The sequence below is a fragment of the Saimiri boliviensis genome, chromosome 9 (assembly GCF_048565385.1).
Source record: "Saimiri boliviensis isolate mSaiBol1 chromosome 9, mSaiBol1.pri, whole genome shotgun sequence".
NCBI lineage: Eukaryota > Metazoa > Chordata > Mammalia > Primates > Cebidae > Saimiri > Saimiri boliviensis.
The window spans coordinates 50,552,084-50,696,262 of NC_133457.1; the positions used below are offsets into that span (position 1 = coordinate 50,552,084).

Consider the following 144,179-nt stretch of genomic DNA (forward strand, 5'->3'; position numbering starts at 1 on the left):
AGGATTATAGCTGTGGCCAAATATAAGTGAGTGTTTCATATGCTATATATATTACCATACATAGAGTTATGACTGTAACCATACTGATATATAATACAGCAGTTATTACTATATTACAACTATAGTAATATACAGATAGCTATATACACATATAAATGTATATATATAATCCCACGTAATCCTCTTGTCAATTCTGTGTGAGATTAGTGTCATTAATCCACATTGCTAATGAGAAAACTGAGGCTCAGAACTTAGGCAACTTTTCCAAAGTCACACAACTTGTCAAAACCAGGCCTGCTGATTCCTGAGTCCACGTTATTCACCTTATACTGCCTTTGCACCACATTTTGCACAGCATTGAGCTTGTGCTCGCAGTATCAAATCAACTAATATTGATTAGTTACCTACTAGAGGCAACCTGCTAGTACAAGACACTAGGTACTGTTGAGGGAACACACACACACACACGCACACACACAAATTTTGATGCCTATCCTTAAAAATTTAATAGTTTTATTGGATAGGACAATAAAGTTAAGTCTTTTTAAAAAAAAAAAAAAGACTTAAAGCAAAAAAATTATTTAAGGTGACAGAATAACCTTAGAAGATAGGACAGTAGACAGTACTTATTTAATTGCCAAATAGATAAGAATTACCATGGGGAAGGTCAATTCGGGGATATTTGAGTTGGGTTTTGAAAGTTGTGTGAGCTGAAGAGGCAGGTAGTGCTTTCTTGAAAGGAGCTACTCCAGAGAGCCATGAAACGTGGTAAAGTAGCCAAGAAAACACTGGGCTGGGGGCCTGGAGTCCCAGAGACTCAGTCACAGGCCTGGTAAGGACACTTAGGCAAGGCATCCTTGCCTCTTTGCACCTCAATCTCACCATCTGTACATTTAGGCAATGGGCCCCACTCAGATCCTCTTTGACCTAAAATTCTATATTCTGTAAGTCTAGAAATTTGAACTGAGTCATAGTTCATGTGTCAGGAAGTTTTATTGGTGGTGAAGTAACTGAGCTGTCATTTCGACCTGCTCACTATCTGGAGGAAGAAGGGCAATACCTCCCATCCACACTCAGACACTTGCTGAAGGGTTCCCTTCATGGCTAATGGCAGCACAGCCTCTGGTAGGTACTGAAGGACCAAAGACATGCAGAACCATTACCTCAATGGTAGGCATGGCAATACATAGAAAGATGTTTTTTCTAGCCTCATGATTTGGTGCCTTACACACATGTCACTGTGTAATAGAAAAAGCACAGTATGAGTGGGAACCTGACCTGACAAAACAGCCCAGTGGTGTACTTTCCCATGAATGGTTTGTAGTTCTCCACATGCACATTCTCAGTTTATCTCCAGACCCTGGAAAATGCTGCCATCTCTGCTTGGAACATACATACACACTCATATTCATGCACACACTCCTGTGCACATATAACTTTATTCGTAATATTCACGGTCATTTGTTAGGGGTACGAATCTCCTGACTGGCATTTATTAGGGGATATGAATCCCAGACCATAGCTCAAGAGCACAAGAAACATACTTTATTTATAGGTTAATATAGAGCAGAGCCCCTATTCTGGTAAGTAGGAAGCCAATTTGGAGCATCTCTCTGACTCTTGATTATATCTAGATTCTGGGGCAGAATGAGGGAGAGCTTATGTAATGTCCTTGATGCTTCCTGTCTACACGGGCTGAGAAGTCCCCTGATCTGTCTGTCAGGGAGCTCACTGTGGAGATGGTCCTTGTTCCCAACCCACAAGCTTTCTTAGTGGCTTCTGTGCCCAGTCTCTAGCACACAAAAAATTACTCTGCCATGCCCTGCCATGCCACATATGATGCCTTCTCTACTCCCTCAAACACCCCTCACAGCCACCCTCATCCCTCTCTGGGTAATTCCAGCCCTCCTGGGCCTTTATGTAGAAAAGGGGCACATGTCTCTTCAGCTCTTGAGCTCCACAAATCTATTTGGGACTTCTGTGGTCTTTTCCCCAGGGATACATCTAAAAACTCAAAGGGAGAAGACTCCTCTGCAGGACCAGCAGTAGCTTGACTTTCCTTCCCCTCTCTTCCTTTCCCTCAGAATTCTTTCTGAATTTCAGAAGTTGGAAGCTTTCAGATGGCTTCTTCGTGCAAGAGTTTAATCCAATCAGGAGAATGCCCTAGGCAGGTGTTTAATAGGGAACATAAAATAACTGATCTTTGGAGGTGTCAAGATCACACAAAAGACAAAGAGAAACCGAGGAACAATTGGAGACTGTCAGAGAACAGGGAGAAATGACAATCAAATACAGTGTGGTACGTTGAATGAGATCCTGGAACAACAGCAACAATACAGTAGTGGAGGCCAGGCATAGTGGCTCATGCCTGTAATCCCAACATTTTGGGAGGCCGAAGTGGGGCGGATCACCTGAGGTCAGGAGTTTGGGAACAGCCTGGCCAACATAGCAAAACCCCATCTCTACTAAATACACAAAAATTAGTTGGGTATGATGGCACACACATGTAGCCCCAGCTACTCAGTAAGCTGAGACAGGAGAATTGCTTGAACCTGGAGGTGGAGGTTGCAGTTAACTGAGATTGCACAACAGCTCTCCAGCCTGGGTAACAGAGTGAGACTCCACCTCAAAAAAAATAAAAAATAAAAAATAAAAATAAAAATAAAAGAATACACTAGTGGCAAAACTGGTGACGTTTGAAGGAAGTCTTGAACTTGGTCAATGGATTTCCCAGTTCTGATTGTTTTTCTATGTTTACATAAGATGTTAATTAGGATTGTATAGGTAAGGAATATATAAAAACTACAATTTTGCTATTTTTCAATGGCCACAGGTTTATTGCTAGTACATAGCAATAAATTGATTTTCATATGTTCATCTTGTATACTACAAGTTTGCTAAACTCATTTATTATGGCTTCTATGTAGATTACTTGGGATTTACTATATAGACTACCATGTCATTTACAAATAGGGTCAGGTTTATTTCTCCTCTCTAATATATGTGCTTTCTATTTCCTTTTCTTGCCTTTTTGCTTGGGTTAAAACGCCTATCACCGTGTTGAATAAGAGTGATGAGAGTGGAGATCTTTGCCTCATTCCTGATGATAGCGGGAAAGCACTCATTGTGTCATTATTGTATTTTTCAGTTCTAAAATTTCCATTTTTTTTTTTTTTTTTTTTTTTTTTGAGACGGAGTTTTGCTCTTGTTACCCAGGCTGGAGTGCAATGGCGCAATCTCGGCTCACCGCAACCTCCGCCTCCTGGGTTCAGGCAATTCTCCTGCCTCAGCCTCCTGAGTAGCTGGGATTACAGGCTTGAGCCACCGCGCCCGGCCATTTGGTCCTTTTTTATATCTTTTATTTCTTTGCTGATACTTTCTTTTTACTTTTCTAAGACTTTTAACTTTTGTTTCAAGTATGTTCATTAATGCACTTTTATGATGGCAGATATAAAATCTTCATCATATAATTCTAAAATTTCTGGCATTATGGTATTGACATCTAGTGACTATCTTTTTCATTCACTTCAAAATCTTCCTGGTTCTTGATGTGACAAGAGATTTTCAATAGAAACCTGATCGTTTCTGTTGAAATGATCTTTATTTTATCGGAACCTTCTGTTTTAGCTGACTTCTGACACAGGAAGCTGGTGAGGGGTAGAAGGGCATCTCATTATTGCCAGGAGCAGGTTCCCCACGCCTCCTGTGTGGACACTTGAGGACAGGATAGGGATTCTTTGCTACAGCTAGGTGGGATTAGAAGTTCCAGCTTCCCACGAGGCCTCTACTAAGACTTCCCTTGCTGGGAGGAGTCGGAGTACGTCATCGCTACCTCCCACATGGCCTCTGCTGATGCTATGGGGGTGGTGGGGAGGACGGCTTTCATACTGCTAGGCCTTCTCTAATACTACCCCACTGGGACGATGGAGGAGCAGCTCCTTACTGACAGTTAAGGGAAGAAGTCAAGGCTTCCCTCAGGGTCCCCACTGACACTATAGAGGGATGGGTCTCCTTATCAACCAGTGAGGATTAAGATCCCAACTCCCTACTTGGCCTGCTCTGGCACCACCCCAGTAGAAGGGTTGGGACACTTTGTCACAGCTGGGTGAGGGTGGACACTGAAGCTCATGACTGGCTCTTTGTTGGTGTAAGTGGGGTGGAGCAGCATTTTTTGCCTGTGGTCCTTAGCTGGAGTACAGAAGCTATTACAGTTATCAACGAAAAGTTTTCTGCCTTGCTGAGCTGCCTTTTCCTGGTCCACTGGTTAAAGAGAACAGGCTTTTATTTGGGCTACTGTTGTTTGTGCTCTTTGGTGTTTCTATGTTGCTGACTTCTTCAGCTCCAAGTCTGGGAAATACCATACAAAAAAGAACACCCAGAGAACTCACCATTGTGTCATTATTTGAGTTCTGAAGTCCCTAGATGGTCTTTTATACTTAGGGAGAGAAAGAGGGGGAAATATGTCTACTCCATGTTCCTGGAAGTGAAAGTAGAGAACTGATTTTACAAATTTAAAAACAATCTCCAATCATTAGAGTTTCCTAGTGTATGTCCTGAGTCCTTTCTTTCCCTACCCCCACCATACTAGAAGGGACACCTTGTGCATCTGTTTTCACCAGTACATCTTGTCCCTGGAGTAATAATTATAGAATAGCACCATACATAAAAGGAGAGGGGAAGGAGAGTGAGAGCACAAAGGGTAAACAGAAATACCAGGTGCCAAAAAAATTAGGTTAATATTATTAAAAGATACCCTCATCTAAAAATATAGTATCATTATATCCTTTGCAGCAATATATGAGTTAGTTGTTATTATCATTTTACACTGAAAGACTGAGGTTGCTGAAGGGGTCAAACTTCTGTAAACTAAGAAGGCATGAAGAGATGAAACCAGTTAATTGTATCCTTTTTATTATGTAAGCAAAGGTTTTCCCAGAACCCCCCACCAGCAGACTTCTACTTGCCTTTCACTATGACAACGATGGGCACATGGCCAGCCCTCACTGGGAGCAAACATGGAAGAGCTAGTGAATGTTTCAAGTGGACGGCAACGAGAAGAAGGTGGTTGAGAACGGCTGTCAGATCCACCCATCTGCAGATTTGCCATCATCTGTGACTATTAATAAGGAGCCTCCTTCCTAGTCAGGTTGACACAAATCTCCGGGGAGCCTGCTGCATTTTTAAAGGCATAGTCAATATGCTTCCATATTTGAAAACTTTAAAAACAAATAATATGTATAAAGAAAATTAAAGTTAATATCTACTTGATGTCTGGAAATCTGAGAAAGATATAGTGTTTAATATATGGGACAGAATTTTTACATGTAACCACATGGGGCAAGAATTTAAACAGGTTAAAAAGCATTGTATTAAGAAGTGAGCACTGGCCAGGCGCGGTGGCTCACACCTGTAACCCTAGCACTGTGAGAGGCTGAGATGAGTGGATCACCTGAGGTCAAGAATTCGAGACCAACCTGGCCAACGTGGTGAAACCAGGTTTCTACTAAAAATGGAAAAATTAGCTGGGCGAGGTGGCAGGCACCTGTAATCCCAGCTACTTGGGAGGCTGAAGTGAGAGAATCACTTGAACCCAGGAGGTGGAGGTTGCAGTGAGCCAAGATCGCACCGTTGCACTCCAGCCTGGGCAAGAACGAGGAAACTCCATCTCAAAAGAAAAAAAAAAAGTGAGCACCATGAAGAGGCACTACCCAATATCCTAAGATTCCTGGAACTCCATTGGCCACATGCAAAGATGAGCTGACCACACTCTTTGTCAGCTGCAACTTATCTATTGAAGAAGGCCATGTTCTCTGGACCTGTCGAGTGCTAAGCTGCAAGGTGTCTCAAATAGTTCGGTAGGCCTGTTCGTGTTAGCTGTTCTTAAAGTGCCAAGGAGATCCACAGGGGTGGGGAGAGAGGAAGACACATGCCGTCAGCCACAGCCAGGGCTAAATGCCTTGTTTGGCAACTTTTTCCTTCAGGTTTACCCAGCACACAGAGTAGTCAAGCTCAGGTAATTTTAGGAAAAGATCTTCCACTCCACATGATTGCTAAATGCCTACCAAGCAAAGTATATTAGAAATAGCAGGCAGATATGAAACTCCAAATGTTGGTGATAACTGTGTTTAACCTCTCCTAAAGGAACACTAAAGAGACTTTAATACTTTTGTGGGGGGAACCCCAATGTGTGAAAAGAGAAACAGCAATTGCTGACAGAGTCACTTTCCACCTAAAGGAACTGTGCCAAAATCAATTTCTAATAGGAGGGAAGGGTAATAAGAGTGCATTGAGGATTACAGTCACATTCTACATCTCTAAAAGCTTCTCTGGACAGACTGTAAATTACATTGACCTTAAAGAAAATGTTCACACTAAGGCTTTGGTTTTTATGAACATTCCTCCTGGATAGTGTGATCTGGCTTTAGATAAAATAAGAAATAAGCCAAGAAACCAACTGAGCCATACAGAGCCAGCAGTCAGGACTGGTTTGATGATTGCCTCTGACTGTTTACTTCCTGCCCATATATCTAGAGAGCAAAGAGTATTATTTCCATAAATGATATCCAAATCCACATCCAATTTAAAATGATTATTTGAAATCCCAACCTTGCTTTGACAACTGCTAAAATCAATGTGATATTTGGGGCATTAAAAACAGCAGACACCGACTCCGGGAAACTTAAGCCTAAAAGGTATGTATCAAAAGTATATTAGCTGGGGAACAAGGCAGAGCCATGATCCTACCACAGGATCTGTTTGCTAAGCACAGCATCATGGGTGTTACAAGCACTTTAGGTTTCACTGCCTCTAAATCTTCTCCACTGGTGCTGTTGCATTTTGGTGCCCTGGATGTGCTCTCCATGCTATGAGTCCGCCACAAATTATTACCAGCCAACCAGCCTCTTAAGATTCAGTTCTGGCAGGAACACCTGTAAGATGCTGCTACAACAACCTATAAGGCTGTACTGAGACCACATGACCACATGTAAGCACAAGATGCCAGGGAATGGGGAATTCTCCATACAGAAAGGATACACTGGGCAGCCAGAACAACAAATCCACTGTAGATGAGTTTAAAAAAAAAAAAAGAGCTACTCCTATATGATATCCAAATTTCTAAATATATGACACTATATATAACAGTATTATATTCTGTATACATATATATACACATATACATACATACATTCTCAGAAAAATAAGTGTTTCTGGAAATTGATCAATATTTATAGTCAGGGTTACCGTAAGTAGGTTTGGGCCCTGTGAAGACCGTATTTTCAAGTCTCAAGTCTTCAGCAGTAGAAGACAAGCTAAAAATCTTTTTTTTTTTTTTTTTTTGAATCTTGCTCTGTCACCCAGGCTGTAGTGCAATAGCACAATCTCAGCTCACTGCAACCTCCGCCTCCCAGTTTAAGCAATTCTATCCTTCAGCCTCCCAAGTAGCTGGGATTACAGGCACCCATCACCATGCCAGGCTAATTTTTTTTTTTTTTTGGTATTTTTAGTAGAGACAGCATTTCACCATCTTGGCTAGGCTGGTCTTGAACTTCTGACCTAGTGATCCACCCACCTCAGCCTCCCAAAGTGCTGGGATTACAAGCATGAGGCTAAAAATCTTTACATAGGAATTGCACTGGGTCCCTTTTCAGACTTCCAGGCTCCAGTGATTTGTACCAGTTCCCTGCTCTCTACACTGCCACCCCATCTTCTACCCCACCTTTTTTTGACCCTTCTTTTTAGACATGTACTTCTGACCAAGATGTTATAGGAGACATGATACAGTAAGAAGGGAAGAGAAGTAACAGTAAGAAGGGAAGAGAAAACCAACACACTCAACATATCTACAACCACGGAGTCGACTTCAGTTTTCTGCTACTTCTACCAGAGCAGGTACTTGTATCCATAGCTAGGAGACCTGAAGACAGATCAATCACAACACGAGACTCTTTGCAGACATCTTCCAGCAGCCCAGAGCCTGGTAACCCTACTGGGTGACTAGACCCAGAAGAGCAATAAAAATCACTGCAGTCCAGCTCTCAGGAAGGGCCATCCCTAGGAGAAGGGGAAAAGCACTACATCAAGGGATCACTCTGTGAAACAAGAGAATCTGAACAGCAGGCCTTGCATTTCAGACCTCTCTACTGAAATAGTCTACCCACATGAGAAGGAACCAGAAAAGTCATTCTGGTAATATGACAAAATGTTACAGAACCCTTTTATAGGATTCAAACCAACAAGAAACTTCTGAATTGTCAGATAAAGAATTCAGAAGGTTGATTATTAAACTACTCAAGGAGATGGTAGAGAAAAGTGAAAACTAACTTAAAGAGATTTTTAACAAATACAGGATATGGATGAAAACTTCTCCAGATAAATAGATATTATAAGGAGAAAGCATTCACAACTTCTGGAAATGAAAGACACACTTGGAGAAATACAAAATGCACTGGAAAGTGTTAACAGTAGACTAGAACAAGTAGAAGAAAAATCTTCAAAGCTCAAAGACCAGGCTTTTGAACTAACCCAATCAAAGACTCGACTTTTTTTTTAAATGAACAAAGTTTCCAAGAAATTTGAAATTATGTTAAATGGCCAAACCTAAGAATGATCAGTGTTCCTGAAGAAAAAGAGAAACCTATAAGTTTGGAAAACTTACTAGAGGGAATAATTGAGGAAAAATTCCCTGGCCTTGCTAGAGATATAGAAATCCAAATATGAGAAACTGAAAGAACATCTGGGAAAATCATTATTAAAAAGAAAAAATAATAAAATGGGGATACTTTCAGGGTTGCTAAAGGAAAAGCACCAAACTCTGTGAAATATGGCCAACTGCTATTATGATCTCTGCCTTCTGAAATCTGGCCCATTTTTAAACTTTTATTATTTTTAATTAACATTTAATAAGTGTACATATTTATGAGGTACAATGTGATATTTCAATACATGTATACAATATGTAATTATCAAATCACAGTAATTAACATATCCAGCACCTCAAACGTTTATCATTTCTCTGCATTGGGAGCATTCAAAATCTGCTCTTCTCACTATTTGAAAATATACAATGAATATTTTTAATTACGACTACCTTACAGTGCTATAGAACACTATAATTTATTTCTCCTATCTAGCTGTAATTTTGTGTCCATTAACCAATCTCTGGCTATCTCCCGCTACTTCATCTTTCCTAGTCTCTAGTAACCACCATTCTCCTCTCTACATTTTTTAGATAAACATTTTTTAGCTTCTACATGAGTGAGAACATTTAGTATCTGTCTTTCTGTGACTGGCTTATTTCACTTTACATAATGTCCTCCAAATTCAGCCATGTTGCCATGAATGATAGAATTTTGTTCTTTTTTTGGATGATTACTATTTCATTGTGTGTATATATACCACATTTTCTTTATCTGTTCATCTGTTGATGGACAGTTAGGTTGATTCCACATCCTGGCCATTATAAATAATGCTGTAATAAACTTGGAATGCAGATGTCTTCTTAACATACTGATCTATTTTCCTTTGAATAGCTGTATATACCCAGTAGTGGGATTGCTGGATCATGTGGTAGCTCTATTTTTAGTTTTTTTGAACAACTTCCATACTATTTTTCACAATGTACATTTCCACCAACAACATATAAGAGTTTCCCTTTCTCTGTGTTTTTATTTTTTACGTTTTCAAAGATTTTCTGTCTTTGCATTTTTTCATACACCTGTTGGTCATGTGTATGTCTTCTATTGAGAGATATCTATTCATCTCATTTGAATCTGCTCTATTCTTAAGTGTCTCCTTCTCCATGAAATTTTCCGTAATCTCCTAGGGCAGCAAGTATCCCCAGAAATTGTATGGAGAAAAATGTGCCTATGTACATTTCTCCCCTTGGGAAAAGATTCTGCTCTAACCAGGGAATACCAGTGATTGCTATGAACCATTCACACATATTCTTATCCAGGTGAGAGAGGGAGCAGCGACAGAGAGAATGGAGGCAGAACTTGAGGCAGGTGATTGAACAGAAGCTGTTAGAGAGCCAAGACAATGAGATTCTGGGAGAAAATCAGAATATGAAGAAATATAGGAAAAGTTCTTGCCAAATATGTCAAAATTTTATACAGCCACATCACCCAAAGATAAGTGCCATTTTCAGGGGCACTGGGAAGGCCTCCGTCTCACTTCCTTTTAAAACGTAGGTACTATTCCACTATGTGGCTCCTTACCAATTAAGCTTTGACCTCTTTCATCTACTGTAAATCAGAATAACTTATCACTATTATTGCCTTTCATCTTTAAAATGCTTTTATCAAGACTCAATTATAAACTCCCTCAGAGGCTTCTGGTTTCTGGTAATAGCAGGCTAGGTTATTCAGATCAACATTCTTGCTGAAAACAGCAACAAAAAACACTGATAACATATATTTAAACAAACCCCACCACCTTAAAATAATCAAATAGTTGAAAACACAATTAAAAACTTCCAGGTCAACATTTGGATAAAAGCCTGCTACCAAAATAGTAAGAAGACTATTGAATGATCAAAACCCTTAGAAGCGTCTGTCAATACTGCTGTAGTCACTAGGGGCCAGGTGGATACTAGTCAAGACTTAGGGCCCACAGAAACTGGAGAGTGTTATTGGGTACTCTTCCCAAATTAATACAGATGCAAATTAAGGATAAGCCAGACCTAAATTTGCCTCTCTTACCCCTCAACCTGAGAGGACTGCGGGAAAACCTGCCTTGGTACTAAGCAAAAAAAGGAACAAAATGCCCTTGAGAAGCTGTGGCCATAGACCAAATTCTTATGGCTTTGTACCATGGGTACACTTAGCCTGGGTGAGCCAGAGACTTTAAGCCATGCATGTGCTGTGAGAAGATCTCAACTGTTCTCCCCACATGCCTGGTAAAAACAAAATAAAGCCTCTCTAGAGGAGGACACACCCAAACTAGGTTTCAGAGTATCCCTCCAAATAATTTGAGGACAATTACCAGTTATCTAGTCAGAGATAACCAATAACTAAGGGAACAAGAACCAGCAAAATAACAGAAAGAAGGAATAGAACCACAAAGCCTTCGGCTATTAGACCCAGGTTAAAAAACAACTATGCCTACCATGTTTATAGAAATAAATGGCAACCTTGCAATTAACTATAGGTGACTATAAAAAGTCACATATCATGTCTGAAAAGAAACCAAACTAAAAACAAAAACCAAACTTAAAAAAAAACATAGTAACTGAAATAAAAACTCAACAATTAGATTTGCAACATATTGCCAATACCCATATAAGGAGAAATCATGAACTGGAGGGCCGGTTGTGAGGCGGTGGGGTGTGTGGTGAGATCATATATACAATGCAGTACTAAGAGGAAAGAAAAACATCACGTGTAGATGTGGAGAATATAGGAGGATATAGTACAAAGTTCCAACACTGGCATGCCAGGAAGCAGTGGATAAGAGAATAGGGCAGACCTTGAGAATTTTTCATAACTGCTAAGACACCAATTCACAGATTTAAGACTCAGTCAATTCCATGCAGAAAAGAATGAAATGCATGCTCAGATAACTGGTTATGAAAGTGTAGCAACCTAAGACAAAGAGAAAATCTTAAAACAGTCAAAGAGAAAATTCCCTTCAAAGGAGCAACTGACAGTAGATTGCTTAACAGCAAGTTGAAAAGGGTAGACTGATACAGGTTTAACATGGTCAAAGAAAATTGACGCTAACCTAGGATTCACCACAACAACAAAGAGTGCCACTCAAGAATGCATTTTGTCCCTGTTCTTAGTCTGTGATCCCCTATAAAGTTCTAGACACTCTGGAGAGGCTTGAAAAATCCACATTGATTGTGTTTTAAGAGTAATGGTTAAGGTCATAAGCCAATCAGATCCATGTTTGAGGAAGTTGTAGAATAAGGCCCTGCCACGGCACATAAAGTTGGTGAAAAGGGGTGAGAGAGTAACTGACAGGTGGGAGGTGGCTGACACAGACCACCCAGGCCTACCTTAAAATTTTCCCTGCTGTGAACATAGCTTATTGGTGGAAAATACCTGCTTTCTCCTTTCCTTGACTGCTCATCATTTGGTCCATCAAAGACCAATTCCTTATCCCTTACCAGCAGGGTTGACATTCAAAATATTTAATAATGGTAAGTACCAGCACACATCAATCAGAAAAGACACCTAATGTAAGTCCAGATGCTGGCTGCTGCATAGGATCAGAATCCTGGGGCCCCCCTGTGGTATAAATTATTAATCACTTTAGTGGCTGGATTGTGGAGAAGCCCCAGGGAGGAACCTGATCCGCTAGGATAATGCAGATATTCAAGGCAGAGACTATTTAGCAAAAAGTATTTTCATATTTTAATACATATATTGGCAATGCTAGTACATTCAACTGAATATGAGCCCTGCTTATAGCCCTTCTTCCACCAGGATCCTTAACAGCCCTCATTCTTCTGCTCCCAGATCATCTGCCTTACGATTCCCCTTTCAACTTTAAACCTTCCAATAATGTTGCTTTCTTATCTGGTTCTACCAGGAACACCCCTTACCATAAAATCCATTTTTTTTTTCTCAGAACCTAGTTCTGAGTTCCCTTGAAATACTGAGACAGAAATTGCGTATTCTTTTTTGGTGGACTGTTTTTTCCTGAATATGACTGCATCATTTTGTTGCACCCTAGGGGACTTTATAAAATGAGAATCTAGATTTACACAGAAAATAAGAGGTATTTCTTTGCTATAGTCAGATTTAAAATAAGCTTTCTTCAAAATGGCAAGCTCCTTTGGTACACTTTATGTTTGCTTAAAATAACTTCATTTATTACATGGTATGTATTTATAATAGAAAAATACAAAATACAAATAAAATCACTTGTAATCTACCTTTTTCACATATCGACTTTGTGTCTGTTCATCTATCAATATGTATGTATATAAAGTGAATCTTACACTTCATAAAAAAAACCCTTTTAGGATAAAGTTGTGTCTATATTCATTGTCAGTGTTAGATGCACCAAAGAATGGCTATATTTAGCTACAGGAACAATTTCTTCTTCCTAGAGACAATAGCTCTATTTGGATTTTAGTGAATATATAAAACACTATCAATGTGAAGTTGCTTTGAAATCAAATAAAAAGTCCTGTCATAGTGCCACTCAGTATGTTTCGGATTATCATCTTCAGATACAAAAGCATATCATGAGTTCAGAGCCCAGCGACTTCATTTTCAAACCTTGGGACTTGAACTCCATTTGAATTCAAATTCAGTAATGCCCTTAGATCAACTTAAACTGACAAATTCTGTAGAAGAAAGAGGAATAAAGCGATTTGATGAAAATTGCCCTAGGCAGTGCCTTGTCAATTAATTTAAAGGTAACTGCTATATGCCAGACAGTCAAGCTATTCATCATTATTATTCATTTATTTATATTCAGCACTGTCACTTGCAGGGATATAATTCTTAAGGAAACATAATTACTCTAAACCTATCAACTTGCTTATATAAAACTTTGGGAAATCTTTTTTTCTAGAAAAAAGGCTAAACACTAGTTGAGAAAATGTTCACCAGGAACTTCTACATACCAGGCACACTTGGGCCTCGATTTCTTGACCCCTCAGGCATACCAGGCTCCTTGTCCTGAGCCTCAGGAGCCCCAGGTTTATAGGGCATTGTTCTAAGCATAATGAAATCTCAACAAAAGTTTGCCGATGGAAGGTGGCTTCCAGAGAAAAAAGAACAATGCATGTTATGAAATAAGTAGGAAAAGCTACTACACTGGCACATCAATTAAGTAAAGACAAATGTCCATTAAAACATCCTGGCCGGGCGCGGCGGCTCACGCCTGTGATCTCAGCACTTTGGGAGGCGGAGGCGGAGGCGGAGGTGGGCGGATCACGAGGTCAAGAGATCGAGGCCATCCTGGCCAACATGGTGAAACCCCATGTCTACTAAAAATACAAAAAAATTAGCCAGGCGTGGTGGCACGTGCCTGTGGTCCTACTCAGGAGGCTGAGGTGGAAGAATCGCTTCAACCCAGGAGGCAGAGGTTGCAGTGAGCCGAGATTGCGCCACTGCACTCCAGCCTGGTGACAGAGCAAGACTCCATCTTAAAAAAAAAAAAAAAAATCCTGCAGCCACTCCTCTCATCCACTTCATTTGACAAGAACACAGAATCACAGACTCAAAAGTATAAAAAGGCTTAGAACAGGAAGAGACTTTGGAGCTAATGCTGTCCATTATTTTGTAGGTAATGAAACTAAGACCCAGAGATTCACTTCACCTGAGAACCCTGGTGCAGAGAAGTACCCAGAGCCCTCTGGTCATGACTTATCAGGGGGTCTATACCCTATGAGTGAAGAGTTGGGTACAGAATGAATCCTCAGGTGGAGCACTGTGGAGATCACTAACAAACTCCTCAAACTCTACGTCCATATTTAAAAGGTCTAGCAATTCCCATCTATGAAATCACCTTCTTTGTTTCATTCAAAGCTCACTTTAAACTCTGACTCCTCTAAAAATGTTCATTAGAGAAACATAAGGTTAATGTAATTTTTAAGGTAAAATTACACAAAGTCAAACACATTACAAATAATCTGGATTTTTACACTTTTAGGTAAACAAAAGTGAACATCTTCGGCATCTAGAATCCTACATCAAACTCCCATGGAGTAAATTTAACAAATTTTAAATGTTTAGAAGGTAGTCATAGGAAGTTTACAGAACATTGTGGTTGGTCAATGCTATTGTAATCAGTCCAACATAAGCCTTTAAGTGTTAGGCAACCACAAACTTCATTTTTCTTGAAAGACAGTTCAGTGATTCTCCAACTCAATTTAGTCTGCTCATGGCTGCTATTTGACCAAGTGACCAAAACTTTCTCTTTCATTCACTTCATACAAAAATTCAGCTGATAATCTTAACATTTCCTCTAATAGGAAAAGTAACTGGCATGCGATGATGAATCAGTAATGGAGCATGAAGATTACCCTACTTAACATTCTACAATAGTTCCCAAGAGCCTGCAGTTTAAAGTCCAGACTCCTTTAACTGGCTGTCATAGACCTTCAGAATCTGAACCTCATTTATCTTTTTATACCATTTCTCAATCCTCCCGCTTCTTACTCTCTGGCCCAGGCATGCTAAACTATTCTTAGCTCTCTGGAAAAGTCAAATGCTCTAGATATACTCTCTTGACATTTACCTGGTTAATTCCTACTCATGCTGTAAAAGTCCATTTGGTGGCCTGCATCCATTTGGAGCACTATCATAATTAAATCAAGCTTCCCTAAATGCAGGAACAGTCAACCCACTTACAGTGAGACATGTCTCACATCAACATTGGCCTTTCTTCAATAATCTCTTGATAAAATAGTTTATACTGATGACCTCCACTTTTTTTTTTCCATCCAGTTATTTCTAAGCCCTTTGTAAACTTGCTTCCCCTAGAATTACTCGACTTTTTTGAAAGCTACTAGTGTCCTCATAATCATTTAATTCATTGGCAATAGTTTTTGCAACTACTAAGCCTCCTTAAATTCTCTAAAGCTATCAAGATGCTAGTCACCCGGTTACATTTTCCCTTTCTTTTCCTTCTGTGACAGTTATTCTGGGTCTCTTATTCTGATTGTTCTTTCACTGACTCCACTTTTTCTTTCACTGTTTCTTCTTTCTTGATCTCTTTCTCTGATTGTTCCTTCATTGGCTTCACTGTTATTCACTGGCTCCACATCTTCCTCTGATTAAAGATATTCCTCTGGGTTCATTAGATCAAAAACATCAGCAACAGGATGTCTCCTACTCATTCAATTCAGCAAACTCATTTTTGTATCCAGTTGATTCTAGCTTCTCAGGGAAAAAAGGAGAAATTACCATCCAGTAAAATGGGTGTTAATATCATTAAATATGACTTAGGTTCACATCTCAGGTCTGTCATTCATGAGCAATGTGGCATGAGGTATACTACTTAATCAACTTAGGCCTCAGCTTTTCATCTATAAATTGAAGAAAATAATCCCTATCTTTTAGAATTACTTTATGAAATGCAAAGTAAGGATTCCAATGGCAGGTATGTACATAGTGGGCATTTAATAAACGTTTTTCATTATTGCTGTTATTTCCATAGTCACTTCCACCAAACTTGTATAGTTCCGCTGTTTCAACTTCTTTCATTGTGTCGTACACATCAACAAAAGATACGTCTTCTGGAGTACAGATATAAACAGATTTCTTTTCTGGCCCAATGAGTTCCAACTGCTTGAACCAAAGCCCAATTCCTCCCGATTTAAAAATCTTCAGGTTCTAGCCCAAATCTTCCTCTTCAACCTTCTCCCTCATTGTTCTTCTGAATGAATACCATTATCCAACCAAATTGGAACTTTTTTGGTTCTCAAACATACCACATACTCTACACCTCTAAGTCCACCTCAGATTTTACATCCTTCAAGTAACTTATCTCCCCAGCTGCATATTTTATCTTCAGAGTATTTTATTGGTACTTCTCTCATTAGGGAACTCATATTCTGCCTGATATTCAATTATTTGTGCATAAATAACCTTTCCTGCTTATAGACTGTAATCCCCTTGAAGGGAGAAACTAGGTTCTTATTCATGCTAATACTTACCACTTAGCTAAGTGATGACACGTGTATATTTTAAAATAATAAACAAGGCTGGGTGCAGTGGCTCATGCCTGTAATCCCAGCACTTTGGGAGGTCAAGGCAGGCAGATCACCTGAGGTCAGAAGTTAGAGACCAGCCTGGCCAACATGGCTAACCCCCATCTCTACTAAAAATACAAAAATCAGCTGGGCGTGGTGGTGCGGACCTGTAGTGCCAGCTACTGGGGAGGCTGAGGCAGGAGAATGGCTTGAACCCAGGAGGTTGAGGTTGCAGTGAGCCAAGATGGCACCACTGCACTTCAGCCTGGGTGACAGTGTGAGATTCTATCTCAAAATAAATAAATAATTACGAAGAAAATGATAAAAACCCTGACTCTTTCTCAAGCAATTATTTTCATTTCCTCAACTTCTTATGAAGATGTAGAAGTAGGGTGGGGAGGGAAAGGTGTATATAGGATACTTACAGAGGCACTGCAGTTTGAATTCCCACTTGGAATTCTACCAGCACCTGCAAAAAGGCAGGGCTGAAACAGCTATCCTAGAAATTGACCAGGTAAGACTTTCAGATGTTAGTCAATTGCAGCCAACCTCTCGGGAAACTCTTTACCAATTTGCCAGCTTGTCTATATTTCTTTTCTTCTCAAGGGCTATTTTGCCTAACCCTCCAGTCTCCTCTAAACCAATAAGTAAACAAAAGATTTTATTTTAAACCCACAGTTGAAGGCGTAGTGAAATACACACGTATATATAATGTTTATGTATTAGTTCCTATTTGAGAATTTTCTTTAAAATTTATTTCGACCAAAATCTAATACCAAATTTTATGAGTAATATCATAAGGCAGCACCTAGTATCATGCTTTGTATATAGATTCAGTATATAATGGTTAAAAGAGTGGATTTACAGTCTACAATTTCAGGACATAATTTTGGCTAATTGCAGTGGAAAAAATGGAAAAAACAGTCCAAGTAAGCATGACACTTGGGGGTTCAGGCCCACAACACCAGCTAGGTAGATCCTTAGGTACCCAGTCGTGTACAAAGATTTAAGTATTCCCAGCTGAGCCCCTTAACAATAGAGACACATAATTTTATTTTGTATTACTTAGTACTGTGCCGTATCCAAAAATACTCTTTTGAGTGCAAAAGTATTCAGGAATTAGAAATATTGAAAGTTCCATTATTCAAGCAAATTAGGTATAGTTCATATAATTTTTTTCAACTCAGGATCCTCGGTCACTCCAGAGTAAGCAAAGTATGCAATTATCAGAATTATTAGTCTCAATTTACATGAGAACACACCGCTGCCACTAAAAGTTAGTTCAAGACTCTTCTTTCCACTATTGAATGCCAAAGAAACACACACACAAAAAACGGAAGGATCTTTAGAAAACATGCAGCTCGATTTTTTTTTTTTTTAAGATGACAACTGAGGCCCACGAGGACAGTCACATTGGCTCAGGGCTTCTACTAAAGCCAAATAATTTCATGCAAAATCATCTCCCTCTGATTAGCATTACCTACACACACACACACACACACACACACACATATAATTTTTCTTTTTGCTTTTCTGAAAATCTGGAGGTCTAAAAAGACTTCAAGTTTTCTCCAAGTTAAAGATACACGTTTGTACGTGTAACCAGAGGACAAGTTTTATTTGGTCCACGTGTTTTCTTTAAAAAAAAAAAAAAAAAAAAAAAAGGAACGAGAGGGGATGTGAAGTGCAGTAGGCAAATGTTCTCAAACTATTGTTCAAAGCCTACAGCACAGGCTCTTACTGTAGAGTTCAGCCACATTAATGAAAAGACATTTTCATGTAGTAAAAGGAGCACAAACGTTGAGGTTTTTTGTTGAGACAAGAGTCTTGCTCTGTTGCCCTGGCTGGTGTGCAGTGGCACGATCCTGGCTCACTGCAGCCTCCGCCTCTTAGGTTCTAAGCCATTCTCCTGCCTCAGCCTCCGGAGCAGCTGGGATTACAGGCGCCCGCCACCAGGCCCAGCTCATCTTGTATTTTTAGTAGAGACAGGGGTTTCATCATGCTGGCCAGGCTGGTCTCAAACTCCTGACTTCAGGCGATCCATCTGCCTCGGCCTCCCCACGTGCTGGGATTACAGGCGTGAACCACCGCACGCGACCCAACTTGAGGTTTTATCTACCACTTACTATGCAGTCTTGGCTAGGACACATTTCTTTGAGCCCTCGTTTCCTCATCATTAAATGGAGATAATTCAGGTTTGATGTGAACATTTGAGAGGAAAGTATGTCTAGCACACTGCTTAAGATTGCTAAATATTTATTGAATGAATAACAAAGCCGATGCTCAACAAAAGACACACACACACACATACACACACACACACACACACAGAGTTGGGTAGTTGTAGTCTCCCGAGGACAACTTGAAGTTCCCGGCGCGCCTCCTCTCAGCCTTAATCAGTGCCCTTAATTCCCTTAATCAGAACTCCCTGGGCCTCGCACCGGTCTCCAGAACACACTGGAGTGTCGTTTTCGCCGTTCCTCGTCCTCAGGGCCAGAGTTCGAGGAAGCCCTATAGCGCTTCTCGGCCTGCGAGACAACCCCAGCACTGGGGAGCCTGCCCCGTAGTCAGCGTCCAGTGGCGATTAGGCATTTCGTTTTCCTCATTGTTTCAATCTCTATCTTCTGGTCGGAGTCCAAGTTCAGCAGCCCCAGGGCCCTTCCAACAGTAGTCTAGGCCACACCTCGCCTTCCCGGCGGTGCCAGGTCCACTCCCCGCGGCCTGCGTGGCCACGTTGCCTAGGAAACTGGGGCGGGGCTTTGGAAACGAGGGTCCTGCGCGCCATTTGCGCAGGCGCTCCGGCCCTGGCCTCTGACTCTCGCGAGAAGCGGCTCCCGGAAGTTCCACGTCAGTCAGCCTGACGGTCAGCGGGCCGGTGGGTTTCTCTCAGGTTTGCGTAGCCGGTAACAAACGAGGGTGCCCAGGCTCGGACCAACACAGCCATGGTAGGTCCATTCCCCGCAGAAGGGAACGGGGTAGGCTGCGGCCGATTCCTGGGGCTTCTGGACTGAGGGCCGCGGTAAGCAGTGGTCTGGGCTCCCGCTGCGGTCGCCGCCTCCGGCCTTGCAGGGTCTTAGGCCGGTTTGATTCCAGGAAGGGAGAAGGCGGTGGGGCCCAGGGAGCCGCAATGATTTGGGAGGCAGTGCCTGCTAGTGAGGGGTTGTCTCCCCAGCGCTTGTGGCGCTTGCCGGAGCTCCTGCACTCTGCAGCGGGGTCGGTGGTGTAGGGAAATACGGAGGCCGAAAATGTTGAACTCGGTAGGAAGCTTTGGTAAAACTCCTTAAATTTGCCTTTAAAACGGTGGCAGTTAATCTCCAGTCCTGTTGGCCTTATTCCGGGAATGGTGTGTGCTGACTACAAACTATAAACTTAAGTAGAGAAGCCCAAAAAAAAGTATATGGGTTCAAAAATGGAATTTCGAATACTTTGGTTTCTCAGCTCTTAGGTTTCGAGGGGGAGAAGCAGCGTTGGGAGGAAGTGGGTGCTGTTTCTAACACTGGCTGGCATGCTTTTATGCATTTGCAGATACAGTGGCTGGTCAGAATAGCAATTGTTGGAGCACTTTGTTATTATCACCATAACCCTGAAAAACGCCCTAGAATAGTTTGCACAAGAGTGTTATAATAATAAGGAAAGAAAACAATAGTGTAAGAATATCTTGCGTCTCTGTTAAAAATACCAAAAAAAATTAGCCGGGCGTGGTGGCACGCACCTGGAATCCCAGCCGTTCTCAGGCGGCTAACAAGGCAGGAGAATCGCTTGAACCTGGGAGGCCGAGGTTGCAGTGAGGCGAGATAGCGCCACTGCCCTCCAGCCTGGGCAACAGGGCGAGACTCCATCTCAAAAAGAAAGAATTTTACATTTAAACATTTTTCTGCCTTTAAGAAAAACTTGTCTATGAAGCACAGAATCGAACATTTTGCAGCTTGAAGACGCTAAGGATTAAGTCCCTCCTCTTCAGTTAAAAAATATTTTTAAGTTTCTGTAAGGCTAGCTGTGGCAAAATTGGAACTGGAAACAGTAAAAAGTTATGAATAATCCCATAAAAAATGCACAGTGAAACAAACATTTTTGCATTCTTCACCACCACCACCCCCCACACCCCTCCATGGACTTTCTTTTTTTTTTTTAATTTGTTTTATAAAAGGTATGGAACGCTTCAGGGATTTGTGCGTCGTCCTTGCCCAGGGGCCACACTAATTTCTGTATCCTTCCAATTTTAATATATGTGCTGCTGAAGCTAGCACCATCCATGAACTTTCTTGGACACCTAGGTTACAGTCCCTGAACAAGTCCTCAAGCCTCTTAATTAGAGCACTTCTTATTACTAACCACCTGCTCTAGTTTGGGTCTGCTTTGGTTGCGGTAATGGACGTTTTGGAAAAGGCACGTAGATCTACCTAATTTCATTTTCTTTTGCTGCCTTTACATTTACCAATGTATTTATGTAAGGAAATACTGCCTTCATTTTTTAATGTATTTTAAATCCTTTGTGGAAAATAAAAAACGTGAATTTACTCATTTGCACATTTACCATAGAATATTTACTCTGCCATGCACTTTGCTAAACATCGCTGCCTAATTCTCACAGCATCTGTGGAGAGTTTTACGTTTATGAGGTGGTTACTGTAGGTCAGGCACTGCTGTAACTGGTTAACTCTTAATTTCTTATAGCATTGAGAGGTAGATAATATCCCTGTTTTATATCAGTTAAACTTCAGAGGTTAAGTAAATTTACCCAATATTGTGCATCTGAAATGAGTAATGGAACTGAAATTTAAATCCATCATGACTTAAACCCCCATACTCAAATATATAAGGTGATCTGGAGATAAAGATATGTACAAGAAATGACCCTGCCTTTAAGGAACATCTACTCTAGAAAGCAAGGAAATATGTGTACACAAGTGTACCATGGACAATTAAAATGAAATCCTATAGGATTCCCTAGGAAAGAATGCTTCAGATTGGGGTAACTAGAAAGGTCTTACTGGTGACAGTGGCATTTAAGCTGGCTCCTAAATGCATCCAGCTTTTGGAAGATGGAGGGAGACATTTAGAGTTGAGTTTACAGTGTGAGCATCCTAGTCATCTTTGTCCCAAAGTATCTAGTACATTTTCTTATTCAAAATAATTACTTAACTGTTAAGTAGTGGCACCATCTCAGCTCACTGCAACCCCTGCCTCCCAGGTTCAAGCGATTCTGCAGCCTCAGCTTCCCGAGTAGCTGGGACTACAGGCATGTGCTACGGCATCCAGCTAAGCTTTTTTTTTTTTTTTTTTTTTTTTTCCCCCATTTACAGTAAAGACGGGGTTTCACCATGTTGACCAGGCTGGTCTTGAACTCCTGACCTCAGGTGATCTGCCTGCCTCAGCCTCCCAATGTGCTGGAATTACAGGTGTGAGCCACCACACCCAGCTGCCTGTTGTGTTTTAAACTGAGATTTGTGCTTTGGGAGTATTAGAGGTTTACTGGGGTTGCTCAGAGTTCTCTGGCTCAACTTATGTAGCATCACTTTTACTCAATAATCAATAATTTAAAATGTTTTAAAGTAAAATGTTCACAATTTATAAGTGTCCAGTTTCCTCTTTACTGGAGGAAAATTGTGAGATATGCTGGCTTGTATGTAAACCCTCACCATGGTTCCTGTCTGGTACATAATAGATGCTTCATACCTATTCACTCTGAAGAGATTTAATAAGAAGTTAAAATTTGTGATAGTAATTTATGGGACAGAATTCAGAAATGGATAAAGTAGAAAGCCTTTGTTTTTCTGAACTAGCAAGGAATGTGAAGATGATTTGAAAGTAGAAAACTAAGGTCAGGAGTTTGAGACCAGCCTACCCAATATGGTGAAATCCTGTCTCTACTAAAAATATGAAAACAAGCCAGGCGTGGTGGCAGGTGTCTGTAGTACCCAGCTACTCGGGAGGCTGAGGTAGGAGAATTGCTTAAACCTGGGAGGCAGAGGTTGCATTAAGTCGAGATCGCGCCACTGCACTCCAGCCTGGGCGACAGAGTAAAGACGCTGTCTCAAAAAAAAAAAAAAAAAAAGAAAGAAAGAAAGAAAAGAAAATTGGAGATAGAGAGGAAGGGATTGATGACAGTGAAAACATTTTTGAAGAAATCGAAGAGAAGAGCCAGAGAACTCTGATCTTTTAAAGTAAGAGGTAAAGGTTGTTGCTGAAAGTGAAGGAGGTGTGGATAGAACAAGACTTGAAGTAGTCAGTGACCCAAATTTGATAGCGTTCCCCCAAAAAGATGCGTAAAAGCATTGAGGTGTTTTGTCTTAGGAAATTTTCTCTGCTAGATCTTTTTATATTCAAAAGTAACCTTAAATTTCTGTCCTACTTATGATCATCATAGAATATCATAGCAATAAAGATTTGACAGTAATTCAACTTGCCAAATGAGCTTTTAAGTTGTGTTTAAGACCTGTTGAAGGGGAAGTGTATTTTAAATCAGTCTTTTCACAGCATGCCTCCTAGAGAGAATTAAGCCCATTGCTCTAAGATATCATTGTGTATTATGAATTAACTTTTCTCCTACAATGGCATTTTATTTTCAGAATGGAAAAAATAGTTATTCAAATCATTGTCTTTTCTGTAGTTCAAAGGAATAATTTGGCTGGAAAAAGGCTATTATAAACTATTAGTATTTTCTGACTTGAGTGAACGTTTTTGTTTTAGATTGTTCCAGTTTTCATTAAGTTTCTGTAATTTACATCCATTAAAATATTTCCAACATTCCCATTTGACATCAGAGGCTGTCATGCACAGGGATATAACCTTCTTTGATCATATATTACATTACCTAGTACTTAATAATGTTTTCCCAAGATAAATCTACCACTTTTCTCCAAAGAACTTAATTTAATATTATGCTTTTGGGTTACTAAGACTTCATGAATAACACTTCTTCAGAATATCTGATATGACACTATTGACCCGGGCACAAAATTGTGATTTGTGAATATTTAAAATTTATTTCCTAGTTAATTCTATGAACCAGAGCTTCTCGAAATGTGGTCTAGGATTTCTTAAGAGTCCCTAATACTCTTTTAGGAGGTCCACAGTTTTAAAACTATTTTCTTAACAATGAGACTCTATTGACAGCTTTCAAAATGTTCATATTTGCACTGATGGTGTAAAAGTAATGGAAGGTAAAACTGCTAGTGAAGTGACACCAAATTGTACTGACAGTATATTCTTCATTGTTACACAATTTTTTTAAAAAGCCAGTTTCACTTAAGAATGTCATTGATGAAACAGTAAAAATTTTTTTACCCCTTCACACTTCAGTATGCATCTTTTAAATTCTGTTTGGTGAAATGGAGAGTGTGCATAAATCAGTTCTACTGCATAATGAAGTATGGTGGTTGTCTCAGAGAAAAGCACTTGTGCTGTTTTAAGTCGTAAGCTTTACTTGAAACTGTGACTGAGAAACTCTGCTTATTCAGACTTGAATATTTGGTAGACATTTTTTAAAAACCTGAAAGAGGTTGGCTTGTCTCTGTATTGTTGCCAATGATAAAATTAGAGCTTTCAAGTGAAAATTAGAACTTTGAAAAACTCTGAACTTGATGAATTTCCAGGGGTTAAAGGCTTATGCTTATCAGTTGAAGTACGTGGTGAAATTAGTGAATGTAATTTTTTTATAAAGTATAATGATGTTGTCAGCATCTAGAAGATGTGCATAATTCAGTGAACTGGCATTTTCCAAATGACCAATGCTTAATGTTACAAAAACATGCATGAGAGAAAGATCCATTCAAAGTGTGGACTAAACCAATGGATTTTAATGTAACAAAGTATAAACAGCTTATTGATATGGTTTCAGATTTTACCTTGCAAGTAACCTTTAAGAAACTACTACTTGAATTTTGAAGAGTAACATCTTATTACTTGAAAACCCTATTAAGATATTCCTCACTTTCCAACTAGGTATCTGTGAGACTAGGCATTATTTTGTATACATTAACCAAAACAACATCTCACAACATATTGAAGGCAGAAGCAGACATGAGAAACTCTCTTCTGTTAAGTCAGATTGTAAAGAGTTTCGCAAAAATGTAAAATACAGCCACTTTTCTTAATGTTTTTTGGAAACAGTTATTTTTCATTAAAACGTTATTTTAGTTAACATTTACTAGATCTATTTTTGTTAATTGAAAATGAATTATACATAAAGTTGTCTCAGGTTTAATTTTTAACATGGTAACATATCAACAGATAAAACTCACATGAACAAAAGCTCTTTGGGGTCCTCGAAGTTTTCAGAGACTGAAGGAACCCTTAGAGCAAAAAGTTTGAAGACTGCTGCTATAAATCTTAAAATGTTAAATATTCTGTTTTTTGTATGTGTGAGTGAAGAAATAGGTGCTTAGACTTGAAACTGTGTCAACAACTTAGCAAAGTAGTAACTGATTGTTTTATAGGCCTGTTAATGCACTGTTTTAAATGTTTCTTTTTAGCCTCTGCGACTTGATATCAAAAGAAAGCTAACTGCTAGATCTGATCGAGTTAAGAGTGTGGATTTGCATCCTACAGAGCCATGGATGTTGGCAAGTCTTTACAATGGCAGTGTGTGTGTTTGGAATCATGAAACACAGGTAGGAATTTTTCAAGACTTTATTAGAAATAAAATACTATGTTAGACTGTTTTTATAATGAAAGAGAAGAAGTAACAGAATCCGGAAGCTATATACAAACTGCTTTCTCAAATTGGTACACAGTATTTTAAATATGAAGGAACTAACATGTATGAAGGGATAGTTTATAGGAGAAACTGTCCTGAGTATGTTATATACAATATTTAAATATAACAACTCTGACTTAGGTAGTATTAGCTCTTTTTCGAAATTGAGAAAACTGATGCTATTATAGGATCACTTGTTAAAGTATTTGTTAATTTTCCATTCAGTGAATATTGTGTCTTAAGAATGATGTTTTGAAATTTATTTTTTCCCTTAAATGTTCAGTGTAATGATATGCAGATACTTCTTTCAGCATTGTAGATTATATCAGGGAAATATTTATAGTCAGCTTTTGATTGTACACACATCTTACAGATTGTCTGCCTAGATGCTTGACTCATTCTCTTTCACCTGTGTAAATAACATATCATTCAAATTAGTTTGTCTCATATTTTCCAGTCTTCCTAGACTATATTTAAGAGTACAAAGCATATAGTTAGCATTATACCATACATTTGTGTCTAAAGTTAAGTTCTTGAAATCCAGGTAAAATTGGCATTTGAGGAATTTAAAATGGCAAAATAGGATCAAGGAACCAAAGCCAGAAGTAAACCTAAAAACACCTTTACACTTTTATACTCACTGTAATAAAACAAAAATGTCTGTATACTAAACTCATACCTTGTATGAGACCTGATGGTTTATAAAACCGTTCTCACACTGCTACAAAGAACTACCTAAGACTGGGTAATTTATGAAGGAAAGAGTTTAATTGACTCAGTTCCACAAGCTTAACAGGAAGCACGACTGAGAAGCCTTAGGAAACTTACAATCTTGGCAGCAGGCGAAGGGGAAGCAAGCACCTTCTTCAGATGGCGGCAGGAGAGAGCGGGCGAAGTGGGAAGTGCCACACACTTTTAAACCATCAGGTCTCGTTAGAAGTCACTATCACGAAAACAGCAAGGGGGAAATCCACCCCCATGATCGAATCAGCTCCCACGAGGGCCTTCCTCTAGGTCGATATGAGATTCGGGTAGGGAATAGCAAATCCAAACCATATCATAGTCCATCAGTGACATTTTATACAAATTAACATTTTGTTTTCTGCTGTATCCCAGAGCCTATAACATTACCTGGTACGTAGTAAGTGTTCAATAATTTATTTGTTCTATGAATGAATAATACGCATTTCACTTATCACTAGTTCAGAATTTCTGTTCTTGGCAATTTCAGATCTTGTGAATTCTTTTTGCTTTGATGCAAATAACCATTTTTCCCCCCGTTTGGTTTAGTTCTTTAGATGTTTAAAATATTTCTGATTTTATGTTTAACAGATACGTTGGTGTCCTCGCTCCTTGATTATTCTTAGGGATTCTCTCTTATCAGCTACGTTTACCTGTCTCTCAGCTCTATCACTTGACTGTCCTATGTTCTAAAACTCAGGCATACTTTTCTAATCTTTCTCTAGGCTTTATTGTAATATATCTCTGCTTTATCTGCATTTCCACTTTGCCTCCTTTTTCTCTTCTATCTATACCTTTTTGTGCCATGTAACAGGACCATCTGCTATACCCTTTCATTCATCTAATTGGTAATTTCACGTTTAATTTCATTCTTTTCTCCAAGAATGGAGGTTCTGTGAGGACAAGGATTATTCTCATCTTGTTTCCCACTGTTGGTCCAGTGCATGGGGCACTACCTGACACCCTGTCAGGCTCATAGTAGATACTCAATAAGTCTTTGTTCAATGATTGATCTGTCTTTGGTTCTCCCGGTTTTTTCCCCTGTGTTTATAGCACCAACAGGAGTTATTTACCACTTCTGTATTGAGAGCAAATTCTTGAGAGAGCCAAAAACGTTTTTGGAAGTAAATTCAGATGTATTTGAATTTCAAATATGGAGATATTATATACTCTCTGAGTTGGTACATGCAGTGGTTGAAAAAACAGTATTTTAGGATTTGAAGCCACCTTGCTGATTAAATTGCTGATTAAATTATATAGGCGAGCCTTTTAACCATGCTGAGCCTCTGTTTATTAATCTAAAGTGAGGATGAAATTATTGCCTTCCCTACATCACAGGATTGTCAAAAAGATCAAATAAAATTAGATAAAATTGTGAATGAAACCTATAAAGTACCATGTAAGTATTAGTCATTAGACATACTTTCCTAATCGACACTGAGCGTTTGTCCATATTGCATATGTAGCCTTTCTTACTCTTCATTTGCATCAGTCATATCCCCTAACATGGTCTTGAACCTTGGCTGTTTGTTCTGCATCTACCTTATTTTTACTGCTCAGCAGATCCCTGGGTTTGTTGTCTCCTCATGAGCTTTTGTGGATTTTTCTGCTGTGTTATAGATTACATGTTCTGTCTACTCAGTGTCTGTATCATAGTCAGCTGGTAGTAATTCTACAGGTTGGAGCTGAAGTCCCTCTTCATTCAGCCTGTGTCTAAAGAATCGTTGAACTCTGTCTTGAAAAGCCATAGTAGGCTCAACAGTTCTTATGAACCAGTCCCTATTACTTTTTTAGCGCACATGGTTAATAAGTCAGTAAGATTATATTATGTTTCTTAGTTTTTCATTTTTGCCCTCTGATACAAAAAAGGACTGGAAAATAATAGTTTGACTTTCAGAATTTTAAGAACAGGTATCAAAGAAGGAGGATAAAAAAGGTACCATTATCTCTCCTTTTTTTAGGAGGGTCTACTTGTTTTCTACCTTTATGCTATATAATTCCATTCTCAGCAGCTCGGAGGAACAAGTAAATCACTGTGTTTTCACGTTTTACTAAAAAGAAATAACATTTATATGGAATCATATTGCTAAAGCATGCAAAAGAATTATACCTTGTTCATCAGTCACTTTTATGGGTTTCAATTTCAAAAAGACTGACCGGGTGCAGTGGCTCATGCCTGTAATCCCAGCACTTGGGAGGCTGAGGCAGGTGAATCACTTGAGGCCAGGAGTTTGAGACTACCCTCGCCAACATGGTGAAACCCCATCTGTACTAAAAATACACAAATTTGCTGGGCATGGTGGTGCACATCTGTAATCCAGCTGCTTGGGTGACTGAAACATGACAATCACTTGAACCCAAGGGGCAGAGTTTGCAGTGAGCTGAGATGATGGCACTGTACTGCACTTTAGCCTGGGTGACAGAGTGAGACTGTCTCAAAAAAAAAAAAAAAAGAAAGAAAAGAAAAACTAAGAGCTAATTCATTCAACAAATACTTATTAAATACTAATTGTGTGCCAGCCACTGTCCTAGCTTTGCATATACAGTGTGAAAAATATTACTGCCTTCGGAGAGCTTAGCAGGAAAGATTGGCACTAAACATAATTATGAGGTGCTACATTCTGAAAGGGAAGTACCAGTTTCCATGGGTGGGTTTTCAAGGCAGAGGGAACAGCAGGAGCGATGAGGCTGGGAGTAGCCAAAAGTGAGGCTGGAAAAGGGAGGGAAGGGCTGGATCACAGAGGATCTGGAATATCATCTTGTGGACATTTGCTTTCTCTTGTTTTTAAAAAGTGTTTTAAATTTGAATCTACTAAAAGACAATTGGTCTTGTTAAAACATTTAAATGTTAAGCTTTCATATTTTAAGCTTGAGAGTATATTAAAATGAGAAGTCATTTAAAAAATTCGATGTTTGAAATATCGCAGAGTAGATTTTGTGGTTATTTTCGTATAGCTCAGTTTGTGTATTCTTATTACATTTTAGACACTGGTGAAGACATTTGAAGTATGTGATCTTCCTGTTCGAGCTGCAAAGTTTGTTGCAAGGAAGAATTGGGTTGTGACAGGAGCAGTAAGTAATTAATGTGAATCTCTATTCCCATTTTCTGAGTTGGTCAATGATTATGTAAGTTAGTTGCAGGATTTTGAGTCCCAGTTTCTTTTGTTAATTACAGCAATGTTTTGCAGCATAGACTTCATTTCTTGAGTCTGTAATAGTTTTTTGTATAATTGATAATAGAGTTGATGGTTTTAAAATTTCCGTTTCTAGGATGACATGCAGATTAGAGTGTTCAATTACAATACTCTGGAGAGAGTTCATATGTTTGAAGCACACTCAGACTACATTCGCTGTATTGCTGTTCATCCAACCCAGCCTTTCATTCTAACTAGCAGTGGTAAGAGATGACCTCTTTTGGTCATGTGCATCTCTTTGGGTAATTCATTTTCATTCACTGACACATGCTATTCTTTAACCGCTGTTACAAATAGAATTCTGATTCCAAGCAGCCTTTAAACTGTTTAGATCCATTACTGTGCTGTCAATGCTCCTTGTGTTTGTACTTCAATGAAATATCTACTGTACTTAGGATTTGTATAATGATTGCTCCAATTCCTGTCAGAGAAGACCTGCAAGTTGAGATGTTTAAACATCTGAACAGAAAGGTCATTTACATATTGATGATTGAGTTTTTGGCAGATTACCATAGACCCAAGTCAGTTGAATATTTGTATTTAAACTAGTTCGGTCCTTGATATTATGTATAAACAGTAGACCTCTTGGAGGACTGGTAAAAGAAGTAGCACTGAATTGGTAATAGCGCTTTGAAATGTTTCTAAACTAAAAATTGAGAACTAATTAAAAACTTTTTAAAAACCAGCCTTGTCAGGGCAAATGCTTGTTCTCTACATAGTCACTGCTATCACTATTCAGTCATGCTTAGATTCTAATCAAATTTTTATTACTCTTTTGTCCTTCTTTAATGCCCACTGAATTTTTAAGTTTTTGCACAAAATTTTCATATTTGCTATTTTTCATCTATTTATCTCCACTTTTCTATGGAGAGTTAAAAGTATTTTTAAGATAAGTAAGCATTTTGAAAACTCTGTTCGGTTTTGATTCTGTTTCTGTAAGTAATGGATTATGTGATTTGTGTTAGGTTTGCTTCCCTTGAAGACTGTGTCTTAGTTCTGAAGTAAAAAAATATAGAAATTAACACTAACCTGAGACTTTCTTTTGGCCTAGATGACATGCTTATTAAGCTCTGGGACTGGGATAAAAAATGGTCTTGCTCGCAAGTGTTTGAAGGACACACCCATTATGTTATGCAGATTGTGATCAACCCCAAAGATAATAACCAGTTTGCCAGTGCCTCTTTGGACAGGACTATCAAGGTAGGGTGTTCACATTGTGTGTCACTTATCATTATTAGTGAACTATACTTGCCTTAAGTGTTTTACTGTTGACCGGCCAGAAATTTACCCATCTTAAAAGTTTTTCTCAAAAGCCTATTTTGAAGTCAAAATAGGACTTCTCATTTTAATCTAAAAGACCTGTTCTGTTTAGAAAAATACTGTGGCAACTCAGTGCTCTTAATGAAGGAGCATTTTTCTTTGTGGAAGCAGCATGTTATAAAAATTGTTTAGCCTTTGGAAACCCAGAGTAAGAAAATGCCAGTATCTTTTCTAGGTTACTACTTTCTTCTCCTTTTAGTGTATTCGTTATTGACTTCTGCTCATTGTTCATCTATTTTACGTTTAAATTCCATATGCCTCTATTCTCTCCTTCTTACTCCATTTCACCACACTGCTGTCTGTTATCTTTCTAAAACACAGATTTCATCTTGTCAGTTCCTGATCTAAGGATAAAGTCCAAATGCCTTAGTGTGGAATACAAGGATTTCCAAGACTAGCCTGGGCTATTACTATGCGACAACTCCTACTGTCTACTCACCATCCTCTAGAGAGGCCATGAATGTTCACAAAACCTTACTTTATTGAACTGTTCCCTGTGCCTGCAGTTCTCTTTGTTTTCCTGTTTTGATATATTTTCCTCCAGAGAACTACTCAGCTTTTAAGGCTTTGCACAAATATTTACTCTTGAGGAGCTCTTGTCAGACATCTACTTCACCTCTAGACAAAGCAAGTTATGCTTATCCCATTTTTTCCACTGCTTTTTGCCTGTTTCAGCCTTTCTCCAATTGAATTATAATTACATCTTTTTGGAAATCTTTCTCCCCTGAAACTGTGTGTCACTTGCTTCCCCCATACATTCAGTAGCAAACAGCAAAGCGCCTTACCTGTCCTAGATGCTTAATACATGTTGCAGTGAGTGCAATCTTGCTCCTTCTTTTAATCATAATGTTTGAAATAGTTCCCTATGCATAGACTTAAATTAATTTTGTTAATTACACATTTTGCTTTTACCTATGTAGCACTGTTACTAGTTTTCCTTTATGTAAAATGTTATATGTCCGAATATCTTAGGGTTTTGACCTTAGTTATTTTGCCTTTCATTGGATTATCCTTGCTTTTTTTTTCCTTATTTTCTTTTTCTTTTTTTTTTCTACCATTCAATCAGCATTATATCCTTGTTTTTGAGATAGATTAAGTTTGAAATTAGTTTTAAGCTTTTTTACTAAATTAGGTTTATCTTGAGAACAAGAATTGTCTTCAGTTCCACTAAAGTTTATTTTATACAGTAATTGATAAACATTTGTTACACATCTTTATACTCCTCACAGGGCCCCCCATATGGTAGGCACTCAGTAAATATTTGTAAAGATAAAGCTTAATCCTGTGCTGTGGTAATTTTTAACCATTTTCTACACTTTAAATTTTTAATTAAGCAGTAATTATCTCCTTTTAATATATCTTTATTTTAATGTATTATATATTTTTGAGTTACGGTCTCTGTTGCCTAGGCTGGAGTGCAGTGGCATGATCACAGTTCATTGCAACCTCAAATTTCTGGGCTGAACCGATCCTCCTGGCTCAGCCTCCCAAGTTGTTAGGATGACCTGCATGTACCATCATGGCCAGCTAATTTTTTACTTTTTTGTAGAGACGAGGTCTTGCTGTGTTGCCCAGGTTGGTCTTGAGCTCTTGTGCTCAAGTGATCCTTCCATCTGGGCCTCCTAAAGTACTGGGATTACAGGTGTGAGCCACCATGCCCAACCACTTTTAATATGTCTTTCTAAATCTGTTTTCATGAGCTGTATATTAAATCTCTAATAAAATAATTTCATACCCTTCAAGTAGTGTTTCTCAAAGTCTTAACCACTTAGATTCCTGGACTTCACTGTGAATTGACTGAGTTGTAATCTCTAGAGATAAAGCCTGGAAATTGTGCTTCTTTTAGAGAACACCATAGTGATTTCACCCCCTGAAAATTCAAGTAAAATGAGAAAGAACAAAAACCAAACAGGTTTAAAAATAAAATTTCATAGCTGTTCTCTCCTGGGCTTTGGCAGTTTACATAATATGTTAGAAATGTGGTGGATTTGCCTTTTGAGAAGCAAGGCACCATATTGACTGGCAGATGCTGTTGCTCTCTGAAGGTGTGGCAGTTGGGCTCTTCGTCACCAAACTTCACTCTGGAAGGACATGAGAAAGGCGTGAATTGCATTGATTACTACAGTGGTGGGGACAAACCATACCTCATTTCAGGTGCAGATGACCGTCTTGTTAAAATATGGGATTATCAGGTACAATTTTTCATAACCTTCTATATGTTAGATATGTCTCTTACTACTTCTTATAGAACAGTTAAGACTTGAGTTGTTGAAATCTGTTCACAGCATAATAACTTAAGGTATCAGTATTTGCACCTAAACTGCATTCCCAGAATTCTCCATAAAAATGAAAACAATGCATATCAAGATTTTAAAAATAAAGTATCAGCATGTTCATATTTCATTTCATAACAGCATTTAGAAATTTTAACATTTTAATGTTGAATTTTTCTCCATAATCTTCATTCTTATTTGTGAACCAGCAGATCAACAAATACCAATCATTTTGCCACACAGAACTCTTGTAAACCTAGTTATGAACTCTTGTTAACATGCTTCCTATCTCTAAGATTTTCTTATATTTTGATTTTTTTTTCACAACAAAAGTTCTCGTAAGCAATTAATAAAATGAGGCCTAGAAAGTCAGTTTTACCTTGAAACATTTTCAAATTTGTACTTACCCAGAATAAAAATATTAAATGCTAAAGCAGTACTGTCTACTTAGCCAGTGATAGTTGGTGTGAGTTTTAAGGGGAAAATCCATTATCCTGAGAATTTGAGGGAATAATATTCAGATGAAAGCCTGCTTGGTTTTTTTCCCCCTCTTTAAATATGATAGTTATATTTACATTTATTTATTTTATAAAATAATTAGATAAAATATATGTACAAGAAGATCATCCTTGTTTCAAAATTTCTGTGTTGGATATTATTTAGATTGTCATAGGTAATTACTATTGTTTGTAATGTAGCTATACATTGAGAAATTTAAGGTTGGGCTGGTTACATGGTTTTCACTAATAAGAAATGTTTTCTATGTCATAATGACAGAATAAAACATGTGTGCAGACACTGGAAGGACATGCCCAAAATGTTTCTTGTGCCAGCTTTCATCCTGAGTTGCCAATTATTATTACAGGTTCAGAAGATGGTAAGTTAGAAGGGTATGTTTATTCCCTATGTTGGTAACTACTGAGTGGGCATTTAAAGCAAGTAATGTCTCTGCATTGTAATTGGAGATTTCCAAGGATTTTGATTGAGGTACTAGACTTAAGCTATAAAAGAGTAATATTTTTCTTGAAGTACTAGACTTAAGCTATAAAGAAAAGAGTAAAGGGACATTATTTTCATCAGCATTATTATCATCATTCTCATGTATTTTGATTCTGTCACTTAAATAAGAGGACCATCAGATGTCCTAGAGAAAAATTGAAAAAGCATGTGCTTTGGAGTCAAACAAACCAGTCAGGCTGTTACTTCATGAATGTGTGGTTTGGGCAAATTATGAAATGGAAACACATATATCCACTTCATAGGATTATAGTGAGAAGAAATCATGTGTTGAAAGCATCTGGCACATAGGAAACACTACCCAGAAAATCCAGTTATTATTTCATGTTTAAAATTGTAATTCTTAGGTTTTGTTTCTTATACATTGTCTGTTGTTAGTTTATGTTGCTTTTTAAAATCATTTAAAGACAGTAGATCAAAAAATTGGTCATTAAACTGCCGGGAAGTGTTACCTTTTGAATAGAAAGATTTCCATGGGTGTCTCACCTGACACAGTTTATTGTCAGATGTTTTTATCAAAAGGGAATATTTACATTGTTCTTTTTAGGAACAGTACGTATTTGGCATTCAAGCACCTACCGGCTAGAGAGCACACTGAATTATGGAATGGAGAGGGTATGGTGCGTGGCCAGTCTAAGAGGGTCCAACAATGTCGCTTTGGGCTATGATGAAGGGAGCATCATTGTTAAGGTAATTAAACTATCCCTCTCAGTAGGTGGACATAGGTAAAGCCATTTTCTTTGCATTTTAATACTGTCATCTTCCAAAACACCAGTTTTGGAAAACTGGCACTTCTTTCATTAGGCACTAGACATTAAACAATGAAGATTTAAAGTGGAAGAAAGGAAATAGAGCTCTCTGTTAGGTGAAAAAATAATCTGTTTTATTATGGTTTTACTCATTTTTCTTTTTTTTTTTTTTTTTTTTTTTTTTTTTTTTTTTTTTTTTTTAGATGGAGTCTTGCTCTGTCGCCAGGCTGGAGTGCAGTGGTGTGATCTTGGCTAGGTTCAAGCGATTCTCCTGCCTCAGCCTCCCAAGTAGCTGGGGACTACAGGTGCACACCACCACACCCAGCTAATTTTTGTATTTTTAGTAGAGATGGGGTTTCCCCGTGTTGGCCAGGATGGTCTTGATCTCTTGACCTCATGATCTGCCCGTCTTGGCCTCCCAAAGTGCTGGGATTATAGGCGTGAACCACTGTGCGTGGCTTCATTTTCCTTTTCATTGCTGAGAGCTATTTGTCTTTCTTTCAGCTTGGTCGGGAGGAACCTGCCATGTCCATGGATGCCAATGGAAAGATAATTTGGGCCAAGCATTCAGAAGTCCAGCAGGCCAACCTAAAGGCAATGGGAGATGCTGAAATTAAAGATGGGGAAAGATTGCCACTGGCAGTAAAGGATATGGGCAGTTGTGAAATATACCCTCAGACTATTCAGCACAATCCTAATGGGCGGTAAGCCATCACCAGAATTTGTCTCTCAGCTTCTGTGTATGTTAGAACAGGTTTGCAGATCCACAGTCCACTCTTAACTTGTAGTTGGCATCTCTGATCATTCCTCTGTGTGCTTTTGCCCTGGCCCCACGGTTCTCAGCACAGCTGCGGGTAGCCATGCCAGTTGAACCAGTTGGCATGAAAAATAGAGCATGTTTGCCCTCCTGGCCTTGTTCTATACCACACAATTTTGAATAGTTAAATAGGACTGTTTACTGTTATTTCACATGCATTGAGTTTGTGTTCTTGTGTGCTCCTTTGAGGGCAAGGAGTATGTCTTATGCTGAGACTCAGTAGGTGCCCTCTCTAAATGCTTGCTGACTTATTGCTCTTAAGAAGAAAAGCTGACTCTGAGATGTGTGTCTTTTGAAAAAGTTTTGAGATTGGTAATAATTCTGTTTCTGCCGGGCGCGGTGGCTCAAGCCTGTAATCCCAGCACTTTGGGAGGCTGAGGCGGGTGGATCATGAGGTCAAGAGATCGAGACCATCCTGGTCAACATGGTGAAAACCTGTCTCTACTAAAAATACAAAAAATTAGCTGGGCATGGTGGTGCGTGCCTGTAATCCCAGCTACTCAGGAGGCTGAGGCAGGAGAATTGCCTGAACCCAGGAGGCGGAGGTTGCAGTGAGCCGAGATGGCGCCATTGCACTCCAGCCTGGGTAACAAGAGCGAAACTCCGTCTCAAAAAAAAAATAATAATAATAATTCTGTTTCTTACGTGTAATTTGAACTGTTAGTTGAACTTCTCCCTTAAGATTTGTAAGTCACCAAACATCTGGTGAGAGAAGAGTTTCTAGCACAGTTAAGTCTAAACCTGTGGAGCTTTAAATATTATTTTGCAGTAGACCTGGGCATCTTGTAATGCTGTCCTGAGTATTGAAAAAGACAAAAGATATAAACCAAGTATGCCGCCTAGTTCAGTAATTGGTACTCAGAATTATTTGTAACATAATTGTCTTATGAATAAGTTAAGAACACATTATGAGTATTTCCCTTAGTATCATAAAACATTCTTTGCCATAAGTTTTGCCTTTGGCAGTCTTTTGATACCAGCCTTTACAGTGTTATAAATAACTTTAAAGAGAGTTGTTTTATATCCATTGGGAAAATTTTAGTTGACTATGCAGCATTCTGTTTTTACTCATTATTTAATCGTTAAAATATCTTCTGTGTTTTGATAAATTTAACAGTCTCTAAAACCTGGAGTGAGATATTTTTATTCATTTGAATGATCAGCTTTAAAATGAAGATAGTCTTTGCAATAATACAGTGCCTTCCTGTGGTATAAATGTCATGAGCAAAGTTGCTAGGCATCTTGGTGCTCAACAAGTACTGGTTGAATAATTGGAATCCTTCTCCCTTGCATCCCCAGCCATTCTCACCTTCCTGTCTCCAGCTGCCTTTATTTATGAGAAGGCTATTCTAGTAACATTTCAACAGTAGTGCCATATTCATAATTTCCTTTTTGATTTGTTGGCTAGAATTTTTCTTGTAGCTTTGTATTCAAAGAAATACATGACATTTAAAAGATGTTAAATTGTAATAATGAACTAAAATAACATTTGTTATTAGAATTCTTTTACCATAACATGAATTACTGTTTCTTAACTTCTACGTGTCTTTGGTCCTCTGTGCTTCCCTCCCTGGCCTCGATGATTTCTAGGTTTGTGGTAGTATGTGGTGATGGGGAGTATATCATCTACACGGCAATGGCATTGAGAAACAAGAGCTTTGGATCTGCTCAGGAGTTTGCATGGGCCCACGATTCTTCAGAGTAAGTTTTAGCTGTGTGATAGCCAGCTTGCCCTGATTGCAGATGTGTTATGTGCTGCTTGAGAGTCTCGAGGCTTGATGTTGGCTGTGCTTCTCCGTGTTAAAAAACAGTTCTCATCAGAGCTGTCCGTTGTAAGATTAGAGTCAGAGGCAACTATGTAGCCTGAGCTGTCTTTGCCTTTTCTTTGTTGTGTGTTCCCATTCCTATAGGGACCCAGCACCCATTTCGTTGATGAAGCCCATGGCAGGACCTGTTGCTTTATGGGCTTAAGGCACAGTAGACCTTCAAGTCTGCTTTGACAGGCCTTGGCATGCCCTCCCTATCATGTGGTGTCCTGAGGTGCTACTGCCCCTTTATGAGCTACTTGGGAGAGATGTTGTGGTCTGATCGTTTTGATGAGAAATTTATTAAAACTTATTTTCCGTGATAGTACCCACTGTCTGTTCTTAACTTATTTCTGTCTGAATTCAGAGTGTTCGTAAAATGTTCTCATTAAAAGCAGGAAAGGTGGTTTCACTCTGGCTTTTTTATTACTCATTGGCTCTGGTTCCTTTCTTTATTCCTGTTTAATGCATGTAATAAACATTAGGGGTTTGGTGTTTTCAGACCACACAACTGAATTACATCTTCACAGTTTTTTTTAGTTTTGTTTGCCCCACATTTTATGTTTTATCTTGCCCCGAACAGTGGAGTGATTTAAGCCTCAGCACTGCAAAAGAAGATACATTCTAAAAAATGTTATAACAGTAGATTGATTGAGAGGTATGGAATTGTTCTGATCTTTTCATAAATTTCCTAAATACACTTATACACATACAGTTCTGTGTATTCAAAGGTACTTCATCTTAAGCACAGTTGCAGTTTATGAATTGCTTTCTCTCACCAAAACTTCCTCTGTTTTGATAGTTCCCTTTTTTCAGCTTTATCCAGCTAAGACCTTGCTCAGCATCTTTCCTGTCGTGAGCAAAGCCCTCATCACATCACTTCCTCACACAGTCTGAAATATCCAGTGATAGCCACAGCCCCTTTTTTCAAGGCAGAGGCCTGAATATAAGCAGTTTGCTAGGTTGTTGCTGAGTGTGACTGACTAATGAGCCATTTGTCACGGTTATTATTTAAGTCACCCTTATTGAGATATAATTTACAGAAGACAGAATGTACCATTTAATTGTACAGTGGTCCCCCCATCTGTGGATTCCCTTCCTGCAGTTTTAGTTACCTACAGTCGACTGTGTTCCAAAAATATTAAGTGGAAAAGTCCAAAAATAAACAACTCATAAGATTTAACTTGCCCAGTGTTCTGAGTTGCATGATGAAATCTTGAGCCATCCCACCTGGGACATGAATCATCCCTTGTCTAGCATATCTATATTGTATATGCTACCCATCTCTTACATTATAGGAAAAAACATAGTGTATACAAGGTTCACTACTATCTGAAGTTTCAGGTATCCATTGGGGCTTAGAACGTATCCCCCATGGATAAGGGAGGACTGCTGGTCATGTCAGTAGATTTGGGCAAATGTTTTTAACCCATAACCACCAACAGAGTCAAGAACATTTCTGTCATCCGCCCAAAATCCCCTTGTCTTCATTAATAGTCAGCCACACCCACCCCCCTACAGATTCCCCAGTCCCATCAAATACCAATCTGCCTTTTGTCACTGTATAGATTAGATTTGTCTTTAGAGTTTCATATAAATGGAATCATATGATATGCACTCTTTATGTCTAGCATCTTTTGTTCAGTATAATGTTTTTGAGATTCATCCATATTCTTCCCTGAATTAGTAATGTGTTTCTTTATTTGCAGAGCACTATTTCTGAATACACCATAGTAGTATGTGAATACATCATAATTTGTTTAATCATTCAACTATTATGGACATTTGAGTCATTTTTAGTTTCTAAAATGGTTTGTAAGCCCTAGTAATTCATGTCATACACAGTGTAAAACCCTTTTATCATTTCTCCAACTGTAAGGAGTTCTCTAATCTCTTAGGAAAACAGTACATCAGAGAATCTTCAAATACTATTTTATATTTTTGCATAAGTGATTACTGAAAAATATTTGAAGATATTTCCAACATTTGGTGGAATTATGATTTAGTATATAATATGTTGTATTTGCCTTCCCTTTTTTCTCCCAGGTATGCAATAAGAGAGAGCAACAGTGTTGTAAAGATATTTAAGAACTTTAAGGAAAAAAAATCATTTAAACCAGATTTTGGAGCAGAAAGTGAGTGTGGTCTACGTATGATATATTTTTAGAAGCTTCTTAATGGCTCAAAAATGCCTAAGCAAAGCTTTTTTTATGTTCCCTTTAGGTATCTATGGAGGCTTCTTATTGGGAGTCAGATCTGTAAATGGCTTAGCCTTCTATGACTGGGACAATACAGAACTCATAAGAAGAATTGAAATTCAGCCCAAACATGTGAGTTTCCCCTCCATTGTTGTTTCTGGAATATTTTCGTGATGAGTTCTGGGTCCCTAAGGCCAAGAAGTGTCTTTTGTACTCTGCTGTCCCTCTTCCATTGTCAAAAGACATTTAAAATATAAAACAGCACTTAGAATTTATATAACTTTTTATACTTTTGAAATACATAATGTCTACTGCCTCATTAGGATACCACAATCCTGATTTTCTAAGCAATTGAAGGTAAGTGGGAGTGCCATTTTGACAGAATAAAAAAACATGCTTTGAGAACAAGAAGTCAGAGAATTCTTGACTTGGAAAGGCCTTCTTCCACATAGTTCAGAAAACCTTTTCATATGTTTTGATAATAGCTGCTTGAACTTGAGGTGACCATCTCCATTGACAAAGTGTTTACCTTTAGAACTTCCCACTGCTTTGACAGTTTTCACTGTCAGGAGATTATCTTTGGAAACCAACCAGCTGTCCTGTGGTCTGGGTTCTAGAGTATGCATTCTTTTTTTTTTTTAGTTGTACTTTAGGTTCTGGGGTACGTGTGCAAATCATTCATGATTGTTGCATAGGTACACACATGGCAATGTGGTTTACTGCCTCCACCCCTCGGTCACCTACATCTAGCATTTCTCCCCATGTTACCCCTCCCTGACCTCCCCAAACCCCTGCTATCCCTCCCTTGGCCCCCACCCAACAGACCCCAGTGTGTGATGCTCCCCTCCCTGTGTCCATGTGTTCTCATTGTTTAACACCCGCCTATGAGTGAGAACATGTAGTGTTTGATTTCCTGTTCTTGTGTCAGTTTGCTGAGAATGATGGTTTCCAGATTCATCCATGTCCCTACAAAGGACACAAACTCATTTTTTATGGCTGCATAGTATTCCATGGTGTACATGTGCCACATTTTCCTTGTCCATTCTGTCGTCGATGGGCATTTGGGTTGGTTCCAGGTCTTTGCTAATGTAAACAGTGCTGCTGTGAACATACGTGTGCATATCTCTTTATAATAGAATGATTTATAATTTTTTGGGTATATTACCCAGTAATGGGATTGCTGGGTCAAATGGAATTTCTATTTCTAAGTCCTTGAGGAAATGCCATACTGTCTTCCACAATGGTTGAACTAATTTACACTCCCACCAACAGTGTAAAAGTGTTCCTGTTTCTCCACATCCTCTCCAGCATCTGTTGTCTCCAGATTTTTTAATTTATCAAATTCATTCTCCATCCATCTTTGATCCCTAGCTGGTGAGGAGTTGTAATCTTTGGAGGAGGAGAAGCTTTCTGGTTTTTGGTGTTTTCATCCTTTTTGCACTGGTTTCTTCCCATCTTAGTGGCTTTATGTACCTGTGGTCTTTGTAGTTGGTGACTTTCAGATGGGGTCTCTGAGTGGATGTCCTTTTTGTTGATGATGAAGTTATTTCTTAGTTTTCCTTCTAACAGGCCCCTCTGCTGCAGGACTGCTGGAGGTCCTCTCCAGACCCTGCTTGCCTGGGGATCACCCACAGGGGCTGAATAACAGTAAGGGTTGCTGCCAGTTTTTTCTGTTATCTTTGTCCCAGAAGGGAGGGTTCCTGCCAGATGTTGGCCTGAGCTCTCCTTTATGAAGTATCTCTTTGGATATACGAGGGGCTGGGGAACTGCTTGAGGAGACAGTCTGTCCCTTAGAAGAACTCACATGCTGTGCTGGGAGCTCCATTGTTCGTGCAGAGCTGCTGGGCAGGTACTTCTAAGTCTGCTGCAGTGGAACTCATAACCACCTCTTTTCCCATGTGCTCTGTCCTAGGAAGATCAGCTTTATTTATAAGTTCCTGTTGTGCTGCTGTCTTTTTTCATAGATGCCTGCCCTGCACGGAGTAGTGTAGTCACAGTCTGCCAGCAGAGGTATTGCTGAGCTGCCACAGGCTCTGCCGAGCTGCTGTGCGAACTGCCTGGGTAGTGGTGGTCGCCCTTCCCCTCGCTGAGCTGGACCGTCCTAGGTCCAGCTGCACTTGCTGCGAAATTCTCAATCCAGAGTGTTTCAGATTGCTTGTTGTGTGGGAGTGGTACCTGCCAGGCCAGATCGCCTGGCTCCCTGTCTCTCCCCCTCCCTTTCAGTTGAATGGGTGGCTCTGTCTCCCAGGTGTTCCAGGTGCCAGTTGAAACGGCTGCCCAGATTTGTCTGAGTTTTTGTGTGCCAAGCCGGCATCAGCTGAAACCGCCATGCTGAAAACTCGTGGCACTTTTCAGCCCGGGAATCTCGTGGTCTGTGGGTAGTGAAGATTTGCTTGGAAATGCAGTGGGCACTCACCCTCTGCGTTGTTCCTACTGGGAACTGCTCTCCAGAGCTGTTCCTTTTCGGCCATCTTGGATCCCCAAACATGCATTCTTAATGGGTGTAAAAATTGGCTTGGGGGGCTTACTTTTATGAATACAGCGTAGCTATACATATGTTTATTCATTACATGTGTATAAACGTATACATTGTATATGTGGTGTTAAAATTTCGCTGGGGGAGGTGATTACAAAAATGTCCAGAAAGACTTCTAGGGAGGGTGAGTGAAAATGAAAAAAAAAAGAAAAAAGGTGATAAACACTGTTCTAGAGCAATAGGAAATAGGCTACTGGTCCTCTAAATTGTAGCACATTAAGTGTTTACTGACAGCTATCCTTTCCTTTTGGTCTTTCCATTGCTAGGCTAAATAGCATAGCTCTGCCCTGGCCACCCTCCCAAATAATACCACATAAAATTGTTAAGTGAATACTTATTATCTTGATATAAGAAGATAAATGTTGTTAGAAACCAAGTATGTGCAGTTTGTCATATCCACTCAGAAATCCAAATCAGCTGTCTATGATTTTTTTGTGTTGCAGATTTTCTGGTCTGACTCTGGAGAGCTAGTCTGTATTGCTACTGAGGAATCATTTTTTATCCTTAAGTATCTGTCGGAAAAAGTCTTGGCTGCACAGGAAACACATGAGGGAGTTACTGAAGATGGCATTGAAGATGCCTTTGAGGTAATTGCATCAGCACAACTTTTGCTTTTAGCTTTGTTTTTAAATGATTTATAGTCTTAGAACAGTCTTTACTGATTTTAACATTTCGTTATAAATTAGGTTTGGGGAAGACAGCATTTAAGGGTTTCTGGTGAAAAGTGAAAATTAAAATCTTGACTCAGATCAAAATTTGAAAATGAATTATGTTTAAAAGAAATTTGTGTGGCCGGGCGCGGTGGCTCAAGCCTGTAATCCCAGCACTTTGGGAGGCCGAGGCAGGTGGATCACGAGGTCAAGAGATCGAGACCATCCTGGTCAACTTGGTGAAACCCCGTCTCTACTGAAAATACAAAAAATTAGCTGGGCATGATGGCTCGTGCCTGTAATCCTAGGTACTCAGGAGGCTGAGGCAGGAGAATTGCCTGAAACCAGGAGGCGGAGGTTGCGGTGAGCCAAGATCGCGCCATTGCACTCCAGCCTGGGTAACGAGCGAAACTCCGTCTCAAAAAAAAAAAAAAAGAAATTTGTGCTTTGATTTTAAGAATTCTTTACACTTAATTTGATATCTTTCAGTAAGGAAATGGTAGTTGTTTTGGTCCTAAGACTATTTAGCTAGTGATTTAAATGAGCTCCCAAATGATAAATCATTCATTGTGCAGATTTGTAGATTTTGTGAAATATTTAATATTTCATTTTCATGTTATGAAGGGTCTAAGTTTAGATCAGTATTCTTTTAGATCACGGTTTTGACCCAACAATGAAAGTTCATATTAGAAATACTAATCTAGGAATCTGTTCTTTTTTTTCTTTTCTGAGCCTAAGAATTAAATTGGGTACGAATCTGTTCTTAAATGAAGAAAAAAATTCCAGCCAGGCACAGTGGCTCACACCTCTAATCCTAGCACTTTGGGAGGACGAGGCAGGTGGATCACTTGAGGTCAGGAGTTTGAGACCAGCCTGGCCAACATGGTGAAATCCCATATCTACTAAAAACATAAAAATTAGCTGGGTGTGATGGCGGGAGCCTGCAGTCCCAGCTACTTCGGAGGCTGAGGCACCAGAATCACTTGAATCCGGCAGGCGGAACTTAGCAATGAGCAGAGGTTACGCCACCATACTCCAGTACTCCAGCCTGGGCGACAGAGACTCCATCTCGGAAAAAAAAAAAAAAGAAAAAAGGAAAAGTTTTCTTTCTAGAAATAGGAAGGATTTTACTTTGCATTTTTTATTCTACCATATCATTCTCAAATGTATTCAGCTTTTTATTGAGAAATTTCTAATGTTGGATAAAGTAATTATTGTCTTTCTTTCTGCAGGTTCTTGGTGAGATTCAGGAAATTGTGAAAACAGGGCTTTGGGTAGGCGATTGCTTCATTTACACGAGTTCTGTGAACAGATTAAATTATTATGTTGGAGGAGAAATAGTCACCATTGCCCACTTGGACAGGTAGCTGAGTTTCATTTTGCATTTGTCCTAAATTTTAAAGTGTATTTTTTAAGCAAAATCTGTTGCTGGCTTGTAGCAATGATAGGCTGACTTTTCAGTATTATAGCTTTAGTAGGTTGCCTATTAACCAAAATTGTATTAATCAAATGGGAAGGTTTTGAGCAAGAGGCAGTTTGCAGGGGTATGTGTTTGTGTAACTGCAGATTTGAACTTCTGACTTGGCTTCTGTTTCTATTATAGGACAATGTATCTCCTAGGCTACATTCCTAAAGACAACAGGCTTTATCTGGGGGATAAAGAATTGAACATCGTTAGCTATTCCCTGCTGGTTTCAGTCCTGGAATACCAGACAGCTGTCATGCGGAGGGACTTTAGCATGGCTGATAAGGTCCTTCCTACCATTCCAAAAGAACAGAGGACCAGAGTTGCACACTTTTTAGAAAAGCAGGTAAGAGGTTTTGTTTGGTTTTGTTTGGTTTTTCTTTTTTTTTTTTTTTTGAGGCGGAGTTTCACTTGCTACCCAGGCTGGAGTGCAATGGAGCAATCTCGGCTCACCGCAACCTCCGCCTCCCGGGTTCAGGCAATTCTCCTGCCTCAGCCTCCTGAGTAGCTGGGATCACAGGCACACACCACCATGCCCAGCTAATGTTTTGTATTTTTAGTAGAGACGGGGTTTCACCTTGTTGACCACGATGGTCTCGATCTCTTGACCTCGTGATCCACCCGCCTCAGCCTCCCAAAGTGCTGTGATTACAGGCTTGAGCCACCGCGCCTGGCCGTTTTCTTTTTGTTTTTTAAAACTAGCAATTTGAAAGCAAATTAGTATAGATTTGAAAAACTTTATTTCTTAATTGCCAACTGATTTCCTGTGGCAATGGAATTTCTCCTGTGAGTTTAAGGCACTTGTTACAGCATGTCATACACCCTTCATACATTCTTCCTTCTCCTTTCTCAGTGCCCCTTTAAATGTTGGAGGTGACTTATCAGTCGTCTTCTGTGCACCTCTTTTCCAGTCTCCTGACATTTTCATTTCTACACTGCATTTTTCTCTTTATCCCATCTACTTTTTAAAAAAATAGTGATTAAAATACATATAGCATGAAAAGTACCATTAATGGCATGCCTTTTTCTTAATGTAGTGTTTTTTAAGCAAAATTACATATGTGCAAGGCATAAAATAAGTTTTGCAAGGTTTAAGAAAAAATCAGCTCTCCCCTCTTTTTCCTTCCTAATCCCTTGAGGTAATTATTTTATCTGATTCTTTTGGTATTTACCTCCATATCTCTAAATAACATGTAATATAGCAGTTTCTTCATTTCTTAGATTTAGGCATTTCTTGTGACTTCCCCCTCGGTAGATGAGGTTTCACTTTCTTTCATTTTCCTATGTCTACCACATACACGCCACTTTCCTATCCTTATCCTCTCAGAATAGTTCTCATGTTGATTGATCAGTACTCAAATGTTTACATTTTGGCATGTAGCATATTATCTAGCTTTCCCTTCCTGAAATTGTTTGTTTTCCTTAGAGTTTATAATTGTCTTTTTCCCCACTTTGCTAAACTTTCTGTGTACCTATGGTTAATCCTCCCTGGACTTTGCTGGTTCTTCAGATGTCCTGGAGATCTCTTTTCAGTTTGTTTAGACTCCTTCAGACGACACTGGTTTTCCAGCTATCTTCATGGATTTCCCCTCACCGTCAGGTTGGGCCTCCTTTTGCCTATCTCCTGTTTGATCCATTGTTTTCTTATATGCCTATCTCCCTTCCTGCTTTGCTCCCTCATTTTGGGGGAGCATGCCCTTCAGCAGTTCGCTGAGAAAAGGGTTCTTAATGGGAGATAAATTGTTCTGTGACTTTGAATATCTGAAAGTACCATTGTTCTACTCTAAAACATATTTGACCAGTTAACTGGTATAGAACTTTGTTAGAGGTAATTTTCTCTCAGAATTTTGAAGGCATTGTTCCATTGCCTTGTAGTTATTGTTGAAGTCTAAAGCCATTTTTATCCTTCATTCTTAGAAGGTTTTTCTCTGTGGAAACTTTCTGAATGTTGTCTCTGTTGTACCGAAATGTTTTAATCATGGTGGGCCTTGGTAGGAATCAACTTTCATTCATTCTGCCGGTTATTAGGTGAGCTTTTTTAATGGGAAACTCATGTCCTACGTTTCTGAAAGATTTTCATGAATCAGTCTGTGGAATTTCCTTCCTTTGTTTTCTGTATTCTCTCTCTCTGGAACTATTACTCAAATGTTGGATGTCCTGCACTGATATTCTTATTCTCTTTTAAAATCTTATTGCTAATAGATAAAAGTTTCTCATCTCTCTACAGATAAGAAAATTTGTTTTCAGATTTTGAAGTTTTCTCTTCCCCCTATATGGTACGCTTCCTTCAAGTTCCTTTTATTGCTTCATTTTGATCTCCGTGATTTTCCTCAAGTATCTGATGTCCTTGGGCCCTTATTTAAGAGTGAAGGCCCAAGCAGCCAATCAGAAGGTCTGCATTTGTGGGTGGGCATATTGGGTTTGGACTTCACGGTATCTGGTGGGCCCATTTGATTAGGGAGTCTCAATGTCAGTATCTTTAGCCAATGAATTTTTGATGACTTTCTATTTAGGTAATGAATTTAACAAGCACTTAAACAGTGGTGCTAGGCACTGTTCCTGCTGGCATGTAGCCCTCATGGAATTGACGTTTTAGTATCTTTAAATCTTTTCCCTTGGGCTCAGATTTTACCGAAAAGCTCCCCAATCACCATCATTCTGGGGTCTCAGTAAAAGATAGCTTGGAGTGTCGGTATTTAATATTTCATTGAGTCTATCTATCCATTTTCATAATCTCCTGTTTTCCTTTGATACTCCATACTTCTTCCTCCAGGCATGCTTGGAATCTGCTAGTCGAGAGACCCAGTTTGCCCTCTCCAAGGAATAAACCTGTCATCTTTGTTTGTCAGGCGGTGGGAGAAGGAGCGGATCTAGAGTTTCCAAATGCTAACTTTTAGGGCACTTTGTTTTTAGCACTACCATTCGTGAGACACATGGGTGTAAATCAGATTGTTTCTATGCTGTTCTCACTCCCAATTCAGGATTTTTTTTCTCTGCTGTTTTAACAGAATGTTTATATTCATCCACCAGCTTTCTAGCTTCCAAACTTTTGTTACTGTTTCCTCTCCCTTTCTGTGTGTCCTTGGGAGTTCATACCTTAATATATGTATCTTTAGTGTGATTTTAGTAGTACTAGGGAATTAGTGAAAAACACAAGTATGTCTATTTAGTCCACCTTATTTCATCTGCTTTGCCCTTGGCTGTATCTGACTAGTTCCAGATATCTTTCATCCTCCACTCTTGGGTTTTATGTTATCTACATCAGTGCTAGTGAAGAAAAGTTAACTCGTTATTTAGAATGCTTTATTTACATTGTATTTATGGATGTATGGGGGCAGAGTGGCAGCCTGTATAAGCTGAGAAGTTGAAACACTTCAAACTTGACGATAAAGCCATTCTGAAAATACAGCCAGACAGAACCCAAGTTGTCCAGCTTCTTACTACTGACTACCCTGTAACTGAACATTCTCCCTCAGTCTGGTGAAGAGGTAAATTATCCCTGAACTTTTTGTTTAACACATTACATACCGAGAGCTGAAAATCTTGCCCAGAGGGCAGACCCCATCAGTACTGTTTGTCTTGGAGGAGAAGCTAGTTTAATAATTTCAGTAGCTGATTTAAAACAGTCATCCCCAACCTTTTTGACACCAGGGACCAGTTTCATGAAGACAGACAATTTTTCCACAGATGGCAGGGAGTGTGTTTCGGGATGAAACTGTTCCACCTCAGATCATCAAATATTCGAGAGTCATGGAGCTCACAACCTAGATCTATCAGATGCACAGTTCACAATAGGGTTGACGATCCTTTGAGAATCTAATGCCATCAGAGATCTGACAGAAGGCAGAGCTTAGCGGGTAATGCTTGCTAGCTAGCCTACCCACCCACTGCTTGCTTACCTCTTGCTGTGGGGCCTGATTCCTAATAGGCCACAGACCGATTGGGAGACCCCTGGTTTAAAAGTGTGTTCTTTATGCCTTAGTGGAGCATGGGAAGGAAATTTTAGACTTCCTGTCTTTTGGATACTTGCTAATCAACTGGACTTGAGACCAAAAAGAAAGGAATAGGTATTGACCACCTGATCAGTGACAGGACCTGAATATACAGTGTTTGCTATGACCTACAGATGATAGAAAATGGAAAGGTTTATATTTGATTTCCTTTTCTTTGCCCATTTACCACTAATAGTCTCATCTGCAAAAAGGCATTGAACTAGGTGATCTCCACATCCCAGCCTAGTTGAGTAGATTACCAACAGCTAAGTTTACACTGCTCTGCATAGTTTTGTTCTTTTGAAATGATTGAGTCAGCTTTGCAAAATCCCTTCCTTTTTGACACATCTGTTTATATTTACATTTCCAGTTTTAAGTTACTTGAGTTTAGCATTGGCCAGCTTCCGTTAGCCTAAAAAAACAGTAAGAATTCTTTCACTGAGTATTTTTTCTGCCAGGTTTGTTCTTACCAGACTCCTTAAGTTTTCCATCTTCTCATTAAATAGTGGGGTTTCTAGTTTGAGAGGGAAATGATTTGCTCTGTGGATGGTGCACACTGTAAATATATACAAAAAACATACATATATTTTTGTATGCATAGATTACATACATAAATATATATATAATTTTTAAAAATCTGTTTAGGGCTTCAAGCAGCAAGCTCTTACAGTTTCCACAGATCCTGAGCACCGTTTCGAACTTGCTCTTCAGCTTGGAGAGTTAAAAATTGCATACCAGTTAGCAGTGGAAGCAGAGGTATGTACTAATTCATGATTTTTCATAACTGATGGAAAAGTCAGTAGGTACTTGTATGTGTTTGGTGTAATGTTTTGTTATTAAAGTTTTCCCAAATGCAAATAAGTGGCTCATTTAGGTGAAGTTATAGTCTCTCTTTGATCTTTTTAAAAGATATGTTAAACTTTGCATAAGTTAAATTGATTACATTGGAGATATTCTTAGCACTCTTTAAGAAAAATTGTTTTCATATCTTATGTGAGGTCTATTTTACAGTATAAGGAAAGATGTAAAACAGTATGTAAACTAGTCTGGAAAGTCTTAAGAGTACAGACATAGCAGTAATTTGCCAGTGTCTCAAACTAGCTGGAAAGATACTGGTTTTAAAAAGGGGTTTTGAAAGACGACCCAATGCTTTTGTCTTTTGGTGTTGAGTAGAGCAGAAAGTCAGAGAAGGACAGTGCTGCTTTGGTGGCACTCACCTTTAGCAAGGGATGCTCTCAGCACATCTGGTCTAAATGTTTGAGCTAAATGAGCTGTTCAGGGAGGCTCAAGTGGGAGAAATGTTCATACCATTTTTGTAATGATATTTTTACAGATCTTTGTATACTGAGGCTCCCAATTGTGGTTTAAGAGTAGCATTTACTGGTAAATTAATTTTAGATGCGCAAATAAATTTTAGCTATGTTAAGATCATCTAAACATGCAGCATTTTGAGTTTTGAAAAGCTACAAGTGAAACATATTACTGTGAAATATTTAAGAACATGAACAGTTTGGTACATTTTTAAAAAGTAGTATTAAATCACTTGTTAAAATAATTGCAATATAATTACCTTAAAATGCCAGTGAGATGGTTTTACTTTCCCAGTGTAATTACAAGATAAAACGATAATGGGTTGATGATAATTATTCACACATCATTAATATTGACTTGTGTTTTAATTCATTTTGTGTACATGAATAATTTCCAATGAGCACAGCTCTCTGTATATATAAATATCTTCTATTGTCAGCACAGTTAACAGAATAATGTTGCAAGTATAAATGCTTATTTCGAAATATATTTTGACTTGGAAACTTTTCTTACAGTCAGAACAGAAGTGGAAACAACTTGCTGAACTTGCAATTAGTAAATGTCAGTTTGGCTTAGCCCAGGAGTGCCTGCACCATGCACAGGATTATGGGGGTCTGCTGCTTTTGGCCACTGCCTCTGGAAATGCTAGTATGGTGAACAAGCTAGCAGAGGGTGCAGAGAGAGATGGCAAAAATAATGTGGCATTCATGAGCTACTTTTTACAGGGCAAGTGAGTATTCATTTAAAAGATTAATTCTACAGTAAGAATGGTTTTTGGAGAGGATGCAAAGAACTAACCCTGGAGAGACCTGATGGATGGCCAATTGGTGTTGAATAGAGCAGGCAGGCACAGGAGGACAGTGCTGACTGCCTGTCAGTGCAGCAACCTTGGTGGCACTCACCTTCAGCAAGGGATGCTCCTAGCATCTGGTCTAAATGTTGGAGCGAAATGAGCTGTTCAGGGAGGCTCAAGTGGGAGAAATGTTAAACATTTCTCTCAACAGCCCTGCCAGTTAATGGCAGAGGCATTTTACTTTATGATTGCAGGAGGCTGTGGAGCTGCTCTAGTGGGTACCTGAAAGGTGATTTTACCCAAATTGGATAATTTTGATCTATTTATGGCAAAAACAGAAGTAGTATGCCAGTTACTTTTAGATATGAGGCTATTATAAAGCATAAAGATGTCATATATTTTTAAGTCTAACAGCATAAACCAAATCATATAGACATTAGTAGGCAGTATTAGGAAATAAAACACAAAACTATTTTTAAAAAAAACAAAAAGGGAGTCTCACTCTGTCGCCCAGGCAGTCGTGCAATTTCAGCTAATTGCAGCCTCCGTCTCCTGGATTCAAGCCATTCTCTTGCCTCAGCCTCCCAAGTAGCTGGGATTACATGTGTGCACCACCACACCTGGCTTAATTTTTGTATTTTTAGTAGAGACGGGGTCTCCCCATGTTAGCTAGGCTGGTCTCAAACGATCCACCTGCCTCATCCTCCCAGAGTGCTGGGATTACAGGCATGAGCCCCCACGCCTGACCCGAAAGTATTCTTTAACCTTGCCCTACATACTGATTTTTTTTTTTTTTTACAATTCCGTACTTCATCATAAAACCTTGAATGTGCAACCCATCGTATGTATATGAATGTATTTATGAATTTATATACCTGTAAAAATGGCCCACTATTCCTTATTTGTAATTCAAAAATCCAAAAATATTCTGAAAATGGTTTTTTATAACTGTTTTGATGGCAAACCTGAGCTGAATTCTGTTGTACTACTATTTTAGTTGCTTTTATATCAACTTGGTGCACTTTTATTGCATTTAACATTCCTCCGTAAGTTACTGCAGTATTGTTTGTGGCTTTTATTTCTTGCTGAGGATGTTAAGTAATCCATAGTATACATACTGTATCACTCTTCAAAAATCCAAAAATTTCTGAATTCTGAAACACATTGTCCACTTCATAAAACTTGCACAGAAAAAAAAATGAAATTAAAAAAGACATTTTGATATTCTGCTGGGCACCACTGGCTTGTCTGGCCCTTCCCATATTGGAGACACTGCCCTAGGTATATGTCTTGCCGAACTGAATTTCTGCTGGCATATGTTCTGATGCCTTTAAAATTTGCTAATCTAATCTGCCTTAACTCGTCTTGAAAAGCCCCTTTAGGTTCTTAGGAATTATTAAAATTAAGTAGATTCAAAGTGGCCAGGGAAGTTGTCATATCCCTGGTACCCTTGGAGTGTGTTGATTATGTAACAACCATTAAAAGACAAGTGACAGAAATGAGATGTGTGTGAAGACTGGGGAGTTTTTTGGCTTTGCAACACTAAATTTACTTTTCTCTATGTTAAGTACTATTATTATAGTGTTTATTCTTGGTAACAGTACCTCTCCTTTATGTTTAGGGTTGATGCCTGCCTGGAGCTCTTGATTAGAACTGGACGGCTGCCAGAAGCTGCCTTCCTGGCCCGAACTTACCTACCCAGTCAGGTTTCAAGGTACAGAATTTTAATTTTAGGAAGAAATGATTCCAATAAAAAGAGCACACTTACTTAAGTCTCTTTTTGGTTCCCTGATGTAGGGTAGTGAAACTCTGGAGAGAGAATCTCTCAAAAGTCAATCAGAAAGCAGCAGAATCCCTTGCTGACCCAACAGAGTATGAAAACCTGTTCCCTGGATTAAAAGAGGCCTTTGTTGTTGAAGAATGGGTGAAGGAAACACATGCTGATCTGTGGCCAGCCAAACAATACCCACTTGTCACGGTGAGTGGCCAGGACGTCAGGCTTCATTTATTGTAACTACAGGGTGGAAGTGTATTCATGACTTCAGATTTTGAGCTACAGTAAATAACGGTTTTTAAAATTAAAAGCTGATAATCTGGGGTTTAGGCCAAGTTCATAGGTAAATTATTATTTCAGAATATCTCATTTCATTATTGCTTTATTCTCTGATAGCCAAATGAAGAGAGAAATGTTATGGAAGAAGCAAAAGGCTTTCAGCCCTCAAGATCTACAGCTCAGCAGGTCAGTAGAGTACTTCATGTGAGAAATTTGGCTGAGATGGTTGACTTCTAACCATCATCTCCCACTTCCCAATTCTGATCATCCTTCTCTTGAGGAAAATTTTAAATTCCTGAGTAAATTCCCTTATCTTCCTTTGGGCTTTCAGGAACTTGACGGGAAACCTGCTTCTCCTACTCCAGTTATTGTGGCCTCCCACACAGCCAACAAGGAAGAAAAGGTAGTTCAGACATCATACTCAAACAACCCTCTACCCCATCCTCCTCCCCGTCAATATCTAGAGGATATATAGGCTTCTGTGGTTTAAGGGATAGTATCGGTTTCAGAGCAGGGGCTTTGAAATGAGAAGATGCTCTTTTTGACTGTTAAGAAAATTTTAGTTCTCATTTGGATCTTATACCCACAGATAACTTTCCTTTAACAGTACTGTAAAACTTAATTCCCTCTTCCTTTTGTTTGCAGAGTTTACTCGAACTAGAAGTAGATTTGGATAATTTGGAATTAGAAGATATTGACACAACAGATATCAATCTGGATGAAGATATTTTGGATGACTGACTGTAATGTTTTCCATTTACCTGACTAAACAGATCATTATTATTTATAGGTATTGATTGTTACCCTGACCACAGTGCTTTGGACTATGAGAAACTTTAATTTTTATATGTAAATGCTGTGGATCACTGGGAGCACAATGCCCACATCATCTTAAGAAGAGTTTATGTGCAGCATTTAAATCACTGTTTTCCTTGTTAACTGAAACAAACCTGGGCTTTCATTTTTTTCATACCATTAGACCATATCTATCTCATAAAACCTTTTGAATTAATGAAGATACTTGTGTTTCCTTTCTTAGTAATGAAAATAGACCTCTAGTTGTGGAAGTCTGAGCCGAAACTATACCTTGTCTAGGAATCAGCCCCACTTTTTCTTTGCATGACTAAATCTGCATTTTCAAGTATTGTCAATCACATTTTTCTTAGAGCTGAATATCCATGCTGCAATTCTCTAAACCCTGTTTATTGACTTCATTGTATCATTCCACAGGTCTTGCCCTGATTTTGTCTAGCAGCTAACCATTTCCAGATTCAGATGTGAAACCACTGTTCCTCTGACCTTATTAAGCTGGGATCTGTCTAAATTACCATTTGCCCTATTTGGTAACACACACACACACAAGAAGTACTTTTTAACTGTACACTCATCTAACATGATTCAAGAAATTCATAACCAGGCACTTAAATATCCTTGTAGCCTAGGAAAGTAAGTAGGGTAACAATTTTTGCTTTATAGGGAAAACTAGAAATTGTTACCTTTTAATCTTACCGTTTAATATTTAGCTCAGTATTAACAGAGAAATGTAGTCAGTATTTAGTAGAATAAATGTATTTTACAAATATTTTCAGGAAGCTGCAGAATGGCTGAGTGCTTCTTGATGATAAGTTTGCAGTGTTAGTTCTATATATGCTCCCTGCTGTGCTTCTGTTTTTGCAAAGACCTGTTTAAATTTAAAAAAAGTTTTAAACCAATTGGACATATGATATTTATAAATTTTTCAGTTTTAAGGTATCATTACCATTTCTGTAGTAGCAAACAGTCCTACTTAAAAAGGTCTTTCAAATTTCACAATTTTTCCTGATCACAGAATAAACACCCATGGACAGAAAAACAGTACCCAGCATATTTCAAACAATACTAATTCTAAATAACGGAAGTATCCAATTAGGACCCTGACGTTGTACTAATATTAATACTTCCTGCTAGAGCAAAACAAAAACCATTAGGTTAGAGAGAAACCTGGAAGCTAAGAGTTACCAATCTAACTTTTCACTTTAAAGAGTATTTTCTCCAAATGCATTTTGTTTTATCTGGTTCATCAGAGAAAATCAATACTGTAGTTTCTCTATACTCTTCTTCCTAGGTTGTCATCACAGGTACTGTTCCCTTAGTAAGACTTCGAACTGTTTAGCAGAATGGAAACAGTATTACTAGGATAGAAGCCAGTATATTCCACAAAACCATGTATATTCTGAGCATTAAAAGAGATGAAATTATACAATCTCCTCTTCTTTCCTTCCTGAAAAAATCATCTCAGTATTTACAGATAGATAAATATATATAAGCCCATGGTTTTGAGAGGTGGGCAGCTCCAAAATGACAATACAACTAAAGCTTGGTGATACACAAGCACCACGTTCTCCACTTCTTGACACGTGCCTATTTCCCCCAATGTGATGTGACCATACTACGACAGGAACCTGCTGGTGACTTGATCACCTCAGATGCAGCTCAGCACTTCTGGTGCTCCAAAGAACAAGGGGGTTGCTGTCCCCCACTGTCCAAACTTCCCTGGACTCCAGCTGCTAGGACGCCCATCACTCAACCTACTTTACTGTATTCTACCCGCCTCCCGTTTCTATTGTCCAGGCTGAAGAAATACAAGAACAAATCAAACTGATGTTTTCAAGACCACAGATGTCCCATATTCACAAACCTGTTTAGTTACCATTAATTATGACCCAATTGTGAATTTTTCCCAACTCAATTACCACCACAAATCCAATGTGGAAAGAAAAAAACTTTACCTTAATTAAATTGATTCCCTCCGCAGCCTGATCCTTGGCCTCTTGAGCCGACTGGCCATCTGGATGGAGTATGTGATACAGCTGAACCAAGCTGATGGCATCGTCAATTCTGAGAATGAAAGGGCTTAATGTTATCTGGGGGTTTTCTTCATTTGCTTCACAGTCCCATAAAAGTATGTGCCCAGGAGGCTGAGGCAGGAGAATTGCCTGAACCCAGGAGGCGGAGGTTGCAGTGAGCCGAGATCGCGCCATTGCATTCCAGCCTGGGTAACAGAGCAAAACTCCGTCTCAAAAAAAAAAGAAGTATGTGCCAACCTCAAACTAAACTACATTCAGACTTTCCTCAGGCTGAGGGGTTTGGGGAGGGAACTTCAGTTTTATAGTTTCAAAAGCATTTTCAGGAAAATTGACTAATTTAGGCTTTACAACAGGGCCGTGAGGCAGGTAGGGCAGGAGTCACTGCAGGAAGTGCCCAAACATGACTATATTCTTTTTGGAAAAAAAGCACCACTTCTCACAGAAACAACATTCCTAATGGTAGAAATTTCCAGGCCCGCCCACTTCACCAGCATGTAATAGTCTAATCCAACTCAGGGGACAGAAATACAGCTTCATCCTACATAAATAGGAGGGTAGTGGTCACAGGGATGTCAAAGTCCTTCACTTCTAAGTGATATCTGCTAACAGAGACAAATGCCTCTACAAGAGGCCCCCTAAGATTCCAAGGAAAGACTCTCAGGCCACCAGACTATTCACAGGAACGCATGAATAAAAACTAGCATCAAAAGCTAGCATCCCAGTGAAGCACATTACACACACACATCAGACAAAAAGGAAAGTCGGGTTCTACATCAGCAATCTAACTTCAGCATCACACAACTACCTATGAAGAAGCCAGAACAGGAACTCAATTCTTCCGGTTTGTACTTCTTAGAAATGTATAAACAATTTTTATCAACATTATAACTTCCCCAAACCAACCAATCACTATCTTCTCACACAGCTGACACTTTCCTACTATTTGCCATCTCATCGCTGGAGGGCATATAAAAAGAACACTCAAAACGTTTGTGTTTTTGAGGCTCTCTCTGCTATATATAACTTAGTTGAACTACTGGTTTGCAGTTGGGAATGGAGGGCTGAGGATACTCAATGCTTCCACAGCTTCCACAGCTAGCACTCTTCAACCTTCCCTGAACTAGGGGATGAAGAACAGGATGACAGTGGGAGTAAGTACAGAATTCCTCAAACCCTGGCAGCATTGAAATGCTCTGGGCTTATCCTGAGGTTCATCGACCCTAAAGGCCATCTCAGGGAAAACAGAAATCAGAGCTGTTTATAGAGTAAAGCTTTTCAGGAGGAAAAAAAATAAAAATGTTCATTACAAATCTATTGTGCTTGTTACAATCTAACAAAGTCCAATAAATGCAGCAATGAACTGTCTCCCCAGTAAAAATTAAAATTCCCTTTGTAGCCTAGGCATGTGGCCTTATAAAGAGCTTAACTGGATTACTACCTATTGGTATGTTTATGGCTTCATTAGGTTCATGCTGAAGTATAATGCCTGTGCCTCACAGAACAACTTAAATTTAGCTTAACAACCCACCCATACTTCAAAAGCAAATAAATTGTACTCCAAAAACATTTTTAAAGGATATCAATATAAAAACCAACAGTGGGACCTGAGTCTGAAATAAATGTGTGCAGAATCCTAATTCTTGCCTAAGCTCCATTCAGTGAGGATGTGCACCCTCTACTGTCCAGCCTAGGATCTGCAGTAAGCTCAGTGTCCTGCCCAGAATGACCACAGGAGGGCCTTTACCTAATAGTAGGAAAGGCTAAGTACTCAAACTTCCCTCCTAGTAAGCATGAACCACTTCAGATGTAGAGCGTACATGTGATGAGTAACACTATAATATCATATATTAATACACCACAATAAAGAACTTTTTCAAACATTTCTGTGTTGCTCTAATTTTTTATAAGAACATACTGTTTTAATAATAAAACAATTTCAGGCCAGGCACGGTGGCTCACACCTGTAATCCCAACACTTTGGGAGGCCCAAGCGGGCCGATCACCTGAGGTCAGGAGTTAGAGACCAGCCTGACCAACATGGAGAAACCCTGCCTCAACTGAAAAAATACAAAATTAGCTGGGTGTGGTGACGCATGCCTGTAATCCAGCTACTCAGGAGGGTGAGGTAGGAGAATCGCTTGAACCCAGGAGGTGGAGGTTGCGGTGAGCCGAGATCACACCATTGCACTCCAGCCTGGCCAACAAGAGCAAAACTCTGTCTCAAAAATAAAACAATTTCAGAAATGATCAAACTCAAGAAACTTTATAACTAGAAAATTCATTCATCGGCGATAATGCACATAAAGGCAAGTCACTTGAGCATCACCATCACCACCAGCCCAATTATGGGATATGAAGGTATATTTCTGCCCTCTGATTTACATTACACTACATATGCTGGTGAAATGGGCTGGTCTGGAAATCATTATTAGGAATACTGTTTCTATGAGAAATGATGCCCTTTTTCGAAGCATGGGCTGTATTTTATTCTGAAGATAAGTTCTGTAGAACTCAGTTCCACATGCCTTATTGTCTGTTTATTAGGATACTCTAAGTCAAAAACAGGTTGAAAATGACAACAATCTCAAAACTGTCTTGTAGTTCAGACTTTTGAGTCCAGCAAGGGCTTTTTGTGGAACGCTGACCTTTCTGACCACAACTATGCTGGTTCCTTGTCATTTTAGCCTTCCTAAACCAACTGATACAAAGATGCTCAAAAACTATTTTCTCTTCAGTTTTATCACAAGTTGTATTATTGTCGCAAGTTGTATTATTTCCAGTTAGAAGCCTGGGAGCACACCAGCTTGATGCTAAAATACAACAGATATTTTTTGTTTCACACTACTCTGAAAAGAAGCTAACTTTTTTGATGCCTTAAAAATCTTGCAAAAGCAAGGGATATCAAAAGTATGAATTTCATAAGTTAAAGGATGATGTTTTCTGAAAAGCCCTAGAAATCGTTCTACCAAAAAAGAACCACAGGGCTTATTTCTACTCTTTACATTTCCTATTTAATCCCCCTTTCAGAATCTGGAAAGTTCACTGACTCAGGAACATTAGTGAGCCCAAGATAGGCTAATATTGAGGGTTTACAGCACAGATCCAAAACTACTTATCAAAAATCCAGCACTATTTATATAAAAGCAAAAACTAGGAGAGCTAGGTTATACTAAAAGAGCAAATCCATAAACTAAGGTAAGCAAGCACTAGACAATACACTGTTACCACTGGAAAAATGCCATAGCTTAAATACAGATGAACTGTTAGAGCAACAAGAATGATTCTTTCACTTACTAAGATCATACTTACAAATCTCTCTGAATCTGGTCAATCAGCAAACCATCAATCCTTTTATGATTGACAAAATACCACACCATTCCACCAAAGTATCTTGTTGAACGTAAAAGGTCGTATTTTCCATGTTTATCTATATCTTCGTAGGTCTGGTGATGAACCTATCCACATAAAATGCAACTCTTCAGAAACACGAAAATGAAAAGTAGGCTGCATTATTCAATGTACACTGATTAGCATGAGTGCTGCCCAAGTAAGTAAAACAAGGTCTACTTACAGTTGCCTCCGTATCATTAATCAACAGGTATGATTTAAACCTAGTACAACCCATCTTAGGTGGAAGGAGGATTCCATTAAGAAAGAATGTTGGCCAGGCACAGTGGCTCATGTCTGTTATCCTAACACTGTGTGTGGCTGAGATGGGAGGACTACTTGAGCAGTCCTCATCGCTAGGAAAAATTTTTTTTAAATTAGCTGGGCATGGTAGGCCACAGAACAAGACACTGTCTTTAAAAAAAAGAAGAAGAAGAAGAAGAAGAATTTGTCTAAATGACAGCAAATCTGTCCCTTCTCCACTGCAGAAGTATGCAGTAGCCTGGAGCAAAACACCAAACATTTATAGCCATATTAATTACATTTTGGCAAGCCAACTACAATTTATTAAGCACCAATTACACATACAGAGACCACTAGGAATAATGTAGCACCCACTTCTTGGTCACTATGGGAGAAAATAAATCAAGAATATTTTTTCACTGCTTTCACTTTCCCCATCCTTCCTATCAACTACCCTATTCCACCAGCTAGCCCATTCCATCTTATTAACCAAAAGTCTTCAGTCCTCCTTCCAGATTGATCTTCCTAAATGAAGATTCTGAGGGGTGTTCCTCTGTTCAAAAGGCTTTCAAAAGTCTGCTGAATGAATTCCAGATTCCTCAGCCTAGCATCTGAGGTCACCTATGATGTGACTGCATCCACCTTCCTAGCTTAATCTTTAATCACTCCCCTACATATACATTGAATACACAAGCAAACCAGATCACCCGCCATTCCTCAAGCCCTACTTTATTTCCTGCCTGATGCTTATACTGTTCTCTCCACCTCAAACACTCACCAAACTCCGCCTGCCACAATGTTTCCTGCACTTCTAGAACCCTCCATAACACCCCTATGAAGCCTTTCCTCAAAGAATTTGTAACCTCAGTGCATAGCATTTTCGGTCTGAGGAAATAATTATCTGTTACTTACTAGCATCCTTCCTCACAGCCATATCTGGACTGTTGTCTTTGGCACAGCACACCCCATCCTAGTTCGTGGCATCACCTATACTACACAAGACAATACCTTCCACATAGAAGGTACTATGAATACTTACTGGGCTGTAAGACACACACTGTACTTTGGCAAATTTCAGTAAATAACTTGATTCCTATATGATAAACTGAAAAGAGAACAGGCTTTGTCATCAAACTTGGGTCCTAACCCTACCACTTAGTAGCTATGCGACTTTCAGCAAGCTACTTAACTCTACAAGCTTAAATTCCCTCATCTTTAATCAAAGGTTGTGATAAAATATCTATCTGGCACACATCTGTACTCAATAGATTTTCAGATATTTCTCTTCCCTTTCCCCCTTATCAAAACTTGTGACCAAATTTGTTGTACTTGATTAAAAATCTTACTCATAACCATAATTAAGCCTCTATTTTAGAAACTAAAATATACTCACCTTGATATACTCTGCAGAATCTGGCTCAAACTGGGCAAAGCAGAAATTGAGGACATCAACATGCCTGTCCTGGCTATACATAGTCTAAAACCACACAACAGAGTTAGCATCACATGGGAACACAAAAGTTCAGCACCCGTCCTGATGCCATGACAGGCCTGCCCCCCAACATACTGGACACTCTGTGCTCATTAATAAGCAAAAAGAAGTAACACAGGCTTTGTAATTGTCACACCTAGATCCAAATTCCAGCTAAGCCAATTACGAAAGCGAGAACCCTAGTACAAACCACCCTAGGTGGGAAGAAGGACTCTATTAAGAAAGAAGTCAAGTTACCATTAGAAATGTTTATCTGGATCAAGGCAAAATGCTAAGCAACAACAAAGCCAACTGGTTCTACAAATAAATCATCACCACTGACTCTAAAATATGAAACGTAAGTCACCTTACCCTAATATTTTCTTCCTTGAAAATTACTGGTGTCAAAACTTTACGACCTTCTTTTGGGAAATAAATTTGTATCATTCGGTCCCGTTCTTCCCAAGAGGCTTTGCGTAGTGTGCCACTTGGTTCTCTGACGACAATAAAACGCTCCTAAAATAGAAAAAACATAATCAAGGATGCTTTGTGAGGACTTATTTTTAGTTCCTGTGTCCCACTAAGACCATTATAAGAATTTGCAATCAACAATATAAAAAGCAACTGAAAAACATAAAATGCAATCATGCATATGAGTTCAATGATAATTTTAAACCTCAAAAACTTAGCAAGGTTTGATACTTCCTTCACTAATCACTGGCTGTGCATCTGACAATCAGAAATCTAAATTGAAAGTATTTAGTAAGTACAAACTATGGAGCTAACATGAGTTCGATACAAAAAAAGCTGATCTGAGATTCATCTGTATCCATTTAGAGGAATGAAGTGCTATAAGACCTTTCCAAACTTTCATTTCTCTACCCCAAAGTCTCATCTAAACAGATTTTACTACTTTATGATCTATGTTTGACGTCCTTGGGATAAAAGGAACAAATCCAAGAATGTGGAGTCTTACTTCTGCACTTCTATGATTTTTCATACTGGCATTAGACATAAACATGTCTGACAAACTGTCTGGTCTGCCTGTCTCTGGTCACTTCACTCTTCCAACTGCCAAGTCCCAGGCCATGAGATCACTTCCTCCTCTAAATTCTACCTATTTTTTATGCCATTCAACTGGAAATTTACCCTGGGCAAGATTTTCGACAGCCCTCAGATACTGCTATGCAACTGCAAAAGGGCAGGAAATGTGAATTATAATTCTCTGCAATACTCAGAGTGGCATACATGGAGCTTTGCACATTGCTGATAATTGATACACACCTGATTCATGTATTAAATTAACCAAATGGTACTCACTCTCAACTTTTCAGAGATGTAGGAGTCTCTAAACGCATTCTCAATACAATTAAAACTTTCATCAACATTGTCAACAGGAAAAAAAGCACATGCCAAAATAATACAATTTTCCCTCAGAAGTATTTTGGTAATTTGAGAAACCTGAATTCCAAGTTCCCTTCTCCCTTTCGTGTTATAAAATGCTTCCCAACCAGCCTTCTTAGCACTGTAAACATATATTAAAGCATCACAAAACAAAAATTTTAATTAAAGTTGAAACTTTGTGACGAGTTCATTATGTCAAGTATACAGATGGCTGTTGATACTCACTTGGGGTGGCTGGCAAAATATTAAAGATATATTAGGAAAAATTATAGATTATAGTCTCAAACCTTTTGGAAGGCCAAACAGTTTAAATGGGGCAGGCCAAAAGCAGCCAGCTGGTCCATTAAGTTAGGGAGAGGATCAGGACTGTAAGAGACTTTCCCAGTTTGTCTGTTTACCCTACATCCCTTTGTCTCTACTCTGTTTACGCACATAAACTTTGTGCTAGATGGTCCTCTCAGGGGAAGATCAAAGGGGAATTACCCGTTAATGGTGTTTACTCTGGGCCCAGAACCTAAAGCTTTTATCATTTGTAAAACCACTCACTTAACCATGTTAATTATCCACAAGTGTGTTAACTTAGAGCCTCTGTTGTAAAATTCATACTAAATAAATGTAATAATGGAGAGGGAGTCTTAGTGGATTGGTTGCATTTCACCCTCTAAAAGCAGCCAACAGCCATCCCTAGCCCACTCAAATCACTGAACCAGGTGTGAAAGTGCATTCATTCATCCATGGCTGAGTCAGGGTCTGCAGGCCAGATTTCTGCAGGTGGTGACCCTCACATGATCAAGGTCACAGATGGCTGGTGCTGAACATAGGTCAAATCATTTTCTAACCATAATCATGTATAATAAAATATTAATATGGAGTGGACCTTCTCCCAAACTCAGCATTTTATAGTGTTCTAATGTATTCTGTGGGCTGAACTGTAAACTCTTCTCTTTTTATTCTTAACTTGCAAAGGCTCAAATAAAAACTGATATATTTCTAAAATGCCAGAGTGTTCTTTTAAAGTGGTAATCAAAGAAAGGGAAGCCAGAGAATAACAAGCACAACAGAAGAAGTGGTGATGCCTGGAAATTATCTGAGAAACATCTGTCATTCTTACTGAAACTTTGGGAAAGTGAAACTCCTTTATGAAGTCTGAGTTTCTTGGCATCATCAAGGAATTTACAGAACGAAAACAGTCTATCTTCTCAAAAAGCTTTTGCTAAAGATATCAGTCTAATAGGCAAAAAGAGTCTCCTGCTTCTATTGCCTTGTAGATTTTTGTCCATCTGTGGTTTGGGATGGGTTTCTGTATCTGTGTATCTCTTGTTCTGTCTCAGCACATCTGGAATCTTGAATATACTGTGTCTATTATCTGCAGGGAAATGGTAACATCATAACCTGGGGCTGGTCTGCATTTCTCACTGATTTTTTTTTTTTTTTTTTTCCAAATCTTCCAGAAGGGTCTCACCCAGTCAGAGGAAATCTGGTTTGGAAGCATAAGAGACAGACAGGTCACATCATCCCTCAGGCCCTTTTCCACATGGTATTTCAAAGATCATTTTGCAATTAAACATATACTCACCCGGTGTGGTATGCTATATGATATATCAGTAAACACGTATTTGGTTGTTTCTGTTCCTTCCAAAATCTTATCTTCAGCTAACACATCATTTATTGGTACTCGCTCTTCCAGAACTGGTGGCATTTTTAATCTTATTTTAGCTGCCTCAACTGCCTGTCTTGTAGCCTAATGAAAGGAAATATTTATTAAGGAACACCACAAGGTTACATAACAAAAAGATCATCCAACAAAAGCAGATACTAATTAAAAACTGTGGAAAACTGCAAAGAAAAGAAGCTGCAGCCATGAATCAGTAAGTAAAAAGCCAAACCTGTGAGCCCTGGCCTTTGCCTCTGCAGCGTGGCTGAGACCACCAGCTATAGGCTCAACCATTATCAAAAGCACAAAGGAATGATCTGAGACAAAGCCAGGCTACAAAAGCTGCTTGAAATAGCCTAAGGAATGCAGTTATTGGGTGCTTACTATGTACCAGATATGGTTCAAATACTCTAAAAGTATTTGGCTCATTTAATGGCCACAATTACTTCATGAGTTAGGTCCAATTGTTATCATCTCCATTTTACAGAAGAAAAAACAGAAGCACACAGATGTTAAGTAAATCGTTAGGAAATTGCAGCACTGGTATTTGAACCTAGACAACCTAACGTCAAAGCCCATTCTCTTAACCACTGACTACACTGCTTCATGCCACACTGATAACACCTCTAGGAAGTGAAAAGGGGGACTTTTACTCTTCACATAATCTAATACTGGAGACATATATATATTTGCTATGACTACAAATTATTTTTGAATCAGAAAGATGAGTATTAATGCTTTACTTATTCATACATCAAAGTGTTTTTCACAAAGGACTCAGTACCTACGGCTCCAGGAGAAAACTGGTGCCTGGGAAACATGCTGTTTCTGTGCAAGATCTCATAATCTCACCAAAGCTTCAGCCCCAAGGCAGCTCACAGTAGTAGACGTTTCTCCAGGAAGGAAGCTGGAGCAGGCAGGAAAAAGGAAGGGTGCTCAGGCTGGCTTGAGAGCAGAGAGGGGACTCTCTGAACACCCAGACCTGATCCATATGCCCTAGTCTGCTCAATTCCAGCCAGGCTCCTTGCTGCTCTCTGGCTGTCTACGCACATTTCCTTTCTCAGTTATTTCTATGCCTGGCACTACCCTTTACTAGTGCCTGTGGAAGAACAGCTATAAGCATCTGCAGGGGCCTCTAGAAATGCCGTTTAACACCTTATAGAAAGGTACTCTAACAATATTCCTGCATTAACCTACCTCTTCCAACTGTGCCTGAGTCATTAGCTTATAGGTTGGTGGTTTCAGTTCTTGAACAGCTGGCTTAAAAATCTTCTGCAAGTTCAAGCCTGTCATTTTCGTGAGTATGCTTTGAACTTCTTCATCCATAAATGTAGGTTTCTTGGTCTCTGGGCTACCAGATTCTGCTAAAATCAACTTTAGTAAATAAGAAGATGACAAAAACGACAAGCCAACAAGACCTCTCAACAGAAAACTAAGTTAACAATAAAAAGCATTATCACAATGTCTACCTTGGCACTGCAAGATGCTAATACCTATGAGATTCATTCATTCCTTCATTCATTTAGGATTTACTGAGCATTCATTACGATGAGGTGATAGACTCAGTCTCTGCCAAAAGGACAGGCTACTGGGGAAGTAACAGGAATAAAGTAAATAATGTTATAACTGTAATGGTTGCTGCCATTTACACAGCTGTCTCTATATGGTAGGTATAACATACATTTTTCATGAATGCTTACAACCACTCACAAAATAGGTACTGATAACCCAATTTTAGAAATGAGGATGCTGAGGCCTACCAAAAGACAACTATTAAGTGATAAGACTCAAAATTTAAACCAAGGTTTGTCTGGTTCTGGATCCTAGATGGTTTCCAATTTATTATAATACTCCTTGGTGTAAGTGAAAGGTGTGAGGAGACATAATGTGAGAGGTATGGTATACAGGAGAGGTATGGGGCTTGGCTGACTGCAGAGGAAGAAACTAAGCATAGCCTGGACTAGGGACGGACATAACAGGGTCAAAGAAAGCTTCCCAAGAGCCTCATCAGGGCAGAGAAAAAAGGGAGGGAAAGTCTAGGTAAGAGATTGCAGCTAGGAAAGAGAGGCTTAGATCACTGGGCATAATACTGTAGAGGCCATGTGGTATCATGGAAGGACCTTTGACATAAGAGGGGAATAAAATCTTAGCTCTGCTTCATGCAGTTTGCCTATTGCTTTATCTAACCTCTATTTCCATTCCCATTAGCAAAAAAGAAAGAAAAAGCCATTTGTTTCTAGTCACCTTTTCCTCTCCCAGTCCTATAAATGTTGGTATCCCTCAAAATTCTGAACAAGGTCCCTTGCTACCTTCTCATTCTTACTCGATGATTTCTCCAAGCCTCCCATGACTTCAATTGCCTTTTATGTGTCAGAAACTCTAAAATCAGAATCTCCAGCCAAGATCACTTTCCATCCAATTACCCAACATCTCTCGTGTACTTATACTACCAAATTAGAACCCATCAACTTTCCCTTGTCTCAAACATGCATTTTCTACTGTTCCCTATCTCAGCATCACCCAGTAGATCATACAGGCCAGAAATCTTACAGTCATTCCTCAGTTCTCCCTGATCCTCCAGATCTAGCCAATAGCAATAATAACAACAATAATCAAATAGCTGTAATAATAACAACTAATTATAAGAGCTGCCAGTTATTAGCTATTTACTATGTGCCAATACTGAGTACTTTACACACTCAGCCCATTTAATACTCACAACCACCCATGAGGTGAACACTACAATTATCCCCATCTTACAAAAAAAGAAAGAAAAAAAAAACACTGGCAAAGAACATACTGATTGTTTGCCTTCATAAATCTCATTTTAATCCTCCATTTCCCATTGCCACTACTCTAGTCAAGGCCATCCTCATCTCTTGCATCAGCCCCCTTTCCTCTATTCTGGCCCCACTGCAGATCATTCTCCACTGAGCAACCAGAGTAATCGCCCTAAAATGTAATCAAGATTACTCCCAAGCTTAAAATTCACAAATGGCTTCCACCATCATTTAGAAAAAAACTTAAAGCGGTCTGCTTACTTACACTATGTCTCTCACTAGGTGATGTGCTCTATGAAGACCAGAACTTTGTCTTATATTCATCCGTGGCACCCAGGGTCCCTCAGGGTATCCAGCACACAGCAAGTACTCAGCACTTCTGTCTTCACAATCTCACCCATTCGCCCAACCTTAGTTACCATTTTTACTGCGATGTTCCTCACTTTATATCTAACTCCATACTGAACACCTGACTTTCAAAGTCACCTTGAATCTAATGCATCCCAAATAGGTTTAATTCCTCCTTTCCCATCTCCCGACCTCATCTACTCCTGCACGACCCCCTCCCCCGCCCCCAAAATAATGATTCTAGCAATTAATCTCCATCTTGGTGTAAATGGGACAACCCTCTATTCAAGTCAAAAATTTCAGAAACAAGCTTGATTTTTCCTTTTAAACTCATATCCAAAGCCCTAATTAAGCTTTATCAATTCTACCTCCAAAATGAGTTTCCAAATACCTGTGCTCAGTCTCATTTCTGGACATTCATACTGTCCCCTAGGCTTGAGAAGCTTCTTGCTATCTCCTCAGCATGGCTAACCAGATCGCAGCTTTGGTCATAGTTTCCAGGAACCCTTCCCTGACCTCGCAACCTAGTTTGAGTCCCTCTACTGTATGCGTCTCCTGTAAGAGCCCGCGTCACAACGCACTAATTCCCCATGAACATGAGTTCCCACGGGGAAAGGTCTGTGTCGGTCTTAGTTTGCCAAATCTCAAAAACACAGTACTCTGTAAGAAGCGGAACTCAGGCACTGTTGGCCGAGAGAGTGAACGAATGAACAGATGCAGGTGATGGCAAACTCTACAGGTACAGAAGGAAGCCAACTGAATCTGAAGAGGCGCCACGGTAAGTGTCGCAGGGGCTGCCGCGTGGTTTTCGCCAGCCAGAAAACAGGATCTACGTCTCCCAGAAGAACGCCCCAGCGAAAAGTCCGGAAGGTCACTTACCGGCCTCGGAGCTGAGCCAGCGGCGTGGCAGCCCCGCCTCGAAAGAGCAAGGTAGCGCTTGGAGCAGGCCACAAGGCCGGGGCTCGATTCGGTCCCGGAAACAGACCCACTCCACAACCCGAGAACCTTTCAGGACGCTCCACAACAACGTACAGCTTCTTACCGGCGCCATGATTATCAGAGGCCACCTGCGCCGGAAGTGGATTAGAGAGATTTCCGAGTCACGCCCAGTTTCTTGCAGCATTCTGGGAAATGTAGTCTAGTTAAAGGCGGAAAGCGCCGGAAGTCTTCGGGGCCTTTACAGACTGTTTCTACCAAACCACTTATTCACAGGTGGACGGTGTTTATGTCCTTCCCTATGAATAAAGTTAAAACACCTGTTTTAAAGTTAAAACACCTGTTTTTCTGTTCCAAGCACTTATGCTAAGGCCTGGCAAAACAGGGTTGTTAGTAAGCTCGTTTCCATCGTTCTAAATCTAAATAACAAATTTCGGGCCAGGAGCGGTGACTCAAGCCTGTAATCCCAGCACTTTGGGAAACCAAGGTGGGCGGATCACCTGAGGAGTTCGAGATCACCCTGGCCAACATGGTGAAACCCCGTCTCTACTAAAAATACAAAAGTTAGCCAGGCATGGTGGCAGGTGCCTGTAATCCCAGCTCCTCAGGAAGCTGAGGCAGAAGAATCTCTTGAACCCTGGAAGCAGAAGTTGCAGTGAGCCTATTGCACTCTGGCCTGGGTGGCAGAGTGAGATTCCCTCTCAAAAAAATAAACACTCGGCCGGGCGCGGTGGCTCAAGCTTGTAATCCCAGCACTTTGGGAGGCCGAGGCGGGTGGATCACAAGGTCGAAAGATCGAGACCATCCTGGTCAACTTGGTGAAACCCCGTCTCTACTAAAAATACAAAAAATTAGCTGGGCATGGTGGCGTGTGCCTGTAATCCCAGCTACTCAGGAGGCTGAGGCAGGAGAATTGCCTGAACCCAGGAGGCGGAGGTTGCGGTGAGCCGAGATCGCGCCATTGCACTCCAGCCTGGGTAACAAGAGCGAAACTCCGTCTCAAAAAAAAAATAAAATAAAAAATATACACTCTAGCCTGGGTGACAGAGCGAGACTCTGTCTCAAATAAATAAATAAATGCATCCTAGCCTGTGCGAAAGAGTGAGACTCCATCTCAAATAAATAAAAATAAATAATTTATTCCACTTCCTGCCAAAACCTTCTCCCCCATCCCCAGGTTTAAATCCAGCTACTTTTTTAACTTCTCCATCCACACTTCTCACACACACCCTAAATCTAACTTCTGATTCCAAGTCCTGATTACCACCCCGACCCACTGCCGCCACCAATGCATACATTTGATTCTCTGTCTCAACACTTACCCCTTTCCTTTATAACTGTTTTACCATCTGTTATTTTGCTCTTTATCTGCTTATTTATTTTTCTCACCCCATGAAGACAGCGACGACTCTACATATTTTATTACAATATCACCTAGGCTAGTACCTCCACATGCACAGCAAACTTTTGTTGAATAAATGAATGAATGGTTAAATGATTCTTTATATCTTTTCCCAACTGCCCAGAATGTACAGGTCTCATCCTTCTCTAGACTATAGACTGGTGCCTGTACTAAGCACTTCAAGGTCTGGCAAACAGAGTTGTTAGTAAACCCTTGTTTGAATGAGCTGGATGAATAGACTCATCTTCCAGCCACACCTCTTTTCCCCCAGCACTGTGCATTAATAGCATTTGGGAAGGGTGAGCACCAGGCTTGGTGCCTATTCAGGCATGACTGCTACCCTGCACTTCCCAATGCTTACTCCTACCTGATAGCCGGTGTCAGAGACTAGTGGTGGGAGGAATGCAGGTGTCTCCTAGCCCATGCTTTTCTCTGAAAAGCAACCCTTTACTTTCTTCCCATAGCTGAGAGGGCAGGCCTCAGTGGCTATGTTTTTTCTGTAAACATCCTCCTGGACACAGCTGATTAGACACTTAGTACAGGAGGAATGAATCCATTGGCTGCTGTGTTAGTTTCCTGTGGCTGTTCTAACAAATTACTACAAATATTGTGGCTTAATATAACAGAAATGCATTCTCTCACAACTCTGCATGCCAGAAATCTGAAATCAGTATTACTGGGCTGAAATCAAGGAAGATTTCAGCCTTTAGAGTCTTTGTCTAGGAGAGAATCTGCCCCTTGTCTCTTCCAGTTTCTGATGACTGTAAACATTCCTTTGCCTGTGGCTGCATCATTTCAATCTCTGCCTCTATCTTGACATCAACTTCTCTTCTTCCATTTGTGCCAAATCTTCTTTTGTTTTTCTTTTCTTTTCTTTCTTTCTTTTTTTTTTTTTTTTTTTTTTGAGACAGAGTCTTGCTCTGTCAGCCAGGCTAGAGTGCAGTGGCACAAATCTTGGCTCACTGCAACCTCTACCTCCCAGGTTCAAGTGATTCTTCCGTGTCAGCCTCCCAAGCAGCTGGGCTTACAGGTGCCTGCCACTGCGCCTGGCTAATTTTTGTATTTTTTAGTAGAAACAGGGTTTCACCATGTTGGCCAGGCTGTTCTCAAACTCCTGATCTCATGATCTACCTGCCTCGGACTTCCAAAGTTCTGGGATTACAGGCATGAGTCACCATGCCCGGCTTGTTTTCTTCTTATAAGGATGTATGTAATTGCATTTAAGGCCCACCCCAATAATCCAAGATAATCCCCATTTAAAAATCTTTCTTAATCACATCTGCAAAGACCATGTTTCCATATAAGGTAACATCCACAAGTTCCATGGAGTACAATTATCCTGGGGAGGAAGTAGGGGGACATTTTTCGGCCTACCCCAGATGACCAGGCACCAAGCAGATTTTTTTTTCTCAGTAAGTCAAACTAGCAGACATAGAATAGTTGATAGTGAAAGGCTGAAGTGAATAACTCTTTAGGGTTTGGGCTGAAGTAGCCTTTTTCAGCAATGTGCTCAGTGATGAGTGAGCAGGGAAAAGCCACTGTGCAGAGAAAGGCATGAAAATAGAGCAGATCCTCAGAAACAGAGATGGGAGAATATGTATGGGGAGAGATGGAGAATGGTGCTGTCTTGGCTAGAGAGCCTCCCACTTTCCTTTCAATAACCTCCTTTACTTGGGCTACAGCGAGTTTTACTGACACAGAGCAACCAAGATTCCTGATTTCCGCTATAACCTGGGACGCTCATATCTTTCAGAGCCGAAGTACCTCATCTACAAAATGGGCATAATGATAATACTTATCTTGCAGACTTTGAGAATAAAGTACTTTCAGGATCTGATGTCTGGTGTTTCATAAAGACGGTGTGAGAGGTTGTATGGTGGCAAGTCAGTCACTTATCTTCTTTTTTTCTTTTTCTTTTTATTTTTTTTCTGAAACAAGGTCTTTCTTACTTTGTCACCATGGCTGGAGTGCAGTGGCATGATCTCAGCTCACTGCAACCTCTGCCTCCTGGGCCCAAGCAATTCTCTCACCTTAGCCTCTCAAGTAGCTAGGACTACAGGTGCACGCCATCACGCCCAGCTAATTTCTGTGTTGTCCAGGCTGGTCTTGAACTCCTGGGCTCAAGCAATCTGCCCCTCTTGGCCTGCCAAAGTGCTGTAATTACAGGCATGAGCCACAGCGCTCATGCCTGAGGAAAGTATTCAGAGGTACTCTGCTTGCAAGAAATAAATCTTTCCTGAGTAACTGGAAGTAATTGGAATATTGAATGTCACACAATGTAAGAAAAAGCTGAACAGCCAAGCTTCAGGAAGGACTTGAAAGATGGCAGCTCCAAGAACCCCAGAGGCAGGAACTCAGGAGATCTCTCTAGGAGGTTGCTGTCTTAATGGCTTAGTTCCAACTCCCTACCTTCCATTCAATCTAAGTTCCTGGTGAAAGGTTGATTGGTCTGGGTGGGGTCCTGTTCACCACTGGGGGTTGGGGAGGGTTGACCCTGTGATTGACAGTCTGAAGGCTATCTGGCTGCAGCTACTGTTAGGATACATTAGGTCATATCTTCACCAGCTCTGTGGAGCAAGAACAGTTTTCTATTATTTGTAAAACAAAAGTACAGTGATGTCTCAGCAGGGAGTGCCTTATCCCACTGTCAGTGATTTAGCAGGGTCTGGACTTCTGTTTTTTAAAAGAGATCAGTATTTTATCCTGAGCTTTTAGAATCCAAGATGGAGTTTGAGGATAAAAGTCAGGGAGAGGAATGGAGAGAAGAACAGAGCCCAAGAAAGAAAGACGACCGTCTGGACAATGCAAGAACCCCCGCGGTCTCCAGCAACCACACCTGTGACTTCTACATAGTCTTCAATGCCCTATCCTTGAGGCCTCCTGCAAGGTCCACATCCATCCCACTTTTGTCTTTACCCAGAATTTTTCTTCTTCTTCTCCCTTATTCAGAGTCCAAACTCCTTACATGTTTCTATAGGGACACGAATTCCATGGCCAAAATTCCCCTTTGTGTGCTGAGAAGGGACTAGTAGCAAGGATAAAAGCAAAGATCCAGTAATGAGAAGGGACAAGTGATGTTGGGAGATCCCTGAGGAAGCTTCAGAGGATGAAGATTCTAAGTGGAGGCATTGGTAGCAGATGCAAAGGAGCCTCTGCACCAGGAGGCCAGGAGTTAAGGATGATTAGAGTGTGGATAGGTTTTGGGGAGAGAATCAGAGAGACTTCCTGCCTCTCTGTCCCTCTTTTTCTGAGCTCTGGAAAGCAAAATCATTGGCTGAGAAGTACAGTTGTGTTGGGAGCTATGGGAATGAGCAGTTTGAAGTATCTGCTGGGGCTGGGCACATGGCTGGGATGCAGCCTGCTGAGCAGTACAGAAGAGGAGATAATTCCACAGAAAAAGAGAAACATTTGAAGATATTCCTGGAAGCCTAGATGAGGGTGTACCTGAGCAAAAAACCTTGAACAATGGTGGGAATGGTTGAAGATGTGATGGCCCAAGCCCCTTCCCTCTCCCTCAGAGTGCACCGTCTTCTCATTAGCCCTGTTGGTCTTCATGGCAAATTGGTGAGGCAAACAGGGCAGGCCTGATAGTCCCATCTTCTATTTGCATAAACCGAGGCTCTGAAGTTAAGGGTCTTGCACGAGACCACCCAATTTATTCCATGCAGTGACAAGGCTGAACTTGGAGGTGCCTGGCAACTCTTGTGGTGAAAAAGCTGTGTTCCACATGTGTTCTATGGGGTGAAGGAAAACACCAGCACTTCCAGAAATTACATAGACTGACTTCTGGGCTAGAATGTGACCCAAAAGAGAGAAGGAGGGAGACTGTCCTCCACCACGAGACAGTGGGGGTGGATGAATCAGTGTCTCTAACCCTGGAGTTATCAGTTTATCTCCAGTTTTACACATGACACTCTGTCCTTTTTCTTCTGATAGCATCCACTGAACTACAATTCTACAGAAAACTGAACACTTGAAACAGAAAATGATTGCCAGGGACCAAGGCTTACACCAGTCTGTGACGACAGGCAGACCCTCTGTCCTATAGCACAGGGACATAAATGTCAAAGGCACTGAGGCTGGCTGCTTCCTGCCACCCCAGCTGCCCCCACAGGGACTGGGGCCCAGAGCAATGGCCCCATGACACAGCGATCGTGGATATGATCTGTAATAGATGGCACTTGGCTCCCCTGCTCCCAAGAGCTGGCTGCTCTCAGGTTTGGTATGTGGAACATTCTGTCTAAGGGACATGCTGGCCTGGGTTGAAAGTAATTCCCATCAGCTCAGAACTGGGTGGTCCGTCACTAGGTTATTTTTCAATTTGATCTGGACTCAGGAAGTCCCTCAGACTGAGAACTGGTATTTTCAAAGGTTAATAAGCCTATCAGAAATTTCTTTCATGGGAAAATGTGATGTATCTGATTGCCCTGACTTATATGCTGTCTCCCAGATCAGGAGCCTGAGCATAATTTCACTTGAGACTTAAGACTTCAGTGTTTTGAAGATTCCTGGGGCCTGGGCTGGGAAAGGCTGGCAGAGGGATGCAGTGGTGGCTGTTTGCAGGAAGCCAGAGCCAGAAAGGGAAAATGTATGTTCTCAAGATGCCCTGTGTGCCTGTGTGTATGTGCAACCACATATGTGTGTGCTCAGCTGTATGTGTCATACAAGTGTGTATGTGCATAGGTGTGTGTGTTCAGGAGACACATGTGTATGCATTTGTGTATGTGTGTGGCCATTTTTGTATGCACGCAAACGTATGTGTTCAAATATGTGCATGTGTGTGTGTGTGTACCCATGTGTGTGAGGGTACATTGGTATACGCTGGTTGAGCATATGCGTGTGTTTGTGTGGCCTTACAAGTGTGTTAGGTAGAAATACATGTGTTCACATGTGTATATTGGCTTGGGAATGGGATATGTTTAATGGTAGGAGCACAGCCTTTGAAATCAGACAGACATGGGTTCAAATACTAGCTCCACAACTTATTAGCTATATGAGCGCATTTTACTTATCCCCTGCTAGTTCCTCCCCTTTAAGATGGGATGATAATGATTTCCACATAAGACTGGGGTGAGGGAACAGACACAAAGCAGACGGTGCTCTGGCACACAGTCAGTGGCCATCAAGTGGTAAACAGTATTATCAGTATTACTACCATCATCATCTTTATCATTCTCATCCTCATCCTCCTTCTCATCATTCTTGTTCCAGCTCATCTTATTCCTTATGAATGCTGAGTGGCATTCATTCTCCTACTTTAGAAACTGTTCAGGGATGCAAACGTTTCAGGTTGAAATGAACTGACTTGACCTGGCAGTGCAGAGAAATGAGTGATCAAACGAAGTCCCCTCACCCCTTGTGACTTAGGCTACTTCAGCAAGTCACAATTTCCCCATCAGCTGAATTGTACCAGTAAACATCCATGCTCAATGAGTTTCCTTCTGTGCTGGTAATTCTTGTAGGGATGAAAGTAATCAAATATTTGTTGGCCACCTCTGCACACTCAGACCTGAGACAAGCTCTGTGGAAAATACGGAGAGTACACATATTCCTAACCGCAACAATTTCCCAGTGGAGTTGACTTGTTTTTTAATAAATTAATACCTAAACAAACAGGTTTATTCAGGTATAACTGGCATACAACAAACTGCACACACTGAAAGCATATAATTTGATGAGTTTTGACATATGTGTGTGCCATACAACCATAACCACAGTCAAGATAATGAAAATATCCATCACCCCCAAAGATTCCTCATACTCCTGCTCTTCCCAAATAACTCTCTTCCCTGGCAGCCACTGCTTTCTTTCACTAAGGATAATTGGCATTTTCTAGCATTTCATATAAAAGGCACCACAAGTTTGTATTCTTTTTTGTCTGGCTTCTTTCACCAAACATAATTATTTTAAGAGTCACTCATGGTGTCAAGTGTATCAGTAATCTGTTCCCTTCTACTGCTGAGTAATATCTATTGTGGTTTATGGACCACAACTTGTTATCCGTTCATCTGTTGAGGGACTTTTGGGTTTTTCCCAGTCTTTGGCTATGACAATTAAAGCTCCTGTGAACATTTGTGTACACATCTTTGCACATATGTTTTCATTTCTCCTGGGTAAACATCTAGGAATGAATGACCGACTGTGTTTAACTTTTTAAGAAACTCCCACATTTTTCTAAAGTAATTGTACCATTTTACATCTCCATTAACATATTACATGAGAGTACTGTTTCCTACGCATCTTCATCAACATTGGAAATACTCTTCTTAATCTTAGCCTTCTAATATACATGGCATCTCATTGTAGTTTTTAATTTGCGTTGGCCTAATGACTATTGATGTTGAGTATCTTTTCATGTGCTAATTTTCCATTCATATATTGATTCATCTAATCAAATCTTTTGCCTCCTTTAGAAATCTAGTTGTTCAGTTTTTTATTTTTTAATTTTGTGAATTCTTAAACATCAGAATATATATATGTGTGTATGTATATATATCATGTATGTATATATATAGATTTTCATATTGGACTTGTATCCAGAATATACGTGTGTGTGTGTGTGTGTGTGTATAAACACACATATATAAATATCAGAATAAATATGTGTGTACACAATATATATGTTTTTAACAGTGACAAGGCTGAACTCTGAGGTGCCTGGCATCTCTTGTGCTGAAAAAGCTGTGTTCCACATGTGTTCTATGGGGTGAAGAAAAACACCAACACTTCCAGAAATTACAAACTGACTTCTGAGTACACAGATATATATATTCTGATATTTATATATGTGTGAGTACACACACACACACACACACACACACACACACACACACACATATTCTGGATACAAGTCCAATATGAAAATCTGTTTTCAAACATTTTCTCCCATTTTGTGGCTTACTTTGTATTTTCTTAACGTCTTTTAAAGGTAAGTTTTTATTTTGCTGAAGTCCAGTTTATCAACATGTTCTTTTATGGATCATCGTTTGTTCAACCCAAAGTCATAAAGATTGGATCCTAAGTTTTTTTCTCCTAGGGACTTCCAGAATCTTCATAGTTCATAGTTTTGTATTTTACATGGTTCATTTTGAGTAGATTGTATCAGATGTTTTACATAGAGAATCATATTGCCTGTGAATAAAGACAACTTTAATTCTTCTTTTCAATCTGGGATACTTTTTTCTCTTTCTTTTTTTGGGAGGGCTGGTGCAAGATCTGGTTACACTGACTAGAATCTCGAGGAGAATGTTAAACAGCAGGGATGGGAGCAGACATCCTGGTCTTATTCCTGATCTTAGAGGAAGAGCATTTGGTTTTCACATTAGGCGTGTCATCTGTGGGTTTCTCATCTGTAGGTTTTTGTCCTTTGTCAAGTTGCAGAAATTCCCTTTTACTTCTAGTTTGTTGAGAGTTTTTTGTTTTTGTTTTTTAATCAGGAATGAATGTTGGATTTCATCGAATGCCTTTTCAGTATCTTTTGAGATAAGCATGGGGTGTTACTTTTATCACTTGTGGGGTTTCTGTAAGTTAAACCAACTATACTCCCGGGATGAACCCCACTTGATAAGGACATATATTACTTTTTTACATATTATTGGATTAATTTGATAAAATATTTATAGAATTTTTGCTCTATGTTCATAAAAGATATTAGTCTTCAGTTATGTTTTCTTGCACTATTTTTGTCTGGTTTTTGTATTGGAGTAATATTGGCCACAGAATAAATCAGAAGTCTTTCATCCTCTTTAATTTTGGAGAAAAGTTGTGCAGAATTAATATTATTTCTTTCTTTAATATTTGGTGGAATCCACCAGTGAAGCCATTTAGGTCTAAAGTTTTCTTTGTGGGAAGGCTCTTCACTATCATCCTATTATTTGGTTATTTGTTCAAATTCTTATTGCTTTATTTTCCCCCTTTTCTGCTTTCTTCCAAATTAGTTGAATTTTTTATTTAAAATTCTGCTTTCTTCCAAATTAGTTCAATTCTATTTTATATCCTTTATTGTGTTATATTTTCATTCTACTGGTTGTTTTAGGAGTTATAGTATACATCACTAACACAGTCTGCTTTCATGTGATAGCATTCCACTTCACAGCTAACAACTTACAACAATATTCTGTTTTTCCCTCCTAGCATTTATTCTGTTTATCATTTATTTTACTTTCATACATATTATAAAGCCTATAATGCCCTGTTACTATTCTTGTTAAACAATTATCTTTTTATCATATCTTGTTTAAAAAGTCAATTATATTTTTATTTTAACATATTCATTTAGAGAATATGGAAAAATTGAGCAAAAAGTGCAGAGCATTCCCATATATGACCTTTTCCTCCAACAGACACACACCTAGTTTCCCCTATTATTAACATCTTACATTACTGTGGTACATTTGTTAGCATTGATAAACCAATATTGGTACAGTATTTTAAGCCAATGTCCATGGTTTGCATTAGTGTTCACTCTTTGTGTTGTGCAATTCTATAGCTTTGATAAATGCATGATGTTAAATATCCACCATTGAAATATCATTCAGAATAGTTCCAGTGCCCAAAAATCCCATGCTTCACTTCTTCATCCCATTTTTCCTCCTTTTCAACCTCACGCAACCACTAATCTTAACACTGTCTCTGAAGTTTTGCTTTTTCCAGAATGTCATATAGTTGAAATCATATAGTATGCAGCCTTTTCAGACAGCCCTTTTTCACTTAGCAAATATGCATTTAAGATTTCCCCATATTTTTTGAGACTAGATAGCTCATTTTAAAAATTGCTGAATCATATTCCTTTGTCTAGATGTATCACAGTTTGTTCATCTACTAAAAACACATCCTGGTTGCTTTTGATTTTTGGCAATTATGAATAAATCTTCTATAAACATTCATGTGCAGGGTTCTGTGCAGACATACATTTTCAACTTATTCAGGTAAATACTTATGAGTGCAATTGCTGAATAATAAGACTGTGTGGCCCCAATGTCTTCTGTCTTGCATTATTTCTGGTGAGAAATCTGTTGTCATTCTTTTGTTTCGCTATATGTCATGTGTCAATTATTTTCCCTCTGTCAGATTTTAAGATTTTTAAAATTATCATTAGCTTGGAATAATTTGATTACGAAGTGCCTTGCTGTAGTTTTCTTCATGTTTCTTGTGCTTGAGATTTGTTGAGCTTCTTGACTCAGATGTATAGTCTTTATCAAATTTGGAAAATTTTTGTCCACTATTTCTTCAAATATTTTTTGTTCACTTTCCTATCTCCTGCTGTCCTTTGGGGACTAAATTACATGTATATTAGGCTACCTGAAGATGTCCCACAGCTTACTGATGCCGTCTCCTCTTTGTCAAAAAAAATATATTTTCTCTATGCATGTTTCATTCTGAACCATTTCTGTTGCTGTGGCTCTAGATTCTTTAATCTTTCCTTCTTCGGTGTCTAATCTGACATTAATCTCACCCAATGTGTTTTTATCTTAGAGATTGTAGTGTCCATCTCTGGAAGTTTTGATTTAGGTCTTTTTTGTAAGTTCTCTGTTTATGCTTAACTTTAAGAGATGGAATACAGTTATAATCGCTTTTCATGTCCTCTGTTAATTCTATGTGTGTGTCAGTTCTGGGTTAGCATAACTTATTCTCATGATGCATTATGTTTTTCTGCTTCTTTATATGCCTGTTAATCATCATTTGGATGCCACATATTACGAGTTTTACTTTGTTGGATGCTACATTTTTTGGTATTCTTACACATATTCTTGTACTTTAGTTCAGAGTGTAGTTGAGCAAATTGAAAACATTTGCTCCTTTTGGCTATTCCTTTACGATTTGTTAGGTGGGTTTGGAGTAATGCTCCATCTAGGGCTATTTATTTCCCATTACTGAGGCAAGACCTTCACAAAGACTTTACCCAATGGTCCATTATTTAGGAGTTGTTCCATTCTTGTTGGTGGAACCAGGCACTACTTTCAGCACTCTCTCTGTATGTGTGCTGTTCACTGTTCCTAATCCCTATAGATGCCCTCCCTGACCCCCAGCTTTCAGGCAGTTTCTTCATACACATGCTCTGATTAGGACTCTGCTAGGTAACTGACGAGGATGTACCCTTTGCAGACCCTGAGTTCTCTCTCTGTGTAGCTCTCTGTCTCTTTGGTACTCCGATTAGCAAACCCTAGCCATCTTGGTCTCCCTGAGCACTCAGCATTAACTCTTGAATGCAGGAGGTTTTCTAAGCTCTGCCTGGGATCCTCTCTCTGTGCCATCACCTGGAAAGTACTTCAAGGCAGTGAGCTGTGAAAATGGTAGAGATCCTCTTCTTTATATTCTCTCTTTCAGCAATCACTGACCTTCACTACAAGCCACTGTTCAGTATCTTAAAAACCAGTTTTATATATTTTGCCTGTTTTGTTTCTTTGTTTCAGGTAAGTCTGGCCCCTGTTCCTCTAACTTGGATGGAAGTGGAGGTCCTCCTCAATGAAGTTGGCAGGTCAAAAACACTTCAATAATACCATCAGGGAGTAACTTAAGATGGGAGATCATGCATTTTCTAGACCTAGAATTGTCAAAGGATATTTTTCTTCTGGTTTAAAAACTATAGTTCATGAGGACTCACAAAGTAATGCAAATCATGAAGCAATTGTAAAAGGCATGAAATTCCAGGAAACTGGAACTGCCACTGAATATTTAGGATGGAGGTGCTCCATGGTGGAGGATTTCCTAATGAACGTTTGGGGTGAGCTAAAGGATGAGGCAAGCTGCAGAGAGGTGAGCAGCAAGACTAAAGCAGGTTCCCCGGTTACATGCTGTCACAGTATCCTGCATTTATGGTGCTTATGAAGTTTCGTTAAATAATTGTTAGTTTACTTGGTTATTATCTATCTCACCTTACTGAATAAAGGCTCCATAAGGGCAGAGCCTTTGGCACTATATCTTCAGTAGTGCTTCAGTGTGTTTGACACATAGAAGCTCAATAAATACCCATTGAATAAATGGGCCAGGTGTGGTGGTTCATGCCTGTAATCCCAGCACTTTAGGAGGCCAAGGCAGGTAGATCACCTGAAGTCAAGAGTTTGAGACCAGCCTGGCCAACATGATGAAACCCTGTTTCTACTAAAAACACAAAAATTAGCCAGGCATGGTGGGTACGTGCCTATAATCCTAGCTACTTGGGAGGTTGAGGCAGGAGAATCGCTTGAACCTGGGAGGCAGAGTTTGTAGTGAGCCGAGATTGTGCCATTGCACTCCAGCCTGGGTGGCACAGCAAGATTCTGTCTCAAAAAAATTAAAAATACCCTGTTGAATAAATGAATAAATTAATTAATAATGATGACTAGAATTAGGAGAGCAGGCCCCAGGCCTCCAGACAAGAATGAGAAGAACCAGCCCTTCTGAGAATTGGAGAGCAGCAATGATGATGAGATGCGGGGTGGATAGAGCCCACAGCTCACCCTTGTGTGTGCTCAGTACTTAACAGCTGCTCACAACTGTGCAAGTTTGCAGAATGTTCTGTTGTCCGCTGCACTGTAACCAACTCTAAAACTTGGCAGCATTTACTTCACTCATGAATCTGAAATTTGGGTAGGGCTTTGTTGGGACAGCTCATCTCTGCTCTCTCTCTCTTGTACCAGCTGGAGTAGCTCAAAGGCTGTACCTGTGATCATCCAAAGGCTCATTTGTCACATGTCTGCCAGTTAATGCTGGCTGTCAGCTGAGGTCTCAGCAGGGGCTGTCAGGCAGAATACCTACACGTTGCTTCACATTCTGGTGGCTGGATTCCAAGAGTCAGCATCTTAGGAGAAAAAAAGCCAGTCCAAAGCCATATCACCTTTTCTAACCTGGTCTTGGAAATCACGCAGCATCACTTCCAACTCAGTAGAAGCAAGTTGCTAAGACCGGCCAGTATTCAAGGAGAGACGACTTGGACTCCACTTTTTGAAGGGGTGAGTGTGACAGAACGTGTGGATGTGTTTATAGACCGCCCTGCAGAGTGCCTGCGGAGTGCCGCCGCATGCTTGGCCCGTGTGCTGTGCGGAGGCCCCAGCTCAGCTGAGAGGAGGCGATGCTGACACAGGCATGGGTGACAATGGGGCCAATGTGACAGCCCGGCATCAGACAGTTTGAGGCTCCTAGCAGGGCTGCAGGAGATCAGGAGACAACAAGCTCCCTCACCCTGAGAGCTGGGTGCTCAGTGGGTGAGGCATCCCTAGAGGAAGAGGTAATTGAGGTGTGGCAAGAGGGGAGGACACTTCCGGGAACGAGGTACAAGGTAAGGCTGTGGGGTGGTACGTGGTCTGTCCAAGCCCAAACAGTTGCTGAGTGGCAAGTGGTTTGAACCCATATTTATGTATGGGAAGGGCCCGTCTTCTTTCAATGCAGCAGCAGCAGCAGCAGCTCTAAGAAGACAATGATGATAATAGCCATGGTTCTTCCCAGGGGAGCCAGGGACTCGCAGGCTTTGGAATTAATGTGAATTTGGGCTCCCATCTTGTACTAGTGGGGTGAACTTGTATGTGTTACTCCGCTTCTCTGAAACTCAGCTTCTCTTCCATAAAATGGGCTTGATAATCCCCACCTTTTGGTGTTGCCGTGGGGCTTAGTGATAATCCTCATGAAATGACTAGCAGCGTGGGCTGCAGAGAAGGTTCTCAGTGAGTGGTATCCAGTGCTACCTTGGCAGGGCACTTTACCATTTTACATTCTGGCCTTTTCATTTGTTCCCCAAAATCACTTGAGAGAGGAAGGGCTGGGATGATCATCCTGGGTGGAGGTGAGGAGCAGGGACAGCGTGGACAAGGCTGTGTGGGCCAAGCAGCAGGCAATGCAGGTGGCAAGCGAGCACCTGGCCGGTTCAGAGATGCTCCGGGTTCCTGGACAGCGTCCTCCTCCTCGTAGTGACAGACGTGTGTTCTTCTGGCGGGAAGCGCTAGGTGGCGCTGTGGGACCGCCGTGGGGAGCTAGACGCTGGAGCAGGGCCGGCGTCCTCCCAGGCGGCTAAGCCTTAAGGTGCCCTTCCCAGCCAGGCCCTCAGTGGAGCTGGGGCAGCCTGCTCCATGTTCGGCATCTCTCGGACTCACACGGAGACAGAATGCATTCTCCTTTTCATGCAGCCTCGTGCTACCTTCTCCGCTGGGACTGAGGACAGACCCTCCACCCTCCCTCCTTCCTGCCACAGAGGCACAGGGGCTCTCAGGACGGAGGGGGCTGTGGGAGCAGACAGCACCCGTTCTGGGAGAGAGGGTGACTTTGCTGCAAGGACCCTGCCTAGTCCCTAAATGCCAAAAGGTACATCTGGACATGCAAACCCCTCTTTCTAACGCTGTAAATTTAGTGATAGATCTCCACAACCATGTCTCTGGGAAGACTTACTTTTCTACCGGGAGGGGGCCACATTTCCCTCCCATCTAGTCTGGCACTTGGTAACCCCACCTGTGCCCACAGGCGTTTGCCATGAATCTTTTCAGGGTGTGGTAGAGGAGAGAGCCTGCGTCAGGTGCATGCCCATCATATCTGTAAGGCAAGCTCAGCCTCCACAAACTAGTAATTTAAAGTCAGAGTGGCAGCGGTAGCTTCTCTGAGGCTCATCTGCAGAGTGGGGACAGTCATCCCTACTTTGTGGGGTTGCAATGAGAAATAAATGATGTGTCTTGGGGAAGCGCTTTGTCTGCGGGAACTCTCTAGGCACCTGTGAGATGTGATTATCACTGAAAGATAACGCCTTTGGATAGCCTTGGAGCATGTGCAAAGTGTGTGGTGTGGGCAGCGAGTGCCAGGGAGATGACAGGAGGTTGGAAAGGAGACACGGGCCTCTAGCCAGGTAATCAGGGTTAAGGGTGTGAGATGAGTGGGACTCACACAAGCATAGTGATTGGAAAGTGTCAGTGAGTGGGACCTAGCCCACGTGGCCGGAAGGTGAAGACAGGGCCAGACTGATGGGATCTTCAGTGCCTGGACACTGAATCTGAACCCAGTTCTGCAGCCATCAGAGACTATTTAGGATTCTCAATCTCATTCTAAGAAGGGGCAGGCCCCAGACAGTTCCCTCCAGCAGCAGTGGGAATAGGAAAGGGGCAGCCAGCTGGGAGGCTCCTGTAATCCCTGTGCACTTCAGCCTGCTCTTAAGTGTGAAACACGTGGTTAGAAACACTGCTCCTCCTCTAACTTCTCCTGATGGTTGAAATGGGCTGGAGGGTCGAGGTCCGCTGGTTTTTTCTGTCTCTGGAGGACAGGCCCAGCTGGCCACAGCAGACTGCCTTGACAGCTGATCCAGTGCTGTTCACACACATGTTCCACCTGCCCTGACACATGAAGAATGTCTCCAGACTTCACCTCCCACCTCCCTTGAGGCAGGAAGCCCATCCCCAGCCCTTTCTGAGCTGTCTCAGAGAGAAGCTGGGTCATGGAACCATGGCAGCTCCCCACCCCCAGTGCGCGCGCGCACACACACACACACACAAAATGAAATGCATGGTGGACGGGGAAAGCCACACAAAACCATAGGGCCATGTGGTGTGCTCACATGCCACATACACATGTGAAGGAGGATGTGCTGCAGCCAGCCTGGGCTCCTCCTGCACAGAGTGGCAGGGTTGGCTTTCCTTCCATGGCAACCTCATCACCAATCCTTGGAACTGTCGGCCAGGAGGCCTTAGATGTGGGCCAGAGGTCTTGGCCAGTGGGCTCTTCTGTTGGGAAGTAAAGGAGGCACCTGAAATTGCTTTCCATTCTCTGCCTGTGGCTGAGAATCTTTCCATAATGCCCATCATTTTTGATAGCTTTGGATGAAACATCCCTTCAACATCAACTCTGAACCCCAGCAACAGAAAGCCTGCAGAAGGAGGAGACGGGCAGGAACTGGAGGAGTTGGATTGGCCTAAAGACACCCGTGGAACGACCCCTCTGGAGGAAAGCTGGAACCTCAGTGGATTTCTGTGCATGCGATCCTTCTTCCTACAGGGAGAAGGCAGAGCAAGAAGGCAGAATCTGGGGCAATAGGAGGCTCGGTTTGTTGGATTCCGGCTCAGCGAGATGTATGATCTGAGATCCGGGAGCAATTTCATGTCATGTGATTTTCCCCTCGTGGTAGCCTGGCAAGACACTTGAGCCAGAAAAGAGGCTGAGAAACCAACTCCCCTCTGTGTGAGGAATCTGCGTGCTTCAGTTTTTCCTTCTGCAATATGGTGATAACAGTACACACAGGCATTTCCCAGGGTTGTCATGAGGATTAACGGATCGATGTTAAAGATTTGGAAAAGGGCAATACACCGTTTAGTGGTGGTGGTATTTCCCCTCAGTGGAAAAAATAAACAGTATATTCTTACTAAGTACAAGTACAACCTCAGTCCCCAAAGCCGAATGAGTCTGAGAAACAAGCCAAAAGCAAACCTGGAGGGTGAGAGCTGGAATTCTCGGTGAGGCAGCCTTTGAAGTGAGGACTTTCCCTCCCTCTGATGGCTCCGGCAGCTCCCCCGGCCCTGCCTGATGAAAGGGAAGACAGGCTCTGTTGTGGTTTGACACATGCCCCAGATGTCAGATTGCAATGCTGTTCGGCAATTAGCTCTCAGAGGTGGCAGCTGTGTGGTTTGGAACCAGGGTGCCTGTGTCCCAGTGCCAGCCATGCCCTACATTACCTCAGCACCCTTGGGGGAGCCACTCAACTTCCCCAGTCAAATGGGGATGAAGCCAGCACAGGCCAGCTCCTTAGGATTGCTAGATTTACCGAATAAAAATACAGGACATCCAGATATATTTGAACTTCATATAATCAACAAATAATCATTTAGTACCAGTATATCCCATGCAATATTTGGAACACACTTAGACTAAAATATTATTCAATATTTATCTGAAATTCAAATTGAACTGGGCATCGTGTATTTTATCTGGCAACCCTACTCTTTCATGAGATTCTACAAGGAGTCCACTGGGTGAAGGGGCTTCAAGCATGCAAACACTTTCAAGGTCACGTTAGGAGGTATTACAGAAGGACTGCGAACAGCAACTATAGCAACCAAAATGGCCTTTCACTTTGAGCCCCCTAACACCTCCTGCCCTTCCGTCTCGTCATCCACTTCAGCGGAATCTCTTCATTACTAAGGGCCTCCCGAGCTCTTCCAAACCCTGATCCTCCTCTCCGGCTCTCACTTCCCCCATCCCACTGTCCATCCCCAGGGTCCTCAGCAGACCCACTTGGGCTCTCGGAGGCTGCTGAAGTTGTCCTCTGCTCTGCCGCCTCTCTGGTCTCAGTCAGCTTAGGCTGCCCTAACAAAATGCCATAGACTGGGTGGCTTAAACAACAGTCATTCATTTCCTCTAGTTCCGGGGGCCAGAGTCTGAGGTCAGGGCACCAGCACGGTCAGGTTCCGGCGCGGGCCATCCTCCCCTGCAGAGGCTGCCCCCTCGCTGTGTCCTCACATGGCCTCTGCTCCATGTGTGCACATGGGTCTCCTTCTCTTCCTCTTCTTACAAGGCCACGATCCCATGAGATGACAGCCCTCCCTTTTGACATCATTTAACCTTAATTACCTAAGTCTATCTCCAGATACAGTCCCATTGGGTGTTAGGGCTTCAACATGTAAGTTTCAGGGGGGACACAATTCAGTCCAGAGCACCCCCCTCCACTGTTGTCAATGTTGGTGCAGTGGGAGGCCCAGGGGCCCATTTACCAGTCTTCCTGCGGTCCGCAGCTTCCATGGCAGACTGGATGCTGTTTCTCATCCTTGAGCTCAGAGGCCTCCTCTGTGCAATTACCCAGTCTCGGGTGTGTCTGTATCAGCAGCGTGAAAATGGACTAATACAGTGCTTGTCTGCCTTTCTCTCCCCAACCTTGCTGAATATGCTCTCTGATGACCAGAATTCGGTCAATGTCATTATTCCCAAAATGTAGCAGAGAAATAGGCAAGCTCACACCACCAGCCCATTCCCTCCCCAACCCATCTGAGGCCTTCCAGAAATCCAGCCCCCTCAGGGAAGCACAGCCAGTGTCCAAGGTGGGGCTGGCTCTCTGCTGCCCCCTTTTGGGGCCCCAAGTGACTTTCAGGACACAGTACATCTGGGGATGGAGGTGGGTGGAGAATCATGGGAAGGAGGAGGACTCTGGGGTCTTTCGCTTTCGTTCTCTCAGTCCAAGGAGCAGTCCGAGCCGAGTGGCCCACTGGGAAGGACAGGGGATGAGAAACAGGAGCCTCTGCCCTGCCTCCCCAAAAGTCCTGGGCCCATCCCTTAGCCCTGCTGGCCTGCAGTTTTCCTTTTGTCAGAAAGAGAGACCAACCCATGCCTGAGCCACCTCTCAAAATCATTCATTCATTCATCCAACACACAGCCTGCTCCCAGAATTGGGGCACACACAGGGGAAGGACACATCCCTGCTGTTGTAGGGGCTCCAGGCCACAGGGAGGGATGGAGATAATGCAGCCACAGTGCAGTGAGAAGAGCCTGGACAGAGGCAGGTTCGGGACACACAAGAGAGCATGGGGCAAGGGGGAGAGAGGTGGCTCCCAACTCGAGCAGACAAAAGGGAGCAGTGATGCCACGTGCACCAGTGACAAAAATTTAAAAGTCAGCCATCTCACATGTTGGCAAGGATATGGTACAGTAGGAACATCACATTCTGCCAGTAGGAGGTCCATTTAGTTCAACTTCTCCAAAAGCACTAGAGACATCCCTTCCCTAAGACCCAGAAATCCCACTCCTAGGTATGTGCCCACATCCACATGTGCACGGGGAGATCTGTACTGGAGCACTCGCAGCAGCAATGCTCATAGAAGCCCCAGCTGGACACAGCTCCCCAAGGGCCAGCAGTGATAGAATGTAAAAGATTAAACAGTGGCACGTTCACACAGCAGAATGCTACACAGCAACGAAAATGAACATGAGGCGGCTGCATGCAATAAGGACAAATCTCATAAGCACAGTGTTGGCAAAAGAGGCCAGATACATAAAAGTACATACTGCATGGCTCCATTTTCATGAAGTTTTGAATCTGCAAAACTATATTGCTTTAGGACGCACACATGGGGGTAACAAATCCAAAATGAAAACCAGGACTAGCGCCAAATCAGAAAGGTGCTTTACTTCCATCTAGTGGTTTCTCTGGGACGGAGATTCTCAACTGGGGATGATTGGTCAATGTCTGTAGGATATCTGTCAGTTTCTAGAGGGGTATATTCTATTGTGATGACCCTGAGGTGGAGTGGGAAGCAGGATAAACATGCTACTGGCATGTACTGGATGCTATTGGCCAAGGATGCTGCTAAATATCCTACAATACAGGACATCCCTCCCCACCCCACAGCCCCAACACCAAGGAATGATTCTCCTGCCATGGCATGGTGCTGACCTTGAGACATCCTGGTCTAGGAGAAAATGGAAGATGCTCATATGTGGCTTCTAAGATCCTGGCAGTGTACATGGGTGGTCATCTAAAATGCATCCTTTAAGTTCTACATAAAGATTTTATATACTCTAAAATAGAGGGAATGCAGTTGGGTGTTTGAGAAGATCAGCAGGGAGGCCCATGAGATGAGGTCAGCCTTGGCATCTGGCCGCAAGGGGAGCCCAGGACAAGAGCTATTGCTGAGACACCCCTCACAAGGCACTTCAGATACCTGGGCGGCCTGACACTGGCCTCAACAATCTCCCAAGAAACTGGCACACAGAGGGGCTCTCCATACTCAGGACAAGCGCCCTGCCCAGTGACGTGAGTCCTCTGGGCTCTGGTCTGCTGTGGGGTGCCGCAGAGGCCACAGGGGGCCAGGTGGAGAGAAGGCCTGGCTGGCTGTCCCGCTGCCACTCTCATGAGGGTCTGGGGGTCCGGGGCTTCATTGAGGCATTTTTGGTGGTACCCAGAACTACATCCTTCACATCCACTTATGGAGGAACCCCCCAAACCAGCTGAGCGTTTTCACTCCAAGATTAATAAGTAAGACAGCAGGAACACATACTGGAATTCACACTCAAACTTGTGTTTGAATGTTGACTTGCCACTACAAACAGTGTGACCTTGGACAAGTGACTTGATTTTGCTGAACCTCCGCTTCACTGTGTATAAAAACGGATGTCTATTGCATAGCACTGGCATGAGGAAGAGATAAAATGATGTCAGTAAAATGGCCAGACCAGCTTCCAGGGCATAGTAGCAGCTACTAAGTGGCAGCCATGACTCATCACTGTCAGAGGCAGCACAGCCAGTGACACGCTGAGGAGTGTGGCTGGCAGTGGCTCCCGTGGGCTCTCCACCTCACTCTGTGTCATGGTTCAGACCTCGTGTCCTCTACCTGTATCCCTGCTAATAGCCCTTGGTACTGACTGACTTAAAAATTATTAGCCCCTTTGGAGAAACAAAGGAAGGAATTTGGGTCCAAGCCTGGGCAGAGGCTTTGAGAGACAACTGCGCTCCCTGGACACAGGCACTGGTGTGAGAGCGTGCACATCTGCTTTCACCACCTCCACAGACACCCTGATTCTCTTGCCAGGGTCTCAGCTCTGTTTCGCTTCACAAAAAAAGACCATGTGACATATCAGTCAGGGGCCCAGCAGGCAAGAGATGGCTCACTTGATTTAGGATCATTTGAAGGGAATGTAACTGATCGACTATTCAAATAGCATGACCTCGGACCTTTGAGTGAAATCTAGGGACACCTCAGGGACAGTACAGATTCTGAAAGGGCAGGAGGATGAAAGGGTCACCAGAATGTGGAAGGGGAACCCTCACGTGGTCCAGGCAGGGATGCCTGGAGGGAGCTGTGACCTTCAGTCCAGGAACATGAGCAGCCTGCCACAACCCTGCAGGATCTGCTAGAGGAATAAATACTCCCACTCATTTCTCCCCTGCCCTTGGGTCTCCTCCTGGCACAGGAACACAGTGGAAAAGAGGGTCTTCATGCAGTCCCTTCTGGTCAAATTCCTGGACACAGAACAGGATGGCAGAAGAGTGGGTGTAAACAGAAAATACTCAGCACAGGTGTGTTTGAAGGGGGCTTCCTTCAAAGGGGGCTCCATTTGGAGACTCTCTGTGTTGACAGGTCTCTTCCTCATATGTCAGTCTTATGAAGACTCATGTTTGAGTGAGATTTTAAAAATCAGCTTTATTGAGGTATAATTGGCACATGATAAAATGCATCCATGTTAGATGTACCCTTTGGTGGAAGGTATACAGCCATGTAGCCCTCACTACAGTCAATATACAGAACACTCCCATCAGTCTAGACACCCTGATTCCCTTTCCCATCAGTGCTCCACCCCCGCCTTGCCTCTGAGCAGCCACAGAGCTGCTTCCTGTCACTATAGATCAGATTTGTCTTTTTTGGAGATCCGTATAAATGAAATAACCCAGCACATACTCTTTTGTGTGTGATTGATTTCACTCTGCATGATTTTGAGATTTATTGTGTATACTGGTTGTTTATTGTCAGTATTCCATTTGTGCCAAAATGTCATGACTTATTTATTCCTTCACCTATTGATGGACATTTGGGCTGTTTTTAGGTTTTTACTATTAAGACTAAAGCTTCTATGAATATTTGCAGAGGAGACTTTATAAAGACAAATGTTTTCATTTCTCTCAGGTAAATATCCAGGAAGGAGATTGCTGGGTCACATAAGCATCTGTTTAACTAGATAAAGACCTGCTAAACTGTTTTTTCTTAAGTGGCCTTATTTTCTGAAACCCACCAGCAAAGTATGAGGGTTCTAACTGCCAGCCAGGGCATCAGCTTCTGATTCCCTGCAGGGATTAAGCTATGATCTGGCTTTGGACAAGAGGAGTCATTGACCCTATCACAGGCATCTCAGACACTGGGCTCATCCAGGTGCCTCACTGCTCAGCAGCTCATGGACAGGCCCCCTGGCCTGTGGCTTCTGATCCTGTTGGCCTGTAGTCCCAGCTGGCTCTACTCACGTTGTGCTCCAGCATCCATGGTCGGCGGGATACCCGCCTCCTCCACTTTGATCAGGGCAGGGGGGTGCTCAGCAGTTAGTTTGGGACCATCTCTGTGATGCATTTTGACAGCCTTGGCCAAGCATATGCTTTAAATCCTAATGAGAAAGGGTCTTTTTAAGTAAAGGGCACCCACAGCAGCCTTCAAAGGGTTCTCTGGACAAACTAGAGTATGAAGACCTCTGGCTCTGTATCATCCTGCACCCCGATGTGCAAATGCAGTGCAAGAGAGGACCTCTGGCTTGTCCTTCAATCCAAACAGGTGACAGCAGAGTTGAGTCGCAGCCTGACTCAATCTCACCTCCACCAGGTTCAACCTCCTGAGACCTTTTCCCAGGTTTCCTTGTGCTCCGACTCTGATAGCTCCACTGAACTGGTCCACCTTGGCTCTTTATTGCAAACTGCCTTAAGCAGACCTTGCATTCTTCCTAATGGCTTCAGAAGGAGTAAGATAATTTATAACTGACTCACCTGGAAAAACTTAATGAGATTTCAACTCAGTACTTCTGAAAAATAAATGATATCCAGACACAAGGACTTACAGAGTAGATGGAACATTCTAAACAAAAAGATTCCACTCTTTTTTCTTCTTTTGTTATTAGTCCCCCTGTTCCAATTGATACAAACATATCATTGAGATGCAACTGCCACCCTGGGGTCGCAGCTCTCCGGCTGACAGCAGGGTCAGCCATTCTCCCTGAAGGTGCTTACAGCCAGACTACGCCTTCAGGAAGTCAGAGAAGGAAGCTTCCCTGGAGCCAGCATGTCCTTCTGTGTTTAATTTTCCCATAAGTCAGCTCTGATTACGGGGGATGGCCTCGTGTTTCATATATTCAGAGCCAAGTTCTGAGGAGCACCTTGCAGGGGCGGGGGAGCCCCCTGGCTGGCAGGCGGGGGCAGAAGGGTGGCTGCTCACCAGGTCACCCCCAGCACACACGTCTGCTACCTATCAGATCTCATTGGAGGAATGACCCGCCGGACGCTGAGCTCATCTGACAGCCTCCTCCTAATGAGACCCAGGGCTGCCTCCAAGCTTGTGTGAGAGGTTGGATGGAGAGGAACCCCCCACAAACTTGTAGAAACATCTCCAAGGGAAAACAATATCTCTTCTTCTAAGTGTGCTTTGCTGTGTGAAATGGGGGACCCTAGGCACCTCAGAGAAGCAGATGCCTTTATGCTCCACCATCTACCTGAGATGGTTATTCTCAAGACCCTCAGGTAAAGTGGAAACTTTCACTATTTGCTTGTGACATTTGGCATCTCCAAGCTCAGTTCCGTTCTCACCTCCAAGAACCTGCAGTTCTCCTGAGGAGGCAGGATCAATGCCTATGGAACAAGGTGTGCCAGGGAACACCATGGAAAGTGCACCAGGATGCACTTCTAAAAAGCACAGTTGAGATTGTGCATTCCCTGCTGAAGATGCTCTACTGGGTCTTGTATCACTTGAGAAAAAATTCCAGACTCCTTATCAACATACTTCAGACCCTGCCCAATAGGGCTCCACTCAGGGTGGGTTTCTGTTGTTGTTGCTGTTCTTCAAATGCTGTCCGCCACCCCAGAGGCTGTTTCCTTGCTGTTCATGGGCCTGGAATTCTCTCTCTTCCCCCAGATCTTCACATGGCTGCTCCATCTCACCGTAGAAGCTGTAGCTCAAATGACACCTTTTCAGAGAGCCCTTCCTGGACCATTTAGTATAAATGAGGCTCTTTCTCTAAGTACTCCTGATGGCACCAACTTGTCACAGTGTCCTGCTTTGCCCTCACCATGGGCTGATGCTTTTCCTACTTATTGATTCATTGACTAATTGCTTCCTCGATGATCTCCCATGCTTCCCATTAGAATGTAGCTCCATGGGAGCAGGAACCTTGTCCATCTTCTCCTCCATGGCATCCTAGAATGCTAGGATGTAGGATAGCTTAACAGAGGAGACTTGTGGAATATTTGTTAAATACATGATAAAAAATAAAAGGAAGAATCTATACACAGCAGCCGCTTTGAAATGTTCCCAGCAGCCCACACCAACAGCCAGGGTTGCAATAATGACTGCAGGCCCAGCACCTGCCAGTGTAGGGGACCAAGCCTTAGTTCCCTTATAGGTAAAATAATAGAATTGTTGGGAGGATTAAGTGTGGGATGCCGGGTAATGATAAAGGGTGAGACATAGTAAGTGCTTCAGAATGTGTGGCTTCATCCCCACTACCCTCACCACACAAGCATCCTCACTATCACCACTATCATCCTCCACACGCAGCTCAGCAATGGCCCACTCTGAACATTCCTTGCTGTCTCCTCGGCTTTTGCCATGCGGCGCTTCCTGCCCTGGCTCGCTTTCCTTGCTTGGGCTCACTTGAACCATTGGCATTGTTGGTCTCCAGACCAATGTCACCCCAACCTTTCTCCCTGCTAATAGAAACCTGCTTATGTGAGTATAGATGTCTTCATTTCAGGGAAGGTGGGCCCAGAGGGTGGTCTGTGAACTGGGCACAAGAACCAGCCATCAGCAAGCTTATAGGAGAAATTTCCCTTCCAGAAAAGAGAGATACATGAGCCTGATTTCACTGCAGATGTGTAAGAATGTGATGTTTGGCCAGGCACAGTGGCTCATGCTTATAATCTCAGCATTTTGGGAGGCCAAGGTGGGCAGACAGCTTGAGCTCAGGTGTTCAAGACCAGCCTGGGCAACATGGCAAAACCCTGTCTCTATTTAAAAAAAAATACACAAATTAGCCAGGCACGGTGGCCCACATCTGTAGTCCTAACTACTCAGGAGCTTTGGCAAGCCTCTTAACCTCTCTGGACCAATTTCCTTATCCATGGGGTGGGAGGATGGCTTGAGCCTGGGAGGTTAAGGCTACAGTGATCCATGATTGTGCCACTGCACTCCAGCCTGGGCAACATAGCAAGACCCTGTCTCAAAAAAAAATGTGACGTTTGGAGTTGTGGCAGCCATGTTGTGACCATGAGGCAATATGCCCAGGGACAGAAATGCTGACACACAGAAATGCTGAGGATAAGAAATAAACAGCTAGAAAGAGCTTTGGTCCTTGATGATGACCTTGAGCCACTGAACTGACTTGGGATCCACCTTTCTTGAGCCTTACTGTTAAGAATCTACACTTTCTGTTACTCTTAATGAAGTAGTTACTTGCAGCCAAAAGTTCAGACAGCAAACATGCTTTCAAACCATCTACAGGGCTCTGACCTGGCACTTTGTAATACAATCTGTACTCCAGCCAGCCATGTACCTACCCTATGGGATACCAGCTAAACAGTGCCTGCTGAAGAACCCACCCTTGCCCCTCCTTCACTGCCTCCCACAGAAGGAAGCACACATGCCGAGGTGTCCCAGAGGGTGGACAGGAATTGGGAAGGAAGAACATGGGAGCACAGCAAGAGCCCTCCCATTTGAAGGGAGGAAGGAGTAGGGCACAAATGTCTTTGAAGACATCCTGCTTCTGAGTATCTAAACTGATGATCTGACAGAGAAGAGGTAAAACAAGTTCACATGTGAGCTATTGTGCCCTCAGTACAGATTTGAGGCTGAACCTGAGATTAATCTTGCTTCATCAATAATTTAACACATTACACACTGGACTATGCCCCCAAATGAGACTTTATTTTCTGTATATATCTCCTATCAGAATGGTGGAGGGAAGCAGGAAGCCACCGCCTTTAACTAATGGAATTCTAGTGTCTTGCAGATAACGCAAGCCTTGCGGAGCCTTTCTCCCCTTCCCCAGTTTTTCTTTCCAAAACAGCTTCCAGGAGTGGTAGGAAGATTATGTATCCTCTTTTGATAGAGGGAAGGATCTTAGGAAAGTGAGAGAGAAGCCTTGGAGTTGTTCTTTTTTTTTTCTTTTTGAGACGGAGTCTCACTCTGTCGCCCAGGCTGGAGTGCAGTGGCGCAATCTCAGCTCGCTACAACCTCTGCCTCCCGGGTTCAAACGATTCTCCTGCCTCAGCCTCCAGAGTAGCTGGGACTACAGGCACGCACCACCACGCCTGGCGAATTTTTGTATTTTTAGGGGTTTCACCATGTTGGCCAGGATGTTCTCGATCTCTTGACCTCGTCATTCACCTGCCTCGGCCTCCCAAAGTGCTGGGATCACAGGCGTGAGCCACCGCGCCCGGCCGGAGTTGTTCTCTTGACCCCTGCTGGCCTCCCCTGACAGAGCTCAGGGCCGAGAACTTGTGGTCTTTCAGCATGGTCACAGCACTGGTTTCCCCCACTGGGCTGACTTGGGCCCGGCTCCATCCGTACGGTGCACACCCTGCTTCTCAGCCACACACACCACCTGGCCTTGGCCCAGTCTCCCCATCTGGTCTCTCCTCTGGGGTCACCACAACCCTCACAATGGCAGCCCCATAGCAGCTCCACCTCCTATTCTCATAGCCTTTGGTGACAGCTTGAGGACAACTCCAGATTCCTCCAGAGGAGCCAAAGGAGACTGTCTGCTATGCGGTAGTCTCCCTGTCCAGCCACGGCGGACTCCGTCCTTTGAGCAGGGGCATCGTGTTGGATGTGTTGCTGTCTAAGAGCGAGCAAAGTTTCCTCAGTCTAGCTCCCTGGAAATCATACGTAAGCCCTGAAATCAGACACAGCCTCAGACTTATCTGTCTCTTCTTACAACACATCTCTCCTGGGTTTCTCTTTGGGAGGGAATGCAGGAAAACGGGATGACACAGTCCAGCCACTTCCCCTGCCTTCCTCCTCTCTCTTTCTCCCAAGACGGAAAGAGGTTTCCTTCCCCTTGCAGCTTGAAGGGATTCCTCTAGGCACCTCCCCCTCCCCTGCCCCAGGGATATCCACCTTCTAGGCTATGCCTGTTCTTTTCTCCTCTGAAGCACTAATCCCATGGCTCTGCCTCAGTGGGTAGGTGGGATTTCAGAGAAAAAAAGCCACATTACCCATACTGCAATATAGGTTGAGAGGCATTTAAACATAGTATCCCTGGTATATTCACATCTGCGCACTCTCCTGGGACCTGCTGAGTTTCTGCTGAGGTGAAGCCTGCTGCTTCTCAGCTGTCTTCCAGTTCGTTGACTGGAGTTTCTTTCTGAATGGGAAGCCATGCTTAGCTCCCTCTTGCTGGGCTTGTCCGGAAGGTGACAATGTGGTCTCCCTCCCTTCCCCCACCTCCCCTCCATTTCAGCCAGCTCTGCTTTCTGGCTGGGCCTCCAGGCTGCGGTGCTTTCGCCACTGTAGAGCGGCCCAGCTTGGATCACGACTGTCCTGCACATGGGCCAGGGCAGGGCCACTCCGAGCTTGTGATCAGCGTGGCTGGGCCAGACAAGAAAAGATTCCTGGAGGAGGTGTGCCTAAGGACTCAGCCCTGAAGGGTAGATAAGAAGCAGATTGGGGAGAGAAAGGGGATGTCTTGCTCAGTGACTCAGAGGCAGGAATGAACTGGTAAGAATATGTACGTGCCTGAAACTTCCCTCGTGAACCCTCACTTGACCTTCCAGACCCAGCTCCAAAGGACTCCAAAGTTCTGTTGACATTGCTGACTCCTACTCTGTGCCAATGGTGAAAAGACATAGGCCCTCCGCGATCAGAGGCACGGGGTACTCCCACCATCCTGGACCCTGGCAGCCCCCCAGCTCTATTCTGCCTTTTCCATAAGGTCCGAGAGTCCAGGCCTCTCCTTGGGTCTTGAGTAAGGAGGACCCCTTTGTGGCTCTCGGAAATTCATCCCCTGGACTTCAGATTGATTGATTTTGCACCCCCAGGAGAACTCTCAGCTTTAGTCACCGGAAGGCAGGCCCATTCTTGTCCTTATCCATGTTTCCATGTTCATCAATTTGCTGTGTGGCTTCGGCAAGCCTCTTAGCCTCTCTGGCCCAGTTTCCTCATTCATGATATAAGGATCACAGGGTGTCCCTTACAGGTCTGAGCATCCCATACTTTCATGCATGCAATGCACTCAGCACACAATATGTATTCAGTCTCAGTCACTATATCTCTTCAAACCTCATCTGGTAAAGTGGGGCCTACTTCACCAAGAAGCTTGTCTTCCTCCCTACTCATCCATGTAAGTTTGTGCCAGGCTTCCTGGCAGCCATTACCAAGTACATCACAGGGGAGTGTGTCTACTCCCAGAGGCCTCATCCCTCCCAGGGCCTCTGGTCTCTCTGTAGTCCCCCGAGGACTCCTGTCCTTGCTCCTCTCTTGTCCCTTGGGGACAGCAGAGGGTCCTGGGAACACTTGGCCTTCATCTCCCGGTTCTGTCATCACCCTAAATTCTTCCAACGCATCTCCCTGCTTACGTTCCTGACCTCTTTCCCCCAACACACTCACACACACATGCACACACATGAACACAATCACACTCAGGCATGTTCTCAGACATGTACACAGATATAACCACAGGCTCACTCATGCGCCCTCCAGAAATCACGTACTAAGTTCTGACCATACCAAAATGCCTTAAATGCACAGTGAAAAGGCAGGTTTAAACGGCACTAGAGGATGAGGATGCCAGTCCCCTCACACCTGGAGTCAGGATTAATTAAGTGGAACAGAGATCACGTACAGACAGGAGAGCGAGAGGTTAACCTCCGTGATGCAGCTTGCAGGTAGAGGAGCTCTGCTGGGAACAGCAGCTCTCTGGTCAGACAGCCACGGGGCTCAACTCACTGCTCTGCCATTTCCCAGCTGTGTGACCTCTGGCAAGTTACTTAACTTCCCTGAGTCTCCATGTCTCCTCCGAAAAATGAAGACAATAGGACCCACCTTGGAGTGGGGTTGTAAGAGTTAGTCCAGATAATGCATATCAAATGCTGAGCACGTGGCAGGCATTCAATCAGCAGAGCAGCTTTGTAGCATCATCATCAGGCACTCAGGGACTGGGAAATAAATGAAGGTCAGAGGAGCTAAGGAGAGCTGTGTGGAGGGGTAGATACCGAACCGGCCTCATAGAGGGGCTAGGGAGTTAGTGGAAAACCATGTGGGCCTGGGAAACAGAATTGGTACCTGCATGGCCCAGACTGGCAGAGGATTTATCCGGCAGCCAGGAAGGCATTCAGAGGAAATGCTAAGTCTAGGGTCAATCCTATTAAAAATCCTCCTACCCCAAACTCATACTGACTGGAGGTCTTCAGCATCTGTGAGCATCTTGGGTACGTTACAATAAGCATCAGTCCGGAAGGAGGCTCAGGCCCAGACCCCAGATCAGAGCGCTGATGAAGGACCCAGCATGGCCCCAAATCACAGTGGAATCTAGAAGAACAGGAGCTTGGAACCAACAAACCCAGCTTTGAACCCTGCTTCCCACTACTGGCCATGTGACCTCAGACAAAGCAATTCACCTCTCTGAGCCCGCTTTATGAGATGGGGCTAGCACAGTGCCTAGCAAACAGCAGGTACTCCATGATGACAATTGTCAACAACCATAACTCCGGTGCCAGTCCACCTCCCAGTTCTGTTTCCTGCCTAAGCTTTTAATTCCTCTTTCTGAGGACCTGGGCCCACGTGGCCACTGCCCCTGATGTCCCTCCCCTCAATGTGAATGTTAATACTCTTCTTCTCTCTGGAAGAATTCAAAGGGCCATGGAAACGTGTTTATTAGGAAAAGCTGTGGGAGTCTGTCCTGCTTGGTGGAGGTGCTGACCTCTCCCATCCTTCCCTGCATATTTCTCCCCAGCGACATCTTTTCATGTTCCCTGGCTCACTTGGGTGAGTCACAGATCTGTAAATCCTGACCACAGAAAACTTGGCAAAGTGTTTTAGGTGTTTATTGGAAAGGGAAGGAGGCACATGATCAAAACATTGGCTGTGGCTTTAGTCTCTGAAACTTGCAAGAGCAAGTTTAAAATTTATGTTTGAAGCATCTAATCAGATTCATGGAGCACTCTTAAAAAAAAAAGCATAATAAGAATAAGATTGTATAATACTCCTCAGTGGCAGTCAGATCTGTGAGCTGCCTTTGCATGGGGTGAGATATCTCCATGAAAATGAAGAAATTTATGCAGTTTTCAGTTTTCCTACTGATACAAAACATTGTTTAGACACAGCTCCACGGACACACACAGACTGTAGTTCTCTGCAAAGCCCCATGCTGCTCATGCCGCCATGCCTTTGCACATGCGGCACCCACTGCCTGTAACTCCATTTTACTTGCTTTAGGAAACATTTGTGGCTACTCTGTGTTCGGCCCTGAGTTGGGCACTGGAGACAAAGAGATGAATCACAGTCCCTGATCTCCAGAATTAGTGAGGAAGAAAGGCTAACAGGAGGAGACTCAAGCTGAATCTTGACAGATGAGCAGAAGTTCTCCAAATGGACAGATAAAGAGGGGCCTTTCTCATATGAGCACATCTACTCATTCTTCAAAATGCAGCTGTATCTTCTCCTCTGGGAAAGCACCCCTCTTGCTGGGCTGGCCACCCTACAATGTATATTGTATGCTCCCTCCCATGCCCACCCTCACATCAAAACCTATTTCCTGGTTAATTTAACTGCCAGGTAGTCCAGAGTAGGGGTTTTGGAGAACTGACATTGCTGCTTCTCTCCGCATCTCTCCCATGCCCAGCCCCCCATCTGCTGAATGGCACGTTTATTAGGTGTTTGGTGGTGTTTTTAAGCTGAGCATCACTGTCATCGGCAGACAAGAGCTGAAGCAGCCATATGGTGTTATGAGAGCCACACCTGAACCATACCCACCAGGCCCCTGTTACTTTAAGCATCTGAGCCCTGAAGGAGTCTGGGTGGGATTAACCCTGGATCCCAGCCTCATTCCTGCATCATGGTTTGGTGGTGGTATTGGGAGGGGTTACTCAATCAAGGAGGAAATATGCTTTGAAATGAAAGCACTTCCTTTCTGATCTGACTGGCTCCACCGTGCTCCCTGCCTTCTTAGTATGCATGTATTCAGCCCCATTTCAAGACTCACCCTCAGTATCTTCCCCACCCCGATGGGCTGAACTGGCCTTCCTTGCTTCACCCCCACCCCCACCCGCAGTCCTCTCCAAAGACAAATTGCTTACATCTGTCAAGGCTTTTCTGATTAATAGAGGAATACACCAAGGGATGTCATCAGGGGTTCAGGGGCTTTTGATCAAAGGGGGAGGGGGAGCCAGGCCACACATCCCTGCTGGTTCATTTATCAGGTCGGTTCAGCACCTTTCCTCCCAAGTGCCCTGACATAGGCCTCCTCACCAGCCCACCATCAGCTCATGTGCTTCCTATGGGACTGGAGCAGAGAGGAAATGGTGTTCCAGTAAGGGGACAGTGGGGAGCAAGACACAAGGAGAGAGGGAGAGAAGCAAGCTGAGGGAGCACAGCCTGGGCACTGGTCGTTGGGGCAGGGTACTTGAAGCGCTTTTCATTCTGGACAGCTACTGGGATGAACGTGGACCAGGCAATTCCCCTGAAGCATGGAATAAAAAGGAAGGAAGGAAGGAAGGGAAGGGGAAGGGGAAGGGGAAGGGGAAAGGGAAGGGGAAGGAAAGGGAAGGAAGGGAAGGATGGTAGGAGGGAGGGAGGCCATTGGATGACTAAACCAAAGAGAGAATGAGGGACTGAGGGATCTAAGGAAAGAATGGATAAAGGAGGGGAAAATGATTGAATTAGTGAGTCAATAAATGTCTGAAAGCAGTCATAAATTAATGATTTATAGCAGTCCTTATAAAAGTGGGCGATTTTGCATAGACTCATCTCTCATTCTTTCTTCAATTCAGCCATTGGTTGGTGTTAAAAGACCCCACTTGGAGGAACAACCCTAAGGCCACTTTGAAGGAATTCAGGCTTCACCTCCACCCCAGCTTCTCCCATCCAAGGACCCTCTTCCTTACCTTGTGGCCCACTTGCCCTCTGTAATAGGCCCTGTGAGCTGGGCAAGAGAAGGGGCAGCACAAGGCTGGGGCCTGCCTCTCAGCTCATGCTTTTTTTCCCGCAGAGCCAGGTCCCTGAGGAGCAGCTGATATGTGTCACAAGCTCTGTGTGTCCTCAGACTGCAAGGATACTGCCTACTGTGTCTCTTAAAGAACACTTCTATTGGGAACTTTGCAATGGGAACTCCATATAGGGTTTGCTTTAGAGGCTGCTAAATTAGACTCTGAGGATTTAGATTAACCTAATTTAATGACACGGATGACTGGCTGGATTGAAGTTCCTCGCTACAATTTTTTTCTTTCAACTCACTCAACAATTATTTACCTCAAGTTGGTTGCAGATGGAGCCTGCCCAGGAATTATAATCCATTCCTTACCGAGCAGCAAGGAGGCCAGGGAGATGCTGGCTGTTCTACATGCATACTACCCAGACAGCGGGGCTGGCGGACAGCAGCGCTGTGGGCTGTGTCTAGGCCACTGCTCAGAACTTGCAAAAAAGGCCCCAGAGTTTTGCCGGGCGAGGCTGGCTATCCTGGGACCTGGCAGGCAAGAGTCTCCATGGAGACATAGCTGGCTGGCTCCTGACTGGGTGGTGGCTGTCTCTATCCCCTGCTCTTAGTTCAGAGAGAGCACTCCCCTCACAGATACTCAACACACACACTCATGCACAATCACAAAAGACACACATGGACTCATCCAAGATGAGATGCACATGAACACTCAGTCACAGACACACCAAGCTCACCCACCCTCATGTCCCACTGTCCTTAGCCTGGAATCTGATTCAATTCAATCCAACAGTCACTTATGGAGCACTGTCTATGTGCAAGTACGCAATGATCAGACCCAGAAATATTCATGCCCTAGGACTGAGGATCACAGAGACACACAATTCATTCAGTCAGTGCTTAGGAAATGCTCCAGTGTGGAAGGCCCTCCAGAGGGCCGCGGAGGGTACATAAGAAGGCCCCAGTCCCAGGACCCGTGCTCACAGATCCCATGACAGAGACAAAGGAACATCCATCCCAGTTGTCACGCAAAAGCAAGGTCTTAAAGAAGGCCTCCTCTGGCCTGGTCCCTGAAAGAACCTGCCTGCACCTTCTAGATGCCCCCATTCAGTTGGGGAGGCACACAGGTAAACAAGCTATGGCACCTCCATAATCCAGGGCTGTTACAGAAGGGGCTGTGGAGTCCTGAGGAACCTGAGGGTTCTTGGAGGACTTCCTGGAGGAGGTGAGGGACTAGATAAAAACAGCAGGATGGGCACTCCAGGTGTGAGAAGGGGATCAGGCAAAAACCCAAGGCCACCAAGGAGAAGCTATGTTCAGAGAAGGGCAGTTCATATAGTGGGACCCGGACACGGGGAGCATCTGAAGGAGTCAAATCCCAGACTTGCTGTCCTAGCAAGTCAGCACCAACTTACAGATAACAACACTGCTGTAATTTGTATTAAAAACACCTTATCCCTCGAGTAGGCAGCTGTTTCAGGATTTTCTCCCATGCTGGCCAAATGCATTGGCCATGCTGCTGACCCCTATCTTGCCCCCTGGCTCCCTCCCGTGCTGTTTTCCAGTCCTTTCAGAGGCTGCTGCAGTGCAAGAGAAAGAAGTGCTCTGGGATAACTCCCCACTGCTGTCTGTGGGCCTCATACCCTGCCAGTGCCCAGGCTCTGGCCTGCAACAGGATTTCTAAGGCCACAGTCTTGATTTCATTTGTCCTGGGTAGGTGCAGAGGCTTGGCCCGTTGTGACATCCTATACAATGGTCAGTGCTCAGAGAGATTTTTTGCTACAGGCCTAGAAAAGCCAGATAACTCCCTGAGCAGCCATTTCCCAGGGACGTGGCCGCCAGCCCAGGTTTTCCCCTGGAGTTGCCCCTCTCTTCACTCTTCCCCATTTTTCATCCTTCCTTTCAGCTAGCTAACTGTGGCCCTTCCAGACCAAGCTGATATGTCACCTCTCCCAAGAAGACCTTCTGAGCCCCCATTCCCACTGCCCCAGGGAAATTAGACACACTTTCTCTGTGCTCCCCTCTATGGCCCTTATCAAGCAACACAGTCACTGTCTGTTTCTTAGAGATCTCCCCAGAGATCCTAACAGCTCTTCCTGTGGCCCAGCCTCCCTACAGAGCCTATGTGCCAGCTATTTATCGCTGCCTAGCACATTAGTCCAGAACCTAGTAATTCAAATCAACAATAGTTATTTTTTACCACTAAGGTTTCCAGAGGTCAGGAATTTAGCATAGCTGGGACACTTCGTCCACAATGTCTGGGCCTCAGCTAGGGTCTGGAACCATCTGAAGGACATTCCTAATGTATGGTAGTTGATGCTCCCTATTGACTGCAGGACTACATGGGCCTCTCCATGTAGCCTGAGCTTCCTCCCAACATGGCGTCTGGGTTCCAAGAGCAAGCATCCCAAAAGAGAGTGTGGGGTTGTGGGGAGAAAGAGAGAGAGAAACAAGTGGAATCTGTATCCTTTTTATGACCTAAAATCAGAAGTTATGTAACAGCACTTCAACCATATTATATTGGCCAAAGCAGTCATATACACCCATCCAAATTCAAGGGGAGTAAATGCAGTCCCCCTAAGTGGAAGGAGTGTCTATCACACTGCAATAAAGACATATGGGGTGAGATAAATATAGGGCATGGCTATATTTGGAAAATATGATCTGCCACCATCCATTACCAACAGATGCTCCATGAAGGGCTGTAAAGTGAATGAATGAATGGATGAATGCTCCATTTTCTGCACTATCCATCTCTCCTCTGTACTCAGACAATTCTTCTCAGTTCAGAATCCAACTAACTCTGACAACCCTGAGTGGCAGGTCACAGCCCCTCTTTCTGTTTTGGAAGCCAAGTGGCCATAAACTCCCTCCCAGCTCCAGAGTTGTCAGAATTGTCCCCAGTTTCAGGGTGGTCACTGTAGTTTTCACAAACAGGGCTATGATGTCAAGAATTAGGCCACCAGAGTAGGGGAAAGCATCTTTTAAAAGGTTTTCAAGATTTAAATAACTGTCTTGAGCTATTTAATATTTTTAGGAGAAAAAGAACTACTTGTACTGCCTGATATTTTTCGAGCTCTAATTTTTGAGTAACTACTATATGCTTTCACAGTTTTCCTAATTAATAACAAAATGCATTAAGACTTTACAAAGAGCCAGACTCTATGCTAAGTGCTTTTAGAGGAGCTGTTTCTGTAACAGGTCAAAAACTACTAATGTATGAGAATTCAGAGGCTTCCTCCACTTGCCATATTCGAATGCAAATCAGCTCATCAGTTGGGAGAGAACAGAAAAATCCTTCAGTGAGTGGGGATTTTTGGAGGAGGTACAGGATATGGGAGAACTGAGGTGAAGAGGAGAGCATCTTTCAGAATCACGATGGTGGTTACGCAACAGGTCTCCTGCAATGTTATTCAAGAGAAGAAACCAAGATTGAAGTACTTTTTAAGTTATTTCTGCTGCTTGGACTGAACTTCTTTGAATGAGACTCTATACTAAGTCTGTGCTACTGGGACACTAGAAATTATAAGGGTTACACCTCACTTGATTCTTATAACAGTGTGATGAAAGAGAAACTCCCATTATTTCCTTTAAATAGCTGGAAAAGAAATAAGATTCAGAGAGTCTAAGAATATGTACAAGACCACAGTGCCCACAAGTGGCTAGGCCAGAACTAGAGTCCAGATGTCTCTGATGTGGAGCTGAGTCTCTCACCCACTATGTCACACCACCTCTCACCTCTTGTCTTAAACTCTGTAGATGATTGGAAGAGAGGAGCATGGGCATTTTACCAGAAAAGGATTTCAGGAATTATTCCCCAGGTGAGAGTGGGGAGGGCAAGAAATCCAAGACAGGTGGTTTTCACTCTCCGCCTGAAGCCTCCTGCTCTGTTTCTTCTCCTGAGCAGCAACATCGCAGATTGGTTAGAGCTTTCAAGAACACATTCCCTCCTCCACTTGGTTGGAGGTAGGCCTTGCCCCACGACAATCATACTTACTACTATCCCCTCCATTAGCCATGCTGGGCCTTCTCTCTGTCACGTCCTTTCCTCCACCTCACCACCAATCCAGCTCTTACCCTTCTTTTAAGTTCCAACTCAGATGCCACCTCCTCCATGCAGTCACCTGTGAGCACCCCAGCCACAGTGCATGGAAATGGGTGTGGCTCTCATCACCTCACCTGAACTGTGACTACCTGTATACATACCTGTATGCAAAGAACACACCTGTTCCTTCTCTTTCTCTCTCTCTCTCTCTCTCTCTCTCTCTCTCTCTCTCTCTCTCTCCCCTCTGCCCGCTTCCTCCCTGTTCCTCTCCCACCTGGAGCAGCTAGCCCAGGCCCAAGCACATGTTGAGTGTCCACTTAGAACATTTTGGATTGCTCTGGTGGGGGAAGAAAAAGTAATCTTAGTATTATGGACTTAATATTTGTGTCCCCACAAATTCCTGCATTGAAGTCTAATCCCACTGTGATAGTATTTGGACGCAGGACCTTGAGAGATAATCAAGCCATGAGGGTAGAGCCCTCATGAGTTGGATTAGTGCCTTTTATAAGAGGCCAGAGAGCTGGCTCACTCTTTTCCCCCATGCGTGGACACGATGATAGCTCAGCATTCTGCAACCTGGAGGAGGGCCCTCGCCAGAACCTGACCATGCTGGCACCCTGATCTTGAGCTTTCAGCCTCCGGAGCTGTGAGAAATAAACCCTGTTTTTTGTAAGCCACTCAGTCCTTGGAACTTTGCTACAGCAGCCCAAATGACTGAGACATTGAGTTTTGCAGGGAGTTTTTTTCAGAAAGTCAAATCCAATAAAACAAATCTGATGATTCCAAATTCAGAGCCTCAATGGCTCCTGTGCTCTCAGCTCTTCCTTTTGTGTTTGTTCTGTTGAGTGAAGGTATGGGGGGCCTTAAAATGAGCCAGGCTCATCTCCAGAAGACCTGAGCCCTCTGTCTGCCTCAGGTTCTTTCTCAACAAATCACAATACACACATGCACACACCCCACCTGTCCTACGTCATGTTCTGGAGGGTCTCATTCTCAGCAGAAATTCCCAAACTCCTTGGCCTGATACACTTATCCCCTCCCCAGATCTGGACTCCCCTCCACCAGGCCAAGCCACCACTTCCTGCTTTGAATCCCTGGGCAAGTTATTTAAGCTCCCTAGGCTTCAGTCACTGCAACTTAGGACGGGGGTGATCATAATGCCTGGCATTTAGGAGCAGCTCAGTAAAGAGCTGTGGATGCATGAATGATCACACAGTACCTGATTCATAGGGTTATTTTGAGGATTCATGGAAATGTAATGAGAAAGAGGCAGAATACACAGCAAGCACTCAGCAAATAGTAGCTCAAAATAGGTGGAAAGACTGAAAGGCTGCACTGTGATGTTTCTTGCCATTCACAGCCAAAGTTTCTTTTTCTTTTTTTTTTTTTACGTTAACCACATCTCTATCTGATCTAAGCATTATTAAGAAACAGTAACAAACAAAACACAAAACCAAAACAACCAGCAACAGTAACCTCATAACTGTTCCCTGTGACCACACACAGATGCCAAGCATAGCTCAGCTGAGCCAGTCCAGCCACCAGACAGAGAGCGATATATCCTGATGATATCCAGCAAAGTGAGCCTGAGAACACTCCTGCGGGGTGAGTCAGACTCCAGAGTAGACAGGGACTGCCAGGATGAGCAGAGGTGCTGTGTGTTGCCAGCTCTGGCCAAGAATTGGCATCGAGGGTGATGGCCGTATGCATGCAATGTGCACAGCTCTGGGGCTGGAGACACAACACAGCCCCTGAGTGTGAGGGGCTTTAGGGGTGAACCAGAGCATAGGCAATCACAGGAACAGAGGGAGGCTATGGTGAGCTCAGGCTTCCACAAGGTGGAGCCTCATTGTCAACGATGTCACGTGGAGGCAGTTGCTTTGCTTGCTTAATTAAGCAGGAATCTTCCTCAACACTCTATGGCTACCCCTGGAGGCCAACTCCTCTTTCCCTAACCCCGAGTCACACTGCCTTCACTGTTGATTCTGCAAGGCTGCAGACCTAGGGCTGGGCAGGTCCCAGGCTACTCTGGCTGTTCATCCTACTGACTTCTGTGTGGATCTGAGTAGCTCTGGGGCAGGGCCCACCACACGGGACAGGCACTCAGAAGTAGCAGGTACTACTAGTGCTGGTGGAGCTGGGGCCACAACATCCTGCGTGCAGGCTCTGTCCACTTACTCCCAGGTGAGGCCTGCCTGGGATGCAAGCCATTTGGATGCTCAGCTCCACATGGGTGGGTGTCCAAGAGAGGTGTGGCCTGGATTTGGTGGGCACTCTGGACCCTGCAGAGAATCCTGGATGTCAGTGTTTCTCCTGACCCACCAGTCACCCCTCTGGACCTCAAACCTGGACCTGAACTCAGATCTCTTCTGGCAGGGAGGCTCTGCTTTTTCCTATGCACTCAAAGCATCAGCTCCTTCCCAAGTCAACAAGTCTTTGTAGTGCTTTGCAGAGGGAATGAAGGGAAGCTGGGGTAAGTATCAATTCTTGGCCAGCTGGGTCACTCTATCGGTGAGCTTGCTTCTTCCTCCAAGGGTCAACAACGAGGTTTTGAGAGGCCAGGGTCTCCCAGAACAACAGGTGAACTGGCTCAGGGGGCTGTGTGGAGAAGTATCCCAGCCAGAAAACTTGCCCACAGCAACTCCACGTATAAAACAGCTCCCCAGAGTAAAGGCAAGCTGGAGAGCTGCCCCATGCCAGCGCACTGAGGCAGGGAGTTTTCTAGGTCAGTTCAGTGCATGAGTGTCCCTGACATTCCCTGAGCCCTCCCCGCCCTGGTGCCCTGTGAGAGCGGTCCCTGCCTTCACAGTCTGGAGAGACATCATCTGGGAACATTTCCCTCTATTTACTGTTATGGCTGGTTGGTTGGTTGGCTTCTCCAACTACACAAGTAGAGCAAAATCTGTAGACGATCTTACAAACACCAAAAACTGCAGAGAGAGGCAACTAAAATTATGTTTTTCTTTCAGTCTCCCCCTCTCCACTCTGGTTTACTTTCTTTACATAATTGAGATGCTAAAGTATTTATCGCTCTATGGTTCTATGTTCAGCTCCTCCTATCCCACCTATGGCTTGACATTATCAGCAAGGTTTTTCTCGTGTCATTAAATTCTGTTTGTAAATCCCATTTTTTTTAGACAGTCTTGCTCTGTTTCCTAGGCTGGAGTGCAGCAAACCCCATTTTTAAAGGCTGCATAGTCTTCCTTCACCGGGCTGAGGCAGGGTTAATCTAAGCATTCCCCGAGTGTAGGTTTTGTTTGTTTGTTTTGTGGTATTGCAAAAGTAATGATATGAAAAACTTTGCTTGGATTTCAAAATATTTCTTTGGGATAGAGTCCGAGAAGTGGTATTACTGGGTAAAGTATAGGAACATTTTGGGGGCTCTTGGTCTCTGTTGCCCAAATGCCTTTGGGAAGACTGAATGCTTTGACACTTGATATAGAATTCAATTCACGGTGCTTACTGGTCTGTGATAGAGGATCCCTCAACCACAAACCTCACTGCTCTGAATCCAGTTATCTTGCCACCGCTATCAATTCAGGGATTTGCAAGGACCAGTCTCCTTTCTCCCAACCCCCAAAGGTCACCTTCCCCACAAAATCAAAGACTTTGAATACTCTTGGAAAGATTTCTGGGACCAGGAGCTAGGCAGACCAGGTTCTAGAACATGTCACCAGTAAGCCGATGACAGTCAACAGTCAAGCAGGAGGTTTGAACTGGAGAGTCCCTAATGCCCCCCAGCTTGTGACCCAGTCTGGCAGCATAGGAGTTAGTTTCCAGGCTGTGGTGTCAAGCCAAATTGGTTCAAGCCCCAGCTCTGCCACTTGCCAGCATCGTGATCATGAGCAAGTTACCTGACTGGCCTAAGCCTCAATCTTATAATACGTAAAATGGGAATGAAGGAAATCAAGTGATGGTGAAGATTGAATGTAATTAAAAACTAACAATTTTTAAAACAGTGCCTGGCACAGAGTAAGTACTCCATAAAGGTCTTGATGCCAAGGCGTGTGCTTGCTTTCGATTACAAACATCAACCCAGCTGGAGGGGGTCTCTAAGGTTGGTGTAAACAAAGTCGGGGAACAGAGAAAATGCTCCTAGCCCTCAGTGGCCCATGCTATCTGGCAGCAGCCGCGCCCCATCTCTGTCTGGCCCAGGCAGCTCCTGGCACTTGCTTTGCATCTGACCAGAGGTCTGGCTGTGCAGCTCCCCTCAGGCAGGGCGGCTCTGAAACGTGATGCTTCCGTGGGAGGAGAGTTGAAGGCCACTTCACCAGGTGGTTATCAAAGGCCTGGCCGCCACAAAGGCTTGGGAACATAATCTCCAGAAAGAGATTGTCTGAACTCAGCTTGCTGGGGAACAAGGACACTGACTCTGATAAGCCCGAGCCGTGGCCAAGGAGGAATTGGACCTGGAGGTTCGGGAAGGCCTTGATGACGCATCCTGTAGACATTTCCTGGGGGCGATGGTGAGCCAGAAGCCAGACACACTCTCTAGGTGGTAGAGGGTTGGGGAAGATGGGGACAGAATCCTCTCTAGGATGAGGATGAAAAGAAAGAGCCATGATGACAAATGTGCCTCCTTGTCAGGAGCCAGCCCCATACCTGGCAGCCAGCAAGTGAGTCAAGCCAGGATCTCCAAGGATGGGCACAGGGTTAGTGCAGGGCTGCACAGTTCCTCGGGAGGAAGGGGTCATGGCTCTGCCCTTAGTGCTGCAGTCAGTTTTGCTCACCAGCAAACCCTTAATTCCAGGATGGGATATCCTCATGAGGGAAGACTGGGTGGGAGTGAGGACTGGCATTTTACCATCTCAACCAGAAACTGAGGTGGAGAGCAGTCAGAAAATGTGTCTAAAATAATCAGGTGAATTAGGGGCCAAGCCAGCATGTGAACGCAAGTCTCCTACAGCCTGTTTCTCTGAAAGGGGCTCAGAGGTCTGGGACGAAAGAGGTTAAGACCCTCAGAACTAGTTAGTGATGTGTTGAACAAAGCCATCCTACAGAAATGAGGTGAAATGACTATATGTGATAGGAATTAAATTTCTGCAGTGAATGCTCTCACTGTTTCTTAATAGGAAGCATGAGAAACAAGCGCTAAAAGGCATTTTTCCTTTCTCGATGCCCTTAAAATTCAGCATTCAGTCAACAATCATTAATATCCACTTTGGTGGATCCTGTTACCTAACTGGCCTCCACTGCTTTTTTTCTCTTTCCAAACAGAACCCCGATTTCATGTAGGAATTGGTCCCCCTCACGCCCAGCTCCTCAGAGGCACACTAATTACCCTAAACCCATGCCTCCCAGCTGGTGCACAGGCGTCCCCTGTGCAGTGAACTCACAGTAGCACCAAGTGGTATTTTCAATTTTCAAGAAAACACGGTGACATCCATTGGAAGCATGAGATCAGTTCAAGGTACTTCACAATATTAACATTCATGATGTCATAGCTTTGTGACACCAAGTTTTCAGTGGTTGCTGTCATAAAAAATAAGTACTTCACAAATATCTATGTAAATAAGAAAAAAGAATAATGAGTCCAGTCTACTACCCAGGTTTGAGAAGTTGGACAGAGCCCGATAGGCACACACATCCCATTAGCAAATAATTGTGGGCAATTAAGACTGATATAAAATATTACTTTTCTTTCCATTTATGTGTAGTAGTTCTTCAAATGGCTGCTAAATTGTTAGGACATACTTATTTAATTGTTTGCACCTAACGACTTAATAAACAGAACTACTGGGTATTTCCTTTGGCCTAGGATGCTGTGAAAAAATACTGAGGCACTAAGGGTGCCATAACCAAGAAAGTTTAGAAACCTCTGCCCTAAGCTAATCAGAACATGGTGTTTTGCTGGCACATGTCCATGGTCCAGAGTGGGTCCTTGTCCCTATCAGACTGAGGATAAGGACACCTGTGCCAGGGTTTATTCTCTCATTTATGCTGGGCAAGAACAGACAGGAACGCAGACCCAAGTGTGAGTGTTCACTGTGTGTGATCACTGGTGATCACAGGGGAGCCGCCCTTAGCCTGGCATCCATGTCAAAGACAACAGAGGAGACCCAGGTCCCTGATGCCATTGCTGAGCTGCTGAGCTGCCCACCCTGCCTCTAAGCTTCCTGGAACATGAGATAAGATATTTCCTTATTAACGTGGTAGTTTGAGTCATGGATTCTGTTACTTGCAGCCCACAGCATTCTAAGGGATAAACAAATCTACTGTGATTGGAGCTGTGTTAGGCGGAGCTGGGGATGTGGAAAGGAGCAGTAGAGCCTCTGTCCTCAGGAGACATGAGACAGAGGAGCCATTCGAACTCCTTATGACTAAGGTCTGTGCAAAGCTCTCCCAGGATGGGGCAGGAGAGTTGGCCTTTCCTGGGGTGAAGTTGAAGAGTCTTTTAGAAGGGCACTGTCCCCATGACATGGCACCTGTGCCGTCTTCGTAGACTTTCTAGGCACACTGCACCAGAGCTCACTGCTCTAACATGTCTTCCTGACCACAAGCTTCTCGAGGGCTCCTGAGAACTCTCCTAGCTGAGCCCCAGACATACCTAGGTTCATCAACCACAATTAATCAACCAAAATGAAAGGCCTAAAAGAGAAGGTGGACGATGAGGTGAGGGGAGATGGAGGGCTTCCAGAGAGATAGATCAGCACAGGTGAATGCAGAAATGTATACTGACATAACAAGTACTACGGGCCTGGGCCTTGCTGGCACTGCACATCGGTGATGAACAACGCACATGTGGCTCCTTCCCTGAGGCAGTGCACAGCTCATTGAGCCTTCTGGAGGAAGCAGGCTCGATGGAGGCGAAACATATAAGCACAAATCATGGGGAAAGAAGGGGATGCTATGGGGCAGAATAGCAGGGAGCCTATTTGGTTTGTTTGTTTGTTTAGATGGAGTCCGCTCTGTGGCCCAGGCTGGAGTGCAGTGGTGCGATCTTGGCTCACTGCAACCTCTGCCTCCCAGGTTCAAGTGATTCTCCTGCCTCAGCCTCCTGAGTAGCTGGAACCACAGGTGTTTGCCACCACGCCCAGCTAATTTTTGTCTTTTTAGTAGAGACAGGGTTTCACCATGTTGCCCAGGCTGGTCTCGAACTCCTGACTTCAGGTAATTAGCCCACCTCAGCCTCCCAAAGTGCTGGGATTACAGGTGCGAACCACCACACCCAGGGAGCTGGCTTTAGATCAGTGGTCAGGGAAGGCCTCCCTGAGGAGGTGACACCTAAGCAAAAACGCAAAGGAGACGCCAGCCAGGCATGGCGGGAGAAGAGCACTGTGCAGTGTGGGCCATGAGGTGGGCATGCACTCAGCAGCTAGGGGAACAGAATAAGTCCAGGCCAGAGCTGTCAGATTCAGTGCACATATGCACACACATATATACACACGAACAAAAGTTAAATGTGGATTTCAGATAAATAATGAATATTTCCTTAGTATAAGTATGTCCCAAATATTGTACAGGATATATTTATACCAATAAAGTCCCATTGCTTACCTGACGTTCAAATTTAACTGTGCATCCTGTGTTTTATTCTGCAACCCCAGTCCATTCTGACTAGAGCAGAGTGAGCAACAGGGAAATGGCCTGAGAGAGATCAGAGGTGGGGCCAGGGGAGATCCCGCAGGGCCGGGCAAGGGCTGGATGTGATCAGTGCAATGGGAAGCCAGAGACTAGTGAGAGCAGAGTTGGCACACAAGGACGTGACATTGATGTAGCAGTATGGCACGGTGGTTAAGCTGCATGGACTCCGGACCTTGACAAGCTAGATTCTGGTCCAGCCTCTGCTGCTGACAGCTGGGTAGTCTCAAGTGAGTGATTAAGCATTCTGCAACTGAGTTTCCTTATCTATGTGAAGGGCATGACGGAAGTGCTCCCCACAAGGTTGCTGTGTGCAAAGCACCTAGAACAACCCCCAGATCAGTCAGTCTCTGCTTTAATAGGATTGCTCTTTTCTGTTCTGGGGAATTTTTTTTTTTTTTTGAGACGGAGTCTCACTCTTGTCCCCCAGGCTGGAGTGCAGTGGTGCAATCTCAGCTCACTGTAACATCCACCTCCCAGGTTTAAGTGATTCTTCTGCCTCAGCAATCTAAGTAGCTGGGATTATAGGTGCATACCACCCTTCCTGGCTAATTTTTGTATTTTTAGTAGAGACTGGGTTTCACCATGTTGACCATCCTGGTCTCAAACTCTTGACCTCAAGTGATCCATCCACCTTGGCCTTCCAAAATGCTGGGATCACAGGTGTGAGCTACTATGCTCAGCCAGGACTGTTCTTTAAACAGATCTTCTTGGCTGCTGTATGGAAAGGTGCAAGGGAGAGGAAGGAGACCAGGCAGGAGACTCCAGGTGAGAGATGATGGTGACCACTGAGGTGGAGGGACTGGTTGGACTCCAGGCTTATTTGGAGACAAGGCTGCAGGACGTGGCAGGGTTCAGGGTCATGGATGAGGTGGGATGAGGTGGTCAGTGTTGCTGGAGCACAGTGCAAGCACCTATCAGGGAGGAGTGAGAAGTAACATTCCTTCTCCCGAGACTGCTCCAGAGGCTTCTCCAGGCAGGTAGAATGGAGCTGTCCTGTCCTTCTGGAAGGGCCAGATGAGGATAGAGACGGGCTGTCACAGAGGCCAGGAGCCCTGGGCATGGCAAAGGCCACCTCTGCTCTGCGGTGGTCTCCACACTTCTCCCTGTCCTGCAGAGGTAGAACTTGGCCCAGATTTAGTAGTCACATGAAGCTGCCATCTCCATGGATCAAAATTGGCTCTAAATGCAAATCAAGAAGGAAATTACAACAATGCAAGCATACTTGTCTTCTATTTCTGGCACCTCAGTAACTTTAGAAAGTTCTGACCAATTTAAATGGTTTATCATTTCAGGAAAATTCCATTCCTCTTCCAGGGTGACGCCCAGCTTGCCAAGCTCCTGCCCAAACAGTCAGACATTTCAGATGTGTATCATTGCCAAAGCGAGCACAGATGGGAAGCCACAATTCACTGCTTGCTGCTGACCCTCAGACCCAGGGGCCACGTGGTCAGGCCTGGCAGGTCCCAACCCCTCTCCCTGTGGGCCAGGGCTCAGTGCCGGACTCTCGGGGCAGATGCAGCTGTCACACTCTGATCCAGTATCCTACAGGGGTCACCAGAGACTACTGGGGATACTAAACACAGGGAAGCCGGAGAACTGCTGATGAGGCTTGAGTCCCAGAAACACTGGTCCTAGCGGTAGCCAAGATGGAAGACCACTGTACATTCACAGCGAGCCCTGTCTCCTCGTTCGTCTTAAAATCCAAAGTGGAGAGAGAAATACTCTCAACTAACAGTGAACAAACTCATCCAGGGTACGACTTCCTCACCCTACACACCGAATATTATAACAGCTTCCAAACTGTCTCCTGGCCTCCAGGCTGAGATTGATTAACCATGTCTGCCATGAGCACAGGAGCAGGGAACATACCAGGTTTTTCCCATTCATGGACTGGATAAATCTTCTTGGAAAACAAACGTGATTAGTGTTCCTTAGTTCAAAGAGCTGCTGTGGTCCCCTGAAGAAAAAGCTAAGCTTGGTACCTGAGCCTCCTCCCAAACTGCATCCCACTTGCCCAGCCAGTCTCAGCTCCCACCCGTTACCCACCGAACACCGTGCTTCAGAAGACTGGCTGCCTCCTGGCTGGCCTCAAACATACCTTCAGTATCCCCAGGTACCTGTACTCACCGGGCTCCTCCTAACTAGAATGCCCTCTTTTCCCCTTCTCGAAGACTCTTAGACCCAACTAAAGTCTACTCCTCCAGGAACCCATCCTTGGTCACCCAGCCCAGCAGCCACCTTCTACTCAGCTTCTACAGCACCTAAGTGTGTGTGCTTTTCCATGGCCTGAAAGAAACCCTTGCTGTTTTGTTGGTGGTGGTGGTGGTGGTGTTGTTTTTGAGATGGAGTCTTGCTCTGTCACCAGGCTGGAGTGCAATGGCATGATCTTGGCTCACTGCAACCTCCATCTCTTGGCTTCAAGCGATTCTCCTGCCTCAGCCTCCGGAGTAGCTGGGACTACAACAGCACACTCCACGATGCTCAGCTAATTTTTGCATTTTTAGTAGAGACGGGCTTTCACCATTTTGGCCAGGACAGTCTCTTAACCTAGTGATCCACCCACCTCAGCCTCCCAAAGTGCTGGGATTACAGGCATGAGCCAATGCACCCAGCCATCCCTTGCCTTTTATGCACACAGAGCTTGTCTGCCCATCTAGACTGTAAGCTCCCTGAAGGCAGGGATGCTGCCTTGTTCATTCCCTGGGAAGGGAAACATCTACTCTGTGTCAGGAACTGTGCTAGGAATTTTCATCCATTCTTTTACTCAATCTGATAACAACCCCCTGTTGTGAGTACAACTATTTCCATTTTATAAATGGAGAAAATCAAAGCTCAGAGAGGTTAAGTGACTTGCAAGAGGTCACACAGCTAATAAATGCCTAGGCTGGAATTTAGACTCTGATTTCCCTGAATTCAAATTCAGTCTTCTTTTGCCTTGATGCTGAAGCCCTCTCAAGGAAAGCAACGGTTACACAGAGGACCCTGGAGAAGGCAATACTGAACCCCATGGATGTGCCTGATACATAGGAGATGCTCAATACGTATCTGTGGTTCGACTCACAAAGCCCTCGCTGTGGAGTCTGTGAAGCAGGCTGTGGAGGGACTTACTAAGCAGTGGGACTTGCCCAGCCACCCACAGTCCTACTTCCCAGGTAACCACTAATTCTGCCCACGGAAAACTTGCACAGTCAGGAAGCCACTCAGATCATGAATTTTCTGCCCTTTTATTTCCTGGCTGCCCCCTCCCTCTACCCGCAGGCTTCAGGCTTCAACCATCCTGGACGATCCAGCCTAGAGCAGTTGAGGCTGCCCCACTGACTGCTCCAACCCCACAGAGAAGCCAGAAACGTCTGTCACTTGTGCCCTTGGTTTATCTTTAGAAGAAGAATGACTGAAAGGACCTCCACTGCCCAGGATGATTGTTTTGACAGGTTTTTATTGCGCATAAAATTGCGTCATTGTTTTGTTTAACATTGAAAGGAGTTAAATTGCTATGAACTTAATGCGCCACCCCCAGTAAACCATTAGGTCCCTTCTGTGTTCCTGACTTTATAAGTCTGTTTCCCTCAGAGGAACATCTGTTGTATACTTAAATGACCTTAGTTCAAAGGCACGAGCAACAAAAAATTTCTTAACTCCACTAGGAAGCATTCGAGGGGATCGTTTCTCTGCACTGGTCGCACAGGATGAGGGGCTTCTCTGTTAGCAGCTGTGTACATCTGCCCGTGGGGGCAGAGGCCCCTCTCTTTCTGCACATCATTAAAGATGCTCAGGCCTGCTTTTCAGCCTCTTTCCCACTCTGACCCAGGCAAGTGAGTCTCGCCAAAGTCTCCATTTTACAGGCATCGATAGCCAGGTTTCCACTCAAATGTAATTTTTACCCCATGTGCGGAGGGAGTGTGATGAAAGACAAGCAAGGAGTGGTCTGCTAATCCTCGGAAAGAACATGAATGGGCATTAGGAATTTCGAGCAACTTGACAAATGTAGGAAAAACAGATTGTTCTTAGCCAAACACAGAGGAATCTGAGGAAAAAAACGAGCCTGTTGCAGAGAAAGATTACAAGAATACCATCATGGAGGCCATAAAAATCATATTGGAAACAGAGAGACGGCATCAGCCTTTCTGGCTTCCACGTTATTAGCTCATCCTGACGTTATCCCCATTTTACAGATGAGTCAGCAGGCACTGAGAGCTCCCGACTGGAACAGAAGAGCACCCAAGCCTCTTGACTCCAGCCATCCTCTTTTACAGGCAGCTCCTGCACAGGGTTAAAATGAACCAGCCACAGTTTGTAGAGATGAAGATAATGATGGCACGGATAATCACGGTGAAGTATTCCAATGTCTCTTTCTCTCCAGCTCCTCTGCTAAGGACTGAGCTCCCTGTGGTCTCCATGAAGTTAGCCAATAGTCTCTTTGTTCTTAGGATTTGGTCAGATTTCCCAGGGAATATGACTTTTGAGGATGCTCTGATGTCGGGCCCATCAAACATCAGGAAAATACAAAACTGCATTTCTCCAGGAGGATGAGAAAAGGTGGGTTGTCCCAGTTAAGCAAAACTGGAGTTACTCAGGGGTTGTATTGTCCAGGCTGGCTGAAGAGTTGTCATGGAGAAGGGGCCCTAGCTGGGGCTCCAATCTATGTCTTGGGGCCTCTTCCCTAAAAGACATCTTTGTGTCTGCATGCACATGTGAATCTTTATGAGTTGTTGAAACTTTTTTGGAAGTTGGTGGGTTTCTGTAAGGCTGGTTCATGGACGTGTGCCCTGTTGCAGTTGGGAAAGTCACAGCTAAAAATAAATTTGGGTTTTGCCTTATTTGGAGAGGACTGGCCTGCATCATCTCTCCCTTCCTATGTTGTCTTTTAGAGCAAGCTGAAGGGCTTTAGCATGAAAAAAGAGTAATTTTTGAAAGTATAGACCAAATCCTATGGCCACGATTTTTAGAAACTGCTAGAATCTTTTTCTTGGACCAAAATGTCGCAGCATTTATTCTACGGTGCTGGTAGCCTATGGATCCATCTGGGTCTGAGGAACCTCAAGGGTTTTATTTAATTTTGATCCTTGAAGTATTCATTGAAATGGTATGTGACCCACAGCCATGTTATTCTTTCATTTGTCCATTCATGTACTGATTTGGTCAATCAAAGGTAATTGAAGACAATCTGTGTCAGGCTCCATGATGGGCTTTAAGTATGCAGAAATGAATGCCTCACCATTCTGCTCTGCAGAATTTTACCATGTGGCTTCAGAGGCCAGTAGTCAGAGCCCTGGAACTCAGTGCTGTGGGGCTATGCTAAGGTTGGAGGGTAGAAGTCAGGGGAGAGACAGAGAAGAGCTCCTAACCTGGCCTAAGGAGTGAGGGAGGGGCTGCCAGACCCGAGTTTTAGAGATACTTTAAAGGATCCAGGTGAAGAACAGAAGAAGGAAGATGGGAGAGAATTCCAGGCGAGAGGATGGCACATACAAAGGCCTGGATGCTGGGGGGACGCCGAGCACTTCCTAGGGCCCCTCTGAAAGGTGGAGAATGACTGGCACATCCAGGTGCAGCGGCAGCAGTAGGGCGAGGCTGGCAGGGCTAAATACAGACGGGATCTACCCCACACCAACGCAATTCACCTTCCTTCCCTCTCTCCAATCCTGTCTTGTCAGCCCACGTCTTTGCTGACAGTTTGATATTCTGTTACACATTTTGATATTCATTTGACATTTGATATTCGTCATGGATTTTTTTTCACTAATTTTGGTTTTTTAAAAATGGCACTAAAACATTATTTATTTTGACTGCTTCGTTTTTTGGTTCCCCTTTAATTCTGTACCCAAGGTGGGTGGGTGCCTCATTCACGTCACCCTCATCCTGGCTCATTCAAAAGAAGAGGCCTAAGAAGCGGCCAGGCCAGGGCCCAGGAGTGACCCTTTCAGTTGAAGGCAGTTGGGAGCCACCGGGGATGGGGAAGCAGGGAAGGAAGCCCAGCAGATGCATTTTAGAAAGCCTCCTGGCAGCAGCAGGGTGAAGGTGGGCAGGAGGCAGAGGGCTTAAAAGCAGAATCCCAGGTGAGAGCCAATGAGGGCCCAAGTTAAGGCCAGGAAAATAGAGTTCAGGAGGAAGGCCTGGTCAGGAGCAATGCACATTGCAGATTCGAGCAGGCCCAGCATCCAGCCTCCGTAGGCTGTCTTTGGCAAGGAGTAGGTAGAGAATACTCAGACCTCCCATCGGGCAGAGTGAGTTGTAGGGGTTAAAGCAGTCAGATGACCTGGTTGCAGCTGCCTGGGGCCAAGCTGAGCCCTGCCATGCCCAGTCTACAAGCTGGAGCTGTCCTATTCCCCGATAGATTGGAGCCATTTGCAGGACTGTTACTACCCACCCCCCGCTGTGCCCCCCCCCCCACACCCTAGCTAGCCCAGTAGGTCCTGGGCCCTTAGGCAGGACAGAGGCGCCAGGAGAAATGATCTCAGCTCAGCACACAGGCACAAAGACACACAGGCCCAAAGACACACAGGCAGGCAGGTGGAAGAGCGAAAGGAGGTCTGGTCCCCATTAGGGGCCATGTGCTTGTGGTATCAGGCCATTGGGGCTGTGGGCTGGTTAACAGGCATGGCCACAGGCTGCTGGGAAGGAGCTGCTGCCTTGAAATCGCATTGATTGGCTCTAATTTTCCCTGCTCCACATAGGGGGCCCAAAGGCAGCTTAACGCAGGCTGGCAGCCGTAGCAGCCCAAGACAGGATGTCTCTCTTAAGAAAAGACAGGGGGCTTCATTCTCTCTAACTGATGCTTCCAGATAATGCAATTGACTGTCATTAAAATCTCAGCTGATCAAATTCCACCTCTTCCAAGAAGTCTTCCTGCCCTTTCTAAACCCTGGGCTCTGACATCAGACACATCTGGGTCCCTTCCCATCTCTGTGTCCTCGCCTTCTCCCCCTAACCCCCTTGCAAGCCTCGACTTGTTTCTCTAGCTGCAAGAATGGACAGGCAGGACCCCCCATGGCAGACATGTGGTGGCAATGATGGGGTGACATAATGATGAAGTGCCTGCTCCACACAGCCCTTCTCTTCTCAGAGCAGGCCTGGCCTTCATGTTCAGATGGCTGCCCCATCCCAATACCACACCCTAACCCCACTGGATCTGATACACTTCCCTGCAGCTACAAGGGCGGAACCTGGTTTTCTCCTTTGAGCACGCAGGCCACTCCCCACCAAAGAATACAGACCTCCACACCTGAGAGCAAATCTTCCTCTTCTGTTTTCTTGCTCACTGCCCACTGTTCCTTTATCTTTTCTCCCCTCTCTCCCTCTCCACCTCCCTGTCACTGGCTTTCTTGGATAGCACCTCAGGGCCAGCAAATGCTGGGCTGCTGACTTCTCCCTCTGGATATTTCTCTGCCTTCGTCTTCTTCATCTTCTTATTCTCCAACAACCTCACCCCTAAGCTTCTAGCTCTTTCTTCATTCAACAGTATTTATCAAATAGATTTTAGTGTCTGCCATGTGCCAAAGGCTGTGCTAGGCTCTGGGCATAAATGGATGGGCCGACATATGGGATGTCCTAACCAGGTCCTCTTGCTTTCTGTCATTTCTGTCTTCCATCGGGAGTCTTTCCTAGGCTAGGAGGGAGATCTGTCACCACAGAGCGGAGCAAAGCCAGGCCCTCGGCAGACCATCCTTTCCTCCCTCCTTCCTACTCCAGCCCACACCTGCCTAGGGACACAGAGGCCGTCCCACCCATCTCCTCGCCTCTCCCTCTGGGGGCTGTTCCTTCCTCCATAAAGTGAGTGAATGGGGAATAGGGCACCTCCTTTTTTGGAAAACTCCATCATGGGGAGGGGACAGTGGAAGACCAGAGAGGCACAGGAGAGGAGCTGGGAGGACCGAGTGGTGAGGTCACCACAGAGTCAGGCCCATAAAGCACTGCTTCCTCCGCCGGCCTGGCCCGCAGCCCCGGAACATTTCAAAGGGCTTGATAAAGAGCTTGGCAACCTTGTCTCCCCCACACCCCACAGCACAGCATTACAGACTGGAGAGGCAGTCCTCCTGGCTGGCTGGCCCACAGCACTATCAAGGGTAAGGTACTCCTCTGCTGGGTCAAGGTGCTCCAGGCTCTTTTCTGAGCCCCAGAACTGGCCGCCTTCTGGCAGCCAAGCAGCTGCAATCCCTGCCTGGTCCTGTGAAGCACATCTGTTCACAGTCAGGGGTCAGTGCCCATCCAGGAGCGAGGTGGCATCCACTCAGACCCCAAGTGTATGTACCTGTGTCTGCATGCATCCAGGCACACGTGTGCACACGGCACATCACAGATGCCTGCAGAGACCCAGAGGCGCCCTCACATGTCCACAGGCCACAATGAACACTCAGAGTCACACACATACTCACATCAGTAAGAATATATTCAGTCCAGGAATTACATAGCCAGGTGGATTGGGGAAGCAGGGAGGAGTTCTTTCAAATGAAAAATAAAATATGGGCAAAGGAAATTCTGAAATAGCTTTAAAAGAAAAAAAAGCAGAAGGAGCTAAGCCAACATCTTAGTGCTCCTGATGCTATCAGATTGGACTGAACTAACATGGGGGCTCAGACCTTTTCCGCAGGGTTTTGTTCTCCTCTTGGGGCACATCCAGCCCTCTGCCTGGCAGGGCCCAGCAGTGGGGGATAGAGAGGAGCCCTGGTCTGGGCTCGGAGCACCAGAGCAGAGGCAGTCCTGCCCAGGACACGCCCAGGCCCTCACCGAGCCTTTCAAGCACAGGGATTGTTCCCAGCTCTGAAATGATCCCACAGTCAACCACTGTTTATGTCTGCCCAGAGGGACCAGTATTGTAGCCTAGCACATGGGCTCTGGGGCCAGGCTACTTGGGTTCAAATTCTAATTCTGCTACTGCCCAGTGGGTGACTTGGGGTGCCTGGACTCTGTGAGTCTCAGTTTATGCTTCTCTAAAATGGATGTGATGTTCCCATTTTACAAGGCCCTTGTAAGGATTCAATAAGATAATGTGCTATTATCTTACCGAGACCCAAAAAAGCTCAACAACTCCTATGGTTAATCCTGCTAAAGTGAATGTCGAGACACCTCACTCCCTTTAGTGTGTTCAGCCTGCTCTTTCTGTTCAGCGAGAGCGGAAGGCAAAGCACGTGGTCCCCGCTGAGCAGCAGCAGCGGAACCTGGAAACTGGTTACAAATGCAGATTCTGGACTCCACCCCGGACCTACTTAGTGAATCAGAAACTCTTGGGCAAGGCCCAGTATTGCATGTTTTAAGAGGCTCTGTCAAAGATTCTGATGCATGCTCAAGCTTGAGAACCACTAATAAAGGTCAGGATGTGGCACTTAGGCGGTAGAATCCAACACCTACCTGTGTGAGCCTTTCATGGTTGTTGCCTAGAAATCACCACCACCAAGCTCTGAGGGGAGGCCGCGAGTCCCGGACCCTGGCGTCCACACCCTGTCCCCGTCTGACTCCCTCTTGGTCACCACAACTGCCTCCATTCTGCCTGCACCAGCTCTCCCCACAGCCAGCATGCTGGGCGGCCCCACCTCAGCCCTGCATCCAGCCTGAGTCCAGCTGGGCTGGACCCAGCCCTGGAGTGGGAGACACAGGCACTTGACTTCAAAGCCTTGTCAGAGAGAGCCTGGTTTGCAGTGGAGGCCAAAGATAAACCAAGGAACAATTCGGCCAGAAAATGGGCGGTGAGGGGGAATGGTTGCGGGGGGACAGGGGAAAGGGAGGGCAGTAGGGGGAGTAGGGTTCAGCTGTTCAGAGCGCCAGGAAGGAAAGGCAACTGAAGCTTGTCTCTACAGACAGAAAGATGAGGATCCTCCTGCAATGAGGCCCCACCTAGGCATCCGTTGGTTAGGCCACCTGAGAAAGGGGCCTGGCCCCACCGCACCCTCCCTCCACTCACCGCACCCCACCTCCGCCCACCACACAGGTTTGAATTGCATCTGTTCTGTCCTGATGCCTTACATTTCCTCTCAATAGCAATGTGTGGTCAGAGCTGGGACAGAAACTTGACTTTACTGACAAGCACCTTCATGGAGGTAACACAGTTGGGTGGATGGAGTAGAGCCGGAGCCAGGGGGACCCAGGAGTCTAGGAAAGGTGCTGCCGTCTACACTACATGGAGCTGCCTGTGCCACGCCCTGCCCTGCTGGGCAGCTTCGGGTGAGGTCTGCACACGCCTTCCTGAGCAAGATCCAAGTTCCCTGCACTGCCGTGGCCGCATCTGTACCCCGGGCACTCCTCCCATTTATGCCACAGGTGTGCCCCTTGGGAGTACAGCAGTGGGGTGAAGGTCTGCTAGTTCCATTCCACACCAGAGCAGTGGGACAGAGGGCAGTGTGGGAAAACAACAGGCTAGGGTGAACCCCTAAAACCCAGCGTAGGTGATGATGGCTGGTGGGCATACTGGGGAGACTGCCTTGGACGCTGAGCTTGCTGGAGACACCATGAGGAATGGGCTGGGGAGGGAGGTGGGCACACCATGTATCCGTGCCACTGTGTGCACCACATGTGCGTGTGTAGTGCCCTGTATAACCCTTAGAGTCCTCTTTCGAGGTAGGTGTTCATTTCTCCTTTTTACAAAGAAGAGAGAGACTGTGTGGGGCCCAGCCTGTCACAGTTAGAAAGCAGCCAGGCACGGATTAAAGTCAGGTTGAGCCCAAAGCCTCAGGCCCCCCATTAGCCTCCGCCAGGGTGGAGAAGCAACAGAGCAGCCCCTGTGGGCAGCAGCTGTGATTCCTCCTGAGGGGCCACCTGCTCTGCCTGAGTCCTCATTGTGGAGAGGACTCTCACGCCTGTACTGTCCTTGGCAGCCACACAGCAGCACTCGGATCTTTGGTCCTCCACCAAGCCTGTACATGCCCTCTACGTCCAAGGTGAGGAGAGCTTGTTATCCCTATTACTCCCATTTTCAGATGGAAAAAGTGTAGTTCAGGGACAGGCCCGGCCCAGGTGTGCCCCAATGGGTGACTGAGGAAGCTGGACTTGAGGCCCAGCTCAGGTGGACAGGCACCCTGAGCTATATGTGCTCAGATATGAGTGAGAGCAGGGGTCCCGAGGAGGGTGTGGTGAGCATGTTTTAGTCCTCAGTGTTAATCAACATTTTAAATGAATGTAAACTTCATAGTGCAGAAGCATACATTACAAGGCATGCATGTCCCCTTGACAAAAAGCCTCTCCCCAGAGGTAACCACTATTGTAAAATGGCCAAGACTCCATCTAGAACTTTTCTATGCACTCACAAACATCTACAAGCACTTCTAGACTAGATTTCTGTTTTGTTTTGGTTTTAGAGGAAGGGTCTCGCTCTGTTGCCAGGGCTGGAGTACAATGGTGGGATCATAGCTCACTGCAGCCTTGAGCTTCTGGGCTCCTGGGCTCAAGCAATCCTTCCACCTCAGCCTCCTGAGTAGCTGAGACTATAGGTGCATGCCACCGCATCCAGCTAACTTTTTTTTATTATTAATTTTTGTAGAGACAGGAGTCTCACATTGTTGCCCAGGCTGGTCTTGAACTGCTGGCTTCAAGCAATCCTTCCACCTTGGCCTCCCAAAGTACTGGGATTACAGGCATGAGTCAAAGTGCCTGGACAGATTTTCATTTTTAAACAAATGTTCAATACTACATATGTTGTGCTGTGACTTGTTTTTTTTAATTTAATATTTCATGGAAAGATCCCACATCAGTATGTAAAGCCCACATCATATTCCTTTTCAGCAACAGAGGCTATCCAGGATTAAAAGTCACGCAGTCGGATTACTTACAGAGGCCAATGCTGGGCTATGGCCAGGTCCCACCCATCCATGGGCTTAGGGCGTAGCAATGGACTCAGCTGCCTGTCAGACTATCCCACATCTCAGGCAAGGCTGTGAGGCCCAGATTTCCCTTAGGGTGATGCTAGCACTGATGTCCCACTGCCTGGCCACACCCCCTCCCACCCCCCATTCCCCAGACTCCGAGTACCCTTGTGCTGGCTTGAGTCTCTCCAGTCCAGCTTCACTGGCCCATGCTGGGGCAGCTGAGGCCTAATGTGCTACCCTTTCTGGGCATCCTAAGAGAAGGCAGTGTCTTTACTCAAAGAAGCAAGGTCTGAATCAAGCCATGATGGCAGAAGAGGTACAGAGAGAGGCAGGGTGCAGAGGCCTGCTAAATTTCACGTGGTACTGCAGAGCTCCACAGCTCCTGCCTTCATGCTGGTCCACCCTGCACTCCTACCTTGTGTGAAGATGTCTGCTGCCCACTGGGTCGGGCTTAAACACTCTGGATCAATACATTCAAAGCCCCCCAATCGGACCCAGTCTCCTGACAGGCATCCTAGCCTCGAGGCCCCCACTCTCCTCTACAGGGAAGGGCTTTGATGCAAGGGGCCCTCCAGCCCCGGCAGCTGTAGGCTCCAGGCCCACCCTTTGATCTTGCTCTCCAACTAGCTCCAAGATGGCATAGCTGAGCTCCCATACAACTTCTCTGACCCTCGACTGCTCTACAGGCTCCTGTCTCTCTGTCTTTGTTCTTGCTCCTCCCTCCCCTTGGAATCCCCTTCCCTTTCATCAATCTGTTGAAACTCTACCTGCACCCCATCCTCTGGAGAATGGTCCCAATAGCCACCACCACTCTCCCCATTCAGGCTTCCCTGACATCCGAGCCATCTGTGACCATCAGCACCCTCTGCCTGGTGGGCCCTGTTCCTGTCCACTCCACCAGACTGCACAGGTCTGGTGCCCTGTCTTGTCATTTGAAAAGCTGAAAACATGGTGGAGAAATCTTGATGAGTCGATCATGGAAGATTATACGAATCTCCCTGCCTTTGGTGTAGACATTTCCAGCTGAAAGATACCACCTCCAGATGTGATATCCTCTAAAAATAGCAGGCGGAGTCATCTCCCTTGACTGATTGTTCTAAGTGGTCCCTCAGTGCCATCTGGAAGTGGGTGCACAGGACAGGGATAGTGCCTTTCTCACTCCCATCCCTGAAGCCTAGGCAGGGCCTGGCACAGAGCAGATTCCCAGTGGTTTCTCGCCCAGATGGCTGCAGCCCCGCACCCAACTCCTCCTTCACCAGCAGGAAGCACCTCCTCGGATCACAGGAAAGCCCTTACGCCACCGTTCAAGACTGCGCTGATCACAGAGGGGAAAGTACAGTGTGGCTGTTCACTGTGGATACCCTCCTTGGCTCCCAAACATTGATGAAGTATCTACTGTGTGATAAACATCATGCTGGTTAGATGATCACTCACTTCAAAGAGTCTGCAATCTAGCCAAGAAGAAGATAGTGTCCTGGTAGAGGAAAGCCTCGTGTGTGTGTGTGTGTGTGTGTGTGTGTGTGTGTGTGGTGTGTGTATGTGTGTGTGTGTGTGTGTGTGTGTGTGTGTGTGTGTGTGTGTGTAGAAGGGGCTCTGAGAACACAGCAGACAGTGAGTTGAAAAAGGCTTCCTGGAGGAGGTGAAATTTTTGAGTTCAGCTGAGTTTTGCTGAATAGAAGTTTTCCAGGAAGAGAAGGTTGGGGGAGGACATTCTAGGCAAGGAAACAACCTGTGTGAAGTCACAAAGTGGAACTGCATAGGGAGCCTCCGGCCACAGCACTGCCCACTCGGGCTGTGACAGTCTCCCCTGCCAGGCCCAGGCACGCTGCTCAGGAATACTTGCCGGAGTTCCCTGCCGCTCTGCTGTTGCTGAGGGAAGGTTCCTAAATCGGAGAATGGGATGAGACTTCCCAATGCTCTGACAGCTCCAGATGCATTTTCCACAGCCAAATGTTGCCTCTTTTGTGTACCTGGCACAGCTCTTCTCAGGGGCGCCGCAGGCCACATCTCTGGGCCAGGGTGCCCCCGCTTGGCTCCAGTTGGAGATTCAGGCCTTTAGAAAAGAGGAGCAGCATGAGGGGACCGGTGAAAGCAGCCAGGGCTCGATGTCCCAAGCCCTTCTGTCCATGTTCAGCCCTTCCTTTCACTTGCTGGGTGGCAGTGTCTGCATCTTTTCCCCTCTCTGAGCACTAGTCCCTGAAATTGCAATCAAGTTATTTCTGATGAAAGATCTCTACAAATATGATTGGGACAACCTGGTGCACTGAGAGACCTGTGCATCTTCTTAGCAGTCTGCACCCACTGCTTCCCTGGAAGACATTCTGCCCCTCTCCCCATCATCTCCTCAAGGCAGAGCTGGGTGGGCACAAGGTTAAGGGACCACACATCAGGGAGTACTTCCTCTCTTCCCTTCTTTCTTCTCCTCCATGCCACACCAGTCTTTGACTTGGTTCTTCTCCCTCTGGGGAGGCCCCTTCCAAGCAGTCACATGCCCTCCTAGCACTTCCTCGTGAGCCAGGTGACCTCTGAGAATTCTGCCATCTCATGCTGCTCAGAACTGACCAGTGGACAGAGCAGGGAGGCCAGTTAATTGCTTCAGAGGCCAACGTGGTCAGAGGCCCTGGCCAAGATCTCAAACCAGCTAGGTCCAGGCACACAGCTTAGAGCTGTCCCAGACCCGCTTGCAGCAGGCATTGCCCTGTGGCACCCACAGCCCAAGGGAAGAATAGGCACATGTACCTCTCCTGTCCTCATTGCCAAAGGTGCTGGCAAGAAAGCAATCGAGAATGGATGCTGCACACTCACGAGCAGCAGCATCTGCCAGTGACTTGACCTGGCCCATATTTCCCCAACAGTGAAGAAAAGAGAAATCATCCCCCATCCTTACCCACTCTAATTGCCTTCCTTCCGCCTGTGGAGTGGGGGTGGAGGGGTGGGGAATTGCCTCATTCTGCCAGAACTCTGCCTCCAGGAGGCTTTCAGGATCTTATTCCAGAAGAATGGCTTCCTTTGGCATTTGGCAGCGCCTGTGCAACGCGCATCCTCAGTGGAGAGGCAGCGTTGGTGCTGGGCGTGGAAGGGGGTGGGGAAGGTGTGATAAGCAGAAACAGCGGCCGCCTCTGTTGTGCAGCCAGCATTGAAGAGCCATTGCGTAGATAATTGGGGCGATGTCCTGGTACACTGAGGAGACCCACTTCCAGATGGCACTGAGGGACCGCTTAGAACAATCAGTCAAGGGAGATGACTCTGCCTGCTATTTTTAGAGGCTATCACATCTGGAGGTGGTATCTTTCAGCTGGAAATGTCTACACCAAAGGCAGGGGGATTCGTATAATCTTCCATGATCGACTCATCAAGATTTCTCCACCATGTTTTCAGCTTTTCAAATGACAAATCATTCTGGTGTTTTGTGCATGGTGCCTGGGCCTAGAGCAGCCTCCAGATTATCTTTTTATTCGGTGCTCAGTGCTGCACTGGAAGGAGAGGAGAGAGCCATGCAGCCTTGCTTCCTGCAGCCCAGTTTTCCAGCTCTGTCCACAGGGGGTGGTGCTGAGTGACTGGGGACCAAATCTCAGGCATGGCTGGGGTGCTCCTCTGGGCTCATGGGTCTGTTTTCAGGGAATGCAGTGGAATGCTGTCCAGGATCCCCCGGCAGTAAATTTCAGACAATGAAACCAAGGGGATATGGATTTTGGAGTCAGAGAGATGTGAGCTCAAATGCCAGCCCAGCCATTTGTTGTGGTCTTGGATGAGCCACTTCACTCTGCTGTGCTTTAACTCTCCAGGTTAAAAGGGGAGGAGACTACCCTGGAGAAGAGGAACTAAACACGCTGCAGAAGATGGTATGGATTTTCACACTAAGACCTCAGTAGACGAAGTTGTGCCTTTACTTCCCAGCATAGGTTTGCACTTAAATCTGGGTCCACTGATGGCTAGAAGCCCTTGGGTCACTATGTAGATCCAGCCTCTTCCTTTCTTCCTCAATCAATTCTTGGTTGGCCTAGGTCAGTCTGGCACTCCTTCCCTCTCTCTCCCTTCTTTGTCCCCTACAAGATGGAAGTTCCAGGCATTAGAGGGAGGAAACCCTCTCCCTCCAGCTGCCTCTGCCTAGGACCGTGGTCAGCCTGGATGCCCTTGCCTGGTCTTTGGTGATTGGTCCCTGGCCACACTGTGACTCCTGTTGCCACATCTGCACATTTCCAGTTCTCTGCTCACCGAGTCCATGTGGTCACTTGGTGTCCCTCTTGTCCTGATGGAGGATGTCTCCAGATCTACCTGCTCTTCTCTCAGCTATGTCCTCTCCCAGTGGGGCCCAGCAAATTCACAGACACTCCCCTACACTGTTCCAGGAGGTTCTTGATGTCCCTGCTGGACATTTCTTCCCTTTCTTTCTCAATAGCCTGACAACCGCCCCCTCCACCACACCCCTCTCCAGGAAGTGTCAACTGACTACCAGTTTACTCCAACCAATGGCCTTCCTCTGCAGCACCATCAAAGGGCCCCAGCTCCAACACTACACCTGAGTGCCTGTGTGTTTTCTCACAGCTCACACTGGTGGAGCCAGGTCCCCATTGGGACGTCTCAAGAGCAGCCATAGTCCTCTCCTCCAGCCTGGCCGGGGCTCAGCCTCCAGTCCAGCCTGTGCAATACCATGCGGTGCTCCCCTGTGGTGGGCCAGGGTTTTTTTCTATTACCTTCTTACTCTCTGGTATTCTCTAAGCCTTTTACAATCAACACAGATCACTCTTTGTTTCTAAATTTTAAAGAATGTCTTTCTGATTTTTCTTAAAGCAGTCTTGGATGAAGAGCAGTCCTGAAGCCCCCTTACCAAAAAGGTAGGATTGAAGTATAATAAAAAGTGTGGGCTTTTAGCTCAAATTCTGACTCAGCTCCTTATGTTGACCTTGGATGGGTTTTTTTCCCCTCTTTAACTTCACTATCCTCAACTCTAGGTGGGAATAACAACCACACCTCCCTCCCAGGACTGTGGGGATCTCAGCATACCACCCTGCTTGGCATAACTACTCAGAGGAGGGCGAGCACTGCTGTCATCATTACTGTTATCATCTTTGTCTCACTGACAGAGCCAAGTTGGATGGACTCATTCCCAGGAGCATGTGCCTTCTCATGCTTACCACAGCCAAGCCACTGGGTGCTCTTCATCAGCAGGGCCACCCACGGCAGAGGGCACCATTGTGATGAGAGGTAGTCCCCAGTTTCAGGTAATGGAAGGATCTCAGGCTCCTGGGAGAAGTCAGATCCCTGCATACCACCACGGTTCACCACTGGAGCCACTATGGAGAGAACTTACTCTGTTGGTCCCCTGCCACCCCACAGTCCCTTCCATCTCCCATGCCTTCTTCCGCCCGTGCAGTCCTTATCACTTCCCAAGTCTTTTTCACCTCCCCAGATCCTATCTATCTCTTGCAAAGACAAACCCACTGTCTTAAAGTAGCCCACTTCATGTCCACCCAGAAATACATCTTTCCAGTTCAGCCTAGAAAACAGCTATAAACAAGGGAGAAAGCCACAAGAGAAGCCCCCAAAGGAGCATTATGGGCATCCATGTAAGGACAGGCTCAAGAGACCAAGGTGCCATGCAGAAACAGAAGCGTGGGGTTTCTGACATCAGGGCCAGCTCTGGTGCAGGCATAAGTCCAGGAGGGCCTGCTCCCAGGCTGCCACAGCAGGAGCTGTCTTGGGGTAGATTTTCACCTCGGTCAGAGGAAGCTTCCTGGAGCCTCAGGACCTGTGGTCATTGGCCTTCAGGGTGGCAAAAGGCAGAGCCAGACAGTAAGGAGGCAGTGGGACGTGTACCCCACCCAGGCTGCTACTTATGGTGGGCTCACAGCTGAGCCATCTCTGGGAACCCAGCACCTCCCAAGCCATGGCCTTGCCCAGAATAAGAGGAAAGAAGGGGCTGGATTCTTACCTAAGCCACTTGGAGCTGTGAAACATGGGAAAGAGAAACTCAGAAGCGGGCAACACAGAGTGAAGTTTCCTCTAGTCAGGAGCTGGAATTTCCATACCAGCTCATATGATCTTACATTCATTCTGGGGGTGTGCAGGGACTTCTGAGCCCCATAATCACTTGAAAAGTTTGAAGCTCAGAGACATCAGTGATTTGTGCAATGTGTAGATGTACGATTTGGGAGAAGCTTAACCTCTCTGGCCTTCAGTGTCTCCAGTTAAAGCTCTTTTTTGCAAGGCTCTTGCAAGGAAAAGAGAGGAAATATACATACAATGTTCAGCACTGTGCCTGGCCCCCAGCAGGTGCTAAGTACCTGGTCATAATCTTTATCAGTTCTAGGGAAGGTCCAATTTAGCCTAATAGAGTTGGGGCAGGGGTGGCAGGGTTTACACTCCTCTTTGAGAAAAGAGACTTTAGCTAGGCATCATTAGGGTTTCCCCTGCCCAAGAAGTCTTTAAAATTTATTCCATGTCCCAACAACTCCAAAAGGTGAATATTATTCTCATTTTATCAATAAGGAAATATATTGAGAGGTAAAATAATTTGCTAAGTGTCACATAGTTGGGAAGCAATAGAATGGGCTTTAAAACTAGGGTCTTCCTAATTTCAAATTTAAGTTCTTCCCAAACACCCCACTGCTCCCAGAGCTCCAAAGCTGAATTTGGAGATAACTTCCAGCCACCTCACTTTAACCACATTTCTTCAGGAACTCATAGTCAGTAACAAAAATTTATTGTGAAATATATCATACTTATAAAAGAGTATTATTCCTTATATTATATACTTTAAGTGTTATTCCTTGTATTATATACTTTAAGTATATATGATATACTTTAATAGAAGTATATAATACAAGGAATAATAAAATTTATATATGCTTGAAAGTGATGTGTCTTTGATGCAGTTTCACCAAAATATATGTGGTTGTAAATTCCTATTTTTCTTGTTTATTATTTGTTATGCTTCTAACATCCAAGTTTTGGTGTCTTTTAACAATTCTGGGAAAATGTTACCCATTATTTATTTGAACACTGCCTCTTCCCCATTCCTTCTATAAACATCTCCTTCTGGAATTCCAAGGACCTCGGCACACTTCATGTCATAACCTTACTTTCTTCTTGTTCTTATCTTTATCTCTCTGACCTGCATACTGGACAATTTCTTAAGAATTAACAGTTTATTCATTTTCTCTTCCACTGTGTCTAATCTGTTATAAATTCACTGAATTTTTTAATTGTTATATATTTTCTTAGAACTTCTAGTTATTTTACAAATCTGCATTTTTAAAGTGTTCTGTACTATCTTCATATTTTTAGACATTTATTTCTTAAAACACATAGTTATTTTTCATGGCTGATTATTTTAATATCTGAAGTTTTTATAGGTCTGATTCTATAGTCTATTGTTTCTGTTGGTTCGCACTCACCATGCCTTATTTCCTGGTGTGATTTTATGATTCTTGATAGGAACTGAAATCATCCTTGGAATTTTACATCTGTGAGAAATCTTTGAGGCCTGGGCTGAACGTGCCATCCTGCAAAGATAATTTGTTTTTGTTTCTGCCAGTCACTTGTGGGAAGCACCAACTTGGGTCTCTGCTGAATTAGATTTTCTGCTTAAGGATTTCAGACTATGTATGAATCTGGATCATGTATCTATGTAAGAATCAACTTCTGGCTAAGTATTTTCAGAAGAATTAATTTCTTTTCTACATGGGACTAAATTGTCCTTGCTCTCTTCTATGCAGCAGACTGATTTCTTAGTTACTTTTGTATTGAAAGTGTCGCTATTGAGGCCCCAGCATTATGCAGGGGTCTTTTATTAGACAACCCATTTGAGCATGCCCCAGAGCCCCAGTATTTATCTGTTTTTTCTCATTCCAGCTCAGCATCAACATGCAGGCTTAAAGTCACCAGGGGAGAGCAGATCCTGGAACAAAACCAGCACTGCGTTTCATCACCCTGTGTCTACACTCTCCATGCAGTATCAGTCTCTGTGACCCCATGCTTTGTCAACTCAGTCATGTATTATGATTTTTAAAATATTTTGTCTAATACATTATTGTTTTCATTTGGAAAGTTGTTCAGGGTATTTAAGGCCCCACTGCTCCAGAAATGGAAGTCCCCACATAGAGATTTTGGACAAAAATATAAAGTGTTTCCTGCCTCAAAGCTAAACGCAAGCAAATTTAGACTGATGGTAAATATTTTCTAAGATACCACTTTCTCTTTTCTATCCTCCTTTCAGTAATTTTCCCCATCCTTAAATGTATTTGTTTCTCACTGCTGCTCTTCCCTTTCCCTGGCTAGAAAAAAAAAAATGAATAATTCCTGATAAAGTGTTAATTACCAAAGCCTCTATTCCTTAGTATGCTGTGTAGTAGGAAATGTTTAAAATTTTATTTTCCTTCAAGATTTACATTTTGAAAGCCTCCTGGGGTTGATGGTTTGATTGAATGGTGTGACTCTCTGATTTTAAATTCTAGGATGCCCTTTCTGCCAGGAAAGAGCTTTCTCCAAATTGTCCCCAAACCAGGCTGCTTAAGGGCCATTCCTTTGGTCCCTAGAGTCCACAATGTGTAAGGATGGTCAAGGAGTTTGTCAACCTGGTTGTGAGCTGCCCAGCCACACCTTCAGAGTTCCAAGGACATCTCAGCCCCTCACCTGGCAGACCCACCAGGAGCTGTACACACGTTAGCACACTAGACTGGCCAAACCTGCCTGTGGGATAGACACTGAGCTCATACCAGACGGCTCTTTAAAGCCCACACAGCTTATTCTTCTCTGCTGGTTCTCACTAGTACTTCTCATCCTCTCTCCTGCTTCACAGGAAATAGAGTCACTGATAGATGCAGAAAGAAAAATGGATTCTATTGTTTTCAGAACAGAGAGCTTTAAGCCCAGCCTCTGATAAATACTTAAGGCACATTTCTGTGTGAGATCCTGGGAGAGCACACAAAGCCCTCACATAGCCTCTGTCCCACACAGAATCAGTGCCCCCAGATACCCCCTACCCACCCTTGTAGAGTGTTGTTCTCTCTTTCATCCTGGTCACCTACCTACATCAGGTATACTCAGGGGGCCTGGACAGCTGCCTTATCTGCTCCTTCCCCTTTGAGAGGGGGTTCAGGGATGTAATCTGGGCAGCCTCTCAGTGGTGGCTTGAGAGACCTCAGGTAATGTGCATAAATGCTCTCTGAGACCCAATCTCTAGTTTAGGGTCCATTTCTCCCTGTTAGTTGAGTTAGGGGGTACCAGGGGCTAGAAGGTGTAGACAGAGGTGGTGGGAAGATGAGGAACAAACCAGGGCCTCTCTTGGGCTCAGCCTGTCAGATAACCCTGGCCCACTCATACATGTGACTGGATGGTGTTCTAGTTATACAGTGCTGCATAACAAGCTACCCAAAACTTGGTGGCTTAAAACAATAATCGTCATTAATTTCATTTATGAATATGCAAAATAAATAGAGCTTCGTGAGGGCAGCTCATCTTTGCTCATCAGCTAAGGCAACTCATTTGGAATTGGAAGATCCACTTCCAAGAAATTCACATGGCTGGAAAGTGGGTGTCAGCTGCTGGCGAGAAATTCATCTCAGGCTGTTGGCTGGGGGCTTCTTCACAGCCTGATAGTTGGGTTCCAAGAGTGAATGTTCCAAGATGTCAAGGTAGAGACAGCAAGGCTTCTCATGACTTAGGCGTGGAAGCCCAAGACACCATTTCTGCTGCATTCTAAGTCACTAATGCCAGCTCATACTCAAGGGGCAGAGGACTAGACATCTCTCATCTGGAACACTTAGAAAGATGTGGCCATCTTTAGTTTACTATGCATAGGTCTGGATGAATAGGAATGTTTGTTTCATTGTGGTGGGGGGAGGGAGGTGTTGGGGATGGCAGTCATTTATCCATTCATTTAACAAGCACTTTGAATTTTAAGAATCTCCTCAGGGACATTTAAGACAAAAATCCTACTCTCAAGAAGCTTACACAGAGGAATATGTTAACATGGCCTGTGGTTGGCATGAGCACTGAGCAATCAGAAGAGGCGGCAGCTCCAGTTCCAGCCTTAAGGCAACCTGCCTACCTTCTGGTCAGCCTATCAGGTCTGCCAATGCTATTCCAATCAAATAGCAGTTGGGATTTTTTTTCCCAGGAGGAAGGCAAAAGTGGATATTGGGTACAACTAGTGGTCTTATTTGGCAGAAACTAAGGTCCAGAGAACTAATGATATCACCAAAGTCATCCAGGTCTTCCTAATAGAGGTGGGTCAACAAGGCTCCAGATTTAGAGCCTTTCAATCTGTCAGCAGCAGACCACCTCACATTCAGTGGCACTCATCCATGGGTCAACACCGAGGGTCTAGGGTACTAGGAGTGGGCACCATGAAGAAGCTGAATGGCATCAGGTAGGAGGGGTAACACTGATGCCATGGGCATTTGACTGAGCGCTCACTATGCACCAGGCACTGGACTGGTCCCTTCACCCAACATGCCAGCTGATCCACACAGCTGTTAGTCCCATTTCTCAGATGAGGAAACTGACATTTGGGTTAACTAACTTCTCTGAGGTCATGCGGCTAGCAAATGGTGTCTATAGGGATCTAGACCTTCAGCTCTGCAGAAGGCAAGTTCTGATCACAGAAAGAAACATAAGGTTTCTCAACATCCTTTCTAGCAGGTAGAAAGAGCTTCTATCTTGAGACTCATAAATAAACAGTCCTTTCAGAGCCCCTGCTGGCAGCCTCAGGGGCCTGCCACAGATCCCTACTCTTCTAATTCACTCAGGATTTTTACTCATAATTCTACTTTCCTCCATTTCATGCCTATAACGTATTAACATAAACAACAGTGCTGACAGCAGCTCAGCTCTCACAGGCTCATGCTGGAATCTGACTGATGATTTTCATCAGGAAAAAGACTAAACAGGTTAAGATGATTAAATTTTCTTAAACCTACAGCTAAGCCTAATCAAAGCCATTTGTGCAGAGGTGTGTGTGTGTGTGTTTTCCTTTGCTGGAAAGTTGACTGGCGGTTTCAAATGGATGGGTCTGACTTCTGGGAGAACAGAATTAAAATAAAGTAGTTTCTGCAACTTCCAGACATTAGCATAGGCCATTTCTACTTCCCCGTCTGGGCTGGAACTGCCATTTTCCCTGAGAAACATTTGATGATGAAAATGAGTGCCTACATTTCATCCTCTCCCTGATTTCCCCCACTAAGTTGAGTTCTTTTATGATTGCAGCTTTTTGTGTTGAATGAACAAGAAGGTGTCACTGGTTCCTAATTTCCAGGCACTTAGAGGGTCAGAAGCCTTTCACAGAGGCTCATCATACAATCTTGGGCAAACCCTTTGCCCTCTCTGGGCCTTGGCTTCCCCATCTGCAAAATGGGGAGGCTGGTCCTAAGGATCTCCAAGCCAGTGGAGCAGAGCACAGCAAATGGGGTGTGACAGGAACCAGTCTCCTCCACGTGTGTGCTGTTCTTTGTCACACAGAGCTCACAGGAATCTTTGCCGATTACGTTACATAACCTATCTGTATTCTCAAAGGGACATCCACAGGGCACAGCTTTTCCCTACCTGGCATCCTCAAAAATCCTCTCAAACCTGTCTGCCTTCACAAGGTTTCAGAGGACCCCACAGCCAGGAATTAAATCCCATTTTCAGATATTAAGAAGGCCAGTCTCATCCTGTGTTAGTCCATTTTCACACTGCTATAAAGGTACTACCTGGGATAGGGTAATTTATAAAGGAAAGAAGTTTAATTGACTCATAGTTCCACATGGCTGGGGAGGCCTCAGGAGACCTACAATCCTGGTGGAAGGGGAAGAGGCAGCAGGTAGCTTCTTCACAAGGCAGCAGGAGAGAGACGAAGGGTGAGCAAAGGGGAAGTGCTACACTCTTAAACCATCAGATATCCTGAGAACTCACTCACCATCATAAGAACAGCATGGGGGAAGCCACCCCCATAATCCAATCACCTCCCACCAGGTACTTCCCTCCACATGTGGGGATTACAATTCGAGATGAGATTTGGGTGAGGACACAGAGCCAAACCATATCACATTCCATTTAAAACTTCAATCTCTCTCCCAATTCAGTACTCCTTTTCCTATCCCAACATTCACCTGTGACACCTCACGCAGGAACCTGTAAGTGGGACAGAAGACATGATCACTTTCACTCTTCCTTTCCCCAGTTCCAGGCATTCAATAGCTGGGTTGAGGCTTGGGGGTAGGAAGGAGACTAGAGAAAGGAGGAGCAAAGCCCTACTTGTAATACTCTCTAGGACATCCCTGGCTAGCTGTTCGCCCTCTACAGCTTCAGGCATCGAAACGCTGACCACCCCACCCACCCACTGGGCATGCATCTGTAGACTCTTCTGGGGACCTGCTCACCACACTGTACAGTTCTCTAGCTGACCCTTGCAACCCTTCCTCAGCACTACCACCGCAAGTGGTCTCTTCATGGCTTCTTGTTGTTCAGGTTCCCTCTCCCCAGCAGGCAGGTCCTGCCATGACAGCTTGAGCCCCAGCACTTTCCATGGTGTCCACATGACCCACAGGAAACTCTCATGTGAGGCTGCTCCACTGCCACTGCCCTTGTCCCTCCCTCTGCTATCCATGGGTCACTCCTGCAAGCCCCGCAAAGTCCCCAGAAAGAAGCAGGCAGCAGTCTCCATGTTCACAGCTACACCCAAACTCCAGGTGATGTGCAACCATGACCACTCTCACCACACTTCCCTTAGAGTAGCAAGATGGCCCCTGGGTTTCTGAAGCTCAGCAAATATCCTCCCCTCAGACAGTCTACTCCCAAATTCTGCAAGTACTTTTGAAGTCCCCTTAACATGTTTGGGTGGAGCACCGCCCACCATGGGGCAGAGGAAATGGAAGGACACAAAGACTCTTGAATTCCTTCCAAATGTCTACTTTCTTTTATGTAGGCTGGAGGTGGGGGATGGGGATGGGTAGTCACTGGACCACTTCTGCTACCTTTTGGTAACCTGCAGGGATGTGGCTGGCATCTTACTTACAATGTATTTTCAGCTTCAAACTCCAGAAACATTAATACTGTGTTGCATAACTTTTAGGGTTTTTCCCAGTACTTTCTCCCAGAAAAAAAGAAGATAAAACTAAACACAAAGCAAGCAGAAGAAAGGAAATAAAGACTAAAGTAAAATGAAATAAAGAATAGAAAAACAATCAACAAAACCAAATGCCATCTTTGAAAAGATCAGTAAAATTGACAAACTTTTAGCCCAACTGACAAATGTATAAAGGAGACAGAAGACTCAAAAACTAATCAGAAATAAAAAGGATTATAAGGGAATACTATGAACAACTATATGCCTACAAATTAGATAATTAGATGAAATGGACAAATTCCTAGAAAAACATTAACTCCCAAAACCAACTCTAGAAGAAATAGAAAATTTAAATAGATCCATAACAAGAAAAGAGAATTCATAACTTTAAAACTTCCCACAAGGAAATGCCCAGGTCCAGATGGCTTTGCTCATGAATTCTACCAAACATTTAAATAATAATACCAATACTTCACAGACTCTTCTAAAAATAGAAGGGGGAGAATTCCTAATTCATTCTGAAAGGCCAAAATTACCCTGATACCAAAACCAGACAAAAAACATCACAGAAAAGAAAACTACAGATCAATATCTCTTATGAATATAAATGCAAAAATTCTCAACAAAATACTAGCAAACTAAATCCAGCAACATATAAAAAGGATTATACACCATAATCAAGTGGGATTTATCCCAGGAAGGCAAGACTGGTTTAACATCTGAAAAATCAATTCATGTAATATGCTCTATTAATAGAGCAAAGGACAAAAACCACATGATCGTTCTCTATAGACACAGAAAAGGCATTTGGCAAAGTCCAAAAGGGAGGAGAGGGAAAGGCACTCCAGACAAGGGAAGCAACCTAAACCAAGGCACAAGGGAAAAAGACTTGTATTTAGAGAATGTTCAGGGAATAAAGGGTATTTTCAAAAAGGAGATGGGCGTCAATCTAGAGAGCCTTAAATATACCAGTTTAGGCCAGGTGTAGTGGCTCATGCCTGCAATCCAAGCACTTTGGATGCCAAGGCGGGCGGATCACCTGAGGTCGGGAGTTCAAGACCAGCCTGACCAACATGGTGAAACCCCGTCTTAGAAAAAATTTTTTAATAAAAATTTTAAAAAATACACCAGTTTAAGGGATCAAGAGGGAGCCACGAGAGTGTTAAGCAGAGCTTTGACATGATAAATGTGACACTTTAGGAAGCTAAACTGGACCAAATTATCCAGCAATCCATTTATATACACCAAAGCAACTCCAAGATACAGGGTAACAATCAACACAATTTACTAGAGGATAAACTGCAATCTAATTTACTCGCAGGGTGCAAGTTTTGCAGCTGAAAGTACATATCAGTTTTGAAGCCCTTTTTAAGAAAATAAGATTAAATTAAAATTAAACATCAAAAATGGGTACAGACATGAACATTTATTTAGAATGAGGAAAGAAATTATGACATGCCCATGGCTACTCCAAACCATTCAATACAAGGGGAAGTGAGAGGGAGGGGATGTTAGAATGGAAAGAGGTAGGAATATTAACCAATCGTAGTTATTATACCTGACTTTTACCAACTGTACAAAAATATATGACCATGTGGGATGATGCATGAGCTTTGGGAGGATCCCTGCACAGGAGGTGCCATGAAGCTCAAGCCTCCTTAGCCTCATGGTGAATCTGCCCTGTGGTGTGCTGAAGCCAGTATAGGTTCATAAGAAGCAACCACGAGCACTTCTTCCCATTGGCACATTCAGTGACACAGATCAGCCATGGAGAGAGTATTTAGTTACACTACAGAAAGCGGTAAATGCTACAAATTTGGGCTCCTCCATTCCAGAAAGCTGGTTGTTAAACATTTGCCAGCATGACACTGAATCCACTTCTATTTATGGCTTACAGCACAGTGCCAGTTCTAGTCCTTGGCACAAAGTCCCTGTCATTGGCCATCACAGCCGGACTGGACTATTCAGAGGTCAAAGTCCTTAGAGTTGGTGTCAAAACAGGGGAGATGTCTCTAGGGTCGTGACCTCAGAGCCTTCCAGTGTTCCCTGTCCACTCTCCTCACTACGCCCCTTCACTCTCTTACCTTCTCTGTGCCTCACCCACCAAAAGAAGCCAAAGCATTGCTGCCAGCATCTCTGAGCAGGTGAAATGAGAACATTTCAGACAAGGACTGAATGCGAGCATGGTGTCTTTGTTTCCAGGTCTAATGGAGCCAGGAGACAGGATCACAGGGGAGGGCAGCCCTCCAAGCTTCTTCCATGGGGAATGGTTGGCTTTGGAGTTCTCTAGGTTAGTGACCCTAAAGATAAAGCTGTGCCCTGACCATCTCATGACCTGTTGGTCCTGTCTGCTAGATCAGCTGACATCTCCAGCCATCAGCACTCTCAGAGCAGTGCTCCCCCTCAGTGCTCACACCACCTCTCATTTACCCTAAATATGCTCACCTCCAGCTCTAAGGACCCCTCATTCCACATGACAGACTAGGGGGAGGAGTCAGTGCTCTGCACTCTGCAGGCCCTCCTTCTGCTCTTCCTTCCCTTTTCAGAGAGAGGCTACCTCAGGTTTCAGTAGGCTCCATGGAGCCAGGCTTTTCCACCTTTTCTCTGGATCTGTAGGCCCATTGCACTGATAGGGAAACTGAGGCTCAGAAGTCGGGAGTCACACTGAGGCCTGTGTGACCCTGACATCTGGGTCCTTTCCATTCTGCTATGCTGCCTCTTGAATAAGCAGGGATTCTGCCTCCTGCAGGCATGAAGCCAAGTTCTTAAGAAGAATGCATTCCCAACTCAACCTATAGGGTCCAGAATGGTAGAGAGCAGCTCCCAGTGCAGCCACCTCCAGCCTTAGTGCTGTGGGGATGAACAGGCGGGAGATGAGGCAGGATAAAGACAGGGAAGAGAAGGAGTTGAGCAGGAATATGGCAGTGTGCCAGGGTTATGGACATGAGAGCAACTGAATAGTACTCAATGGTCATATGGGGTTCCCGCTCATCTCCGGGGATGCTCAGGTGGGGATGTGTGTAGCACTCATCAGCTATCAGCCAGTGTCATAACAACTGCCTGTGAGCACACCTGCCCAGGCTCTCTGAGGACCCTCTGAGAATAAGCACAATCAGAAGTGATTTAGGGATTGCACTTTGAGCCACAAGTAGCACATTCGAATCCTGGACCAAAGAGAAGTCACCTTGCCTCTCTGGGGTTCAGTTTCCCTCCCTATAAAATGGAGATAAGAGGCCAGCTCACTCAAAGCAGGCAATGTAGTCTAATGGTTAGACACACATACTTTGAGGACATAGCACATAGATTCATAATCCCAATGCAGCCAATGGCCAACTAGGGATCCTGGACAAACTACCCCTCTGTGTTTCCATTTGCTCACCTGTAATACGCAGAGAGTGATATTACCTAACTAATGAGAGTGAGAGGGAGATTTTTTTTGAGATGGAGTCTCACTCTGTCACCCAGGCTGGAGTACTAGCGTGATCTTGGCTCACTGCAAACTCCACCTCCTGGGTTTAGGCGATTCTCCTACCTCAGCCTCCTGAGTAGCTGGGACTACAGGCGCATACCACCCTGTCTGTCTAATTTTTATATTTTTAAGTAGAGACAGTGTTTTACCATGTTGGCCAGGCTGGTCTCGAACTCCTGACCTCAAGTAATCTACCTGCCTCGGCCTCCCAAAGTGCCGGGATTGCAGGCATGAGCCACTGAGCCCAGCCAGGGGGAAAGATATTTACATAGAGATTATATAAATATATATTTTTAAGGACTAAATGAAATAATATCTGTAAAGAACCAAGAGCAGTGCCTGACACATTTCCAGTGCTGTTATTCAGCATCAGCCTGTGGCTCTCAGCCTAGGAAACTCTTGCCCCCAGGACTGAGTTACTCACTCCAGGAGCTTTTGTGCCAGCCATGTCGCCCCAAACAGAAGGTCTCTCACAGCTGCCAGACCTCTGTCATCCATCCCACTGGCCCCACCACTCACCCTGCTCAGGTTTCCAATTATTTGTCCTGTTTTGAATTCAAGTGGGATATTAGCAGTGAGTCTGGCTTTATTAATGGCGGCATCTTTAGAGTTATCGACTTTCTCACTCACTCCTCGCTCTCACTCCAAGCTCTGTTTCCTTTCATTAAGCCCCAAGCTAAGTGCTGAGCAGGTGATGTGAGTCTGGAACAGCCTTTGTTCTGGGATTTAGGCACTTTCTCATGAGCTTGGGATTGGAGAGACGGTGTGCTACTGCCTTTGAAGTCTCACATCCATCCCCACAATCAGAAAAGTGGGACAGTGTGGAGAGTCAGGCCAGAGAGGCAGAAACTCAGCTCTGTCCCCACTCAGCCTCCCTACCTGCGAAGTTGGGGGTGAGAAGCATGAGTGTCTGCCATCCCTCTCAGCCCTGTGACACTTGGCCTCTACTGAGGACTGGAAGGTCAGCCCAGCAGACCATGCCAGAGGCTTCATTCTGCAGACTCACTGATGGAGTGACAGAAGTCACAGACACCCAAAAGGCAGTGAGACATAGAGAAAATAGCCCAAACCTTGGCATTACTTAGCCTGGGTTTAAATCCTCACCCTGCTGCTCTTGCCTCAGTAAGTTATAAGCATATAGAGCCTCAACTACCTCCTCTATACAATGGGGTGATGGTATCTACCTACCTACGGATGACATGTGGGAGTCATCTGCAGTGTGACCCTGATACTGTGAAGATCTCACTGTGTAACAAGTTTGCTGTTTGAAGGCTACTTATTCCCAGCTCCAATCCCTGATTGGCTGTGGGTCTCTGTTTGCATCTCTTGACTACAGAGACAGGATTAATCTTAATCTTTTCTGGGCATTATTCTGAATCTTGTCATTGATGGATGCATTCGTATATCATTGCACGCAGCCATTCTACTGAAATGATGGTGGATGTGTCTGTATATATACTATTGAATGTGTCTGTATATATACTATTGAAATGATGGTGGATGTGCTTCTTATTCTCTCTTTGCCAGGTGAGTGGAGAGGGAGGCCAATCAGGAAATTGTAGGCAGTTGATGACTGCCAGCTGAGTTCAGCTCAATTTACTTTATAGTAAGCCATCACCACAGTTGCCCAGCAGACCCACAATTGGACGAGATAAACCTATGCTTAGCTGAGGGCTTGAAGCTTTCCTAAGCACTCTCTGAAAAGTGAGATCCAAGGCAGGTTAGTTGCTGTCAAGAAATGAGTACATAAAAGATTGAGTATAAAACCCCAGCACAGTGACTGCCACAAGGAAATACCTAGCAAATGTCATTAAATTGTTGATGCCGTGAAGGCCCTAGCTAATAAACACTATGGTGTCTGTAACTGGCTTTTGCAGATGGGTATCCACACCCACAATTCCTGCCTGTGTGGCTGAAAAGCCCCATCCCTTCCAGCAGGCCCTAATGCCACACAAGCCCTCAGACAATCACTGCACTATTCTGGTTTAATCTCCCAGGTGAGGGGTCTGCTGTGAGTTGGGCAGGAAGATAAAGAGCCGAGTGACCTCTATCAGGTGCTGAACAGCAGCTTTGGGCCTCTTTCCCCAAGAAGTAGAGTTGGGGGTCTCCGTGCTATCCCAACAGTCCTGGCACTGCGGCAAACTTCATCATTCACCCTGTCACTCGCCCCTGGGGGACATTCTCATCTCCCCTCTGAAGTTCTGACCACCCTCCTGATCACTGCCTGCCCCTCCACACAGGGCTCTCAGGGCCCGGTGGTCCCAGCAATGTTCCATAGCACCTGGCACAGCTGCTTCCTCTCAGTCCCTGGCTGCAGGCAGCCTGCTTCTCCTCTATCTACCTACCAGACCGTAGGCTTCTCTGGGCTGGGTCTGCTCTGGTTCTTCTCTACATGCCCAGCACCTAGAGGAGGAACCAACCCAGAGTAGGCATTCAGGAAAAGTCTGGTAAACTGGCTTCAGTCCCAGATGCCCAAATTATGTCCACAGTTTTGTTCTGGTTTTTTAATTTTGATCATCTGTAAATTTCATTCAATTCTAGAAGTATTTGCTCCCCACTCCTGGGCACCAGTCCTGTGCCTAAGTCAGAACTACTAAATGGAATAATAGCGTGTAAGATCAAAATCGGGCTGAAACAAAAGGGGCGAAGGTACTGGAATGAAGTGTGCATGGACTTTCACAGCTGGACTGAGTGCTGGGCCATGGTCCCTACAACTGTTTCTCGGCTCCATTTCCCAGATACTGACTTTCAGGCAAGCTCCCCACACCAAGTGACCAGAATGGCTACCCGAAGCTCCAGGTTTTGATTCTCCCAGCTCAGCAGCTCCAGAGACCGGAACGCCTCTTCCTGCCACTGCCCAAAGAGGCCTCTGATTGGCCCAGCGTGGGGCACATGCTAATCCCTGAACCAATCACTGTGGGCTGAGGGGAGCAGTGCTCTCATTGGCTAGGTCAGGGTTGGAGCCCAGGGAGCTGAGAGCTGTGTATGGTCAGCCCTGCCCAGGGGACATGGACTTGGGGGCAAGCATAGTTTCCCTAAGGAAAATCGGGGTGCTCCTTCCAAAAGAAGGGGACTGGGCAGGCAAAACCAATCAATATGCACCTTCAGGAGACAGCACCAAGCAAAAACAGTCCAAGTGACTGCCTAATTAAGAGGCAATTCTGTCTCGTGGAAGCCGAACTGTGGGTCATAGCCTCTCAGGGCTGCTGGAGATGAAAAGAGAGGGCTGGAGCAGTTTGGAAGGCTTCCTGGAGGGGGAGGTGGGGCTTAAAGGACTGGTTGACCCAAGTAAAAGGGTGGCTGTGTTTCCAGGCTATGTGCAGACATGAGAGATAAGGTTTACCTTTGGACATCATACCAGGGCACAGGGCTGTCACCAAGACCACTCTGGGGGTACTGGGGAGAGGGGCTTAAGGGGCAGGAGAGCCTCGCCCATCCGAAGGGCCAGGCTCCACCCACCGGACCCAAGCCAGCAAGATCAAAATCTAATTTACTCATTAGGCATGTTTCTTCTGTACAAATCAAATCATGGGCTATTTTTCCACATCGTAAATATTGTTTTAAACTCTTGCTCATGGGCAATTAGATTACAAGCATCGCCCGGTGAGCTATACGCAAGCACATTTGGTGTGTCTCTGGCTGCTTTGCGAGCAATTTCCTTTTTAAATGTTTCCCAATGATTTTTTAAGGGTCTTTGAAATCTTCTCCCTAGTGATGTGTGAGGGCCCTTGTCTGTGGCTATTAATGTCTGTAACAGCCCAAGAGAGACTCAGCCTCGTCTGTGTTATTTTCCAAACAGCCCCGGCTGAGCTCTGCACCACTTCCTTTTATTTCTCCCTATTTCAAAGACTTTCACCAGCCAGCTAAGCACCATCCCTGCCTCTGTCTTTGTGCTAAAGACTCAGGAAAGTGTACACTCTGTGCACCAGCTCTGGGGAGACCTGCATTCCAGTATCAAGATCTTCATTCATTTTGGGTTACTTAATCCACTTACCCTCCCTGAGTCTGGGTTGTAACATCTACAGAAAGGGATTAAAGCAGGCGTCCCCAAACTTTTTACACAGGGGGCCAGTTCACTGTCCCTCAGACCGTTGGAGGGCCGCCACATACTGTGCTCCTCTCACTGACCACCAATGAAAGAGGTGCCCCTTCCTGAAGTGCGGCAGGGGGCTGGATAAATGGCCTCAGGGGGCCGCATGCGGTCCGCGGGCTGTAGTTTGGGAACGCCTGGATTAAAGTTTGTCTCACCCCAATGGCCCCCTATTCTCCTCTGCTGGCCTTTCTGGGCCTTCTATGATCTTCCACAGCTGCCAGAAAGACTTTCATTCTGATACTCCCCAAAAATGCTCCCTTCCCTTTCAGGTCAGGCCCTTGCCGTCTTACATGCTTCTGCCTCCCACCCTGGCTCACCTTAGCGGTGCCCTCGTGGGACAGCTCTCTCCCTTGAGACATACATAACCCCAACCTGATCTGGCTGAGCACCAGAGCCACCTCCTCCAGGAAGTGCTTCATGACTGCCTTGGCCCTCAACTATCTGTCTCTTCTCTGGACTTGTACTCCGCAGAACACTCTTTAGTCCCTGGTAATAACAATGACTACAACCACCTCTTACTGAGCACCTGTTGTGTACCAGGTACTATGGTAGAGGCTGTATATGCTATTTTTTTTCACTCCTCCTAAAAGTCCTTCAAGGTAAATATTATTATTCCCATTTTGCAGGTGAGAAAACTGAGGCTCAGAGAGGT

The 144,179-nt window shown here is 43.8% G+C and overlaps 2 protein-coding genes and 1 non-coding gene across 5 annotated transcripts; 1 reads left to right on the forward strand and 2 right to left on the reverse strand.

Annotated features, from left to right (window-relative positions):
* Nucleotides 1–19,473: 19,473 nt before the first annotated feature.
* COPB2 (COPI coat complex subunit beta 2) lies at nt 19,474–53,282 on the forward strand. Its single transcript, XM_003942598.3, has 22 exons — nt 19,474–19,599; nt 25,129–25,266; nt 29,079–29,165; nt 29,364–29,490; nt 30,339–30,487; nt 32,653–32,799; nt 33,658–33,757; nt 34,445–34,587; nt 35,151–35,350; nt 37,054–37,164; nt 39,315–39,403; nt 39,492–39,598; nt 42,446–42,589; nt 43,885–44,015; nt 44,256–44,463; nt 48,755–48,865; nt 49,936–50,150; nt 51,835–51,927; nt 52,011–52,191; nt 52,384–52,452; nt 52,598–52,669; nt 52,912–53,282. The coding sequence occupies exons 1-22, from the start codon at nt 19,597–19,599 to the stop codon at nt 53,005–53,007; spliced, it is 2,721 nt and encodes a 906-aa protein (XP_003942647.1). The 5' UTR covers nt 19,474–19,596; the 3' UTR covers nt 53,008–53,282.
* Nucleotides 20,798–20,901, reverse strand: LOC120360877 (U6 spliceosomal RNA). Its single transcript, XR_005577278.1, has one exon. It is a non-coding gene; the product is annotated as a U6 spliceosomal RNA (small nuclear RNA).
* On the reverse strand, nt 34,779–67,481 carry MRPS22 (mitochondrial ribosomal protein S22). 3 transcript variants are annotated; one of them, XM_010330429.3, is made up of 8 exons: nt 67,279–67,481; nt 64,469–64,632; nt 63,194–63,358; nt 60,586–60,729; nt 60,136–60,219; nt 58,422–58,567; nt 55,035–55,143; nt 34,779–53,947 (listed from the first exon to the last, which is right to left on the reverse strand). In XM_010330429.3, exons 1-8 carry the CDS (start codon nt 67,448–67,450, stop codon nt 53,852–53,854), a joined length of 1,080 nt encoding a protein of 359 aa, XP_010328731.1. In that variant the 5' UTR covers nt 67,451–67,481; the 3' UTR covers nt 34,779–53,851. The 3 variants fall into 3 exon arrangements, with proteins under 3 accessions (XP_010328731.1, XP_003942649.3, XP_010328732.1); XM_003942600.4 differs by having other exon boundaries at nt 64,469–64,635; nt 67,279–67,478; XM_010330430.2 differs by having other exon boundaries at nt 64,469–64,645; nt 67,279–67,362.
* Nucleotides 67,482–144,179: the final 76,698 nt, after the last annotated feature.

Bases quoted from the DNA above. Each gene is read 5' to 3' on its own strand.
- MRPS22 (XM_003942600.4), bottom strand. From the start codon at position 67,450: ATGGCGCCGGTAAGAAGCTGTACGTTGTTGTGGAGCGTCCTGAAAGGT. The intron at 58,568-60,135 runs GTGAGTATATTT...TTATGTGGATAG, and splicing joins ATTCTGCAGAGTATATCAAG to GTTCATCACCAGACCTACGA. The intron at 53,948-55,034 runs GTAAAGTTTTTT...AAATTTAAACAG, and splicing joins AGGGAATCAATTTAATTAAG to GTCTTTGCAAAAACAGAAGC.
- COPB2 (XM_003942598.3), top strand. The intron at 33,758-34,444 runs GTAAGTTAGAAG...TGTTCTTTTTAG, and splicing joins TATTACAGGTTCAGAAGATG to GAACAGTACGTATTTGGCAT. The intron at 42,590-43,884 runs GTAATTGCATCA...TTCTTTCTGCAG, and splicing joins GCATTGAAGATGCCTTTGAG to GTTCTTGGTGAGATTCAGGA.